The 144,179-nt window shown below is 44.6% G+C and overlaps 1 protein-coding gene across 1 annotated transcript; it reads left to right on the top strand.

Moving 5' to 3' along the window:
- The first annotated feature begins 32,681 nt into the window (after nucleotides 1-32,681).
- On the top strand, nucleotides 32,682-123,896 carry palmdb (palmdelphin b). The gene is made up of 9 exons (XM_078219437.1): nucleotides 32,682-32,737; nucleotides 58,382-58,429; nucleotides 72,719-72,799; nucleotides 76,437-76,567; nucleotides 98,768-98,882; nucleotides 101,214-101,238; nucleotides 101,332-101,451; nucleotides 106,587-107,696; nucleotides 123,466-123,896. The coding sequence occupies exons 2-9, from the start codon at nucleotides 58,385-58,387 to the stop codon at nucleotides 123,510-123,512; spliced, it is 1,674 nt and encodes a 557-aa protein (XP_078075563.1). The 5' UTR covers nucleotides 32,682-32,737; nucleotides 58,382-58,384; the 3' UTR covers nucleotides 123,513-123,896.
- The last annotated feature ends 20,283 nt before the right edge of the window (nucleotides 123,897-144,179 follow it).

The raw sequence follows: 144,179 nt of genomic DNA, 5'->3' as shown, positions 1-144,179 counted from the left end.
AGCTTGAGCTTCTAACCAAACCTATTCACTGATGTGCAGAGGATTCTTTTATTTTTCCTAGCTCAATCAGGTCCCCTAGTGCCCAAGAAGAGGTAATATGGTTTTAATATCATAGATGATAAAGAAATTATTGTTGATGATATTAGGCAACAAATGTTTGATATATTCAAACTGGAGATCAGTGGAGAACTGGCTTGGTCATAGAAGACAGAGGGTGGTAGTGGAAGGGTCTTTTTCCGGCTGGAGGCCTGCGACTAGTGGTGTTCCGCAGGGCTCTGTATTGGGACCTCTGCTGTTTGTGATTTATATAAACGATCTGGAAGAAGGTGTAACTGGGGTGATCAGTAAGTTTGTGGACGACACAAAATTGGCAGGACTTGCAGATAGTGAGGAGCATTGTCAGAAGCTACAGAAGGATATAGATAGGCTGGAAATTTGGGCAAAGAAATGGCAGATGGAGTTCAATCCTGATGAATGCGAAGTGATGCATTTTGGTAGAAATAATGTAGGGAGGAGCTATACGATAAATGGCAGAACCATAAAGGGTGTAGATACGCAGAGGGACCTGGGTGTGCAAGTCCACAGATCCTTGAAGGTGACGTCACAGGTGGAGAAGGTGGTGAAGAAGGCATATGGCATGCTTGCCTTTATAGGACGGGGCATAGAGTATAAAAGTTGAGGTCTGATGTTGCAGATGTATAGAACGTTGGTTCGGCCGCATTTGGAATACTGCATCCAGTTCTGGTCGCCACACTACCAGAAGGACGTGGAGGCTTTGGAGAGAGTACAGAGGAGGTTTACCAGGATGTTGCCTGGTATGGAGGGGCTTAGTTATGAGGAGAGATTGGGTAAACTGGGGTTGTTCTCCCTGGAAAGACGGAGGATGAGGGGAGACTTAATAGAGGTGTATAAAATTATGAAAGGCATAGATAGGGTGAACGGTGGGAAGCTTTTCCCCAGGTCGGTGGTGACGTTCACGAGGGGTCATAGGTTCAAGGTGAAGGGGGGGGAGGTTTAACACAGATATCAGAAGGACATATTATACACAGAGGGTGGTGGGGGCCTGGAATGCGCTGCCAGGCAAGGTGGTGGAGGCAGACACACTGGGAACATTTAAGACTTATCTAGATAGCCATATGAACGGATTGGGAATGGAGGGATACAAAAGAATGGTCTAGTTTGGACCAGGGAGCGGCACGGGCTTGGAGGGCCGAAGGGCCAGTTCCTGTGCTGTATTGTTCTTTGTTCTTTGTTCTATTCCTATGATCCTGCTCTGATCACAATCATGTTGTAAAAATAGTACTGGATTGGTCCCAGCAATTTTTGCATCATTTATTTTTTAAAGTTTATTTATTAGTGTCACAAGTAGGCTTACATTAACACTGCAATGAAGCTACTGTGAAATTCCCCTCGTCGCCACACTCCGACACCCGTTCGGGTACACTGAGGGAGAACTTAGCATGGCCAATGCACATAACCAGCACGTCTTTCAGACTGTGGGAGGAAACCGGAGCCTCCGGAGGAAACACACGCAGACACATGGTTAATGTGCAGACTCAGCACAGACAGTGACCCAAGGCAGGAATTGAACCTGGGTCTCTGGCGCTGTGAGGCAGCAGTGCTAACCACTGTGCCACTCATATTTCACTGGTGACTGTCTATTATTTCCCATATTCTGCCATGATAAATTAATTATGGAAAATAATATATGAAAGCTCAGGAAGATGCATTTCTGCAATAAATTGGAGAGAAATTGCTATGGAACCCTCCCCCTCTAGCTCCTCCCTTATCAATCAACATACTTTAATTACAGGACAAATTCACAGAAGAGCTCTTGTTTTGCGAGTCTCATATCAGGCATACAGATGCTGTGGCCCACCCAACAGAGCTGATCGAGCATGGTCAATGCTTTGATGCTGGGAATGTTGGCCTGAGCGAGAACACTCATGTTGGTGCACCTATCCTGCCAATGGATTTGCGGGATCTTGTGGAATCTGGTGGTACCTGTCCAGGGTTTGAGGTGCCTTCTGTACATAGTCCTCGTCTCTGAGCCAGATAGGAGGGTGAGTATCAATACTGCTCTGCAGGCCATCAGCTTATTGCTGGATCTGAAGTCCTGGCCTTCAACCAATCTGTTCCTCAGGTGACTGAAGGCTGCTCAGGCCCACTGAAGTTGGTGTTGAACAACTTCATTCATATCCGTTCTTGTTAATTGTAGGTTCAGAGGACATGGAAAGTGGTCCATGTTGTCCAAGGCCTTGTCATGGATTTTGATATGATGTGGAGATGCCGGCGTTGGACTGGAGTAAACACAGTAAGAAGTCTAACAACACCAGGTTAAATCCAACAGGTTTATTTGGTAGTAAATGCCACTATAGCTTTCGGAGCGCTGCCCCTTCGTCAGGTGGAGTGGGACATGTGCTCACAAACAGGGCATACAGAGATACAAACTCAATTTACAGAATAATGATTGGAATGCTAATCAAGCTAATGAATGCTAATACAGCTAATCAAATCTTAAAGGTACAGACAATGTGAGTGGAGAGAGCATTAAGCACAGGTTAAAGAGATGTGTATTGTCTCCAGACAGGACAGCTAGTGAGATTTTGCAACTCCAGGCAAGTTGTGGGGGTTACAGATAGTGTGACATGAACCCAAGATCCCGGTTGAAGCCGTCCTCATGTGTGCGGAACTTGGCTATCAGTTTCTGCTGAGCGACCCTGCGGTGTTGTGTGTCGCGAAGGCCGCCTTGGAGAACGCTTACCCGAATATCAGAGGCTGAATGCCCGTGACCGCTGAAGTGCTCCCCAATGGGAAGAGAACAGTCTTGCCTGGTCATTGTCGAGCGATGTTCATTCATCCGTTGTCATAGCGTCTGCATGGTTTCCCCAATGTACCATGCCTCGGGACATCCTTTCCTGCAGCGTATCAGTTGGCCGAGTTGCAAGTGTATGTACCGTGTACCTGGTGGATGGTGTTCTCACGTGAGATGATGGCATCCATGTTGATGATCCGGCACGTCTTGCAGAGGTTGCTGTGGCAGGGTTATGTGGTGTCGTGGTCACTGTTCTCCTGAAGGCTGGGTAGTTTGCTGCGGACAATGGTCTGTTTGAGGTTGTGCAGCTGTTTGAAGGCAAGAAGTGGGGGTGTGGGGATGGCCTTGGCGAGATGTTCATCTTCATCGATGACATGTTGAAGGCTCCGGAGGAGATGTCGTAGCTTCTCTGCTCCGGGGAAGTACTGGACGATGAAGGGTACTCTGTCCACCGTATCCCGTGTTTGTCTTCTGAGGAGGTCAGTGCGGTTTTTCGCTGTGGCGCGTCAGAACTATCGATCGATGAGTCGAGCGCCATATCCTGTTCTTATGAGGGCATCTTTCAGCGTCTGGAGGTGTCTGTTGCGATCCTCCTCATCCGAGCAGTCCGTAGGGGATGGCTTCTTTAATGTGTTTCGGGTGGAAGCTGGAGAAGTGGAGCATCGTGAGGTTATCCGTGGGCTTGCGGTACAGTGAGGTGCTGAGGTGACCGTCCTTAATGGAGATGCGTGTGTCCAAGAATGCAACCGATTCCGGAGAGTAGTCCATGGTGAGTCTGATGGTGGGATGGAACTTGTTGATGTCAACATATAGTTGTTTCAGTGATTTTTCACCATGAGTCCAAAGGAAGAAAATGTCATCGATGTATTTAGTGTATAGCATTGGTTGAAGGTCCTGTGCGGTGAAGAAGTCTTGTTCAAACCTGTGCATGAAGATGTTGGCATATTGAGGTGCGAATTTGGTCCCCATGACTGTTCCATGTGTCTTGATGAAGAACTGGTTGTTGAAGGTGAAGACATTGTGGTCCAGGATGAAGCGGATGAGTTGTAAAATTGCATCTGGAAACTGGCAGTTGTCGGCGTTGAGTACTGAGGCAGTTGCAGCAATGCCATCATCGTGGGGGATGCTGGTGTAGAGTGCCGAGACATCCATTGTGACGAGGATAATGGATTTTGATAACCGGGGGGGCAGTGCTGTGTGATGGGGTTGGTAGAGGACCTTTGTCTTATGGATGTTTAGTGTAAGCCCATGCTCTAGTATGCCTCAGTGAAGATGCTGACGATTACTGTGCATTCGGGTTAGACGATGGCTTGGAGCCTCTGAACAGGTGCTGACATCATCTGCATACTGGGGTTCAATGACAGAGGTTGGAATGCCCGTGGATCTGGCCCGCAGGCAGTGGAGATTGAACAGGTCCCCATTTGTTTTATAGTTGAGTTCCATTCCAGCGGGGAGCTTGCTGAGGGTGAGATGGAGCATAGCAGCAAGGAAGATCGAGAGGACACATCCTTGCGTGACCCCAATCCAAATGTGAATTGGGTCTGTGATGGATCCGTTGATCAGGGTCTCAGCTTATGTATCATTGTGGAGCAGGCGGTGGATGGTGACAAACGTTTGGGGGGAGCCGAAACAGAGGAGGACACTCCTTAGCCCTTGTGCAGTCAAAGAAGACCATGTACAAGGGATGGTGCTGTTCCCTGCATTTCTCTTGTAATTGCTAACAGTAGGAGCTGCTATCCCTAAACGTGCCAAAAGGGATTTACAATGTATCACAGAACACTAAACCACTGACCGCTGAACAGATCCAAGAGGAAGACGAAAATATGTTTACAGGGTTTGGATGCCTTCCTGGAGAGTATCATCTCAAAATAGACGAGTGTGAAAACAATTCAGCATCTGCCAAGAAGACCATAAGACCATAAGACATAGGAGTAGAATTAGGCCATTCGGCCCATTGAGAGTTTCAACTGCCCTCAATTCACACCTAAAAAACAAGACTGGAGTAGAAGGGAGTAATCAAGAGAGTGACAAGCCCTACAGACTGGATTAGCAGCCTGGTAATAGTGAAGTGTATGCTTAGACCCAAAGGATCTAAATAAAGCATTGAAGAAATTACAATATCCCATTCCGCCATTGAAGACATTTTGCCACAACTTGCAAAAGCAAAGACCTTTATTATCCTCGATAGTGGGATAGTTACTGGCAAGTGAAGCTGGATGAAAACAGCAGTTTTGCAACAACGTTCTAGATGCCATTCAGGAGATACAGATGGTTGCACATGCCATGTGACACTTCCATGGCTCCAGCAAAGTATCAGTGCAGGCAGCATGAGATAGTCAGTGATCTTCCTGGAGTAGAAGCCATAATGGATCACTTATTAGTCAGGGATGTGGAGACACAATGGAGGAAGCTTTAGGGTCCATTCATTCCTTCGAATAGATGAAGACAGCGCTGGTACTGAGTTGAATTTCTCTTATTGAAAATAATTTAAAATTAAAACATTACAGAAAGCGAAAAACTGGAGAGAGAGATACTGGCTTTTGACAGTCCTGTACTGATTAAAGCAGTACTTAGAACAGACTCTGGACTGAACTAACAGCATAGAACTGTGACTACAATATATGTTAATTCTTATCTGTGTTATTGAAATTGTTCGGCACATGCTGTCTCTAACTTGAAGAAAAAACTTGCAGATGTTGTTTATGAAAAACTTTGGCTTATGAGAAAGCCAGTTTTTGCTTGCATTGTACTTTCAAAAATGCAGTCAATTTTCCTCGCTAACCCAGCATGCTTTGTTTCTTAAAATGTGGTCAAGTTAAAGCTGAATTAGTTAATTGTTTTAAGCTTAGCATTTAAATGTAATTGCTAGGCAGAAATACCTTAAAATGAAGTCTTAGCAAATCATACACATGCTCAACAGAAGCTATTGCTCATCATGATCAGAATCTAATAAGATTGCTAGAGAGAGCTCGCCAAATAAATCTGAAGCTGAACAGGAAAAATCTGCAATTGAAGAAGCCTGAAGTCAACTACAGAGGCCATGTACTAACAGCATAAGAAGGGGCAGGTCCAATGGCATCATTTCAGGCAGGCAAATGGGGATCTTGACTTTCAAAGTCAGGATTCACATTATGTCATTGGTTGAGGGAGGGGACAATCGAGCAGGGAAATCTCGCCGGCGTAAAAGTCATCTTGGGGCTCTTCTTGATTCTCCACCCCTGCCGCTGTTCCCATTCCCCAAAAATGGGGGCAGAAACTTCCCCCCCCTCCCAGTCTCAGTAATGGTGGCCATGAAACTACCATCAATTCTCGTTAAGATCTATCTGCCCCTTCAGGGAAGGAAACCTGAAGTCAATTAGGAATGGGCAACAAATGTTGGCCTTTCCAGTGATGCCCACAGGCCAAAGAAAGTAATTGTCATACATACGCTAATTATAATTTTAAGGCTCATTCCTGTCAAAAGCAAGTAAAATTCACATCCTCAAAGTGGACTTTACCACTGATTATCACGTTATCTCAAAATAATAGAGGGTCACTATGAAACAAATATAGTGGGGGTGATCTTACCCCGGTCGATTGGCATGGCGAGCCGGTAAGATCAGATAAGAGGCAAAAAATGGGGCTCGCATCCATTTTTCACCTCTCGCGATGTTACCCACTCTGCTGGCGAAATAAGCCTCATTGCTGCAGGAGGTGTGGGGGAGGGGGTTGTGGGGGAGGGGGAAATGATATCTTGGGGGCGTGATCAGAAGGGGGGGCTATATCTGGGGGTGGAGGGGAGGGGAGGGTGACAGATTGATAGATCTCCCAGTGCACTGTATACACACTGTACACTGTGCACTGGGAGACTGGGACACCTGCACAATGGCTCCCTGAGAGCTCAGCAGCTGGCTTCCCGGCATGAATAGGCTCTGCCGACTCACACTGCCGGTGAGAATCACATTTGGGATCTTTTTTTTTCTAACTGCTGTACAATTGCATCTGGGAGTTCGCCCAAAAGATGAGTGAGATTCTCTCCCATTTTCGTGCTCGTTCGGCACTTCAAAATGTTTTGGTAAGATCGTCCCCAGTATGTATTTTATACTCTTCAAACACCTTTTCTAATGGAGAGATTACAAGGAGGCACATTCATTGTTTTAATAGTTGTATCCTAGCTACCAATCTTTGCTCCACCTATAGTCACAGCTCTGAAACCTCCGACAGTTCCATCAGAATCTCGAGAAAAGAGAAGACTAAAAGATGGCCTCGTTGTTAAATTATACATTCATTTGCAAGATTAGACACAGAGAAAATGTTCACATGGAGAATCTAAAACCTGGAACCCTGAGAGGAAGATAGTTACTGATGAATCCAATCCAAAGTGTGGTTAGAATGAATATCTTGCTATTGCAAATATTTAGTTGAGGCAAAGAGCAAAGATGCCTTTGAGAGGAACCTGGATAAGTAGATGTGGGAGAAAGATTATGCTGATAATTCACCATCCCTTTTCAAAATAAGGGTAATCTTATGGTTACTAGTGGCACAATTTATTCCCAAGTGTATTCCAAAACTGCATAACTATCTCAAAGTTTGATAAAGGAGGGTGGGAGGAGGCTTGTGTCGAGGTTAGGTTCTGACATGGGCCAATTGGGCCAAATGGCCTAGTTTTGTGCTGTAATTTCTGTGTAACTGCTTATTCATGCACCAACATCTTGCTGCCTTGAAAGGCAGATTAAGTTTAGTTGAACTGTCCTTGATCTTGCTATTTATGTCACTGAATGCTTGTGGACATTATTGAGCGTGCCTGCTCACTTTGGAGGTAGTCACAGGCGGTTTGCTGTTTGTTATTTGTGACTCTGCAAGTCAACCAAGAGGAATGGACAAAACTTTCTAATCTTCCAGTCCCGCCAATGACGACTCCCCATGACAAGTACCCCGGTGGCAGAGGGTGCGGGGCACGCAAAACCCCTTAGAAATCAGTGGGGACCGGAAGATCCCACAGCCAGTCAATAGCAGGCCACCTGCACAACCTGAAAATAAGCCATGACGGGAGGGATGAAAATCCAACTCATTGATTTGATATCAAGGAAATTTACTCCGTGTCTGAAGACCACCAGTGAACCATTCCGGGAATTCTTCTGGATTCCACGTTTTCCAAAAATCCCCACCATTTCCAAACTTCTTCCACATTTATCTGGCAAAGTGAAAGTTACTCATGTGCCCCACTGAAAGCTTTGCAACAACAAAATAATTATTTATTTACTTACTAGGGTCACACGTAGGCTTACGTTAACACTGCAATGAAGTTGCTGTGGAAATCCCTTGTCGCCACATTCTGGCACCTGTTTGGGTACACTGAAGGAGAATTTATCATGGCCAATGCACCTAACCAGCACGGACTTCATACTGTGGGAGGAAACTGGAGCACCTGGAGGAAACCCACGCAGACATGGAAAGAACATGCAGACTCCGTATAGACAGTGACCCAAGCTGGGAATTGAACCCGGGTCCCTGGCACTGTGAGGCAGCAGTGCTAACCACTGTGCCACTGTGCCATCGTACCACCCAGGGAAACAAGTTTTCAAGGGAAATAGATTTTGCCCAATATAACCTCACCTCCCTAATCTGGTGAGACCTCTGAATTTTACCACACTTACCAACATAGTCTCTGTGTGTTTCCGACAAGGAGGATCACTCCTTGTCACGCAGTCCGTACAGTTGTGGACCATTCTTTTGTGCTAAAATGGACCATAAATCCTCCAGCAGTACCATTGCACATGCATCAGTGAGACATTGTGATATCTAGACCTTTGCTCCGTGTTCCTGATTTCATTGAAACATCTGCACCTCTATAAACCGCTGCTGTAAACCTTTTAATCACCGCAGCAAGTGCAGAATATCTTGCACCAGATAAAAGCTTTACAACGAAAGCCACTAGTCACATTGAAACTCCCAAGAAACATTAAAAAATCACCTGACCTTTTATTGACAGGGTTATGTATTTTCCTTTTGATCAAGCGAGACCCCTTACCATTCAGTTCCTGCCTTTTTGACAAACATCGCAGACAATTCAGCATCCCTTTTTAAAAACAAGCCGAGAATTTTTTGGTTCTTTGTGGGACAGTTTACTTCTGAGTTATGTACAAACCTTAATGACCATTTACAGTGTCATAATCCAGCTCAATGGTTTTCAGAACATTACTTGAAACAATCCATAAAATTATAGAATGCCGTTTAAAATCATAGAATCATAGAATTTCTGCAGTGCAGAAGAAGGCCATTTGGCCCATCAAGTCTGCACTTACTCTCCAAAAGAGCCTCTTACCCAGGCCCTCCCCTGCCCTATCCCCGTAACCCCATACACACCCCACATACCTATCCCACAACACCAAGTTAAAGTCCAACAGGTTTATTTGGTAGCACTCATCTGTTGAAGGGGCAGCGCTCCGAAAGCTCGTGCTACTAAATAAACCTGTTGGACTTTAACTTGGTGTTGTGAGATTATTTACTGTGCCTACCCCAGTCCAACGCCGGCAATCCACATCACACCTATCCCGTTAATCCCCCTAAACGACACATCTTTAGACACTAAGGGTCAATTTAGCGTGGCCAATCCACCTAACCTGCACATCTTTGGAGTATGGGAGGAAACCGGAGCACCCGGAGGGAACCCACGCAGAAAGGGAACACGCAGGTTTGCCGATGCATGGTGACTAATCTTGCATGCGAGAGTGACATGTGCAACAGGAAAAGTTTTAGAATAATTGGGATCTCACAAACTAATCTCCAACGTAGCTGACTTTTACATCAACCATTTATTTGAGCAGCAGGATTTTACACAGGTCCAGAACGTATATGTTGATCTGTTGTTCAATCCTGCCCATATGACTGTGGTTTTAAACTGTAGCGCTCATTATTCTGTTAAATGGTTTCTTGTGCCAGGCTGTGACCTGAGGAATTTATGATATGATGATGTATTGCAGCACTTACCAGCTGTGAGAGTCCAAATCAGTAGAGCTCCCGGACTGAGCACTTCACTGAACAACTGGTGGGACGGCTGTACCTTTGCACTGCCTTTGAGGTAAAATCTGTTACAAGATTTTTATAAAATGATAAATCTGCCTAACTTTGTCTTGCTGCTGTGAGTTGGTATTGCTTGTTAAACTTTTCTGTCCTTTCTTATGGAATTAGTCAAACTAATTACAGCAATGAATGTTCAAATCAACCTGCATAAATATTGTCTCATTAAGACAGTACTCATAAAGGGCTTTGATCATATTTTTTTTATGTAAGGTTATAATCAGAGGGGGTGGCATGGTGGCACAGTGGTTAGCACTGCTGCCTCACAGCACCAGGGACCCTGGTTCGATTTCCAGCTTGGGTCACTGTCTGTGTGGAGTTTGTACGTTCTCCCTGTGTCTGCGAGGGTTTCCTCCGGGTGCTCTAGTTTTCACCCACAGTCCAAAAGACGTGCTGGTTAGGTGCACTGGCCATGCTAAATTGTCTAAATTGTCCCTCAGTGTACCCAATCAGGCACCAGAGTGTGGCGACTAGGGGATTTTCACAGTAACTTCATTGCAGTGTTAATGTGAGCCTACTTGTGACACTAATAAATAAACTTTAAAAACAGCCAAGGCGTTTTATACTTTTAATATAAGTTCAACCATGTCATTAATTCTGCCGTGATTTTTGAGATCACTGACAAAGCAGTCACTCAGGATATCTCTGTACACATCTGCTCTTGAAGATAAATGAGTATTTATATGGAACATTTAACTGCTTGAAGCTCTCAGCTTAGTATTGATTCTGGACATCTTTTATAAGTGGTCTCTTGATCCCAGCACAAATAAATCTGCTGAGAAAATTTAAGTGGATTTTCCAGTTCAACATAGTATCCCTTGTGCCTTCATGCCAGATTTGTTATTTTATACAATTAATAAAAAACTTTAAATCAGCTATGTTATGCCCCCACGTAAATGGATTGAATGCTGAGTGTCCATCATCTCTCATAGATTTTTTTCACAGTAACTTGATTGCAGCGTTAATACAAGCCTACTTGTGACACTAACAAATAAACTAAACTAAACTAGATGGAATATGCATTATGTTCCCCTAAGACTTAAAAAGACCTCTGCATTAAAAAACCTCCAATTTGTTTGACATTCAGTGTATAGTGTCAGGGCTCACGTTTTTTCAGAAAACTCTTCCATATAAGTGCTGTGATCCAAAGGTGTTCTATCGATCACAGCTATTCCCAGATCCTCCATCAACTTTCGAAACTTTGCCCAAAATAACAATCGAAAATATCTGAAACACACAACAGGTTGGTTGGGCAGCACGGTGGCACAGTGGTTAGCATTACTGCCTCACAGCACCAGGGATCCGGGTTCAATTCAAGCCTCGGGTCACTCTCTGAGCGGAGTTTTCACTTTCTCCCCGTGTCGGTGTGAGTTTCCTCCGGGTGCTCCGGTTTCCTCCCACAGTCCAAAGATGTGCGGATTAGGTGGATTGGCCATGCTAAATTGACCCAAGTGTCAGGAGGATTAGCAGGATACATGTACAGGGTGACGGGAATAGGGCCTGGGTGGGATTGTGGCTGGTACAGACTTGATGGGCTGAATGGCCTCCTACTGTATTGTAGGGATTCTATGGTGAGGTCTGTCAACCTCTTTAACAAGAAAAAATTTTAGATGCTGAAACGATGCAGATGGTAATACAGGCGGTGAGGCTGAGATTGTACCCACTAGTGTTATCGACCACTGACCACACTGGAGTTGGTAAGGCCAGTGGGAGGGAACCTAATTTGCACTGGGTCAATGGACACTCGCTATGCCACTACTAGCAACATCTGCGCAGTCAGAAAATATTCCACCTACCCCATAGTGCCTCTCCTCAGCCTCTCTGAACATTCTCTCTTTCACCTTCTTCCATCGGGAAAAAGATACAAAAGCCTAAGGTCACATGTCAACCGACTCAAGAACAGCTTCTTCCCTGCTGCCATCAGATTTTTGAAGGTGCCTACTTATATTAAGTTGATCTTTCTCTACTCCTTAACTATGACTGTAACAATACATTCTGCACCCTCTCCTTTCCTTCTCCCCTATGTACTCTATGTACAGTATGCTTTGTCTGTATAGCGGAAGATATAATACTTTTCACTGTATCCCAATACAAGTGATAATAATAAATCAAATCAAAATCAGATTTTTTTAAAAATACTATCTCCCAGTTTTGGGAACTGTAGTCTATTTCCCTTGCCTGGAACATTCCATCTGCCTTGGTGGGACCTACTTTTGTCCATCTGGGGACAGTTCACCTCATCCCACTCAGTACATATCAATCTTCAGTTTCACACTCGGTTCTCACGCAACCAAGCAAGGATTAACTACAGACACACAGGATCTCTGCTAAGCCACCCTCTGATGTTGTTTGAATAAGACTGATCAGAAAATCCCAGATCTGACAGATCTGTCAAAGTTTCAGTAGATATTTGGTGGAATCCCGAAGAAAAGATTGGGCATCCATTTCAGAAATGTAACTCATGTTCGCTCGTTTGTTCAACTAGATATCACCTCACTTTATGCACATGGCCATAAGGACATTCTGAATTTCAGAAATGTTTGCTGTTCCACTGATGCATTTATACTGCTGTTTATATGATCTAATTTTGCTTTGTAATGCTCCTGTAAAACCTTTTGGAATACTTCATTACAATAATGGTGTGACATAAATATAATCTGAGATTATTAGAACATGATGGGTGGAATTTTCCTGCCCCGCCCACCATGGGAATCCTACGGACGGGACAGGAACATGCAGATGTCCATTGCTCTTGGGTGGGATTTTCCAGTCTTAGGGCAAGCGTGGTCGGAAAATCCTGCCCACTATGTCTCATGAATTGTGTTTTGATTACATTATTTAAGTTTTAAATTTATTGTATTAGTGTCACAAGTAGGCTTACATTAACACTGCGATGAAGTTACTGTGAAAATCCCCTAGTCGCCACACTCCAGCACCTATTCGGATACACTGAGAGAGAATTTAGTATGGCCAATGCATCTAACCAGCACGTCTTTCTGACTGTGGGAGTAAACCAGAGCACCCAGAGGAAACCCACGCAGACACGGGAAGAACATGCAGACTCAGCACAGACAGTGACAGAAGCCGGGAACTGAACCAGGGTCTCTGGCGCTGTGAGGCAGCTGTGCTAACCACTAGAACAAAGAACAAAGAACAAAGAACAGTACAGCACAGGAAACAGGCCCTTCGGCCCTCCAAGCCTGTGCCGCTCCTTGGTCCAACTAGACCAATCGTTTGTATCCCTCCATTCCCAGGCTGCTCATGTGACTATCCAGGTAAGTCTTAAACGATGTCAGCGTGACTGCCTCCACCACCCTACTTGGCAGCGCATTCCAGGCCCCCACCACCCTCTGTGTAAAAAACGTCCCTCTGATGTCTGAGTTATACTTCGCCCCTCTCAGCTTGAGCCCGTGACCCCTCGTGATCGTCACCTCCGACCTGGGAAAAAGCTTCCCACTGTTCACCCTATCTATACCCTTCATATGCCGCCATTGTGGTAGAACTTTGCAACACAGTAATAACATTCAGTATTGGAGGGGTTAATGCATCAAATATTCTTCATAAAGAGTCTATTGTGCGTTGTTCCTGATGCCCCGGGTGTATAAGTCTGAACATTTACTTTTAGAAGCGGAATAAAAGTCCTCTCCAACAAAGAAGAATTATTCTATTTTAAAAGTGACACCAACTTGGAAAAAGTTGCACACAGTTCTATACAGAGGAAACCATGAGTCAGAAGGTGGCAGCGATCACGCTGAAACAGGAATAAAATAAGGAGTTGACGGTTTTGCAGAGCCAGAGGTCAATTCAAGTAACTCGACCAGAAGTGTGAATGTTACACTTTAGTGAAGTGCATTTTAGTGATGCAGTACCAATGACTGCACTGCCAGAATGATGTGGCATGTCAAACATTTGACTCAAAGCTGCAACCTTTGAACAGTGACAATGTGTCAGGTCTAACCATTCGAATGTACATTCTGGACCACTGAGGTAATGGCTGCAGATTTAAAGGAAGATCCATTGTGCCCAAAATAAAATCCATTCACCATCAGATCTTTAAAAAAAACAGTAGAACATGAAGCAAACCGAGAAAAACATATTTAAAACAATCCAATGGTTCTTTTTGTGTCATTTGACCGTCTGAAGAGCTGTGACACCAAGACAAACGCAAAAGTAAGGCTACCTTTTTAGAGTTTATTTGGAGAATTCTTTCCCTATCTAACTTTTCTGTGGTTGTGTATAATTCATTATTTGTGATAACATTTCCTGTAAGAATTTTAAAAAAATAATGATTGTAATTGAAATCAGAATTCAGAATGTTATGAAATCACTGTGTGATAGAGTAGCCAATCCTGAGAGCATATATTCTGCATTGTCCACATTGAGAGTTCTGTCTATTTTGGCCGAGGTTAAATATTGTGCTTTATTTGAAATTTTTGGACTGGACCTTTTGAACTCAAGGCCGCACTCGTCCCAAAACTAACATCACACCCGAGATCAACAGATCTTTCCATTGTCTGCCCCTTGCCCGCTCCGATTTCTGTGGCGGGCGGAGCGGTAAAACTCTGGCCGGAGACTACAACACTACATATGGCAAAAGGTTAGCAAGATAAATTTGGCACAACGTAGAGATGTCGGTTTCAAGAGAAATGGAGGCTTGAATTTTGGCCACTACAGAGTGGGTCTCTAACTTAGCCAAAATGGTGGTGGGGACCCCATTCCAGAAGTCCCACCCCTGAACCCGGCACCGACCATTTTCATAGGAGGGAGGAATGAGAGCTGGTTGTACCTTGCACATCAGTGGCTCACGGAGGGAGTTGTACATGTTAAAGTGTAGCTGCCTTCTGTCAGATCCAATTTTCATTAATTGGATTTCCAAAACATGATTTGAGAGATTTAGACCTTTCAGGAGCAATAAAATTAAGTATTCAATCTAGATTGATGCTTACAGTACTATCATTTTCATATGGGGAGGTGGTGGCATAATGGTAATGTCACTGGACTGATAATCCAAAGGGTCAGGGTAATGTTTTGGGGATAAGGGTTCAAATCCCACTACAGACAGAATTTAAACTCAATTAGTATAATCTGAAATTGAAAGCTAGCCTCATCTATTGTCAGAAAAACCCATACAGTTCTCAATCTGCCATCTTTGTCAGTGACTACTCTTAATGACAAGGTTTAATCTTGCTTTGCTAACCATCTTAAAAGTCTATCCTAGATCATAAGAGATAGGACAGACAGATAGTTGCAAAGTTAAATCTTTACAATGCATAGGTCTGACCACAGAAAGATTATTGTGTTGTAATAGTGCCAATATGCAGAAATTGGAAAAGATACAGAGAAGACCAGCGAGACAATCCTATGTGATGTGCCATGAGGAAAAATTGAATAAGAGGATAGAAATGCACTTGACTGGAAAAGCTCCTCACATTCTATCTGCTCTCAAAAATTATCAAATATAATATGACTCTTGTCTCTCAATTTAAATATGGGGAGGCAATGGCATAGTGGTATTGTCACTGGGCTAGTAATCCAGGGATCCGGGGTCATGCCCTGGGGACCCAGGTTCGAATCCCACCATGGCAGATGGTGAAATTTGAATTCAATAAAAAAATCAGGAATTAAGTTTATTTATTCGTCACAAGTAGGCTTCCATTAACACTGCAATGAAGCTACTGTGAAAATCCCCTAGTTGCCACACTTTGCCGCCTGTTCGAGTACACTGAGGGAGAATCTAGAGTGGCCAATGTACCTAACCAGCACGTCTTTCAGACTGTGGGAGCAAACCCTCGCAGACACAGAGAGAACATACAGATTGTGACCCAAGCCAGGAATCCAACTAGGTCCCTGGCATTGTGAGGCAGCAGTGCTAACCACTGTGCCACCGTGCCGCCCATTAAAAGTCAATGAAATGACCAGGAAACCATTGTCGATTGTCGTAAAAAACCATCTGGTTCACTAATGTCCTTTAGGGAAGGAAATCTGACACCCTTACCCAGTCTGACCTATATGTGACTCCAGATGCAGAGCAATGTGGTTGACTCTTAAATGCCCTCTGAAATGGCAGTTCAAGGGCAATTAGGGATGGGTAACAATGTTGGCCCAGCTAACGACGACCACATCCTGTGAATTAATTTTTTAAAAATCTCTTGTCAAAAATCTATTCAGCTCCCTCTCGAATTTGTCCAACATCCCTGTTTTCCAGGGTGGTACATTCCACATATCCACCTCCCTCCATGTGAAATAGAACTGTCTTTCCACCTGTTCGCTTCTGAACGCGACTCTGACTGGAAAAGTGGAAGATTTACTGTCTAAAAAGAACATGTTCGAAGAGTCAACCTAATTTCAGTCAATAAAATATGAAATGGCATTTGTAAACTGAAATATTAACCGGGATTCTCTGATGTCGCATGCCCCGCCACCGCTGCCAGTGAGAACGGAGGATGTGGCGCTCAGGCAAATCTCCATTCCCCGTAGTGGGACCAGAGAATCCCAGCCAGGGGCGAGGTCAGAGAATTCCGGCCATTATTTCAGAGTACGTGACAGTGGTTAAGATCAGAGGACATAAAATGAAATTAATGTGGAGTTTGCACATTCTCCTCGTGTCTTCATGGGTTTCCTCTGGATTCCTCCCACAGTCCAAAAATGTGCGGGTTGGGTTGATTAACCATGCCATATTGCCCTTTAGTGTCAGGGGGATTATCAGGGTAAATAAATGGGGCTAAGGGGATAGGGCCTGGGTGGGATTGTTGTTGGGTGCTGGCTCGATGGGCTGAATGGCCTCCTTTTGCACTGTAGGGAGTCGATGATTCTATGAAAGGTTATACTTAACTAAGTCCAAAGATGTGCGGGTTAGGTGATTGACCATGCTAAAATTGCCCCTTAGTGTCAGAGGGACTAGCTAGGGTAAATGCATGGGGTTATGGGGATATGGTCTGGGTGGGACTGTGCAGACTCAATGGGCCAAATGGCCTCTTTCTGCACTGTAGGATTCTGTGATTCTATGATTCTCTAAGCTAGGCAGCCACTTTAATGGCTCAACATGGTTCTTGCTTCCTGATTCCGTCTAGGTCACGAGGTGACACGTGGTCTTCTCTCTCTCTTTCTCTCTCTCTCTCTCGGTCAGTTCTGTGGTCTTCTGCTTCCAATCGAAAAGCAGTCTCTTGTCCTTTGCTTCAAATTCAGTGCACCTGGCAGCTCAAAGCTGGCAGTGGAACATAGGAATTAGGAGCTGAAGTAGGCAATTCAGCCCTTCGAGCCTGCTCCCCCATTCAATCAGATCATGGCAGATCTCTTTCTTGTCTCAAATCCACCTCCCCACCTGTTCCCCATATCCCTTTAACATGTTTTTTTTATTAGAAATATATCTATCTCCTTCTTGAAACCATTCAATGATTCAGACTCCACCGCGCTATGGGGCAGCGAGTTCCAAACATTCACCACTCTCTTTGAGAAGTAGTTCCACCTCATCTCAGTTTTAAATCTACCGCCTCTCAACCTATGCCTGTGACTTCTTGTTCTAGATTTCCCCACAAGGGGAAACATTTGGTTACGTTTACTTTACAGGGGAGGTGATGGCCTAGTGGCATTATCACTGGACTATTAATCCAGAAATTTAGCTAATGACCTGAGGACCCGGATTCAAATTACGCTATGGCAGCTGGTGGAATTTGAATTCAATAAAGACCGTCTAGAATTAAGAATCTACTGATGATCATGAAACCATTGTCGATTGTCGAAAAAACGCATTTGGTTTACTAACGTCCTTTAGGGAAGGAAATCTGCCATCCTTACCCAGTCTGGCCTACATGTGACTCCAGAGCCACAGCAATGTGGTTGACTCTCAACTGCCCTCAGGCAATTAGGGATGGGCAATAAATGCTGGCCAGTCACCAATGTCTCATGAATAAAAAAAAATCCCTTTTAGTATTTTCTATACTTCAATCAGATTCCCTCTCATCCTTTTAAACTCCAGCAAGTATAAGGTCAAACTGTTGAATCTCTCCTCATTCGTCAAACCTTTCATCCCCAAAATCAATCTGGTGAACCTCCTCTGAACTGCCTCCAATGCCACCACATCCTTCCTCAAATGAGGAGGCCAAAACTGGACACAATACTCCAAATGTGGTCTCACCAACACCCTACACATTTGCAATAACACTTCTCTACTTTTATACTCCAGTCCTTTTGCAATAAACGCTAACATTCCATTTGCCTTTTTTATTACATGCTGCACCTGCATACCGACTTTCTGTGATTCATGAACAAAGACATCCACGATTCCTCTGCCCAGATGTGTTTTGAATCTGCTTTCCATTTAGATAATAATTTGCATTTCTATTTTATCAGCCAAGTTGGATAACCTCACACTTATCCACATTAAACTCCATCTGCCAAATTTTGGCACATTCTCCTAGCCTATCTATATCTGTCTGTAAAATCTTTATGTCTTCTTCATTGCCTGCTTTCCTACCTCTTTTAGTATGGCATGTTGGCCTTCATAGTGAGAGGATTTGAGTATAGGAATAGAAATGTTTTACTGCAATTGTATAGGGCATTGGTTAGGCCACACCTGGAGTACTGTGTGCAGTTTTGGTGACCTTATTTGAGGAAGGATGTCCTTGCTATAGAAGGAGCACAGCAAAGGTTTACCAGGCTGATTCCTGGGATGGCAGGTCCGACATATAAGGAGAGTCTAAGTCAGTTAGGATTGTATACATTGGAGTTTAGAAGATGTGAAGTTGCCGGCGTTGGACTGGGGTGGGCACAATAAGTAGTCTCACAACACCAGGTTAAAATCCATCAGGTTTATCTGGTAGCATGAGCTTTCAGAGCGCTGCTCCTTCATCAGGTGAGTGGCACTCACCTGATGAAGGAGTAGCGCTCTGAAAGCTTGTGCTACCAAATAAACCTGTTGGACTTTAACCTAGTGTTGTGAGACTATTTACTGAGTTTAGAAGTGATACAGGGGGTCTCATAGAAACTTACAAAATTCTAACAGGGTTAGACAGGGCAGATTCAGAAAGATAAAAGCAAAATACTGGAGTTGTATCTGGTAGAATTTAGAAAAGTAAGAGGCAACTTGATTGAAACATATAAGATCCTGAGAGGACTTAACAGGGTGGATGTGGAGAGGATGTTTCCTTTTGTGAGAGAATCTAAAACTGGGATCATTGTTTAAACATTTGATTTGATTTGATTTGATTTATTATTGTCACGCATTTTGGTATACAGTGAAAAGTATTGCTTCTTGCGCACTATACAGACAAAGCATACAGTACATAGAGAATGAAAGGAGAGAGTGCAGAATGTAGAGTTACAGTCATAGTTAGGGTGTAGAGAAAGATCAACTTAGTGCGAGGTAGGTCCATTCAAAAGTCTGATGGCAGCAGGGAAGAAGCTGTTCTTGAGTCAGTTAGTACATGATCTCAGACTTTTGTATCTTTTTCCTGAGGGAAGAAGGTGGAAGAGAGTATGTCTGGGTGCGTGGAGTCCTTAATTATGCTGGCTGCTTTTTTGAGGCAATGGGAAGTGTAGCCAGTGTCAATAGGTGGGAGGCTGGTTTGAATGATGGACTGGGATGAGAAGACAGAGATGAGGAGAATATTTTTCTCTGAGGGCTGTGAGTGTTTGGAACTCTCTTCCTCAAAGGCGATGGAAGCAGAGACTTTGAATATTTTTAAGGCAGAGCTACATAGATTCTTGCTAAGCAAGGGGGTGAAAGGTTATCGGGCTAGGTGGGAATGTGGAGTTGAGGTTACAATCAAATCAGCCATGCTTTACTGAATGGTGGAACAAGATTGAGGGGCTGAGTGGCCTACTCCTGCTTGTAATTCCTATGTTTGTATGTGTATTCATATTCTCTTTAGCTCTTTCCAAACCACAACCCTTGTGCAGGATCAGTCATGTTGCTGAATTCTGATTGGCTCGGACAGCGCATGATCAGTCCGTGATTGGATTAGGTGGTGTATGATCAGTTTCTAATTGGTTTCCCAAGAACGATGGTCATCCATTGATGTCATTTCCTGTTGCCTCTTGACTTACCTCTAAAATTGGGACCGCCCACTCTATAGCTTTTTCTGTTATTTCAAGATGTTACAACTGATTACAGAACTTAATGACTGCTTCTTCTCTTTTTACAATACTACAAGATAAAAGCACTAAACGAGTTTGTGACATAAGGCTGAATATTTCACAGTTGGTTTCTTTACACAATAGGACTTTCTAACTCCCCTCTGAGTCACAGGTACGCATAACACTGATTAGTTTTAATTGCCACAGAGTATACGATGGTGCCAGACTCGGGATGCTCAACCTTGGCAGCTTTGCAGAATTTGCTCTGTAATTAGACCATAAACATGTAACTTTGTATGGCTTGGGGTCATGTGACGTTTCTCACTTGTCAAGTGGGGGGGAATGCAACTGCTAACAAATAGTTATTTACGCGATGCATTAGTTTCCTGCATTGACTGCAATCAAGCAAAATATCTGATTGAGTTAATTGATTATGGCATGCTTGCCTTTATAGGACGGGGCATAGAGTATAAAAGTTGGGGTCTGATGTTGCAGATGTATAGAACGTTGGTTCGGCCGCATTTGGAATACTGCGTCCAGTTCTGGTCGCCACACTACCAGAAGGACGTGGAGGCTTTGGAGAGAGTACAGAGGAGGTTTACTAGGATGTTGCCTGGTATGGAGGGGCTTGGTTATGAGGAAAGATTGGGTAAACTGGGGTTGTTCTCCCTGGAAAGATGGAGGATGAGGGGAGACTTAATAGAGGTGTATAAAATTATGAAAGGCATAGATAGGGTGAACGGTGGGAAGCTTTTCCCCAGGTCGGTGGTGACGTTCACGAGGGGTCATAGGTTCAAGGTGAAGGGGGGGAGGTTTAACACAGATATCAGAAGGACATATTTTACACAGAGGGTGGTGGGGGCCTGGAATGTGCTGCCAGGCAAGGTGGTGGAGGCGGACACACTGGGAACGTTTAAGACTTATCTAGATAGCCATATGAACGGAGTGGGAATGGAGGGATACAAAAGAATGGTCTAGTTTGGACCAGGGAGCGGCACGGGCTTGGAGGGCTGAAGGGCCTGTTCCTGTGCTGTATTGTTCTTTGTTCTTTGTTTTTTGATTAATTATCACACAACAAAACTCCAAACTACAGTCAACTCCCACTGGTCGCTGGTAATCTAGTGATGGGAGACAAGGAAATAGCTGAGGAACTTAATAAGTACTTTGCGTCAGTCTTCACAGTAGAAGACACAAGTAATATCCCAACAATTCAGGAAAGTCAGGGGGCAGAGTTGAATATGGTTGCCATCACAAAGGAGAAAGTGCTAGAGAAACTAAAAGGTCTGAAAATTGATAAATCTCCGGGCCCAGATGGGCTACATCCTAGAGTTCTAAAGGAGATAGCTGAAGAAATAGTGGAGGCGTTAGTTATGATCTTTCAAAAGTCACTGGAGTTAGGGAAAGTCCCAGAGGATTGGAAAATCGCTGTTGTAACCCCACTGTTCAAGAAGGGAACAAGAAAAAAGATGGAAAATTATAGGCCAATTAGCCTAACCTCAGTTGTTGGCAAAATTCTAGAATCCATCGTTAAGGATGAGATTTCTAAATTCTTGGAAGTGCAGGGTCGGATTAGGACAAGTCAGCATGGATTTAGTAAGGGGAGGTCGTGCCTGACAAACCTGTTAGAGTTCTTTGAAGAGATAACAAATAGGTTAGACCAAGGAGAGCCAATGGATGTTATCTATCTTGACTTCCAAAAGGCCTTTGACAAGGTGCCTCACGGGAGACTGCTGAGTAAAATAAGGGCCCATGGTATTCGAGGCAAGGTACTAACATGGATTGACGATTGGCTGTCAGACAGAAGGCAGAGAGTTGGGATAAAAGGTTCTTTCTCAGAATGGCAACCGGTGACAAGTGGTGTCCCGCAGGGTTCAGTGTTGGGGCCACAGCTGTTCTCTTTATATATTAACGATCTAGATGACGGGACTGGGGGCATTCTGGCCAAGTTTGCCGATGATACAAAGATAGGTGGAGGGGCAGGTAGTATTGAGGAGGTGGGGAGGCTGCAGAAAGATTTAGACAGTTTAGGAGAGTGGTCCAAGAAGTGGCTGATGAAATTCAACGTGGGCAAGTGCGAGGTCTTGCACTTTGGAAAAAAGAATAGAGGCATGGACTATTTTCTAAACGGTGACAAAATTCATAATGCTAAAGTGCAAAGGGACTTGGGAGTCCTAGTCCAGGATTCTCTAAAGGTAAACTTGCAGGTTGAGTCCGTAATTAAGAAAGCAAATGTAATGTTGTCATTTATCTCAAGAGGCTTGGAATACAAAAGCAGGGATGTACTTCTGAGGCTTTATAAAGCACTGGTTAGGCCCCATTTGGAGTACTGTGAGCAATTTTGGGCCCCACACCTCAGGAAGGACATACTGGCACTGGAGCGGGTCCAGCGGAGATTCACACGGATGATCGCGGGAATGGTAGGCCTGACATACGATGAACGTCTGAGGATCGTGGGATTGTATTCATTGGAGTTTAGGAGGTTGAGGGGAGATCTAATAGAAACTTACAAGATAATGAACGGCTTAGATAGGATGGACGTAGGGAAGTTGTTTCCATTAGCAGGGGAGACTAGGACGCGGGGGCACAGCCTTAGAATAAAAGGGAGTCACTTTAGAACAGAGATGAGGAGAAATTTCTTCAGCCAGAGAGTGGTAGGTCTGTGGAATTCATTGCCACAGAGGGCTGTGGAGGCCGAGACGTTAAGCGTCTTCAAGACAGAAATTGATAAATTCTTGATTTCTCGAGGAATTAAGGGCTATGGGGAGAGAGCAGGTAAATGGAGTTGAAATCAACCATGATTGAATGGTGGAGTGGACTCGATGGGCCGAATGGCCTTACTTCCGCTCCTATGTCTTATGGTCTTATGGTCTTATGGTCGTGGGAGTTGCGTTCCCGTGAATTCTTGCCAAGTGTGGAAACACGAACGGCGAACTTGAGCATGGACAGTCGGCACAAGTGGTGCGCGTTTTCCACATGAGAGTGAGATGGAAAAGGTGAGAGTTCATCATTCTAAATCACGGATGAGTGAAGCTTTGGGGCAACGATTACAGGTACAACAACATTCGCGCGGACAAACAGATTTGCGATAGAGGAGGTCGTGAGCGACAGAGATTGACTTTAATTGAAAATAATTAGTAAACCTAAACTTTTCTACACATGAATAACATGACTTGCTTGCAGCTTGTAACTGAATGGGAGCGAGTTGTGTGACAAGCAGGTCACATAATTAACACTGGCAACTTACACAGTGGCAAGGTAAGTGACATTAACAAACACTTGTGGACCACTTAGATGAGAAGAAGGATTCCCAAATCACTTCTGAATTTGTTTAGAGTTCCCCCAACTATTCTTTTAAATGATAGGATTTGTTTGTAAGAGTATGTACTAAGAGAAGAATGGATAATAACAATAAATAAAACATTCTTATGCTGAATCTTGTTTTTTTTATAAGGGTAACAAACTAACATCCACTTGCACATATTAAATCATTCCAGAAATGGATTAATATTTTTCTTCTCACTGAAGCATTGAGGTGAACAATGTTAGTCAATGCTTTACAATCGACTGACGTCTATGTACTTAGGCTGTACCATTCATTGGGCCGCAACTCTCAAAGCTGATACAAAGACAAGGGAAGTGGTTGATTTGTTGTTTGGGATAGATTAAAGGAAATGTGATGACTTGCGAACCTTTCAAAATGAAAATTCTATACACCAAATGTCAGGCCCCACAGTGCAACACTTGGAATATTGAAAGACAGATACAATAAACCCAGAAGACTATTTTAAAATAAAGTTGTACAAAAAGACCTTGAAAGTAAATGTGAACAGATTTTAAAATGACCTTCTTTACTTAATTATATTGAAATTACATTGCATAACGTGCAGATTAACTGCTTTTGTAGCAATGCACTTGTCAGATATATAAAATTTCACTTGCGTTCCATTGCTGGTGAGTGCATTAATACACTTGTTATATATATATAAAATATCACTTGCGTTCCATTGCTGGTGAGTGGAACTCTGTACATGCATTACAGCATGCATGTGGAATGCATCACTTTCCCCTACTTTAGATGTGGTACAGAGCTAACATAGCATGTTGCTGTTGGTTTGCACCACTCAAACAGCTTTTAACTAATTTCTGAAATATAAGTACAGTATAAAGTTCTGCCATTGTTTTGACTTTAGAAAACGTAAGACACAATTAATGCTGTCAATTAGTATGTGTTAGGGACAAGATCAGAAATTCCAAGGTACATTCTGAAATTAGCCGAGACCCTATCTTTTTTTTGATTTTGGCATTAGGACGAGCATAAGATGTTTCACTCCAGGAATGATTCTATTGACCCACTAGGAAGCTTTCATTAAAACAAACTTCATTTCCCAGCACAGTTAAAATATAACAAAAAGAATCAGCGTAACTTTTACCAATTGACAATACTTAAACATGACGAGGTATAATTCTTAACAGCTAACTATCTCTATAGTAAGGGATAACCCCACAGACATAAATCTCTCTTCAGACTAAGGGGCTGATTTTACCATCGTGTATTTTTGGGGGTAACGCAGATATAAAGTGGGGCGTAAAGCAATTGGCGCCTGTTTTCACGACCGGTGCCATTTTATCAGCGCCGGATTTCTGGTGTGGTCAGCCTCTCACTGGAAATGGGCAAGAGGCAGGTTAATGTATTGAAATTTATGCAAAGGAGCATTTACATTCCATTAGCAAGCCCGGCGCTCAATCGTCCGGGCTCGCCCTCCTTGATGATCTCATCGGGAAAGGTTCTCGTCGGCGAGGAATAGACATACTTCCCATGAACAGGGAGTAGTCGACTTGGTCTCGCCGGTGGAACCGGAGGCCATTGAGGACTCCTGGGGAAGCCGAGAGCAAGGGGGGGTTGCCCCTTGGGCAGTGCCAGACTTGCATTGCCCCCTAGCACCTGGGCAATGCCAGTCTGGCACCTGGGGCATGCCCACCGGGCAGTGCCAGAGGCGGGATTAATGGGGGAAGGGGCCAGTGGGGGGGGACTAATGGGGTGAGGGGTCATTGGGAGTGGGACTAATGGGGGGAAGGGGGCCTGCTGCCACTCTGCAATGATCGGTGGAGGGAGGGAGAGGGAGACAGGGCCCACTGCCGCTCTGCAGTGATCAATAGGGGAGGGCAGTGGAACCGCGATCAGTGGGGGGAGGGCAGTGGCGCCAGGGTCGGGGGGGGGGGGGAGGGAGGGGGTCCGTGATCCATCTGGGCGGCAGAGGGGTTGGCGGAGACTGAATCTCGGGCAATGGGCCCCCACGTTTGCAGGAGGGGAGCTGCTTCAGGCTGCCTGCACTAGAAGGGGTCTGACAGCTCTCTCATTGTCTGTCAGACTCCTGCACATGTGGGCCTGCACATGCGCACTACCTCCCTCTGCAGGCTTTTGGGCACGTTAAGCCCTGCCCACAGGCAACTGCAGCAAGCATAAGGCTCACTCAGAATTTTGCAGGCAGAGTGTGTATTGGGGAGGGCCTAAAAACACGCCCAAAAGACAGATCTAAAACTCTCCCAGTTTCAAGTCCACCCAGCACTTTGACAAAATGTGGGAAAATCACCCCCTAAGTAACCACCAAAAGAATAGGCTCTCATGTATGCTTTTTAACCCCTCTGGACAGACACAGGAAGACACACGTCTTCTGACTCCCATACAGCAGCCCCCAGAGAAAGACACTTATTTCCTGGCAGATCCCTGTCTCCAAATCCAGAGGGAGAAAGAGTCACAGAGAAAGCTACCTCTCTCTAAAGATCCCCCAAACAGCAACTGAGCTGATTTCTCTTTATAAGCCTGGTCCGGCCAAGATTCAGTCCCCGCCAACCTAGTCACATGATTTTCCCTGTCTATATACGTAATCTGGCCCTACTCTGGAAAACTCCAGGGGAAAGCACTAAAAAGACAGAACTGCAGTCCAAATTAAAACAAACATTTTAGCAATTAAGATCAATTATGCTGCTGCAGTAACAACATGGGCTGCCGGTTACAGACAAAGTGGCACCGATTAATAGAATTGACTGCGAAAACAAATCCTGCTCAAGAAACATTTCTTAAAGGAACAATATCATCGGAGTATGTCAACATTACGTAGCATCAATAATTTAGTAAAGCATAAGTTTGTATCAATAAACTCAACTGAGACATCAATGAAAGGCACCTTTAGAGACCAAATGGACGAAATATCTGAAGAAAATCTCCCAGGTTGCTGTCCATCACCTCACTGTGCTCATCTACAAGCATTTTTCATTTAAATGGTTCCTCTTCAGCTTAAGGTTTCTGATTTGAAACACCTTGGGAGGGATATTCCGGCCGCACTCGCCCCAAAACCGGAAAATCCTGCCCGAGGTCAATGGACCTTTCCACCCCTCACCCACTATGATTCCTGTGGTGGGTGGGACAGGAAAATTAGCCCCCTAAATACAAAAGTTCCTTCATGGACAATCTCGAGGAAGTGACACACCACAAAAACACTCCGGTCTACCCAGCTGCTAAGTGGACACCAACGCTGCTAATTCAACTGGTGTTCCACATGAAGAATTGATCTTGTCCATCCAGAAGGCAGCTAGTAGCAGGCTACGTCCCATGAAAAGAATGGCCCCCCTTCCTATTTCTGACCTTTGATTAAGGGCTGTCAGAGGGAAGATTTGATTGATGGCTATGCGAATCATTTGTCAAGCTACCCTCTTGCCAGACACTATTATGTCATAAAAGGTACCACTGAATCAAAAAGAAAAACCAGGATACATGGATTTGGAAAAAGGGAGAGGAAAATTGAAGCTAATGTAACAGAAGTCTCAAACGTGAATAATTTGGGGATCAGAATTGAGTGATGTAACACCAGGCCTAGTGCTGCTAAGGAGACCCACCAGAGGTTCCTTTGTACCCAACTATTGAGAGGCCTCAGCCTCTGCTGCAGTGAAACTTAGATAGTGGTCAGTAATCATTCTGGGATATGTCGGTCTCATACAGCTGCCATGGAGCTGCAGGCATATTCACTCATCCTGGTCACCCAAGCGAGGTTGTCATATTTTTCTCTGCCATATCTTTGGAGTCACATTCTGGGCAATAACCATACTTTTCACCTGTTTCCATTCCCTTCCGAATGCTTCCTGCCCCAGACAGAAAGGTGGCCTCCTCCCCTGGCCCCCACTGGTGCCATGATGTGCAGAGTAGGTCCACTGGTGCCACCAATGCCTTCAAGGCAGGTTCGCCTCGATGGATGCCCTTCCCTGGCTCCCTGCAATATATTCCTTGGCCTTAAGTGTACCAAAGGGATTATCCGGAAACCTGCAGTCGATTAGTGCAACTTTCCTCTCATAGGGGCTGCTTCTTTAAAAAGATGCTCAGAGCATGTTTATTCATGACGCTAGTCAGGCCCCTACGATGTGTAGAAGCATCGCTGGCAGTGTTACAGAGAGCAGCAAAATGTAGAAATCAGTTGGAACCATGCTACAATCATGTAAATGAGGCAGGTGGACCAGTTTTATATGCTGCCTACCCCTTTCAGAAGTGTTGCGGACAGGTCATGAATTGCATCCCTGATGTACCAAGACACAAAATTCTAGCCACCCTGCTCCCCTGTTGTCTATTTGGTAATAATGAAAAATCTTTGAAAACCACTTAGTATAGTTGGAGAAATAATATCACCCGAAGGCATGTGAAAAGATGCTGAGAAAGATTTTTTAGAATCTCACCGTCATGTCGTTAAAACTTTGGGATGAAGAAAATATAAAGGTAATACGTAACTCATAAATACAAATTGAGTAGAATTTTATTATATTAATCAAGAAGTGGATTGAAATTGATCCTGCTATCATGCATTATTCAGATAGAAGTGCTAGTCTGTCGTTAATGTTTAACTTAAACTAAGGCCACCTCTGAGTGCTGACCTTGATCTTGACATCTGATACATTTTAATGCCATTAGGTTCTCTACCTGCCTCTGCAGTGAACTGGATTCAGTTCAGGTCTAACAGAGTTCTTTTGTTCATTTATTACTTTCTTCGTTACTTCTGTCCCAGGAGATTTTAATGGTCACAGAAATAATCCAGGCCACAAATTGTTCTCCAGGGCAATGGACCTTGTATGTTCCACAGGGAAAGGGGTGAGGAATAATTCACTAAACAATAAATTCCAATGCTCAATCTATAATGAATCATAGAATCCTTACAGTGCAGGAAGAGGTCATTCGGCCCATCGAGTCTGCACCGACAACAATCCCACCCAGATCCTATCCCCATAACCCCATATATTTACCCTGCTAATCCCCCTGACACTAAGGGACAATTTATCATGGCCAATCCACCCAACTCGCACATCTTTGAGCTGTGGGTGGAAACAGGAGCACCTGGAGGAAACCCACGCAGACACAGGGAGAATGTGCAAACTCCACACAGACAGTGACCCAAGTTGGGGATCGAACCCGGGTCCCTGGCGCTATGAGGCAGCAGTGCTAAGCACTGTGCCACCGTGTCGCCCGATGCATGGATAATCTTCTGACTTCGTCGTTCATGGGGAGAATGTATTAATCCTTTGATAGACCAATAAGGACAGAATTGAGTTGCCCCAAACAAGAATCAGCATAACAATTGCCTCTTTAAGGCCATCATGAATATAATTATCAAATATATAGACTAGCCAAAGTAAAACATGCCAAGATAAACAATGAGGTCCCAACAAAACCTGTGATAATGTGATTGTCATTGTTCATAAGACATTCCCTTGTCTGTGATGTCCATTGATCACAAAAGAACTTAAGTATACTGAAGGCTGATTCATGCTCTCTCTCCAATGCCTCCTGGAGTTGACGATTACCAGGGAAGGGTAGATAGCCAGAGAAATCAGTTCCCTCCCTCATGGGCTACCTCCCACGGTCTCTCATCTGTCAATGGTATTTGGAAATAACTTAAAGTGCATCCGATATTTTTCCAGCCCAACCACATTTATTTTTGTTCCCAAAGCTACAGCTGAGGACTAGTTTCATCCCCTTTGATTGCTGGCACCTATTCTGATGTAGATTCTCAGACTATGCTGTCTTTCTAAGTGTCAATCCAAGTGCGTGGTAGTTCAGTAAATCTCAGCATCATTCCAACCCCGGTCTCCATTTTGTTCCCAATTGCTCATAATTACAAAAATATAATGACAGAAATTGTCAAATAAGAATGAATACATTCGGACCAGGCAGCATCTCAAAAAGCAGCTCCAAACACTATTGAAGCAACTAAACCTTTGCATAGGGTAATAACCAAGATTAACTAAGAAAGTTCCTTTGAGTAGCTTTATTTGTTATATATATAAGTTCTTGTGTAAGAAAAACACACCTGTGACAGTTTCTCAGAAATAGGGTGGCACAGTGGTTAGCACTGTTGCCTCACAGTGCCATGGACCCAGGTTCATTTCCGGCCTCAGGTCACTGTCTGTGTGGAGTTTGCACGTTCTCCCTTTGTCTGCGTGGGTTTCCTCCGGGTGCTGCGGTTTCCTCCCACAGTCCAAAAGACATGCAGGTTAGATGGATTGGCCATGTTAAATTGACCCATAATGTCAGGGGGATTAGCAGGTAAATATGTGGGGTTACGGCGATAGGGCCTGGATGGGATTGTTGTTGGTGCAGGCCTGATGAGCCGAATGGCCTTCTTCTGCACTGCAGAGATTCAACAAACGAGTAACTCATTTTATTTTTTTCTGCCAGAAATTTGCATGCAACAGACTGCAATGTCTGATTAGTTCAAGTGTCAACATCCAACAAGTTTGGTTCTGACAAGCTCCAGTGCAACGTTTGGAGTGATTGATATTGACAACCTCTGCTCCTAGTGAAAGGAAATGCTGCTTCTCCAGGAGAATTGCTGACAAGCTGATACATGGGTCAAAATACTGACGATCAGCTAAAAAGAATCCGACAGTTGGCATGTGTGCAATTAGTTCCACTCTATAAATAACACGGCTTTATATGGGGGTTGCATATTCATACATCAAAATGCAGTAAGAATCAATCCATTCACATGGCATCTCTCCAAGAATGTTGCTGTCACCTCCAACAATTAGCTTTGTTTTTCATCATTCAGCTCTTCAGCATTTGTTAACACCTGATGGAAGAAGGGAGCACATTCAGGTGGTATTAATAAACTTGCCTGTTTTACATTTATTGATTTGTGGTGCTTCCTGAGCACCTCAATCATCTTGTAACAGACTGTGTATAAATGAGAAAGAACTCACTTCCCTAATGAGTTTGTTTCAATGGAATAATCTATCAGCTGACACTCCTATTTGTGTGGTGTAGAAGCTGTCAGACTAAGGAGTGGAGTGACCCAACTAGCTGAATGCTCCGCTGATTTATAATTCTATTTAGAAACATAGTAACCATAGAAAATAAGAGCAAGAGAAGGCCATTCGGCCCTTCAAGCCTGCTGCATCACTCATTACGATCGTGGCTGATCAGCCGACTCAATAGCCTGATCCCACCTTCACCACATATTCTTTGATCCCCTTTACTTAAAATGGTATATCTAACTACTTCTTGAAAACATACAACGTCCGATTTTCCCATCCCTCTATGCTGGTCAAGTAGCGGAAAATGTAAGCGGGAGGCCAAAATTGGGAATCGCGCCTGGCCTCCAGCCAGTCGTGATCTTCCCAGGCCACTTTTATTGGTGTACTCAGCCTCGTGTCATTCCCCGATCTGTCTGTGGGGAGATTGGCGCATGCGCACTGCGTTCCCCCCCACCCCCTGTTTCTTCAGAAGGAACTCTTCAAAATGCAGCTAATGAAAATACAACAAAAAAGGGTTTAATAAAGAAACATCATTACTCCAAACTTGGGGCCTCACCCTGGGCCACTCCAAGCTCCCCACAATTCTACATCATTCCTTATTTATAGTGAATCAGCTGGTCAGCTGACTATTACATCACTCTGTGATTGGTTCCATGTTTTACTGGGTCAGCTGACCCTTATATCTTGTTCCCATTGGACACATTACATCCAATCAAAGTTGTCACTGGTTGCATTCTAAACCCCCTCCCTCCCCCCCACCCCCATCGCTGGCCTACCGATCACCGGCCTTCCCATTTCTTCCCAGGGCCCCTCCCAGCGCCAGCCTCCCTGACTACCATCCAATCACCAGCCTATCCGACTGTGCCCCACCTTGATCACCAGCCTACCCAACCTCCTGCCCCTGATCATCGACCTAACCAACACCCACCCTCCCCCAGGCTAGCCTCAATTGCTAACCCTCCCCCATGACCAGCTCTGACCCCATCCCAATGTGGAGGCCCAATTTCCCCCCTTCTCCTCCACCCTCCAATATGAGCCCCTACAATCCCAGGCTTACTAATGATATTGAAATTGCAATTTCAATATTGTAATCAGCCTTGCACTGATTTCCAGTGGGAGGCTGATTACGATGAAAACTGTCCTCGCCAGCCAGTTGCCCCCCACCCGCCCCCCCCCCCGGCAACTGGCTGGTGAGGACAGTACCACCAACTCCTCATAAAAGAAGAGCGTCCTCCCCCCTCCACTCAAATAATGGGTCACTCTCCCCGACACCGCGTAAGCATGAGGGTGACTCACCCCTCCCCTCCCCCAGGCATCCCCCTTCAATTCCCCTCACCCACCCCTCCCTTTCAGGTGCCCCCCCCACGTCTCTCCCTCTGCTCCACCCTCCTTGGCAATACCAATGGTGCCACCTGGCCCCCTACACCCTGGACTGACGTGTTGACCCCCAAGGGGGTTCAGGGAGGTAAGTGCAGTGCCCATGTGCGATGTACCCTCTGTCACTGTCACTGTGGCACGTCGGAAAGTCGATCAACAGTGCTTGGCCCTCTCTCCATTCACATTGTCTGTGCCTTTAAGACTTGATTACCTGTAAAGACTCGCATTCCAACCATTATTTTGTAAATTGAGTTTGTGTCTATATATGCCCTGTTTGTGAACACAACTCCTCACTCGCCTGAAGAAGGGGCCTGAGACTCCGAAAGCTTGTGCTGCCAAATAAATCTGTTGGCCTTTAACCTGGTGTTGTGAGACTTCTTACTCCACTACTTCCCCCAGGGACACGGGGAGAATGTGTAGACTCTGCACGGACAGTGACCCAAGCTAGGAATCGAACCCAGTCAGGGAACAGGGAAACAAATAAGTGGCAGATCGAAGAGACTGACAGGAGCCAGTGACATGGTTTTGAAGGAGGAAAGGATAGTGTAGTTGAGTTGTCATTCTCTCAGCTGTTGTTTGTTTGGAAAGTACAGAGAGGCAGCTTAAAAGGACAAGCTGATTGACATGACGCCAAAGCATAGGAAGCTAATTTAGGAGAAAAGTAATTTGCTAATTGCCTCTGACTGCCAGGGCGCACCGAGCAGCGGAAGGCAGCTGACGAGTCAAAGGAAAGCAAAGCAAGTTTGAGCATTCCGCAAATAAAACAACACTGGGATGGATGTGGATACTGATTAATTGCAGTCAGGAATGGTATGGAACTGGCTGAAGTTGCCTGAGAGAACTGTGGTTGGTGGCGGGGGTGGGGGGAGATGGAGGGGGTGGTGCAAGGAGACGGTGGGAGGGGGCCATTTGTACATGAGACCACAACCCGTTCATTGGTGGTCGTGATATCCAGCAACTGGCCTCTGGCTTCGGCTCAGCACTTGATTTGCCCAAAGGTCTCATTATAATCACGGTGTGAAGCCACACAACAGGGAGAAATTTTCCATGAGCAAAGAATTTTCTTCACCTCTTGAGAAACATTGCTTTGTGGACTGATCTGCACAAGAGCAGAGCTAGGTAAGAATAAAACATATTTTTGTTTAATAATAACTTGGTGGTAACACCTCTTTCAGTGCTGCATTATTAAGAATTTATTGTTTAGGCATTTTAGAAATAAAATCATATTTCCACAAGTTTGTACCTTTAGGTCTATTTGCATTTGAATGAGTCACAGGAAAAGCATAGACAGCATTATTTTCATCTTGTAGTAATCTTTTAATTATGCATAATCTTGTCACCAACTCGGCATTAAGCACTTGTAGTACGGTTTCATGTTTTAAACCAGATGGCCAAGGCTTATAATGTTTGCATTGCAACAAAGCAAGTATAAGACACAACATTTGTATGAATTAAGTTCAATATTTTGGCGAAGTTGGAATTTAAGTCAGGTTCTTCAAGAAGTTTGTCCTCATCAGCATTTTATAAAAATATGGGTTCCCACCATCTGACGAGTCAGTGGGAGAACTCATTCCCACTGCTATGACTGCCCCGCTGCCATTTTACACTATATTGAGCATTGATTAGCATTAGGTGGGAATTCCGCCCCTCACGCAGGAACAAGTCGTGCCATGGAGAGCTGCTGGCCAATGTGATTGTCTGGCAGCTCTCCAATCCCTCCAGTAACAGCGCTGCAGTGACCGGAAGAGAAACTGCATGGAGCTGCCTGAGACGAAGGGCCCGATTTTACCATTTTGATTCTAAGTGCTGAATCTGGGTGTAATTCAGATCCAATTTGGAAACCTGTTCTCAGGCGCCCCCATATGCATTTAGCCTGAAAACAATCGCGGGTCTGAATCACACTGTGGGCGGGGCTTATCGCACCCAAAACGGTGTAGCTCCGATTGGAGCTTTGAACTGCATATGAGCAGTGAAAAAAAAATTTGAAAAACGCGCCCCTGTCACATCGCTCACAGGCTGCAAAAATCGGATAAAGCAGCCCGGGAGCAAAAAGCGGGAGCAATGGCCCTCACAGACATCACCCCACCCACACAACATAACTGTCCCCCTTATCCACCCACCTCCTCCCGCTACCCAGACCGATCATGATCCCCTGCCCCTTTCCCCCCCACCGATCGCCCGCAGAGTGGCAGCAGATCCCCCCTTCCCCCCAACAATCACCCGCAGAGTGGCAGTGGTCCCCCATGTCCCTGCCCCTCCTCCGCCCCCACTAGAGATCCATCTAGCCTCCCTCCCCCCCAGCCCCCACCAGAGAATGATCGGGCCTCCCTCCATGCCCCACACCCCCCACCACCCGAGATACATCTGACCCGCCTCTCTCCCCCTGCATCAGAGGATGATGTGGCCTCTCTCCTCCCCTCCACCCCTGCCAGAAAACCATATGGTCTCCCTCCTCCCCTCTCCCTACCCCTCCAGAAACCATCTGGCCTCCTCCCCCCCCCCACCCCCCCAACCAGAGAATGATCGGGCCTCGCTCCTCCCCCCGACCAGAGAATGATTGGGCCTCCCTCCTCCCTCACCCCCCTCACCAGAGAATGATCTTCCCTTCCCCCCCACCACCAATCTGAGTTAGTGAGCCACCGGAAGCTCTGAACTTACCTCTTCTGAAGCTGGAGCACCCGAAACAGACCTTTGTCGAGCATGTCTGTTTTGCGCCGAATCTGGACGGGCAAACGCGATGGTAAAGGGGGATGTGCTGGTGAAGTTGGGCGGGCAGCCCATTAATTCAATTTAAATGCATGCAAATGCGAGCACGGATCGCGCTAATCGCCTGACGCCCGATTTTACCAAGTTTTCGCGCCCGAAAACGGGCACGCGCAATGGTAAAATCGGGCCCTAAGTGCTGTGAACATAAAACCCAAGGAAGTGTAAGGGGTCCCAAGGTAGGGAGGGTAGCGAAGGCCTGGGGAATCACGAGGCAGGTGATCGGGTCTTAGGGCTTAGACTGGAGGGGAAAAGGGTGGGGATGGGGAGCGGGTACAGCTCCAGGGCTGCTCGGAAGGGATTTCCAGGATTTTGACCCAGTGACAGTGAAGGAACAGTGATATATTTCTAAGTCAGGATGGTGTGCAGCTTGGAAGGGAATTTGCAGGTGTTGGTGTTTCCATATGTCTGCTGCCCTTGTCCTCCTAGATCAGTGGTTCCCAAAGGGTGCGGCGCGCCACACTGGTGCGGCGAGAGAGGACGGCAAGTGTGGCGGCAAGATTCAAGGACAATCAAAGAGACATTTAAACATGGATAGATATTTTTCCAAAGTGAGAGCAAGAGCATCAAGTGATGCTGAGGACGATGTCCCATGATCATATTATAAAGTAGTTGTGTTCTATGTTATGAATCAAGCACTGCCAGGAGGTTGGTTTTTTTTGTTTTTGCATGTATTTCTTATCAATAAAAAATTTGGTGTGGCACGAGCAAATTTTTATTCCGAAAGTGTGGCCCAGTGAAAAAAGTTTGGGAACCACTGTCCTAGATGGTAGACGTCACGGGTTTGGAAGGTACTGTTGCAGGAGACATAGTGAGTTACTACAATGCACCTTGTAGATGGTACACACTGCTGGTGGGAGGGGTGGAGTCTGTCTGTTTAGGTGATGGATAGAATGCCAATCAAGTGGCTGCTTTCTTTTAGATGGTGTCACGCTTCTTGAGTGTTGTTAGGCCTGCACTCATTCAGGCAATTGGAGGGTATTCTATCACACTCCTGACTTGAGTCTTGTAGATGGTGGACAGGCTCTAGGAAGGCAGGAGGTGAGTTATTCACCACAGAATTTCCAGCCTCTGACCTCCTCTTGTCGCCACAGTATTTATACGGCTGGTTCAGTTCATTTTCTGGTCAACGGTAGCCTCCAGAATGTTGACAGAGGGGGGATTCAGCTTGGGAGGTGTTCCCCATTTTTATGCCATCTAACAGGTTGTCATTCAAGGAATGTTGCAAGTTGCAACCAAAATGCTTAAATATACTTTCCTAAATGTAGAGTCAGGAGGTGCAGAAGTGAAACACAGAACAAAGGGGAATGGGGAACTGGGACTAAGTTGAAAAGTTTGTTCAAAGAGGTACAATGAGCAACATAGTCCCCCTTTATACTGTAAGATTATACGATAATCCAAAAAATATAATCATGAGACTTTTTTGTTGGTCGTTATTTTCAGTAAATCTAAAGAAGCACATTTATTACATTGTATATTGTATATTTATTTCATTATGTCTAATATTTGATTTGATTTGAATATATAATATTGGGTGGGATTTTACGGCCTCGATCGTCCTGAAACCGTAAAACCCTGCCCGAGGTCAATGGACCTTCGCATTGTCCGCCCCTCGCCCGCTCCGATTCCTGTGGTGGGCAGGACGGTAAAATTCCAGCCATTATATATGTGTTACATTATACATTACATATAATATATATGATACATTGATTTCATTATATATTGCTTTCTCCACTGAGGGGAGTTAGTTGTTTGCTCTTTAAGCACTTAATAGAAGATTATATTTTGTTCTTCTTCGTTGTATGGTATATATTTTGAGTTCTTAACGCATCTTGAATACTCAGCTGTGAGGGAGCTTAGTGCGGCTTGTTTGAGTGTTCCATCTGCTACTAGTATCAGTCAAATGATCTGTACATGTGAAAGGTTGGATACAGGTTTCACCAAAGCTAAAATTTATACTCTAATCTGTTTAAAAGTACAACAGATAATCTTTCTGATGCTGTGCCTTTGGAGAAAATTAAAATTTAAAGTGGAAGTTACACAGGAATGCACAAATTGTGTATCCAAACTGCAAACCTTTCTACTGGAAAAACACCTCCTTGTTTCTGTATTGATTCACTAACCACTTAGAAGTTTTGATTTGATTTGATTTGATTTGATTTATTATTGTCACATGTATTAACATACAGTGAAAAGTATTGTTTCTTGCGTGCTATACAGACAAAGCATATCGTTCATAGAGAAGGAAAGGAAAGAATGCAGAATGTAGTATACAGTCATAGCTAGGGTGTAGAGAAAGATCAACTTAATGCAAGGTAAATCCATTCAAAAGTCTGACAGCAGTAGGGAAGAAGCTGTTCTTGAGTCGGTTGGTATGTGACCTCAATTTTTGTATCTTTTTCCCAACGGAAGAAGGTGGAAGAGAGTATGCCCGGGGTGCGGGGGATCCTTCATTATGCTGGCTGCTTTGCCGAGGCAGCGGGAAGTGTAGACAGAGTCAATGGATGGGAGGCTGGTTTGAGTGATGGATTGGGCTACATTCACGATCTTTTGTAGTTCCTTGGCTATAAAGTCTTGGCTATAAAGAAAGAAAAAAATAAAGAGACATGCTGTCGAAGCCTTTTGTTTTGCATTCATCAGGACCGAATTCACAAAATGTCAACTGTAAAGAGAACAACAATTTATACTGCATGAGAAGAGAGTGTTGGTTGGTTGCCAAATTAATAGAGGGGTTGCCATGAAGAATGTACCAAGGAGTGGTTAATGCCGAAAGAGCTACCAAGGAGTGGTTAACTGCTGAGCTTTTGTTTAAATTCAAAACAGGTGAACTCTGATTCTCAATTCTGTCCTGAGTGCAAGACATAAAACTTTTGCAGCGTGTCTCTTTTTCAGCAATACTCGAGAAAAATACAGCAAAATCATTGGGTTGATCTTTCAGGCCCCTTCCCATCCCCAACAAAGTCAGGAACAGAGATAGGATGGGGGCTTTTTAAAATTCATTCGTGAGATATGAGTGTCGCTGGTTAGCTCAGCATTCATTGCCCATCCCTCATTGCCCTTGAGAAGGTGGTGGGGAGCTGCCATCTTGGACCGCTGCAATCCATATGGTGTAGGTACAGCCACAGTGATGTTAGTGAGGGAGCTCCAGGATTTTGAACCAGCAGCAGTGACGGAAAGATGATATATTTCCAAGTCAGGATGGTGAGTGGCTTGGAGGGAAACTTCCAGGTGGTGTTCCAAGGTATCGGCTTCCCATGTCCTTCTAGATGGTAAGAGTCATGAGTTTGGAATTGGGGGTGGCTGGGGGTGTAAGATATCATTGCTGCCCAGTGTGTTACCTTGGGAGTCATTTCCAGTGCTGCCATTATTAAACAGCACAGTGGAGGCTGGGACAGTGATCCCAATCTTCTCCCTATTGAGGCTAATTAATGTATTCAAAATGCTGGATAAACTCAGCAGGTCTGGCAGCATCTGTGGAGAGAGAAACAGAGTTGAGTCCATGTGACTCTGCGACAGAACTGAATGTATTCAAAACGCTTGTTAAGAGCATGTTGAAAGAGAAGGGTGGAATTTTGAAGGGAGTACACGGGTTTCAGGAGGTGACTGAAGGGAGGTGGATACAAAGTGGCAAGCCAGCCATGGCTGGTGCAGCGTATTAAACCGGCCTCCTAAGTGGATCGGTGGAGCCACAACAGACTAGCCATTTAATAAGGTGGTGCCTTGGTATTGCACAAGTGGTAGGGAAGGTGGACACTCCGTGTCAGGCAATTGATGGGTTGACCCACCCTGAGGGCAGAGAAGCAGTGGATGAAGCTGTCAAGCAGCATTGGGCAGCACCTGCCCAGAAGGAAGGTGCTTGCTGGCAATGGAGGCACCGCTGTCAGGCTTTGAGCCCCATAGTAATGAGGGGCAACCTCCTCCAGAGGAAGAGTAGATCCCCAAGCAGCTGGAGGGCACAAGAGAGGAAAAAAGAACAACAAGGCAATGGAGAGTAAATGCTCAACAACGGTGCCACAGGAGACTGTTTCGCTCCACGTGGATGGTCACACTGCCCTTGTGACCTTGCAGCTCACATCACTGGATTTGTTGGTAGCTGTTCAAGGTACTGTGCCCTTGATCTTCTTCACTTCTAGCTTCTTTCCAGAACCAGCTCTGGATTTTAATGGTAACTCCTAAACAGCTGCATGCTATTGCAGCTCACTGGTCATTCCTTGCCAGTACATTCATTTCATGACTAACTTTGCAAGCAAAGAGGGCATTGAGTTTCTCCTTCATTGCTGGATCCCCCCAGGAACAGCCTATCATTGATTGCACCAATGCACTGAATGATGAGCCAATCAGATTCCTCAACAGAAAGGGTTTCCATTCCCCCAGTGTTAAGCAACCACAAAAGCTTCCCCCACAAGACTTCCTCAGATCTTCACCTCAACCCCAAAGTGCATAATTGGATCTTATGTGACAATGGATGTCCTTTATTGAAGACATGGCTCCTCACTCCTCTGCTGAAGCACCAGAGATACAGGCCGGAATTTTACCGGCACGCCCACCCTGATCCGGGGGGCGTGCAAGGCTCGGAGAACAGCATTCTCCATTGGCCTCGGGGAGGGAATCGTACGAACCTTGGGCGAATATGCCGGTAAAATTCCGCAGACAGAAGCAATGCAACATGTTACAGTCCCCTGTAGGAATAGTTGTATGAAATACAATCCCTCATGCTTTCTCCCCATTCAATAAGATTATTGCTAATCTTTTACTTGATCTCCATTTCCACACTCTATCTCCATGTCTTTTGATTGTTTCACTGCCCAAGATTATGAGGAATTTGATTATTAAAGAGATGCTTTACAATTTGTGATTTCCAACAGATCTTTGATACCTGTGCTTATCAGTACTTTGAATAATAATTAGCCTCTATATTTTCTTCCAATTCTTCACACCATCATTTCTCTGAATTATTTTGAGTGAGAATATCCATGTTGAGGAGTGGGGCACATTTTCCACTTTGTCACTTCAAGGACTGTCGCATAAAACGCAACCATAACAAATGCGCCTTATCATAACCTCGGAAGTTCAGATGATAAATCTGGGTGATGCTGTTAATGTCGTGTGTAAAACTGATAAAAACTTGACGGAGCCATAAACTGTAAGAAGTCTCACAACACCAGGTTAAAGTCCAGCAGGTTTATTTGGTATCACAAGCTTTCGGAGCACTGCTCCTTCATCAGGTGAGTGACTCCGAAAGCTCGTGATACCAAATAGACCTGTTGGACTTTAACCTGGTGTTGTGAGACTTCTTACTGTGCCCATCCCAGTCCAATGCCGGCATTTCCACATCAGAGCCATAAACCAGTGACAATATGCTAAGGGTTGTAATGTTCTCAAACACCTCATGAACACTCAATGCTGTGGGAGAACCCACACTTGGTTTATATTTACCCAGAACATAGCACTACTGTTTAAAGCAGAACATTTTTGTGACCAAGCACTTAGCAATGTTAGGTCCCACAGGACTTTGTATGCTAATTCCCAAAGTTGCCTTTCGTGGCAACGTAAATTTTGACAATCTGTTCAGTTCTCTTAAATGCTGAAGTCTACACTAGTTAATCATATTATACAGACTGGGCTGCTCGCTGCGAGGAAAATATAAAAGTTTATACCTATTCTGTACATTTCTGAGTGAAAAGCATAGCAATTTTTAGATTCTATCATTGGGGAACTGGACATTCTATGATTAAAATTAATCACCAAGGGCTTCTTTCAATGCTCAGATGTGCATCTGCCAAGACTGTACCCCACACGCACATTCCTGATTTGAAAGATTGGGCAATTCTGGCCTGAAACTTTTAAGATAATGCTGTATGACAGCATTTTGTTATGCATCCAAGTTCCAAGTGAGATCATACTGTGAGATTTCCAAGCCCAGGGAAACCAAGATTTCTATGCCCTGAACTGTACATAAAAGCAAATTTCAAGGTCCCAGAGGTAAAAGATTGATTCACTTGTTTGAATCTGTTTCTGCACTGAGCTTATTCCTTTTTTACCCTTCTCCCATTTGACTGTATTGATAATTGTTAAGAGAAATTCCTACCAGAGTTTACCAGAGCTTGGAATGCTTCAACATGGGGAATAGTTAAAGGAGTGATCATTGTATTTTTAATGGAAGGAGTAAGTAAGTGGGGTGGCACGATGGCACAGTGCCAGGGACCCGGGTTCAATTCCCGGCTTGGGTCACTGTCTGTGTGGAGTTTGCATGTTGTCCCCGTGTCTACATGGGTTTCCTCCGGGTGCTCCGATTTCCTCCCACAATCTGAAAGATGTGCTGGTTAGGTACATTGACCCAAACAGGCACTGGAGTGTGGTGACTAGGGGAATTTCACTGTAACTTCATTGCAGTGTTAATGTAAGTCTTACTTGTGACTAATAAAAATAAACTGTAAACATTTGGGGCAAAGGCTCTAAGGTGATTGAGTAGGGCAGTGAGATAAATTTTGCATTTCAAAGAGTTGGCATAAATTGGATAGCCCATTGGCCTCCTTTGCTGTAAGCTTCTGCTGTTCTCTTCTGATGCCCCGTTACCTATTTGAAAAATCTATGGAACAAAGTGTGGATCATTGATCACTTATCTTCTAATAATTTCTAATATTAATTTGACTTGATTAAACAAATGGAAACTGTACGGCCGAGAAATGTAAACCCAAAGGCCTGTATTGCTTAGCCTCAATATGGACATCAACTTGTCCAATTACATGCACTTTGAGAGCTCCCCTCTTACCCTGCTTGTTGGATGTTCAACATTAATGTGTAGAATCTTTCCTGCGCTCTTCCGTGTTAACAGGAGAGGATCATCATGAGTATTGAAGTGCAGCTATGGTGATAAAACAGTGAATTATGCCAAACAGAAACTATGAAACAAAAACAGAAAATGCTGGAAAATACTGGCAACATCAGTCTGGAATAAAGAAACAAAGGTCTTGATTTATGCCCCCTGCTGGTGGCTTTGGAGGTAGGCGGCTTGGAAAATCCAATGCATGGTGTTCCCACCATCTACGCGTCCACCCCCGACCTGTATGAAAGGGCTATTAGGCCCTGAAATGGCCATTAATGGCGCTTAAGAGCCTCACCAACTCCTGTCCACGATTTTACTTGCAGCAACAAGTGGGTAGCCCAGCAGCATTTACTTTGCAGATGATGCCGGGCAAGGGGTGGCAACCTCTCTTTCAGATCTCCTGTGCCCATCGGAGGCAAACCGCTCCCCTAATATCAAACTTCTCCTTTTAATCCACCCATCATCAGCCTCTCAAACCCAGCCTCCTAACCCCCTCACCCCTCTCATCGGAACCTGCCAGCGTAACCCTGGTGAAACTCCCATCACTTACCCTGGTGTTCAGCTCCTGCAACAATCTCCTGTGTGAATTGCCTTTGGTTCCAACAGTGGCCACCACTCCAGTCTATTGCCACTGGGACTACAGAGCTACCAGCTGGTCAGATGGTTGGACTTTGAGGAGGCCATTAAATGTCTGCAGGACAACTGATAAACTGGCATACCAGCTCATTAGAATTTACAGCATTGTAAATGTGGATCCTAACTGGGGTTCTTTGTTCAATTTAGGGAAGCTGATCTTTCCGATGTAGGGACAATTGTAAAATTTGAGTTCTATTGATTGGTGTGGATCACAAAATGGAAAAAGAAACCCATTCACATAAATAAGGTGCAAATCCCTTTTGAAGTTTGTTAGTAATTTTTTCCAGAAGAATACTGCTGGCAACTGGACACTGGAATGTTCTGACCATATGCTGCACATCCCAGAGTCATTGGGAAAATATAGAACAAAGAGGAGTACAGCACAGGAACAGGCTCTTCGGCCCTCCAAGTCTGTGCTGGTCATGATGTCCCAACTAAACTAAAAAAAAACCTTCTGCCCTTACTCGGTTCATATCTCTCTATTCCCTCCCTATTCATGTGCCCATCCAACTGCCTCTTAAATGTTGCTAATGTGCCTGCTTCCACCACCTCCTCTGGCAGCGCGCTCCAGGCCCCACCACTCTCTGCGTGAAAAACTTCCCCCGCACATCTGCCTTAAATTTTCCCCCTCTTGCCTTGAACCTGTGCCTCCTCGTAACTTCCACCTTCGGAAAAGGCCTCTGACTATCCACCTTGTCTATGCCTCTCATAATTTTGTAGACCTCTATCAGGTCTCCCCTCAGTCTCTGTTTTTTCCAGTGAAAACAATCCTAGTTTATGCAACCTCTCTTCATAGCCGATGCCCTTGAGACCACGCATTTTATTGCATTTATATGGTGCCTTTTATAATCTTGGGAAGTTCCAAAACACATCATAGCTAATGGAATACTTTTGAAGTTTTGTCACAGTTGTATTGTACAGGTGATTGAATTCTGATAACCTGTGGTTTTATTCCTATCTGTAATCCATTTTAATTAATGTCCACACATCAACATTATACTAAACACTTTCTTTAAAGAATTGCATAATGAGGAGGTGATGGCCTAGTGGTATTATCACTGGACTATTAATCCAGAAACTCACCTAATGTTCTGGAGGCTCGGGTTCGAATCTCGCCACAGCAGATGGTGGAATTTGAATTTAATAAAAAAAATCTGGAATTAAGAATCTACTGATAATCATGAAACCATTGTCGATTGTCGGAAAAACCCACCTGGTTCACTAATGTTCTTTAGGGAAGAAAATCTGACGTCCTTATCTGGTCTGGCCTACATGTGAATCCAGAGCCACAGCAATGTGGGTGACTCTCAACTGCCCTCTGAACAAGGACAACTAGAGATGGGCAATATATGCCGGCCAGCCAGCAACGCCCATGTCCCACGAATAAAAAAGAAATTCCTGCTGGGATAAAGAGAGAATTTGTCCAAAAAAAGTTATTATAAGATGCAGTTTTTTGATCAATATATATGAAAATTAGTTGAATTAATCCTGATCAATGAATCAGAAATTCAGTTTTACAGAATCACAGAATCCCTACAGCGCAGAAGGAGGCCATTTGGCCCATCGAGCCTGCACCAACAACAATCCTACCCAGGCCTTATCCTCTTAACCTCACATATTTATTCTACTAATCCACCCGGCTAATCCACCTAACCCCCTCATCTTTGGGTGTGGGAGGAAACCGGAGCACCTGGAGGAAACTCACACAGGGGCGGCACGGTAGCACAGTGGTTAGCACTGCTGCTTCACAGCTCCAGGGACCTGGGTTCGATTCCCGGCTTGGGTCACTGTCTGTGTGGAGTTTGCACATTCTCCTCGTGTCTGCGTGGGTTTCCTCCAGGTGCTCCGGTTTCCTCCCACAGTCCAAAGATGTGCAGGTTAGGTTGATTGGCCATGCTAAAAATTGCCCTTAGTGTCCTGAGATGTGTAGGTTAGAGGGATTAGTGGATAAATATGTGGGGGTAGGGCCTGGGTGGGATTGTGGTCGGTGCAGACTCGATGGGCCGAATGGCCTCTTTCTGTACTGTAGGGTTTCTATGTTTCTATGACATGGGGAGAATGTGCAGACTCTGCACAGACAGTGATCCAAGGCTGGAATTGAACCTGGGTCCCTGGAGCTGTGAGACATCTGGATTATTGGCTTCTATCTTAACCTTTACCCACTCTCCCCTTCTCCATCAAATGGCAGAACAGAGTCAGTGGCTTGGGAAGGAAGGGTTAAAATATCAGAATCCCACATCTTGTCCCAAACTCACCATATCCCTGGCCACAATATTTAGAGTAATGTTTCAAGCCCTGGGATGATGTACCCACTGAATATAGTCAGGGACAAAATTCAAGGTCGGGTGATGTTCTTGCCACCAGCTCACCACAGGTGGCAGTACTGTTGCCTTTTGCCTGAAAGCAGAAACACAATGGAGGCGCCAACAGACTAGAGGCCCAAGTAAGTTGCACAACTTTCCTCCTCCAGGACCAGAAGAAGCCAAAATATTCCCAGCAAGGCCGAACAAAGGAAACCTTAAGGCTCCCCAGGCCCCACCTCCCATCAATCATGCATGCCCATACCATGCCCCATACCATCAGATGGGGATCTGCATATGTATAAATACATCCCTGTCATTGACAGAACTTGCACATCCCTAGCCTATTGCTAGTTCCCCTCGCCTTCCTATCTCCCTGTTAAGAGCAGGGCAATTATTCACAATTTCTGACAGGAACAAACAATCACTTAATCTGTTTATTGTGAAACTGGAGTACTTTTGTTATACTTGATCTCTTATCTTCAATTGCCTCGATTAAATTAGCTGCCAATAAGACTTGGGCTCAGTTCTCTTTACTATCTACAAGAATCAGCTGCATATAGACTGACTTACTTCCATGGATTTCATTTAAGGAGTTTCAGCATCCTATTTTTGAAATGCCTTCAATCAATTTGGAGGTTAAAATGGAAGAATTAAAAATAAAAGATCCTAGGATTGGACTTTCCTGATTCTGCTTCTAAACTGTTGGGACAGGATTTGTTTTTTCTTTACTCATTCGTAAGACATGGGCATCGCTAGCTGGCCAGCATTTATTGCCCATCCCTAGTTGCCCTTGAGAAGGTGGTGGTGAGCTGCCTTCTTGAAACACTGCAATCCACATACTGTGGGTTGACCCACAAGTCTGTTAGTGAGGGAATCCCAGGATATTGGCCTAGCAACTGCGAAGAAACGGAGAAAAATTTCCAAGTCAGGATGGTGAGTGGCTTGGAGGGGAGCTTGCAGGTGGTGGTGTTCCCATCCATGGTAGCCCTTGAACTGAGTGGCTTGCGAGGCCATTTCAGAGGGCAGTTGAGAGTCAACCACATTGCTGTGGGTCTGGAGCCACATGTAGGTCAGACCAGGTAAGAACGGCAGATTTCCTTCCCTAAAGGACATTAGTGAACCAGATGGGTTTTTCCGACAATCGACAATGATTTCATGGTCATCAGTAGATTCTTAAAATTCCAGATATATTTTATTGAATTCAAATTCCACCATCTGCCATGGTGGGATTTGAACCCAGGTCCCCAGAACATTAGCTGAGTTTTTGGATTAATAGTATAGTGATAATACCACTTGGCCATCGCCTTCTCTGCCTACTGTCTCCTAAAAAGAGGACAAAAAGCTGGTGGTCGACTTGATGATCATTTTTCCACCGTCAACGCATCTGATTGTGGAGGAAAATGCATTCCAAGCTGTCTCTCAGATGCTGGGTCACTGGCAGTGTTTGATTGGATACACGGATCTTTATACAACAATTCTGCTCTAATTTTCTATATTGTAAAAGAGATTTCAATCAAAATAATTTTGCATATAGAAATCCCTTCAACAGCTCTCCTGAGTCAATTAATATCCTGGCAAACGTGATGATAAATTGATTGGTTGGAAAGAATGGGTAAATATGGTGTGGCCTAAAGAATATGTATTGATTTCATTTCTTGTAGTTGAGACAAAAGATTAGATATTTGACATATGGAAAGTCAAAATGCTTTCCATCAGAGTCAGCATGGTTTTATGAAGGGCAAATCATGTTTGACTAATTTGTTAGAGTTCTTTGAGGATGTAACAAGCAAAGTGGAGAATGGGGATCCAGTTGATGTCGTATATCTGGACTTCCAGAAGGCGTTTCATAAAATCATAGAATCGCTGCAGTGCAGAAGGAGCCCATTTGGCCCATCAAGTCTGCACCGACCACAATCCCACCCAGGCCCTATTCCCATAATCCCATGCATTTACCCTGCTAATCGCCCTGACATTAAGGGGCAATTTAGCATGGCCAATCAACTTAATCCGCACATCTTCGGACTGTGGGAGGAAACCGGAGCACCTGGAGGAAGCCCACGCAGACACAGGGAGAACGTGCAAACTCCACACAGACAGTGACCCAGGCCGAGAATCAAACCCGGGTCCCTGGTGCTGTGAGGCAGCAATGCTAACCACTGTGTCACCGTGCTGCCCCAAAAAAAGTTTGATAAGGTGCCGTACAAAAGGTTGATTCACAAGGTTGGATCACATGGGATTCGGGGTATTAGCTTCGATAGGTTACTGGCTGATGGATAGAGACGGTAAGAAGTCTCACAACACCAGGTTAAAGTCCAACAGGTTTATTTGGTAGCAAATACCATAAGCTTTCGGAGCACTGCTCCTTCGTCAGATGGAGTGGAAATGTGCTCTCAAACAGTGCAAACAGACAAAGTCAAGTTGCAGAATACTGATTAGAATGCGAATCCTACAGCCAGCCAGGTCTTAAAGGTACAGACAATGTGGGTGGAGGGTACCTTTCAGACCTGGCTGCCTGTAGGATTCGCATTCTAATCAGTATTCTGCAACTTGATTTTGTCTGTTTGCACTGTTTGAGAGCACATTTCCACTCCATCTGACGAAGGAGCAGTGCTCCGAAAGCTTATGGTATTTGCTACCAAATAAACCTGTTGGACTTTAGCCTGGTGTTGTGAGACTTCTTACTGTGTTCACCCCAGTCCAACGCCAGCATCTCCACCTGATGGATAGAGGACAGAGAGTTGGGATAAATGGTTTTTTTCTGGATGGCAAGAGGTAACTAGTGGGGGTGCCACAGGGTTCGGTCCTTGGGCCCCAGCTATTTACAATCTAGATTAATGACTTGAATACAGGGATAGAAGGCTCCATAGCCAATTTACAGATGGCACAAAAATAGGCGGGACGGTAGGTTGCAATGAGGAAATAAGAACCTTATAAATGGATATAGATAGGTTAGGAGAGTGGGCCAAAATGTGGCAGATGGAGTTTAACATGGATAAGTGTGAGGTCATGCATTTGGTTGGAAAAATGTGTTCTAAATAGGGAGAGACTTCAGGGTGCTCCGATGTAGAGGGATCAGGGTGTCCTCATTCATGAGTCACAGAAAACTAGCATGCAGGTTCAGCAGATAATAAAGAAAGCGAATGGAATGTTGGCATTTATAGCTAAAGTAATAGAATATAAAGGTAAGGAAGTATTGATGCAACCATACAAGGCATTGGTGAGGCCGCACCTGGAGTATTGTGCACAGTTTTGGTCCCCTAATTTGAGGAAAGATGTAGTGGCATTGGAGGCAGTTCAGAAGAGGTTCACTAGATTGATTCCAGAGATGAGAGGTTTGTCGTATGAAGAAAGCTTGAACAGTTTAGGCCTATACTCTCTGGAATTTAGAAGAATGAGGTGCAATCAAATTGAGGTATACAAGATGATAAAAAGTATGGATAAAGTAGACGTGGAGCGGATGATTCCGCTTGTGGGGCATTCTAGGAGGAGAGGTCATAATCTTGGGATAAGGGGAAGCAAATTTAAAACAGAGTTGAGGAGAAACTACTTCTCCCAAAGGGTTGCGAATCTGTGGAATTCACCACCCCAAAGTGCGGTGGATGCTGGGACACTGAGTAAATTTAAGGAGGAGTTAGACAGATTTTTAATTGGTCATGGGTTGAAGGGTTATGGAGAGAAGGCAGGAAAATGGGCATAAGGAGCACATCAGCCATGATCGAATGGCAGAGCGGACTCGATGGCCAAATGGCCTAATTCTGCTCCTATATTTTACGAACTTATGAACTTATATTGCAATGACTATTGTCAATACGAGTATTTTGTCACTTGATAGTACTGAATTGGAGTATTGATGAAAAAAGAGACAAGTTGTTGAAGCTTTTCATCTTGCAGGACAGAGGCAAGAATTCTTGTAATTGTCCTGTTGAGTTCAAGATGAAAAGCTTTGACAACAGGTCTTCTTTTTTAAGCACCACATGTAAGTATTTGGCAATATTGCGACTTTAAAGTGGTGTTTCAGTACATCTTGACCTTACTGCTACTATATTCCCTAGGAAGACCAGAGCTTTCAATGTCATTTTGCAATGAGGTTATAAAAGGCTTCATATTGGTAGTTTTGTCATTTTTTGAGAACCCCAGTAATATTGTGACGAATTTTAATAGGTAGAAATCCATTGCTGATTTTAGTCAAAAAAACTTTATTCTTGCTTGAAATTTATCATGTTGTTTTTGTTTGATATACATGACTAGATGCTTTAGAAATCAAGTTAAATAAATTCCTTTTGAATCCAATACTATGATTCAGGAATGGAACCAATTTCTTGATATAACCTGAGCTGGAAGCAATTTCCAATTCTTGTATCTCTTCCTGCATGGCTGTTTGGTAAATTAACTGAATCTTATCTAGTAATTGCACTGAAATTGTACATTTTGTCTCATCCATTGTTCGCCATTCAGAAGAGGGGAAGTTACTTTTATAACATTGTTATTATCACAAAGGACAAGTCCTGGAAATCAGAGGATTTCTTGTAATAATCCAAACATGACGCTGTTATTTATGTTGTGTTCTATCAAAATGGAAATGATTGATATATTTAAATGATACTCCACTTTTTAATACAGGCTGATGGTGGATGGACATTGTTGTAAAACTGACGATTTTTTGTAATACTGCAAAACTTGTTTCCAAATTAAAACTTTTGAGGAAAAAAAAATCACTTTTGGTAGCATATTGTGCAGATCTGGTTTTAGCTTGTCTGGAGATAGTTTTTTTTTGACAGTCTGTAAGCTCTGTGAATCTGAGAACTGTTGTACATTTTTTTCTTGAATATTATACAGCTGTATTGAATAAATTGTACAGTTTTCTATTAGGTTCGGGGTCCCATGGACATTGTGATGTTTAAATTTTATTTATTAGTCACAAATAGGCTTACATTAACACTGCAATGAAGTTACTGTGAAAACCCCCTAGTCACCACAGTCCGGCGCCTGTTCGGGTACACTTAATGTTAAGGTAGAGTCTGGCTTCTCCCTTAAGCCACTTGTTGGCCACCCCTCATGAGAACGTAAGCTAAATAAGCACTGCCTGAAGTCCATTTGAGGCAAAGCTTTGTAGATTGGTAACTGCTTGGAAGGCTGTTGGCTCTTGCTCTTTGGAAAGAGACCATGTTGGCTAAACAGGACACCATTGCTTTTTTTCTCCATTTATTTTTATACTGGTGATGCTTTGAACCTCGATCACTGAATTCTCTGGCTGCATTTGAATGCAAGCAGCATATCTTTTCAAAATTTTCTATTTAAAACCCACTTCAATATAAATGTGCTGCAAATTGTTAGTTGATTGAATCACTTCATAAATGTCTGCGTTTGGGCAAATGGCTCTCAATCCTGTTCAGGGATGAAATGATCACTGATTCTTAAGTAATCAATGACCTGAAGTGCAGAATAATTCCGATGTCCTGGAGATGCGTGAACTCATTGTAAAACAATGCACTTCACTGCTGAAAAGCATATTAACAAAGCTTTACATTTAGACTCACTTAAGTTAGTACTGTCCTGACTTTGTTACAATGGACCTGATCCATGCAGGGATCAGATCTGAGTCCATTCATACAATAGGACAGAAATAAACAATTGGGAATAAATATCACAGAAACAAAGAAACGTAGAAAATAGAAGCAGGAGTTGGCCATTCGGCCCCTCAAGCCTGCTCCACCATTCAATGTGATCATGGCTGATCCTCCATCTCAGCGCCATACTCCTGGTCTCTGCCCAAACCCATTGATGCCTTTAGAACATAGAACATAGAACATTACAGCGCAGAACAGGCCCTTCGGCCCACGATGTTGCACCGACCAGTTAAAAAAAAAACTGTGACCCTCCAACCTAAACCAATTTCTTTTCGTCCATGAACTTTGGTGTCTAGAAATCTATTTCCTTCTTAAATATATTCAGTGACTTGGCCTCCACAGCTGTCTGTGGAAGAGAATTCCACAGGTTCACTACATTCTGAGTGAAAAAGTATCTCCTCATCTCAATCCTAACTGGCCTACTCCGTATCCTGAGACTGTGACCCTTTGTTCTCAACCCACAGCCAGAAGAAACATCATTCCTGCATCCAGTCTGTCCAGATCTGCCAGAATTTTATATGTTTCAATGAGATCTCCTCTCATCCTTCTAAACTCCAGTGAATACAGGCCTCACCAACCAAAGCTTACCTCATACAACAATCCTGTCATCCCAGAAATCAGTCTGGTGAACCTTAGCTGTGCTCCCTCGAAGGCAAGTATGTCCTTGCTTAGATATGGAGACCAAAACAGCACAGAATACTCCAGGTGTGGTCTCACTGAGGCCCTGTACAGCTGCAGCAAGGTATCCAAATCCTCTTGCAACGTAGGCCAAGAAACTATTTGCCTTCTTAACTGCTAACTTCCTAACCCGCCTTGATCTCCCCAACCTTCCCCCACCTGGGCAGTCCCAATCTCCCCGACTACCGCCCCCGCCAACACCCCTCCCCCCCCCGGCCACCACCACCACCCCCCCCCCCCCCCCCCCCCCCCAAGGCAGTTCCCATTCCCTCCCCACCCCGAAGCCAGCTCCGATCAGCATGGATCCCTATGCAAAGTGGCAGCAGGACCTCCCACCCCACAGATCACCCCCAATAGGCCCTGCTCTCCCTGGCCCCATCCCCTTGGTACTTCCTGATGCCTAATGGACAGTGTCAAGAACCCTTCAAGCAGCTTTGTCAGGGTCCAGCTTCCCTCCCCTCAGTCTTCTCTTTGTCTTCCGTTGTACATCATCTTCATCCACCCCCTTGTCCCTCTACCTGCCATCATGCATCCTCGCCTTTCCACCCCTCCTCTCAAATTGTACCCCCTTGTCTTCGTCAGGCCACCAGAGACCTTTACCTCCACCGGGGACGCTGCTCCCTTCACACTCCACCCCAGTCAAACTTTAGATCTTTGTCGCAATGGCTGCATAAGCCCCACAACACGGTGCTGTTGCCAATAGACACTGCTGTGTGGCACCAGGGGGAAGGAGACCTTTGTACTTCCCAACCCTAGGTGTAGTACTGATCCGAGACGGTGACACAGGATGGTCCATGGGTCCAGCAGCACAGTGCTGTCCATGAAGACTAGCTCAGCATGGAGATGGAGGACTGGAACTGATCTGCCCCAGCTAAGTGCTGAACAGGGCACCATGAGAAGCGTGGCACGACGGCAATGTTGCCGTCACCACAACGTCTCTGGAGAGCTGGGGACCATCTTGTGCACGCCAGCCTTTATCAATTGGGTTTGATGCTGAAGTGATTTCCTGCTGATATGATGCAAGATTTGAATGTGTGCCACCCCAGCGGGCAGCTGTTTTAATGAGCATCCATGAGATGCAAATTAATGCAAATGACATTCACGCCACCTGCCAATGGAAAGATCAACTCGCCAATTACCCACTTTGGGAAAATTGGAAAGTGATTTTACGCTGATTGGTTGTCACTTTTTGGCTCCTGTCAGATTCGTCCTGCCCACCACCAAATCCGCCATGAGCCAGTCAGAAGAATTCGGTCCACTAAGTGATGTGCTTCTGTCAGTTTTTAATTCAGCAATTTCAATGGAATGTTACCTCCAGGGTTCCTGTCCAAACAGCAGCAGTTGGTGTGATGTGGACCCACATGGCACGATCCCAAAAGGACACTCCAAACATGCAATTTCAGGGAGTTTGGAGTTGGGAATTTAAGATAAGGAAGTGCCAGAATGATGTCCGTATGGGCAAAGGCTGCACCTAATTTCACTATCCACCATCTGCAAGGCACAAGTCAGGAGTGTGATGGAATACTGCCCACTTGCCTGGATGAGTGCAGCTCCAACAACACTCAAGAAGCTTGACACCATCCAGGACAAAGCAGCTTGCTTGATCAGCACCACATCTACAAACATCCACTCCCTCCACCACCGATACTCAGTAGCAGCAGTGTGTACCATCTACAAGATGCACTACAGCAATTCATCAAAGATTCTTAAACAGCACCTTCCAAACCCACGACCATCGAGAAGGACAAGGACAGCAGATACATGCAAGTGCCTCTCCAAACCACTCACCATCCTGACTTGGAAAAATATCGCCATTCCTTCGCAGTCGCTGGGTCAAAGTCCTGGAATTCCCTCCCTAGTGGCATTGTGGGACAACCCACAGCACATGGACAGCAGCAATTCAAGGCCAAGTCCTTACGATTTTTCTTAGCACCCTTAATAATGTTCTGCAACACAGCAATACTCTCGTTGCAGCCGGGTGTTGCTGCCAAAAACCCCTTCTGACGTGGGTTAATGTCTACAGTATTACTCAACCTCTTAGCACATGGACTGCAGCTCACCATCACCTGCTCAAGGGCAACTAGGGATGGGAAATAAATGCTGGCCAGCCAGCGACGCCCATGTCCCACGAATGAATTAAAAAATCCTAACGCATCCTGAATGTTTCTCTGAGGGACTTCCTGCCAACAGGATGAAGAATCTTGCAGCAGACTCTGAAAAGTCATCGTTGGAGGGAGCAGAGGAGGTTAGTGGTAGGTGGTGTGGTGCCATGCTCTTGGCTTCACTGCAGAAAGTACTTTAATAAGCTAAGCAGATCAAGAAAGGTGAGTACAGAGGAACATTAATCTCCATCCCCCTCTGCGCAACGCCCCACCCATCACTCTGTCTTGTCAAGCACATCATTCTACACATCCACACAGTGTGGCATCAAGGAGCCCAGCAAAATATAGTGACATAGAAAGAAGATTGGTTAGCTAACAGGAAACAAAGAGTTGGCATAAATCAGTCTTTTTCTGGTTGGCAGGATGTAACAAGTGGTGTGCCACAAGGATCAGTGGCAGGGCCTCAACTTTTCACAATTTATATCAATTACTTGGATGAAGAGACCAAAGATATAGTTGTGAAATTTGCTTATGATACAAAGATACATAGGAAAGTAAATTGTGAAGAGGGCATAAGGAGGCTACAAAGGGACATAACAAGGTTAAAAAAGTGGGAAAAGATCTGGGAAATGGAGTACAAAGTGTGCAAATATTTAGCAGAAAAAAAAATTAATATCTAAATGGTGAGAGATTGCAGAACCCTTAGATTCAGAGGGATCTGGGTATCCCAGTACATGATTCACAAAAGACTAATATACAGATACAGCATATAATTAGGAAAGCTAACAGAATGTTATTATTTATTGCGAGGGGAATTGATTACAAAACTCGGGAGCTTATACTTCAGTTGTACAGGGCATTGGTGAGACCACATCTGGGGTGCACAGTGGCATGGAGGCAAAGTGGTCAGCACTACTGACTCACAGCGCCAGGGACCCGGGTTCAATTGGTCTGCTAACAATATAAGGGAGGGAGATGGTTGCAGAAAATAATAGATCATCTAGATAAAGTTAGAGATTGCAGCAAAGTTGTTATTGCTTCAAAATGTCCCTTAATACTCCCCTGCAATGGTGAGAGAAATAGGAGAGAGAAATTCTACAGCACAGTTTAAAGTTTATTTATTAGTCTCTCGAGTAGGCTATCATTAACACTGCAATGAAGTTACGGTGAAAATTCCCTAGTTGCCACACTCTGGTTCCTGTTCGGGTGCACTGAGGGAGAATTTAGCATGGCCAATGCACCTAACCAGCACATCTTTCGGCCTGTGGGAGGAAACTGGAGCACTCGGAAGAAACCCACGCAGACACGGGGAGAACGCGCAGACTCCACACAGACAGTGACTCAAGCCGGGAATTAAACCTGGGTCCCTGGCGCTGTGAGGCAACAGTGCACAGTTACATAGTTTCACAATGTTAAACTTCAATGCCATTCCTCGAGCCTTCCAGCTAAGCCTGAGACGGAGCACAATGTGGACAACAATGTAATATGATCAGATATTTCTGACATTCCTGGCTTTGCTGCAGGCACAAATACTATGAATCATTCTGCGGTGAACCTTGCGCATTCAGTTTTAAATAAAAGTGTTGCATCATCAGTAGCTCACCCTTCCTGCCGTCAGTAACCAGGGCAGCAATACGTAAGAGGTGCCCTCAGTTCAATTTCGGAGAAAGAAAATTAGCCTTGACAAAAGTAGTTGGAAATAATAGTCACTCAGTATATTAATACAGTTTCGGGTACAATATACCGGGGGGGCACGGTGAGACAGTGGTTAGCACGGCTGCCTCACAATTCCGGCCTTGGGTGACTATGGATTTTGCACGTTCTGCCTGTGTCTGCCTGGGTTTCCTCCGGTTTCCTCCCACAGTCCAAAATGGGCAGGTTAGGTGGATTTGTCATGCAAAATTGCCCCATACCGTCCCAAGATGTATGGGTCAGATGGATTGGCCATGGTAAATGTATGGGGCTACGGGAATAGAGGGCCTGGGTAAGTTATTCTGACAGAGTTGATGGGCCGAATGGCCTCTTCTGCACTGCCGGGATTCTATGATTCTATCAATATAGTGGCCGAGAATCTCCCAAAAAAATTCTTAAGTTCCCAACGTGCAGGAAAACGGGAGTAATTCCCGTCGTTTTTTTATGCGAACTTACCAGAGTGAATCTCGACACTAAGCACTGCAGAGTGCGTCAGCGGGATTCACTCTGGTAAGGAGTGGGTGGGATCTATTCCTGCCCAGGAGGCCGGCAACATAGTGCTGAGTGGGCCACTGCGCAGGCGGTGATCTGTCAGAGCGGAGTTCATCGCATGCGTAGTGGCCCCCCATTGCCGGCCGTCCAATCGTTGGCCTTCCCAATTGCTGGCCAGTGGGGAACCCCTGATCTCAAGCTTGCCAACCGCCCCCCCCCTCCCCCCCGCCCCCCACCCTCATGATGAACAGCCCCGACTACCTCCCCACCCGATGGCCAGCCCTGATAGCCCACATCCCTCCCCCATCAGTCCTTTTTCAGAGTGGCAGTGGGTTACCGCCCTCTCTGGCCCTGTCCCCTTGGCACTGCCTGGTGTCCAGTGGGCAGTGCCAAGGTGCCTGGTGGGCATTGCCAGTTTGCCCCTTGGGCAGTGCCAGGATGCCAGGCTGGCACCACCCAAAGGGCACCCCCTCCGTTACCCCCAACCTCCTTGGGGGGGACCTTAATGACCTCTGTTCCCTCCAGCAGCGTCGGGCACCTGTTCCCCATTGGTGGGGAGCAGTCATAAATGCGGTTGGAGGGAACGATTCCTGGTGGGTTGGAGAGACGCCAATGAGCCCGGAGAATACAGCCCTGGGCCTGTTAATTATATGGGAATGTCAATTTCCATGACATTTCCAAATGATAATCAGCTCCACGCCCATTTCCAGTGTGGAGCTGATGACGCCAAAAAGTTTACCCAGGGAAACGTGCAGGATCTGTGGTACCTAGCGCGAATCTCGCGTAACGGCCACCCCTGTTGTCTCCTGGCCCGCTACACTACTCGAGCAGCGCAGCGGGCTGAGAGAATCAGCCCCATTGTCTTAAACACTTCCAAGTGAAGCTGACAAGTCCCGGTACCAGATAATTATGGAGCCAAGCATAATAATGAAAGGCGTTATTCTTTTTTCAGGTGAAAAGCAGACGTTGTTGAGCTTTAAGTTTAATACTGAATTGAATTGACCAAAACATGTACTGAATTGAGCAGTTTAATTAATTGCTAATGAAATGTCATTGATCTCAAATATTAACTCTGTTTCCCTCTCCACAGATGCTGCAAGACTTATTGAGTATTTCCTGCGTTTCGGTTTTTAATTTAAGATTCCCGGCATCCGCAATATTTTACACTAGTATTTGTATTGGTAATTAGTCTTGCTTTCCTGGCTTTATATTTTGGAAGTCTGTAAAACTGCTATTTTAATTTTGGTAATTACTCTTTTATTCATTTTTTTTGAAAGAGCAGAAATTCTTTCCACACAAAGCTATAAAATAAAAGTTTGTTTCTGACTCCAATAGTTTATGTTACGGAATGCACCACCTTTGAGCAGAATTTTCTTCTCCTGGCGGGGGTCACAATGAGAGCTCTCAAAGCCAGGAGCAACCCCACCTCAGCCATTTTCAGGACCCTTGGCCACATTTTATGAGGGCGGGGCGGGGGGGGGGGTGGGGTGATCAGGCAATAACTTGGTTGCCTTCCAGCAGCCTTTAATGACCTGCCGCCAGTCGCCAGGAGCCATCGTCCAATCGGAGGGCTGGCAGCTCAGTAGTCTCAGCAGTGCCAACCAATGTGGTGGCCACTGCTGGAACTGCACACGGGATAAAAAGGACACCATGGAAGGACATTGCCTTCTCTAGAGTCTGGGAGTGCTGGGGCCTCTCAGGCAGATACCTCTGTCTGGTGAAGGAGGGAAGGTTGGTGAGTGCAGACGGCACTTTTGCCGTGGAGGGCAGCCGTTGCTGCAAGGGGGACCCTTCCATGGGCCAAAGAGTGTCCAAATAGGAGGCATCCCCCGAGCTCGCTGGATTGCCACTGGGACTCACTGGATGATCTCACCACACTGGACAGCCCACCCACTGCAAGTAAGATGCCAATGGTGGCAGAAAGATATCCTTGATTGACCATGACTTAAGTGGTTCAATTGGGAGGGAGGGTCTTCGACCAACTTCCCCACTACTGGCAGAATGGCATGGTGGCAAGGGATGATCACCATTTCCACACCCCTAACTTCATTTGTGATTAGGTGGCCTCCCCCACCTGCTCTCCCAACCTACCCAGTGGAGGGGGGTAAAGTTCAGCCTTTTGCTGAGTCCCGTGGGTAAGGAAAGTTTCAGGTTTATTTGAGGGTTAAATTGGTCAATGCCAAAGCCACAAAACAGGCTGAGGATAGATGAGCAGTCCGAGAGCTCAGTGTAAAACAAGCTGAGGATCCATTATCTGCTTGCTTTGTGCCATGGAACAATTTGACACCCAGTATCAGTGCCTGTGCTGGGACAGAACTGGGAGCAGGAAAGTGCAATTAGCTAGATTTCCTCTTCCAATTACCCCTGCTAGGCGATTTTCCCCGGGTGAGGGAAAAATCGGATTCATTTGCACCGACCCTCATGCATAAGAGCTCGCCAACACTTAGGCTCCCACCTGATGCATCCCCATTTGAACATAAGTTTCCAACACCTGTTGAGATGTCCTCGAGAGAGAGAGAGCAGGGAGAGAAACCAGATTTTCTAAGAAAATTCCTGGTCGGAACCAGTTGAAGAAAATGAGGAGATGGCCAAGCTATTGACATTTAACAGCGCAACCAGAGCCCCTTAAAGGCATCTCTGGCCGCAACTCAAATTATTTCTTAAACTGTTATAATTCCAGTTCACTGCTGGCTCCTGAAAAGCTGTCCTCACATCATAGAATCCCGACAGTGCAGAAGGAGGCCATTCAGCCCATCGAGTCAGCCACGACCACAATCCCACCCAGGCCCTATCCCTGTAACCCCATGTGTTTAACCTACTAATCCCCTGACACTAAGGGGGAATTCAACATGGCCGATAAACCTCACCCACACATCTTTGGAGTGTGGGAAGCAACCGGAGGAAACCCACATAGGCACAGGGAGAATGTACAAATTCCGCACAGACAGTGACCCAAGGCCGGAATTGAACCTGGGTCCCTGGCACTGTGAGGCAGCAGTGCTAACCACTGTGCCACCGTGCCGCTCCCTCTATATTTAGGAACTACATGATTTCCCGCCTACCCATCGACCAGCAAAGCTGCCCAAAATGCCAATTTGGTATCAGCCCTGGCCTCAATTGGCCCCGGGCTCATATAGTAACATCAGCCAGTCAACAAGTGTATAACTCAGTCTCTTATTTCTCCATTCCCCCCACCACATCTTTGCTTTGTACGTTTAAAATTAAAATTGTCCCCTTTCAATCTAAAATATTGATCGTATCACAATGCGATTCCTCAGGTCCAACTTCAACTTTTTCTACCCGACATGTTAATGTAACACTGAAGTTCCTAATCTCCAGTTTATAGGGGCAGCGTTGTCACGTTCACTCAGCACGGCAGTAAGCTATCTTACCTCTTGAAACAATCCAACCAAAAGAATTCTGGACTAAGGGGAACATATGGTCTGTCACTCAAACGTCAGGCCAGCACTCTGTGTCTGCACCTCTTCATCACATGAGTCAGGCTAGCACCATCATCTGCTGAGAGATGTCCTGACAAGTCAGGACTAATCTCCACCCCAGCTGTAGCACACGCCAGCAATCGCCTCTCCCTCTCCTTCTCATACTGTTCATCCTTCCACTTTTCTTTCTGGTTTGATTCTCAGGAGATGGAAGAGACTCGTTTGCTGAAAGAAAGGCTGCAGGCTATCACAGTAAGTCCTTTAAAGGAACCTTCCGTGTAATCTCGGGCTGTCGATTATGTGTGTGTGTGTTTGTTTGTGCATGAAGGGCATTTTCAGGTCAAAGTCTCCAAGGACTTTCAACTTTAACTACTCCCGACAGACAAGAGTCAAAGTCTCTCTAGCAGTCCCGTAGTTTATACCCTCGGCATCCTCCTGATTTTCTTCCACACTCGAGGTTGGCATGGCTGTATTTTTATTGTTTAAGTAAATAACCTTTTGAAGTTGAAAATTAGAATCTGCAAGACAGTCTAGCAGAGGCACGTGTCGAGGCATTGATTTTAAAAGTATCAGTTTCCACATGAGGCCAGAATCTGCGCCAAATACCATGACGCCAATGTACTGGAGGGCAAGCTGTTTATTTTCTAGGTGAGAATGGGACATGAAGCCACACCATTGTAATTATAGCATAGCTTTCTGTGTAGTAGGCACTTCCACAATAATTTCATATTGGAAGATCTGTTTATTGCAAGAGTTCCAAATGCATGCAACAATAAAACAATGTTAAAAGTGTCAATCATCTTTTTAACATAATGGAAAGCAATGATTGAATAACATTTTTTAAAGCTTTCTTCACCCAGTCTATAATGGGGCGGCACAGTGGTTAGCACTGCTGCTTCACAGCGCCAGGGACCCGGGTTCGATTCCCAGATTGGGTCACTGTCTGTGCGGAGTCTGCACATTTTCCCTGTGTCTACGTTGGTTTCCTCCGGGTGCTCTGGTTTCCTCCCACAATCTGAAAGACGTGCTGGTTAGGTGCATTGGCCATGCTAAATTCTCCCTCGGTGTACCCGAACAAGTGCCAGAGTGTGGCGACTAGGGGACTTTCACAGTAACTGCTAGTCATAGCCAACTGGCTTGTCAGCATCTGGAACTATTCCAAACAGATTGGGATGATTTTATGCAGATCTGAATAATATTCTACAGGCTTGTCACATTGGAAATCACACTTGCTATATGTTGAAAATGACATCATTGAATGCATGCCATCATAACTTCTAATGATTACAGATGGTGTAGATCGCATGGCTGTGAACATTGCTTGAGTCTCTATGGAATACTGTATTAATGGCAGGTGATTAGATCATGGGGTAAAAACCTAAATTAGAAATTGGCACATCACAAAATTATCTAGTCACTAAGCCAGGAAAATTATACACCATAGCATTAGTATAGAAGTGTTGAGCAACTGGTCTTTTATAGAATCCTCTAAATCAATCCTTTTTCCATTGTTTTATGCCAATCCCACAAATGATTTTTTTTTTTAGATAATACCATTCTCCTATTCATATTACACTTTTTTCCCAATCTGTTGTTTCGTATGTATTTTCTTTTAAAGACGTTATTAACCTGTTTTTATTTGCCCGGATACATTGGCCTGGATTTTCACCATTGAGGTGGATAAAGAGAGTTAGGAAGATGCCTGGCTCAACATGCCTGCTCTGGAGAAAGTGCCCGTGAAGGTGGGAATCTTCATTTCCAGGGGGCAGCCGACCCGGGAAAGAGGTCAGCGGCCAGCCAAATCTCCATTCATTGCGGCGGGATGGGAAAATCCTGCCGGCGTGAATGGTGGTAAGATTCCAGCCCTCATCTTTATTGGTCTCATTCTAACTTTACTCCATTCCTGTGGTTACATCAACTAGGTGATGGATTTATATTACTAGATTTTTTTCTAATCTCATGGTTTACTGAGATAAGCCTCAGCTCTTTGCAACTGCTCAACCTCAGGATAGCAGCACCATCTGTTTCAGTGAGGTAGAACATATAGTTAACATCTATAATAAATGTTCTTTTGAAGAAGAGTCATACGGATTCAAAATGTTGACTCTATTTTTTCTCCACGGATGCTGCTGGACCTGCTGAGTTTTTCCAGCATTTTCAGTTTTTGACAGTGTTAACATCTGTTCTTCTATTTATACCTTTTCACAGTAACTTCATTGCAGTGTTAATGTAAACCTCCTTGTGACGCTAATAAATAAACCTTAATACCTCTAATTTGTGTTATTCCTAGCTGTCAATCTCAGTTCTCCCATTGCCATTAACATGAAGTTGCTTGAGATGAGAGTGCCTCCCTATGGATACCAATTTTCTTACACAATTTTAGGAAAGATCTTCTAACATAGTCTCAGTGGGATAATGTCAGTCTGTACTCTAGTATCAAGCTTCAGCTTCAGATTTATAATTCTGGGCTTATTTCTCACTCTCTACTTGATCTGAATAGCTGTGTGAATTTCTTTTCTCTGGGATCTGTCACTTCCCGCCATTTCATGGTTCCGATATCTATAACACCGATTTAAGGTGAATGGCAAAAGAACCAAAGGCGACAAGAAGATAAGCTTTTTAATGCAGCAAGTCATTAGGCTCTGGAATGCACCAGCTGAGAGAGTGGTGGAGGCAGATTTAATCGTGGCTTTCAAATGGGAGTTGATATTTATTTGAAGAGAAAATATTTGGAAGGCTAAGAGGAAAAGGTGGAGGAGTGAGATTTTCTGAGTTATTGGAGAGCTGACACAGGCAGTGGGCTGAATGGTTACAGTTGAAAGCCATTCTATGTTTCCATTCCAACTCACGTTTATGTAACCTGCCCTCATAATTTCAACATTCAAACACTGATATTGTTCTGGTGAATCAATATTTTACCCTTCCAAAGCCAATGTATAATTTCTTAGGCAGGAGAATGGGGATGAGAATCATATCAGCCATGATTGAATGGTGGAGCAGACTCGATGGGCTGAATGGCCTAATTCTGCTCCTATATCTTATGTCTATTGTTTCCTCAAACCCACTGTCATCTCCCAGGCTATGGATGTCATAGTTCCTTTTCTATTTCATTCACCCTGTTCTTTGGATTCTGATAACTTGTTTAGCCATGTTCTTTATTTGTTCTGCGCATCTTCCCCCAGCAGTAACTTGGCTTTCTGCACCCTCTGTAGTTTGATCTGTATGCTGAACTTTTCCTTCTGTCTGTGATCTCATGTGGTCCTCCACAGCTCCTGGAAATCTTTCTCTCTGCCCAGTGTGCATTCTTTTGATACTGTTTTGTGGCATCAACCTGGCTGTCTTTCTGTTGACTTAACGGAAAACTAGCTGGTTGGTAATTAGTGTCTTCAGCTGTCTTCTTGCAGCTTGGCAGTGTCTCCAGCCTGCGATGTAATGAGCTTGTCCTTTTCAATCAATTCTTTTCATACTTCTGGGTGTGCAGAGCCCCAGGTGAACTAGTCTAACAGTCTTTCATCTTGTGTCCATGAATTGATATATTCTGGTTACCTTTTTCGTTTGGGTTCTGAAATTTGTCAGCAGGCTCACCTGATTCCAGCCTCTGGCCTTGAAATTCATATCCTGGCTCCCGCTGTCACCTTCACTCAGCTTCCTGCTAGTAAACAGATTTTACTTTTTGTCTCCTGCCCACAAAAGGATGTAGCTGGTCCTTTCCTCTTCATTACTGCCTTTAAGAAAGCTACGGAAAATGAAGCCGCATGTTCTTTTAAACTTCACAAATGCCCCTACTGCATTATCAGCCTTCCAACTCATCACGGGCTGTAGCTGTGTGCTTATTGCTACTCAAGTAGTCATTTTGTTTTCACATAATTCACTCATCTTTGCTCTCTCTCTCTGCCACTAATTCCAGTTGATTTTTTAATTTATTGAAGATCAGTTTAGTTGAAGAGTCAGTCACAGGGAGACATAGGTTCAAGGTGAGGGCAGGAGGTTTAGGGGGGATATGAGGAAAAACATTTTTACCCTGGGGGTGATGACGGTCTGGAATGCGCTGCCTGGGAGGGTGGTAGAGGTGGGTTGCCTCACATCCTTTAAAAAGTACCTGGATGATCACTTGGCACATCATAACATTCAAGGCTAGGAGCCAAGTGCTTGTAGATAGGATTATGTAGGAGTTTAGATGTTTCTCAGGTGTCGGTACAGACTCGATTGTCGAAGGGCCTCTTCTGCACTGTATGATGCTATGATTCGATGAAAATTTGGGGGATTTTACTCACAGATGCCCACTGCCACCACTTTATGTCTTCTGGTTCCTGTTAGAAATAATCACACTTTAGACTAAAACTGCTGGAGCTTCATTAAGTGCATTTCTGTCAGTTCTCCATGTGGCTGGTGGACCGATACATTGCTACTTGCCATATCACTGCAATGCAGCTTCTCATCTTGCACTCATCAGGACAAATGCAAGAGTTCCAATTTTTAAACAATCAGAACAACTTTTGCTACAGGCGAAATGACTGCTGATTGGTTGGCAGGTTGACTCTGATTGGCCAGGGTGTTACCATGGAGAAAGCAACAGAAAACCATAGGCTTCCCAGACTCCGAGGTATTTCAAAAAGGTGCAAAGGTTGAACATATTCCTTTTGTTTGTAAAGAACAGATCTGTCCATATGAATATATATCACTCCTAGCAAGTATAAATGAGCTACATTACAAACTTGACTGATTACCTTGAATTGGTTGTTAGTATATAGAGTCATAGAGGTTTACAGCATGGAAACAGGCCCTGCGGCCCAACTTGTCCATGCCACCCTTTTTTTTTAAACCAGAAAGCTAGTATGAATGAATGCACTCAGGATTGTTCTGTTTTTAAAAGTAAAAGTTTATTTATTAGGTCATAAGTGGCCTTACATTAACACTGCAATGAACTTACTGTAAAAATCCCCTCGTCACACACTCCAGCGTCTGTTCAGGTACACGGAGGGAGAATTTAGCATGGCCAATGCACCTAACCAGCACATCTTTTGGACTCCCTAAAAGAGGCCTAACCAGCACATCTTTTGGACTACGGGAGGAAACCGGAGCACCCGGAGTAAACCCACGCCAATGCGGGGGAGAACGTGCAGATTCCGCACATATGGTGACCCAAGCCGGGAATCGAACCCGGGTCCCTGCGCTGTGAGGCAGCAGTGCTAACCACTGTACCACCGTGCCACCCTGTTCAGTAAGTTCTCTCACTTGCAGAATCACATCTAACAGTAGATGCCTTGTTTTAGTTTTGCAAGCTCAGGCTGGTCGAGTATGGTCTGTACTCTGCTTGAGATGAACAACTGACAGAATGGAATTAGCTGGGAAAATGTCCCATGCGGCAAACTTTTGAGGTTAAAAACAAGCCTTCTATCATGGTTCTGGGTATGGAAGATAGTGTAATCATAATGTCATCACTATTAAACCTCCTGCTATTGTATTCCGAAAGGAGATGAGTGATTTTTAACAACAGGTCCCATTCCCTAACATTATGCAAGCTGAAACAGTTCTAAACGCTTCGTATAACATACTCAATGCAGAATTTCCTGTTTTAATTTGTAATTAACAAATCTAAACTAAGACAAATGTCACATTGCTGGAATGTTCCGACATCAATTGCTGACTCTTTAATTATTATTTCTTTTGGCACCTGATGATGAAGAGCTGAAAGCATGTGTAATTAATTAACTTCAGTTCAATTAACCTCCACATAGCCAACCCTGGTGTAATTAATCTCCGTGTGATTAACCTGTAGTTTCTCCAGTACATTAGACAATGTACTGATCACATTATCATGTACAGTGGTTTGGATATTCTCCTTTCTCCAATCAGAATTCTGGCTCCATTCACATGAAATAGAACAGCATGGGCTTTAATTCAATTAGGGGTGATTTCCCAATTACCTGACAGCTACTGGCTAAACGGATACTTAAAAAAAAACATCCTTTTGACATTGTACCTTGGTTCACTGTTCACTCAGGAGTGAAATCACCCCCCCTTCCCCTACCACGGCAGGAGGAGTGCCTTAATTTGGCGTGAATGAGAAAATTAGTTTCCCACCAGTGGAAAGTTCGTTTGGAACTTCAGTCTCACAACTTTCGAGGCGGGTTCAAGGTGGGTCAGGTTTCCTGCTGAGCTAAGTCAGAAATCACATTTACATTCATTTGCATTTTATGAGTGCTCGTTGAAAGGCCAACTTGTCGGAATCACATTCCCACTCCAAATTAAGTGCCCCACCAGTGGATAATTAGAATGGTCTGTTTTACAACTGTATATAAGTGCCACGCACCTGGCAAGCTTCACTTCATCCAGTGGATGCTGCTTTCGCCTTCCATTAACACTGTAACTGCTAAATATCAGGTGTCTGGAGCACAAGCTGTGCCAAGGCTTGGCGCGGGCAGGCATAACAAGCTGGGAGGGGTGAGAGAAAGGGTACCCCAAGAAAATATGGCTAATCGTGAAGTTCGACAGCCACAGAGTGCATCTGGGGAGAAATACAATGCAGCACATTTCGCCACAAGGTCCTCAATTGTGCAAACTATTGGCCTCCTGAAGATACATTTCCAATGTTTGGATTGATTAGACAGGGCTCTCCAATACTCCCCACAGAGACTGTCCCACATCATCATTGTTTGCTGTGCCTTGCACAACCTTGCGCTGTAAGTCGGGGGTGGGGTGGGGTGGAATGTGTTGCCCGAGGAAGACATCGTCACCTTGGGCGAGGAGGGCTTTGGAGGGGTGACTCTGAAGAAGGTGAGGGTTCACGTGACCCACTTGAAGATGCCATTGCATGGGAACAACATGGCAGACATGCCCATGGCAACCTCATAGCTACAGAATTCCAGAAGGAATAAGGCGAAGACTAATTTTCACAAGAAATTTTCTTCAGCTTTAGATGCAAGAGACTCAAAAACACCTTTATTCTCAGCATCCAGAAACTCAGCTAATGTCCTGGGGACCCACTTTCGATTCCTGCCATGGCAGATGGTGGAATTTGAATTTTAAAAATCTGAAATTAAGAGTCTACTGATGACTATGAAATCATTGTTGATTGTTGGAAAAACCTATCTGGTTCATTAATGTCCTTTAGGGAAGAAAATCTGCCATCCATACCTGGTTTGGCCTACATGTGACTCCAGAGCCAGAGGATTGTGATTGACTCTCAACTGTCCTCGGGAAATTAGGGATGGGCAATAAATGCTGGCCAGCCAGCGACGCCCATGTCACATGAGTGAATAAAAAAACATAAGTAGCATTAACCAACCCAAGGGGTCATCCTTGAAAAGCTTATAGCCTTTGCAGCGTGTACCCACTGAAAATCTGATCAGCATTCCCTTAGTGCACATTGCTAAGCAACTCCGCATAATACAGTCCTGTCAATCATTGCATCACCAAATCAATGAGAATGGCAGCTCTCAAGCTGCTGTGAAGCCAATTCACACTTGGATGCACTCATGCCGGTATGGCACCAGCTTAGTAAGGTCTAAGATGACTTTGGTAGGCATTCTGTAGTGGCCTGAGGCCTTAACAGCCCCAGCCTGCTGAGGGTCCCCTGTTCCGAGGCATCCATCTAGGCCTGACCTGTGGGAGTTAATGGTGTCACTGTCAGAGGGGAGTTGCAGTGACAGAACACTCTTGGAGTGTCCTGGGTGGATGCTCAAGGGCTGCCTTGTTGGTGTTCCTCCTCCTCCCTGTGGGTGCCTGAGGGCCCCTTCCTGATCCTTGACAAGTCACTCAAAGTCATTGTCTACATGTTGTCGATGTATATGGGATGCGTCCTCACTGGCTTGTTGGCAAAGGCCAATCTCGCCTTCCATATGGGAATGATCCCTAACCTCAGCAATAATAACTAAAAACAGAAAATGCTGGAGAAACACAATAGGTTTGGCAGCATCTGTGGAGAGAGAAACAGTTAACGTTTCGAGTCCATATGACCCTTCTATTTTATCTTAGCAGCCAGCTCTGAGGCCTGTCCTTTGAATGGTAAGAGAGCCTGCAACTCTGGGGTTCCCCCACTGACTTTGGCTCTCTGCCTTTTGTTGTAGGAGGTCTTGTCTTGCATAAAGGCAGATGGATTGACTGTGAGTGTTATGAAATGGAAGAGCAGTTCTGAAGCATGCTGTGCCTGCTGAGCCCTCCCCAGTAAGGGATTAAGATGCCGTTTGTGCAGGAAATGAGATAATGAGCTTACAGTGGCTGACAGACATTCAGTACCAATGTCCCCGAAGGTAGTGTGACATCCCTGTGGACTCTAACCATAGACTGCTTGTTGCCCTTAAGAGCGTGTGAGCTTGGAGTGAGCAGATGTTACACTTACTGTGGTGGAACAGAGCAGATCAATCATCCTTCTGTGACACAGCAGGATGGCCCTATTTTGTTTGCCATGAGCACAACCTCCCCAACAACCTCCTCCCCGGCCTGCCTGGTCAGACAGGAAGACCCCCTGCTTCCATTCCTCAGGAAGTGGAGCTCTGACCTTTCCTATCGGTGGGAGGATTTCCTAAGCATGGAACAGGCGTTGTTGGGGGAGTTCAGGGCAGCCCAAACTTTCATTGCCAACCTCAGAGGATGCTTCAGATCCTCCTGGCTCCACAAAAAAAAGCCTCCACTTTTTACCTGCTAGGCTTTACTGAGCGGACTATCCGCAAAGGATGTTCTGCCCAGTGGGCCATTCAAGGGGAAATAGTGGCATAGTGGTAAAGCCACTGGACTAATAATCCAGAGGCGCAGGCTAACAGGGACATAGGTTCAAATCCCACCATGGCAGCTGGTTGAATTTGAATTCAATTAATAAATCTGGAATTATGAAGCTAGTCTCAGTGAAGGTAACCAGAAAACTATCATTGATTGCCGTAAAAGCCCATCTGATTCACCAAGCCCTTTACAGAAGGAAATCTGCCATCATTACCCGCTCTGGCCTTGATGTGACTCCAGACCCACAGCAATGTGGCTGACTCTTAATTGCCCTCAAATGGATTAACAAACCATTTGGTGCAAGGGCAATTAGAATGGGCAACAAATACTGGCCTTTTGGCAGCAACACACACATCCCATGAACGAGTGAACAAAAACAAACTTTGGGGTCCCGTGTGTAATATAGGAGCAAAATATTACAGGTACTGGAAATATTCAGGCCAGAATTTTACCTCCTTGCCTACCCCAGAATCAGGGCGGGCGAGGCTCGCAAAACGCAAATCTCCTTTGGCCTCGGGCGGGATTTTATGATCTCACCTGAGTGAAGTCGTAAAATCCCGCCCTCAGTCTCCATGGAGATAGAGAAACGTTATAGGATCCTGATCTACATGTACTGATTTAATAACTATGGGATGATGAAAGAGTAATAGGTGTACTACTGTTGGATTTTAACTCACCCTTTGCCCAGTTTCACCAGGCAGATGTAGTTAAAATGCCCCCTTGTTGTCCCAGCTTTCTCCAATATGAATGATTTCCCTGCTTTATGTGGGTTCAGAATTGGAGCAGAATTTTTTTCACATTTGAGAACTCAGGAAAAAGTTTAAAGTTTTAGGTTTATTTACTAGTGTCACAAGTAGGCTTACATTAACACTTCAATGAAATTACTGTGAAAATCCTCTAGTCGCCACACTCCGGCATCTGTTCCGGTACATGGAGGGAGAATTTAGCAAGGCCAATGTACCTAACCAGCACGCCTTTCGGACTGCGGAAGGAAATCGGAGCACCCGGAGGAAACTCACATAAGACACCTGGAGAATGTTCAGACTCCGCACAGGCAGTGACCCAAGCCGGGAATCGAACCCGGGTCCCTGGCGCTGTGAGCAAGCAGTGCTAACCACTGTGCCACAATGCCGCAAGTTACTTGTATTATTTAACTGGTTCTTCAATTCACTGCAGCCACATTTCTACCTCTGAACCCTTGCAATTCTTGCTGTCAGTGAGTACGAACAGGTTGTTCAGTAGGCCTTACAGGGTTATCACTGGGATTAAATCCAGCAGTTCGCCTCTGTGGTCCCCAATGTTGGCAATAAGCATCAGCTCATGGTTGAATAATATTCTTCTTATGTTTAATACACACAGTTGCCACTGGTTAAAAAATCTGGCCTGACGATAATTGTTTATTGGTTTCCAATTTTTGAAATTTCTTTATTATGCTCCCTCCCAGGTGCCTTTGTGATGTTGCTTAGATAAGGTCAGAACTTCAATAGAAATGATACCACAGTCAACCTCTGTATGTCAGCCGCGTTTAACATTGGGTGACATTGAAAGGATCAGGGACAGATAGGGATAGGGACATAAGAATGTTTAGGAATGGGAAGACCATTTGATCTAACAATTCAACACTTCTTCATGGGTCAAAGCTACCTACCTGCCTGTCTTTTACGACACACCTCAGTCCCTTCTCACTAAAATGCATTCATAGAATCCGCACAGTGTAAAACGAGGCCATTCGACCCATCAAGTCTGCCATGACTCTCCGACAGAGGATCTTACCCAGGCCCACACCAGGCCCTATTCCCATAATCCAACGCACTGACCTCATTAATTCCCACCTAACCTGCACATCTTTGGACTGTGGAAGGAAGGAAACCCACGCAGACACTGGGAGAATGTGCAAACTCCACACAGTCACCCAAGGCTGGAATTGAATCCCGGTACCTAGCGTTGTGAGGCAGCGTTGACCACTATGCCGCAACCAATTCAGTTGAAGCTTTAGCCCATGTTTGCGCTTCTGTCTCATATTCCACAACTTCAATACTGCCATATTTCCCTGCTTGAACCTATACTCTGAAGAGCCGGTTTTATGAATGTGGCTCCCCTTGGGGAGTTTTACCCACTGAAAGCTCATACCTGTGGTTTCATAAGGAAATGTGGTTTTGTAATTTTTTTTTAATTCATTCGTGGGACATGGGCTTCACTGGTTGGCCAGTATTTATTGCCAATCCCCATTTGCCCTTGAAACTGAATGGCTTGCTCGACCATTTCAGAGGGCAATTCAGAGTCAACCACATTGCTGGGGCTCTGGAGTCACATGTAGGCCAGACCAAATAAAAACGGCAGATTTCCTTCCTTAAAGGACATTAGTGAGCCAGATGGGAATTTCCAACAATCAACAATGGCTTCATGGTCATCAGTAGATTCTTAATTCCAAAGAGTTTTTATTGAATTCAAATTCCACCAGCTGGAATGGCTGGATTTGAACCCGGGTGCCCAGTGCATTAGCTGAGTTTCTGGATTAACAGTCGAGCAATAATACCACTAGGCCATCGCCTCCCTGGCCATTGGCCATCTAATTTAACTTTTCTTCCCTTGCTGTTTGACTCCTGGATAATTGATCCACATCAATGTGTAATTTCTGTTCACTGGAGAAAATTTCCCATCTACTCTTACTGTGGTAAAGTCACGAACAGACACAGCCGAATTCTTCCACCACACTTCCATTTTGTCACCTCATATCCAAACTTTCTACAACTTAAGTTTCTGTAACCTGAAATGATCTTTGCTGCTGTGCTATTGAACAATGGAATGCCAGGTAGGGCCACTTGCACACCAATAGCGGACCATCTTTTTGGGAATTTAAATTGACTGTTTTTAGTACAAATTGGATGTCTAATTTAATTTGGAGGATACAGTGCACTGAGTATTCATCGAAAAGCTTGGATATAATGCTGTGGATTTCAACACTGGAACAAATATAAAGCCTATTTCAATGACTAAAACATAAATAAAAATGGTTAAAGATAATAAAATCTTCTTGCTCAAAATCCTTTTCAATCATGGCAAAGATAGTTTTTCCCATTAAATAAATATCTGTTAAATGAATAAAATTAACTAAGTGAATTGCAAAAATCTGGATTTATTTATTGAAGTGTCGTACTAAAGCTGATTAATAGCATTTGCCAATCAAGATGTGTTCTTATCCAGGTGAGATCATAGAATCCCTACAGTGCAGAGGAGGCCATTCAGCCCGTCGCGTCTGCCCTGACTGTCCAACAGAGGATCTTACCCAGGCCCACTCCAGGCCCTATTCCCATAATCCCACACACTGACCCCATTAATCCCCCCTAACCTACACATCCTGGGACAATAAGGGGCAATTTAACATGGCCAATCCACCTAACCTCCAGGTCTTTCGGACTGTGGGAGGAAACCAGAGCACCCGGAGAAAACTCACGCAAACACGGGGAGAAGGTGCAAACTCCAGACAGACAGTCACCCAAGGTTGGAATTGAACCCGGATCCGTGGCGCTGTGAGGCAGCAGTGCTAACCACTATGCCACAGTGCCACCCTACTAACCAATTCAGCATTGTTTTAAGCTTTTCACCTTATCAGGTGTTTTTCAACCTTATCAACTGTATTTTTGGCAATCAGTATGACAAATGCTTTTATTAGTCCGTGTGAAAATGTCCTCAACTGGTGGTGTTTATTGAGTGTACTCAATACTTGGCTGTATTATAATATGTGATTAATCGGCCCATTCTGAAGATAGCTTGTGCTGCACTGTAATAGATATATTGCAGTGAAGCAAATAACCTTTTAGGCAATCCATAACAAAAGTGTGACCATTTTTACAACGCTGTAATTGCAACCCATTTTGCATCCCATTGTTAGTTTCGTGCCAAACTGATACAGCAAGTAAAAGGATAGAACAATTGAGTGAATTCAATTATTTGGCAAAATTATTTTTTATTTAATCATTTCCACAGTATTTCAAAAAGTTAAGAGTTGGAAAAATACTGCAATCAATGAGAAATTACTGAAATTATGACAGTTTCTGCTTTAACACTTTAATGTTCCCAAAAGTACTAGTCATACAGAAAATGCTGCAGATACTCAGTAGGCCTGCCAGCATCTGTGGAGAAAGAGAGAGAGAGAGAGATGGAGGCCGGAATTTTAACGGCACACCTGCCCCGATTCTAGGGGTGGGTGAGGCTCGGAGAACGGCATTCTCCGTTGGCCTGGGGTGGGATCGTACGAAACTCAGGCGGACGTCCCGGTAATATTCTGCCCAGAGTTAACATTTTAGGTCTGTTTCATTAAAACTTAAAAATGCTATACCTTGTTAATGAGGTTTAACTGAGGTCTAACTGGTATTTTTAAACTGTGCAGTAAGTCATAAATACTGCTGAAGAACCTATCTGGCCCTTGAAAACTAATTTTAGATATATATTTTTAATCCCTACAGTGCAGAAGGAGGCCATTTGGCCCATTGAGCCTGCACTGACCACAATCCCACCCAAGCCCATCCCTGTAACCCCACATATTTACCCTGCTAGTCCCCCTGATACTAAGGGGCAATTTAACATGGCCAATCAACCTAACCCGCACATCTTTTGGAGTGTGAGGGGAAACCGGAGCACCCGGAGGAAACCCACGCAGACATGGGGAGAATGTGCAAACTCCACACAGACAGTTACCCAAGGCTGGAATTGAACCCGGGTCCCTGGTGCTGTGAGGCAGCAGTGCTAACCACTGTGCCACCCTAATCATTAGCTATGTCAACTTTTTCTAAAATGATAAGTTCATTTTTGCTGGGGCGGCACGGTAGCACAGTGGTTAGCACTGCTGCTTCACAGCTCCAGGGATCTGGGTTCAATTTCCGGCTTGGGTCACTGTCTGCGTGGAGTTTGCACATTCTCCTCGTGTCTGCGTGGGTTTCCTCCGGGTGCTCCGGTTTCCTCCCACAGTCCAAAGATGTGTGGGTTAGGTTGATTGGCCATGCTAAAAATTGCTCTTAGTGTCCTGAAATGCATAGGTTAGAGGGATTAGTGGGTAAATATGTCGGAATATGGGGGTAGGGCCTGGGTGGGATTGTGGTCTGCGGTGCAGACTCGATGGGCCGAATGGCCTCTTTCTGTACTGTAGGGTTTCTATGATTTTTTTTAGATTTTTCTTGTTTGATATTTCAGTTTCTAATGTGTATCTCCCAGTCTTTGCTTCCTTTAAAATTCATTTCTTAAAAAATGGAAGATAATCAAAGCCTTTTTTGTGCTCTGGCGAAGGGTCATCCAGACTCGAAACATTGGCTCTATTCTCTCTCCATAGATGCTGTCAGACTTGCTGAGACATTCCAGCATTTTCTGTTTTGGCTTCAGATTCCAGCATCCACAGTACTTTGCCTTTATTTCCTAGCTTGCGATCTCTGAGAATACTTCAAAGTGTTTGGCCACTTACCCTGCTTGATGTGATCACTGTTGCTACCTACCTGACTTGGTGCTTGATTCAGGTTAACATCAGGATATGTGAAGTCCATGATACAGAGATCATGGCCAGAATTTTACCATCTCGCCCGGCCCAGAATCAGGGGCGGGTGAGGCTCACAGAATGGCATTCTCTGTTGGCCTCGGGCGGGATCTTACGAGCCTCGGGCGGATGGGGCGGTAAAATTCCGGCACATTTGTTCCTTTTGGATAGTGTTGTTGCTAACAGTGGCCAGTGCCATCACTTTGCTGTTGATCACAGAATGATGTTGTACCTAATATTAATATTGAGAAACAAAATAAAATAGACAGGAGACTTGATTTTCTACTCTAATCTTACAGGACAAGAGGAAAATACAAGAGAAAATTACCAGACAAAGGTTTGAAGTGGATGAGGAGAAACTGAAGCTTAAGCACTTAAAGGTATAGTACCATTGGACCTATTGTCCTCAACCCCCATCATTTCCTAATTTTCTGGTCATCATCTCCCTGGCAACTGTCTGAAGCTGAACCAGATGTTTTGTGACCTTGATTTCATACTTGACTCCAATGACTTCCAATCACATCACTAAGACCAGCAGTGTACCCAAACAGGCGCCGGAGTGTGGCGACAAGGGGATTTTCACAGTAACTTCATTGCAGTGTTAATGTAAGCCTGCTTGTGACAGTAATAAATAAATTTAAAAACTTAAGCTCAACTTCCGTAACCAATACGGTTGTGACTCTTAAATACCCTCTGACCAATTATGGAAAGGTAATAATCGCAGGCCTAGACAACAAAGCCCACCTCCCATAAATGAATTCTTATAAAAACGTCGGCAGCTCTGTCCTTGCCTCAGCTCACCTGCTAAAGCCTTCATGCTTGCCTTTGTTGTTTTCAGTCTTTAACTATTCCACTGCTTTGCTGGCTGACCTGTCATGTTCTATCCTTTGCAAACATGACGTCATCCAAACGTTTGCTTCTATTATCATTTGCACCAAGTCCCCTTCACCCATCACCTTTGTGCTTGCTGACCTACATTGCCTCCTAGTCAAGCAATACCTCGGCTTTAAAGTTCTCATCCTTATTTTCAAATCCCTCCCTATGTCCGTAACCCTTTGTATTCACAGAGTCCATAGAATCCCTATAGTGCAGATGGAGGTCATTCATCCCATCCAGATGCACTGACGACAATTCCACCCAGGCCCTATCCCCCATTACCTCATGTACTTACCCTGCTAATCCCCTGACACTAAGGTGCAACTTAGCATGGCCAATCAACCTAACCTGCACATCTTTGGACTGTGAGAGGAAACAGGAGCACCCAGAGGAAATCCATGCCGACACAGGGAGAATGTGCAAACTCACACAGACAGTTACCTGAGGCTGGAATTAAACCCGGTTCCTGGTGCTGTGAGGCAGCAGTGCAAATCACTATGCCACCGTGCCACCTTACTGTCCTCCAAAATATTTGCATTTGTCTGATTCTGGCCTTGACTTATCCTGATTTTACTCACTTCACCTTTGGTAGCCATGCCTTCAGCTGCCTGAGCCCTCAGTGCTGGAATTCCCTTTCTAAGTACTTCCACCTCTCTTTCCTCCCTTAAGGCACTGATAAAACTCGTCTCTTTGACCACCTGCCCTCATATCTCCCTCTGTGGCACAGTGCCAGGCCAAGTTTTGTCTTATAATATTCCTGTGAATCTTACTGTGTTGAAGCCACTATACAGAAGCAAGCTGTGGCTGCTTCTGTTGTTCTGTTGGGTGTGACTCACAAAAAGGATAAATGTGTGAAGTTCTAATTGCAGGTTTTCACTCAAAAAAGCATTGCGAATAGAAGCCTTCACAATAGAATTGCATAAGATAAATTCGCTTTTAACTCATTTTGCAGAGATTGTGGTAGAAAATTGCCCACTTATGCTGTTGGCATTGTACTTGATTTATGACTGAATTAGTTAAACCACTCTTGCAAAGTTAATATCAAAATAATATAATGTCGATAGGGTTTTCAGATATAATGTTTTGGTGCACTAGTGTGCTGTCCATCTGAATCTGTGTATTAAATGTAAAATGAGTCTGAGAGGTTTCTCAGGCCCAAAGGGGTTGATGTCAAGGGGTGGGGCAGCACAAAAGTCATAAAGTCCCTACAGTGCAGAAGGAGACCATTCGACCCATCGAGTCTGCACTGACAACAATCTCACCTACATCCTATCCCCATAACACCACATATTTACCCCGCTAATCCACACATCCTGGGACACTAAGAGTCTCAAACTCATCATGGCCAATGCACCTAACCGGCACATCTTTGGTCTAGGAAGAAACCAGAGCACCTGGAGGAAACCCATGCAGACGACGTGCAAAGTCCACACAGACAGTGACCCAAGCCAGGAATCGAACCCGGGTCCCTGGAACTGTGAGGCAGCAGTGCTAACCACTGTTGCCACTGTGCCTCCCACAATAATAAAATCAGAGAGAAATCAACTGAACAGAAATATATTTTTCACAGTTTAGTGGCTGGAACGGAAAGGTGCTTGAGGTGATTGAATAAAACTTCCATCATAAACATTCCACACTTTCTAACGAGGTCAGTCCCTCTGTAACTGGAACGGGAAACTGCTCACTGTGCATTTAAAAATCTGCCGATTGTCAAAGACATTCACTGGCACCAGAGGAGTTTGAATCTCAACTCTTCCTCTCTCGTTCCCTGGGGAAAATGTGCCAACTCCCAACAAACAGTGTTCGGTTTTGAGACCAGCAAGATCTGGATGACTTTTTGAAGTTGGGATCAATCCATTTCCCCGATCACCCACCCCCTCCCCCTTGCATTGAGCGAACCGCCCAACAGAATATAATGTGTGGTTAAAGATGTGAAACACAGAATTGAGTAACTTGTGAACCTACTTGTGAAACATCTACTTTGTGTAGCCTGCCTTAGTTTTTGAATAAAAGCGTACAAAAGGTCTGCACAATGGACTGGATTTTCCTGCTGGTGGGTGGGCAAAACGCAAGTCGGGACCCAAATCCTTTCCAAACTCTCTCACACTGGGATTTTCAGAGGATCGTTTAGACACATGGAGACAGGTTGTCTTTCCAAGTAAGGGTGATGAGCAGGCTCTTGAATCTGGTAGAGGATGGGGGAGGCAGTGTGTAGGGGGGGGGGGGGGGGCGGGGGAATACTAATCAGACACCTTCCAGACCGAAAGGAAGGTAAGTAGGTAAGAGAGAGATCCTAAAAAGAACATGGATGTGCCCTCTCTCCAACTTTTACACATCTTTATTTTAGAAAGGGATTCAGCAGCCAGGACGCCAGTGTGGTGGGGTAGGGAAATCTCTCTACAGGGTGGTTTCTGGCTGACTCTGCACCCAGGTAGGCAGGCAGGCACCTGGGCCTGCCTGGAGAATGGGCAATCCCAGGCTTTGCCATCTGGTGCTAATGTCCAGGCACCTAAACTACCATCTCCGTCAGTACATTCCATCTGCAGTGTCTCAACAATGGGGGTAAACTTTGCTTTGGCTATCTGTGCAAAAAAGTGGTGCAGAGACCATAAGACATTGGAGCAGAATTAAGCCACTCTGCCCATCGAGTCTGCTCCGCCATTCAATCATGGCTGATTTCAGAGAAGATTGCCCAGCCTATATGGAAATTGAGAAATTTCTACAAGTGGAAAATCCACTGTTGATTTATTGCCCAGGTGGCAAAATTGAAAACTACCCCAAACTACCTTAACCCCAAGCAGAAAGTACTAATAAGGTTTTCTCATTTCTTACTTCAACCATTAATATCAATTAGGTCTGTACAACTGTGTCACGAACCTATGCAACAATAGAGGAGGTCAAATTGACCAAAACCTAGAATCTTTGCAGCGATGGGCAGAGTTTGAACCCAATACTCTGAGGTGGACTGAAATCCAGAGGTTTAAAGTTCCCTCACTCTCTTGGCTAACAGCCAAGAAGAGAGATTTTAGTCATTAAACTCGACCTCAGGATGAGACAGGAAGTTGATAAACATTGGCAGAATGAAAAACAATGTGTACTGTTGATGGAAAACAATTCCTGATGTTGTGCTGTTCCAAACAGTCAAAGAGTTTGCGAGAAAGATGGCTCCTGGAGGGAGTAGCCAACATCTACCCTCAAGAACAAGAGGCAATGAGAAAGCAGCACCAGGAAGACCAGCTTCAATCCAAGAACCTGGAACAAAATATTCTCAGGTAAACCACAGGATTAACAGATTTATGTTGTAGCTTTGTTACTAAAACAGAAAAATCATTTCAGCTCATTATCAATTGTCTCCAGTAAAGTTGGACAGTCTAAATGAAGCAATAATCGTAGAATCACAGAATCACACAGTGAAGAGGCCCTTCCGCCCATCGAGTCTGCACTGACATGCAATAGTTTATTTATTAGTGTCACAAGTAGGCTTACATTAACACCGCAATGAAGTTACTGTGAAAATCCCCTAGTCACCACACTCTGGTGTCTGTTCGGGTACACTGAGAGAGAATTTAGCATGGCCAATGCACCTAACCAGCTCGTCTTTCAGACAATGGGAGGAGACCTGAGCACCCGGAGGACACCCACGCGGACTCCGCACAGTGACCCAAGCCAGGAATCGAGCCCGGGCCCCTGGCGCTGTGAGGCAGCAGTGCTAACCACTGTGCCACCGTGCTGCCCAACAAACACCTGACTTCCCATCTAAGCATTTAGATAGTTACATGGATAAGATGGGTATAGAGGGATATGGGCCAAATGCGGGCAATTGGGATTAGCTTAAGGGTTTAAAAAAAAAGGCAGCATGGACAAGTTGGGCCAAAGGGCCTGTTTCCATGCTGTAAACCTCTATGACTCTAATCCCATTTACCAGCACTTGGTCCATATCCTTGAATGTTACGATGTGCGAGGTCCTCTTCCAGGTACTTTTTAAAGGTTGTGAGGTAACTTGCCTCTACCACCTTCCCCAGGCAGCGCATTCCAGACCATGACCACTCTCTGGGTAAAAAATGTTTTTCCTCACATCTCCCCCAAACCTCCTGCCCCTCACCTTGAACCTATGGCCCCTCGTGACTGGCCCTTCAAATAAGGGGAACAGCTGCTCCTTTCAGTTAGTTGGGAGGTTAGTCCTCTTGTTGCTGTGGAGAAAGGCAGAGCTGTGACTGGTGACAGGATTTTTGGGTGCACAGGAGGTTTAAAAGGCAGGTCCCACTATCTAGCGGGCAGCGTTGGGAGCGGGCAGCGGAGTGAGACGGAGCTGAGTGAGAACTGAGGGGCTTTGGCTCATCGGGCTTAGGCAGAAAGGGCGAGCAGGGGTGAGTTTCTTATTTTTAAAAATTTTTATTTATAAGTTACTTTTCTCCGGGTACCTTGGTAGAAATAATTTGGAACAGAGAGGAATAATCTTCATTCACTTTTTTCCCTGTGTTTAAAAGGGCAATTATGACTGTCAGGCCAGTATGTTGTTCCCAATGTAGGATGTGGGAGGTCCTGGAGGCTCCTAGCCTCCCGGACGACCATATCTGTGCTGGGTGTGTTGAGCTGCGGTTCCTAAGGGACCATGTTAGGGAACTGGAATTGCAGCTCGAGGACCTTCGCCGGGTTAGGGATAGTGAGGAGGTCATTGACAGGAGCTATCGGCAGGTGGTCACACCGAGACCACGGGAGGAGGGTAACTGGGTAACAGTGAGGAAGGAGAAAGCTCGGGTGATGGTGAGCACCCCGGTGGATGTGCCCCTTAATAATAAGTACTCCTGTCTGAGTACTACTGGGGTGGACAGCCCACCTGGGGGAAGCAGCGGTGGCAGTGTCTCTGGAGCTGAGCCTGGCCCAGTAGTGCAAAGGGGTAAGGAAAGGAGGGTAGTGCTAATTGGGGACTCTACGGTGAGAGGGTCAGATAGGCGTTTTTGCGGACACAGACGGGACTCTCGGATGGTGGTTTGCCTCCCTGGTGCAGGGGTCCGGGATGTCTCTGGTCGAGTCCCAGAAATCCTGAAGGGGGAGGGAGAGGAGCCCAAGGTCGTGATGCATATAGGTACTGCTGACATCGGTAGGAAGAGGGAAGGGGTCATGAAAAGAGAATATAGGGAGTTGGGTAGACAGCTGAGAAAGAGGAATGCAAAGGTAGTAATCTCGGGATTGCTGCCTGTGCCGCGGGAGAGTGAGAACAGGAATCGGTGGAGAATTAATGCGTGGCTGAGGGACTGGAGCAAGGGACAAGGATTTGGGTACTTGGATCATTGGGACCTCTTTAGGGGCAGGTGTGACCTGTTTAAAAAAGACGGGTGGCACTTGAATCCCAGGGGGACCAATATCCTGGCGGGAAGGTTGGCTAAGGCTACTGGTGAGACTTTAAACTAGAAAGGTTGGGGGGAGGGAATCGAAATGAGGGGACTGAGAGCGAGGAGGTTAGCTCGCAAATAGATAAGGAATGTAGACAGGGTAAGAGGGAGGTTAGACGAGTGAGGGAGAAGGGAAGTGCTCAGGCTGAAGGTCTGAGATGTGTCTATTTTAATGCCAGGAGTGTAGTGAATAAAGTGGATGAGCTTGGAGCGTGGATTGCTGCTTCGAATTGTGATGTGGTGGCCATTACGGAGACTTGGATGTCTCAGGGACAGGACTGGGTGCTTCAGGTGCCAGGTTTTAGATGTTTCAGGAAGGACAGGGAGGGAGGCAAGAGAGGGGGGGGAGTGGCACTGTTGATCAGGGATAGTGTCACGGCTGTAGAGAAGGTGGACGCCGTGGAGGGACTGACTACGGAATCTCTGTGGGTGGAGGTTAGGAATAGGAAGGGGTCGGTAACTTTGCTGGGTGTTTTCTATAGGCCGCCCAATAGTAACAGAGATGTTGAGGAGCAGATGGGGAAACAGATCCTGGAGAGATGTAGGAATAACAGAGTTGTCGTGATGGGAGATTTTAATTTCCCAAACATAGATTGGAATATCCCTAGGGCTAGGGGTTTGGATGGAGAGGAGTTTGTTAGGTGTGTCCAGGAGAGTTTCCTGACACAGTATGTGGATAAGCCTACTAGAGGAGAGGCTGTTCTTGATCTGGTGCTGGCTAATGAACCTGGACAGGTGGAGGATCTCTCGGTGGGTGAACATCTTGGGGATAGCGATCATAATTCTATCTCCTTCACGATAGCATTGGAAAGAGATAGGGTCAGGCAGGCTAGGAAAGTGTTTCTCTGGAGTAAAGGGAAATACAGTGTCATCAGGGAGGAAATTAGACGGGTAAATTGGAAGGAGGCATTCTTGGGGAAAAGTACCGAAGGAAAGTGGAGGATTTTCAAGGAATGTTTGTCTGGAGCTCTGCATGACAACGTTCCGATGAGACAGGGGGGTGTTGGTAGGGTACGGGAACCGTGGTGCACGAAGGTTGTGATGAACCTGGTAAATAAGAAAAGAGAGGCGTACAGAAGGTTCAGAGAGCTAGGAGGTGTTAAGGATTTAGAGGAGTATATGCGATGTAGGAAGGAGCTTAAGAAGGAAATTAGGAGAGCGAGAAGGGGTCATGAGAAGACCTTGGCGGGTAAGATTAAGGAGAATCCCAAGGCTTTCTACAAATATGTCAAGAGTAAAAGGATGAGATGTGAAGGCATAGGACCCTTAAAAGGTGAAGGGGGAAAAGTTTGTGCGGAACCGTTAGAAATGGCGGAGGTGCTTAATGAATACTTTACCTCGGTATTCACGGTGGAAAGGGATCTGGGTGGTTGTACTGCTGGATTGCGGAGGACAGAAAGGATCGAGCATGTGGACATAAAGAAAGAGGATGTGTTGGAACTATTGAATGGCATCAAGGTTGGTAAGTCGCCGGGACCGGATGGGATGTACCCCAGGTTACTGTGGGAGGCGAGGGAGGAGATTGCGGAGCCTTTGGCGATGATCTTTGCATCGTCGATGGAGACGGGAGAGGTTCCGGAGGATTGGAGGATTGCGGATGTGGTCCCTATATTCAAGAAAGGGAACAGGGACAGCCCGGGAAATTACCGACCGGTGAGTCTAACCTCAGTGGTTGGTAAGTTGATGGAGAGGATCCTGAGAGACAGGATTTATGATCATCTAGAGAAGTTTAGTATGATCAAAAGTAGTCAGCACGGCTTTGTCAGGGGCAGGTCGTGCCTTACGAGCCTGGTTGAGTTCTTTGAAAATGTGACCAAGCACATTGACGAAGGAAGAGCGGTGGATGTGGTCTATATGGACTTCAGCAAAGCGTTCGATAAGGTCCCCCATGCAAGACTTCTTGAGAAAGTGAGAGGGCATGGGATCCAAGGGGCTGTTGCCTTGTGGATCCAGAACTGGCTTGCCTGCAGAAGGCAGAGAGTGGCTGTGGAGGGGTCTTTCTCTGCATGGAGGTCAGTGACCAGTGGAGTGCCCCAGGGATCTGTTCTGGGACCCTTGCTGTTTGTCATTTTCATAAATGACCTGGATGAGGAAGTGGAGGGATGGGTTGGTAAGTTTGCTGACGACACCAAGGTAGGTGGTGTTGTGGATAGTTTGGAGGGATGTCAGAAGTTGCAGCGAGACATAGATAGAATGCAAGACTGGGCGGAGAAGTGGCAGATGGACTTCAACCCGGATAAGTGTGTAGTGATCCATTTTGGCAGATCCAATGGGATGGAGCAGCAGTATAAAATGAAGGGTACCATTCTTAGCAGTGTAGAGGATCAGAAGGACCTTGGGGTCCGGGTCCATAGGACTCTTAAATCGGCCTCGCAGGTGGAGGATGCGGTCAAGAAGGCGTATGGCGTACTAGCCTTCATTAATCGAGGGATTGAGTTTAGGAGTCGGGAGATAATGCTGCAGCTTTATAGGACCCTGGTTAGACCCCACTTGGAGTACTGCGCGCAGTTCTGGTCACCTCATTACAGGAAAGATGTTGAAGCCATTGAAAGGGTGCAGAGGAGATTTACAAGGATGTTGCCTGGATTGGGGGGCATGCCTTATGAGGATAGGTTGAGGGAGCTTGGTCTCTTCTCCCTGGAGAGACGAAGGATGAGAGGTGACCTGATAGAGGTTTACAAGATGTTGAGGGGTCTGGATAGGGTGGACTCTCAGAGGCTATTTCCAAGGGCTGAAATGGTTGCTACGAGAGGACACAGGTTTAAGGTGCTGGGGGGTAGGTACAGGGGGGATGTCAGGGGTAAGTTTTTCACTCAGAGGGTGGTGGGTGAGTGGAATCGGCTGACGTCGGTGGTGGTGGAGGCAAACTCGTTGGGGTCTTTTAAGAGACTTCTGGATGAGTACATGGGATTTAATGGGATTGAGGGCTATAGATAGGCCTAGAGGTGGAGATGTGATCGGCGCAACTTGTGGGCCGAAGGGCCTGTTTGTGCTGTGACTTTCTATGTTCTATGTTATCCATTCTGTCCCATTCCCCTCATAATCTTGTACACCTCAATCAGGTCACCCCTCTCTGCTCCAGCAAAAACAATGCAAGCCTATCCAACCTCTCTTCATAGCTTGAATAAGCATGAGAGAATAGCAGACAATTTGAGCTGAATAACCTGCCAGGAAGCTTGAAGGATGAGTTGCATCATTGGTTTTACATCTCATTTTCCTCCATTGACATCAATGGGAAATTATATTGGTTAGATGGAAAACCAGCACCTGACCTAATCTTGTGGGTTTCTCACCCAGTGAGTTAAAGTTTTCCCCATGTGCATGAAGTGTATATTATGGTCAGTCAATTAGCTGCATTTTTCTGCTGTAATTTCCTATATGTATAAAGCATAGATTCTACAAATAGCCTAGGGCCAATAAAATGCATGTAAATCTTCTTCCTGTGGAGTCCTGGTAGATATCCCTGCCCCCTATGAACTGGCACCAGTCACCAGAATGTGGCCTCTGTGAGAAGGCAAACATCCAAGATGTTGCCTTAGTGATTATGGGTATTGTTAGGATTTACAGTTATTATAGCAAGTATATTTATGGTTGTTAACTATATTTAAAGTGGTTTTTAAGTCTGTAAGTGGAATGTTGTTTATTTGGAACTGAAACAGTGAGAAGTTAGAATCAAAGTTGTTTCATTTTCATTTTTAAATATTGTTCAACTGTTAGTAGTTAAGTTGCTTCATTTGTTAGAGTTATAGTTAAACTGTGTTATTAAAGAAAGTTTGTTTTCCTATAAAAAGATCCCTAATTTGGCAGCATCATTGGATCCCTGTGGACCCAGTTGGCTATTCAGCAAACTTTTACATTAGTTGTTCAACTTGAATGTCAGGGTCAAGATATTTGACTATGCCAAAGTGGGACACATACCTAGAGAGATCCCATTGCTACCCTTGCATAGTTGTATTGAGTTGCATTTTCCAATCATGACCCCAGAGATGATCACTAGTGCTGAAGAGCAGTGTGATCATTTGAGAGAATTCAGTGGGCCTGAGGGGGTTAGAAATAGGGGAATCAATCTGGATTGATTATTACAATCTGGAGCCAGCATGCAGTGGCCAACAGTAACCTGTAGATTTAAGGTGGATTTGGGTGGACCTTGCCCGCAACTTTTGAATTTCCGCATCTAACTGCACATGTACACGCTGTCAGAGGACTATTGCTAGCAAACCTTGCCAGCTTCAATGTTATCATGACCACGTAATCCCCACCGTGATCTGTTCAAGCAACTGCTGTTTGGCATCTCCCACTTGCATCATCCCTCCCAGCCGGTAGACACAGCGTGCAATTTGAGCCTCACAGTGACTGGTGAGTTCCAGTCTCTTGCGTTGTTTCATTTCTCCGGACATGTTGAAAGGAAGCAGGGATTATTCAGGCACAGCTGCTGCAGTCAATTGTTTAAATTCTTTTACAATTCAGTTATAGAAAGCTGAAAGGAAAGTCACTTGTGCTTACAATAGCATTCAGTCATAATGTCGCTATCAGTATAGAACGACATTGTTGGGTTCATGATCATTTATCAAAGCTCTGTTAGAATTCTGTGAATTGAAACAAAATTGAATGAAGCCTCTTGGACCAATAGGGTTGCGGGGTTTGATGCAGTGCAACGTTTGGGTGTTCGAGGGATACAATTAGCCTGTGCCTGATAGGAAAACATATTTGCAGACTAAAACTTCGCCCATTGACAAAATGTGTCATATATAAGAGGCACAATTAAAGACCGCAAGCTTCAACCTATTGGATTTCTTTATGAGTTAAAGTTACTTCTATCCTTTTCCCTTGTGATGTTTTTAAGAACAGGCTTCGTCAAGTGCAAAATGATTAATGTGGAAAATATGTCAAATATGATTTCTATATTTAAACTCCCGCTCCGGTGTATGGCAGTACATGAGCAACTTTAGTGACTTCCCGGAGACTGCAGAATAATATAGTCGCATTCAAAGATCCATTACACTTATGCATTCATAATGGGCGCGCAAAGCCCAGTGCTGAATTTGAGAGGAATGTGTGCGTGTTTTAACTAGTACAGCCATTACACACACCAGCCTGGACTTAAGCTCATGAGGGTGGGTGAATCAAGCTGAGAAGTTCACCACACCCTCCACCTCGGGAAAACTTCCGCAGAAAGCAAGATGTTTGTTCCAGCTGGTAGTGAGAGAGGCTGTAAAATCTCACCACACCCCTTCATGTCCATGCATGCCAACCCATGTCTCCCACCAACCCCACTGGCCGCTTACAGCTCCTATGCCAGCTTACTGACAATTTATAACCTGTGCCCCACTCGCCTCAGTGGCCACTTAAGGCTCCAATGCCAACTTAGTACCAACTCATGAGCCAATAGCTCTTGCAGTCCCAGCAACATCAGGATTCAGTTGTGGGCACTGCTAGAACTGCAAGCAGTCTTGCCAAGGGGATCAATGGTGGTCAGACCCAAAGCTTTTGGGTGGGGAGAAATCGTGAACCCTAGAGAGGTGCTGATTTTGGAGGCCACAAAGAACAAAGAACAGTACAGCACAGGAAACAGGCCCTTTGGCCCTCCAAGCATGTGTCGCTCCTTGGTCTAACTAGACCAATCGTTTGTATCCCTCCATTCCCAGGCTGCTCATGTGACTATCCAGGTAAGTCTCAAATGATGTCAGCGTGCCTGCCTCCACCACCTTACTTGGCAGCGCATTCCAGGCCCCCACCACCCTCTGTGTAAAAAATATCCCTCTAATATCTGAGTAATACCTCGCCCCTCTCACCTTGAGCCCGTGACCCCTCGTGATCGTCACTTCTGATCTGGGAAAAAGCTTCCCACCGTTCACCCTATCTATCCCCTTCATAATCTTGTACACCTCTATTAGATCTCCCCTCATTCTCCGTCTTTCCAGGGAGAACAACCCCAGTTTACCCAATCTCTCCTCATAGCTAAGACCCTCCATACCAGGCAACATCCTGGTAAACCTTCTCTGTACTCTCTCCAACGCCTCCACGTCCTTCTGGTAGTGCGGCGACCAGATCTGGACGCAGTACTCCAAATGTGGCCTAACCAACGTTCTATACAGCTGCAACATCAGACTCCAGCTTTTATACTCTATACCCCGTCCTATAAAGGCAAGCATACCATATGCCTTCTTCACCACCTTCTCCACCTGTGGTGCCACACAGAGAGGCATAAAGTGTGGGCTTACAAGCTTAAGCGGGGTGGCCGCAATGTGCATAGGGCATTCCACTCCGTTCCTGCCATTTCACCAACTTTGGTGAAAAACAGCATTCCCAATCGCACCCACCGCCACTGCCCAGCATATTATGACAGTGGAGTAGACTGAGGTTCTTAAACAGCCATTAATGGGCTTGAATAGGCAGGATAGTGAATGCCTTGCTCACCAATTCATTCTGGGGGTCTGGTTGAGGCAGGAAAGCAGTGGGCTACCCACCCATCAAACTTTCCATTCCATAACCCCCACCATTCAAAAAATGCCCAGCAGGGGGCTTTCAAATCCTGCCCATTGAAATTGCTGGAAGTGATTCTTTTCAACTCCCCCGGACACAGGCAGGCAGTTTTTATTTTCAATTTTTAAAGGCTGGCCACTTAATTATTTTGATAGCTTGATCATTTTACAGACTTTATTCACCCTTCACGAGCATTTTATAAATCCTCTAAAGATTTGTAACTCCCACACTGTGGGATAAAGTCTCTGAATCCGTGAAAATGACATCTGCTTGAGTCCAGCACTGTTCAAAAGGCCCTGCTGAGATTGAGAGAAGAGGCAGACACTCAGGGGGGAAAGAGAAGGGGAGAAGAGAGGAGAAGGGAGAGAGAGGAAGAGAGAGGGGGGAGATGGGGAAGAGAGGGGGAAGAGAAAGGGAGACAGTGTGAGAGAGAGAGAGATGGGGAAAGGATGGAGAGTGGGAAAGGGAGAGATCAAAAGAAAGTGGGAGGAGGAAAAGGGAAGAGATGGGACGGGGAGAGGGGAAAGAGAGGAGGGAATAGATGGGGGGAGAGAGAGGGACGAGAGGGGGGAGAGGGGGAGGGACAGAGAGGTTGTGAGAGGGGTGGACGGGAAAGAGGAGGGGATACAAGGAGGGAGAGGAGGAAAGAAAGATGCGGAGCGACAGAGAGGCTATGAGAGGGGGGGAGTGTGAGAGGGGGGAGGGAGAGAGGGGGAAGGGAGAGGGGGGGAGGAAGAGAGGGGGGAGGGGGGGGAGGAAGAGAGGGGGGGAGGGAGAGAGGGAAGCAGAGAGGGAAGGAGAGAGGGGGCAAAGAGGAAGGAAGAGGGGACAGAGAGGGAGGGAGAGATGTTGTATTGGAGATGGTGCAGAAAGTAGAATGAAAACAGACTTGGGGGTGAGAGGGAAGAAATGGAGAAGGGCAACAAATAATTCAGAAATTGCAGCAATAGAGAAAAGAGGAGGGAGAGAGTGTAGAGGCTGTGAGAGAAACTGTCCTCTTTGGCAGTGGTGAATAGGAGAAACATTGGCTGGAATTCTGCCGTTCGGCCCGCCACGGAAATCGGAGTGAGTGAGGGGCGGACTATGGAAAGGTCCGCTGACCTCAGGCGGGATTTTCTGGTTTCAGGGTGAGTGAATTGAATCAACATCCTGATCTTAGTTTCCATTGGCGTCTCATTAGTCAGCAGCAGAGGATCGGGTGTAAGGAAGGGGGCTTTCCAGAATACAGAGCCAGGGAGGCAATGGGAGTACATTTGCAGCTCAAACCACTTTTCATGGATTCTGGTGAAATATTCCTGCTGCTCCTCGCTTCGTAAGTTATTTTATAACTCATATTGTTTTAGGGATCCAATCTACAAAATTTAACCTCAATTAGACTAATTAAATGTTGCTAAATCAGGGGAACACCTCTGCCATTGAGCCATAAGATAATCTAAAGATAAAGGCAGCACGGTGGCACAGTGGTTAGCACTGCTCAGGGCCAGGAACCCAGGTTCAATTCTGGCCTCAGGTGACTGTGCGGAGTTTGCACATTCTCCCTGTGTCTGCGTGGGTTTCCTTCAAGTGCTCCAGTTTCCTCCCACACTTCAATGATGTGCAGGTTAGATGGATTGGCTATGCTAAATTGTTCCTTTGTGTCTGAAGATGTGTAGGTTAAGGGGATTATTGGAATAAATACGTGGGGCTATGGGGATAGGGCCTGGTGGGATGCTCTGTACGGGTGGCACAGTGACACAGTGGTTAGCACTGCTGCCTCATAGCTCCAGGGACCTGGGTTTGATTCCTAGCTTGGGTCACTGTGTGGAATTTGCACGTTCTCCCCCTGTGTGTGTGGGTTTCCTCCGGATGCTCCGGTTTCCTCCCACAGTCCAAAGATGTGCAGGTTAGGTACTTTGGCCATGCTAAATTGTCCCGGAATGCATAGGTTAGAGGGATTAGTGGGGTAAATATGTGGGGTTACGGAGATAAGGCCTAGATGGGATTGTTGTCGGTGCAGACGCGATGGGCCAAATGGCCTCAGCTGCACTGTAGGGATTCTATAATTGCAGGGTACAAGATCTTCAATTTAAATTCTTGCACTGCCTGGTTTCAGCCAACAGAGGGAGCTAAAATCCCAGCCTGGAACTCTGAATTAACTCGACTTTTTATCAGAGTCCTTTTTCATATTTTTCGTTATTCGGTTGGTTGTTCAAGTTGTGACCCCATGAGTGAGCGTTCTCTCCGGACAGAAGGGAGTCGGGCGCTGAGAGAGGTGAAGCTGAATGAAGAGAAGGTTCTTTCCCTTTTGTTCATTAAACTGTCCTTCTTTGTTACTCCCCTTATTTGGGTGTGATTGGGGGAGCAGATTGCTGCATATTGGCAGCGATATGCTGAATAATCAATGGTTAAATTGGCTTTTGAGTGTAACAGAGAATTACAGCAGACAGACAGGCCATTGGACTCCAGAACAGCTTCTTCCCTGTTGTCATCAGAGCTGTGAATGGACCTACCTCATGTTAAGCTGATCTTTCTGTGCACCCTAGCTATTCCTATAACACTATTCTGCAACCTCGCCTTTCCTTCTCCCCATGTACTCTATGAACAGTATACTTTGTCTGTATCGCGCGCAAGAAACAATACTTTTCACTGTATCCCAATACACGTGACAATAATAAATCAAATCCAAACAAAAACTGGTCTTCAGAATCCAGTAAGAAGTTTAACAACACCAGGTTAAAGTCCAACAGGTTTATTTGGTAACAAAAGCCACAAGCTTTCTGAGCCTTAAGCTCCTTCTTCAGGTGAGGTCAGGTCAGGTGAACCTTTCTCACCTGAAGAAGGAGCTTAAGGCTCCAAAAGCTTGTGGCTTTTGCTACCAAATAAACCTGTTGGACTTTAACCTGGTGTTGTTAAACTTCTTACTGTGTTTACCCCAGTCCAACGCCGGCATCTCCACATCATGGCTTCAGAATCCAGCCAAACCTCCTCCCCTCCTGATCCCATATCTCGCTACTCTCATTTCCTCATGTGGAGACATCAAACCTCCTCTCAAAGTGTCAATGCTACTGGCTTCAATGTAGCAGCGAGGCCTCCAGGCCGGGAATTTTACCATTCCGCCCACCATGGGAATCGGAGCCAGCGAGGGGCAGACCATGGAAAGCTCTGTTGACCTTGGGTGGAATTTTATGGTCTCGGGACGAGCAAGGCTATAAAATCCCACCCACAGTCTCCATAAAGCACTGGTTAGGCCCCATTTGGAGTACTGTGAGCAATTTTGGGCCCCACACCTCAGGAAGGACATACTGGCACTGGAGCGGGTCCAGCGGAGATTCACACGGATGATCCCAGGAATGGTAGGCCTGACATACGATGAACGTCTGAGGATCGTGGGATTATATTCATTGGAGTTTAGGAGGTTGAGGGGAGATCTGATAGAAACTTACAAGATAATGAACGGCTTAGATAGGATGGACGTAGGGAAGTTGTTTCCATTAACAGGGGAGACTAGGACGCGGGGGCACAGCCTTAGAATAAAAGGGAGTCACTTTAGAACAGAGATGAGGAGAAATTTCTTCAGCCAGAGAGTGGTGGGTCTGTGGAATTCATTGCCACAGAGGGCTGTGGAGGCCGAGACGTTGAGCGTCTTCAAGACAGAAATTGATAAATTCTTGATTTCTCGAGGAATTAAGGGCTATGGGGAGAGAGCGGGTAAATGGAGTTGAAATCAACCATGATTGAATGGTGGAGTGGACTCGATGGGCCGAATGGCCTTACTTCCGCTCCTATGTCTTATGGTCCATAAACTTTTCCCAAACTCCATTTAAGTTGTTTGTGGCCATCACATATTTGCATCTCCTTACTCTGGATGCACCTTCAGATGGAAACAGTTACTCCTCATGCACCTAATCAAACACCATCACAACTTTAAAGATTCCTTTGGTCTTCTCTTCTCCAGAGAACAGAGCCCCATCTTAAGGAGACCAGAACATCACACAATGGGTGGAATTATAATAGGTGCCAGATTCTATTTTTTTTTTCCCTTATCAACCCCCCCCCCCCCCCCCCCCCCCCACACACACACCACCCCTCCACTCCAAACCCTACCAGCTAAAATGTCAGTGTGGGGGCAGATGGGGTCAGAGTTTGCCTTATAGCTAGTAGGAATGAGATGGGATATCCATCCCCCCAAGACTGGAAGTTGCTTCTCATGGAGATACTGGCCAAACAGAGGCCAGCAGCACCCCAGAACTTCAGGACAGAGATGTGCGGTGCTGGATTGGGATTTGGGGAGGTGTTTTGGAGCTCTTGGTGGGTGTGTCAAGCTGGCAGGCCCCAGGGGGGTGGGGGGGGTTGCTGTTTGAGAGGCCATGACGGAGGAGGGCAACTGGGGAGAGCTGCCAATGGACTCAATGGGCCTGCTGAGGAGGGATACCCTCTGTGTCCACCAGCAGCATGTGTAAGGCACTCGGTGAGTGAGGGCCTCTCCTGCCACTGGTTAAATCCCAGTGCTGATCCTTAAGTGGAAATTAATTGCCTGCTTAAAGGGCTTAATTGGCCAATTGACAGGTAGTGAGTGAGAGAGGAATAGCACAGAAATGTATGCATCCAACATCACCTTCGAGAGGGCAATTAGGGATGAGCAGTAAATACCAGCCTTCTCACTAACACCCAGTCCCATGGATGAAGTAAAACAAAACTTCATTCAAGAGTCAATTCAATGATAAGCCAAGATCATGGATAGATCATAGAAATCCTACAGTGCAGAAAGAGGCCATTTGGCCCATCGAGTCTGCACCAACCAACAATCCCACCCAGGCCCTACCCTCATATCCCTACATATTTTATCCACTAGTCCCTCTCACCTACACATCTCAGGACACTAAGGGGCAAAGATAGATGGAGTTACTTCTCTCATTTTTATCTACCACAGAATCATTGTATAGCTACAACACACATGGAGGCCATTTGGCCCATTATGTCTATGCCAGCACTCTACAAGAACAGCTCAGCTGGTTTCACTCTCCCGCCCTCTCCCTGTAGCCCTGCATTTGTTTTTTTTCTACAATTATCCACCACCATTTCTGAAGCCCTGATTGAATCTGTCTCGATGTGGAGATGCCGGCGTTGGACTGGGGTAAACACAGTAAGAAGTCTCACAACACCAGGTTAAAGTCCAACAGGTTTATTTGGTAGCAAATACCATAAGCTTTCGGAGCGCTGCTCCTTCATCAGATGGAGTGGAAATGTGCTCTCAAACAGTGCACAGACACAGAAATCAAGTTACAGAATACTAATTAGAATGCGAATCTCTACAACATTGTCTGTACCTTTAAGACCTGGCTGGCTGTAGAGATTCGCATTCTAATTAGTATTCTGTAACTTGATTTCTGTGTCTGTGCACTGTTTGAGAGCACATTTCTACTCCATCTGACGAAGGAGCAGTGCTCCGAAAGCTTATGGTATTTGCTACCAAATAAACCTGTTGGACTTTAACCTGGTGTTGTGAGACTTCTTACTGTGAATCTGTCTCCTACCAGTCTTAGACACTGAATTGAAGGTTCAAGCCATTCATTCAGAAAAAAAGCCTTTCCACATCGACTTTAATTCCATTGACATTCACCTGAAATCAGTGTCTGCAGCAAAGCCCTTCTGCCAATGGAACCAGTTTCTCCCTAGCTGCTCTTGTCAGATCCCTCATGATTGCAAACATCTTAATCAAATCTCCCTTCAACCTTTTTTTGTATTTATTAATGTCACAAGTAGGCTTATATTAACACTGCAATGAAGTTACTGTGAAAATCCCCCAGTCGCCACACTCCGGCGCCTGTTCGGGCACACTGAGGGAGAATTTAGTATGACCAATGCACCTAACCAGCACATCTTTCGGACTGTGGGAGGAAACCGGAGCACCCGGAGGAAGCCCACGCAGAGAGAATGTGCAAACTCCGCACAGTCACCCAAGCCGGGAATTGAACCCAGGTCCCTGGCGCTGTGAGCCAGCAATGCTAACCACTGTGCCACCATGTCGCCCCTTCACAACCCTTCTGCCAATGGAACCAGTTTCTCCCTAGCTTCTCTTCTCTAAGGAGAACAACCTCAGTACCTCCTATCCACCTATGTGGTTGAAGTCCCTCACCCCTGGGATCATTCGTGTCAACCTTTTCTGCACCCTTGATAAGGTTTTACATCCTTCCTCAATTGTAGTGCCCAGAATGAGAAACAATTGTGACTACTTGTAGAATCTCCTGTTGCAACTCTTGGATGTGCAGCTAACACAGCAGGAATGGAGCTGCAATGTGTTACATCACGGGCTGACAGTAAAAATGTTGGCACAGCACATCGTTTCTGCCACGATAGGTCACTGGTGAGCTTTGTAACAGTTGTAGAGCTGTCAGCCACAAGCTGTTCATCCCCTCGGAGTTTGAAAAGCAGCATCTCAGTATTTAAACTCAACCGTGATCCAAGCATGACTTTGATGTAATGTTCATTTAATAAAATGTGTACATTATCCTGTATCAATACATATATTATTGAGCAACTAGGTTCATTCGGTTCCTTTTTGTTAGGTGTATTTGCAGACTACTGTTATATAAAATCTGTAAACTCGATGCAAAGTGAAAGTTCGCACCTGACTACATGGTTGGGCAATCCTGAAATATTTTATGGAGTGCCAGTATTTTGTCCACAATTAAATCACATCAAACTTCAGATAAAATGGATCAATGTGCAAATTTAAAACAAAATCAAATAAATTTGATTTTATTTGAATCGACCTTATCAAGTACTTTAATAACTTCCCCTCATCTTTCTAAATAAGCTCCCTGGGCAAGGGGATCAGAATACCTGGGCGGCACGGTGGCACAGTGGTTAGCACTGCTGCCTCACAGCGCCAGGGACCCGGGTTCGATTCCCGGCTTCGGGTCACTGTCTGTGTGGAGTTTGCACGTTCTCCCCGTGTCTGCGTGGGTTTCTTCTGGGTGCTCCAGTTTCCTCCCACAGTCCAAAAAATGTGCGGGTTAGGTTGATTGACCGTACTAAATTGCTTCTCAGCGTCAGGGGGATTAGTGGGGTAAATATGTGGGGTTATGGGGATAGGGCCTGGGTGGGATTGTTGTCGGTGCAGGCTCGATGGGCTGAATAGCCTCCTTCTGCACTGTAGGGATTCTAGGATACCTGTGGGTGCCAGTGTCTGACTGCAAGCTGACAACATAATTCTCTGCAAGAAAGAAAATGCGAGTGATTTGCCAAAGTTTACGTGTTATGAAATTTGGCAGATTAGCAATAGATTTTCAACGCTTGTGATTGTGGTCTCGAATGTGATCCAGGAATTCCCCTCAGCGGGGCCCACCATGTTTATGTGAATGATGGGCCTGACCACAGTGCTAATCAACAGCAGCGGCCCCTGGTGGGTGCAACCCGAATATAATTGCTGGGATCGCATCCAGAGGATTTTAACAGCCTCTATTTCGAGCAAGAGTATAGTCATTGTGTAGAGTAAAAATAAAATCCTGTCTATAAACATTCCTATTTATCATCGATCAATAAGAACATAAAATCATAAGAAATAGGAGCATGTGTAGGCCATTCAGCCCCTCAGGTATGTTCCGCCATTCAATAAGATCATGGCTGAGTTGATTGAGGCCTTAGATCCACTTTCCCACCTGCCCCCTTTCTCCACAATGCTTGACATCCTTGCAATCAGAGAACTGTCTAACTCAGCCTTCAATAAATGATTTTGTCTCCATCGCTCTCTGGAGAAGAGAATTCCAAACACCATTTGAGAGAAGAAATTCCTCCTCATCTCCGTCTCCAATGGGCGAGCCCCTATTTTGAAACGAAGCCTCCCCGAGTTCTAGGTGAGATCTTTAGCCCGTGTTCGCCGTCCATGGGAATGGCAGCGCGAGCTTCAAATGCAGAGAGTTTGTAAAAGCGTGATTCTCGCTGGCGAGATTGTGTTTTCCGATTTTGAGTTAAGCCCGCTGGCAGAGTGATGTGGAACACGCTGAGGAAGGGCACGAACTTAACTTGACTGTATCAGCATATCATTAGCGAGCTCTCACACTGGATATTAGGCCCACAACAAATATTCAGCTGGCGCTGGCGTGTCATCACGTCAGTGACATTTACAACAGATAAACAGGTAAACTTGACCCTAGCCCCATCACCTCCATGGGGGATATCAGAGGTAAGCGCTCAGGCTACACAGTGGTTAGCACTGGCACGGTGGCACAGTGGTTAGCACTGCTTCCTCACAGCGCCAGGGACCAGGGTTCAATTCAGGCCTCGGGTAGCTGTCTCTGCGAAGTCTGCATGTTCTCCCCGTGTCTGCATGGGTTTCCTCCGGGTGCTCCGGTTTCCTCCCACAGTCTGAAAGACATGCAGGTTAGGTGGATTGGCCATGCTAAATTGCCCACTAGTGTCAGGGAGATTAGCAAGGTAAATACTTCTACGTGCTTCCCCAGGATCCGCAGCTGAGGTTAGGCGGCCTGCTGACTTCCATGCCCTGTTGCCTGAGATGACCTTGGCAGGCATCCTCTGGGGGTCCTGCACCACGAGGGCCCTGGCCTGCTCTCAGGCAGCACGGGGTATTGCAGTGCTGCTCTCATAGGTGAGTGGGGCTGGAGGTGTGTCGCTCGTAGGAAGGGGGGACTCAGATAGGCTGGACACCCCCAGGGTCTCCTGGGTGGAAGGCCCCAGGATGTGCACCAGATGATCTTCATTTTTTTGGGTGCCCGATGGGCCCAGTGGTCCTCTATAGGATAGAGGGGCAACTGGAGTGAGGTCCAGAAGCCCCACCGTCCTCTGGTGCAGACACTCGTGGATTCCCACCAGCGCCTGCACCATGCAGTTGAAGCCCACAGACATGGAGATCATGAGCTGAGCCACAGTGCGGACATCTTCTGCCATGGAGTGCATGTCCTGCACCAAGATCTGCACTGCAGACGTCAGCCTATTGGCCGAGGTCCACTGGAGTGATGGCACCATCACCTCAGATAGGAGGTGATGGGACTCCCCCGGTGGGCCTTGCAGTCCGAGGAGGAATGCTGTCATCCCCTCCTGATGCTCGTGACTCTGCCTTTGCAGCTCCAGCAGCTCTGGTACACCTGGACTCAAGGGCAAATCATCAGTCAGGGGGCCAGCAGAGTCCTGGCCTCCGACATCCCTCCGAGTACCAGTTCCCTCGGACATTACTGCCCCCATCTGCTGTGGATCTGAGCTGTGAGGTGCTCACCAATGAGTAACCCGGAAGTCGGTCTACTTTGTGATCCCACTGAGGTGTGAGTATCTGCACTGATGCTGGTGACAGCTGTGACCCCTCTTCAGCTGTGGGGTCTGAGAAGTCTCCCTTGGAACCGCTTGAGTCTGGTGGGTCAGAGGGCACAAGGATGGTCCAGCCTGCTCTACTGCTTTGCCTGTGAGAGAAGGGAGATTGCATTAGTGCATTACATGGGGTAAAGGAGGGAACAACAGATGCACCACAGAAAGCATTCTTTCTGGTTGTATCACGGCTTGGTGTGGCTCCTGCTCTATCCAAGACCACAAGAAATTATAAAGGGTCATGAATGAAGCCCAGACCATCACTCAAACCAGCCTCCCACCCATTGACTCTGTCTACACTTGCCACCACCTTGGAAAAGCAGCCAGCATACTCAAGGACCCCACGCACCCCAGACATTCTCTCTTCCACCTTCTTCCGTCGGGAAAAAGATACAAAAGTCTAAGATCACAGACCAACTGACTCAAGAACAGCTTCTTCACTGCTGCTGTCAGACTTTTGAATGGAGCTACTTCGCATTAAGTTGATCTTTCTCAACACCCTAGCTATGACTGTAACATCGTGCACTCTCTCCTCTCCTTCTCTATGAACGGTATGCTTTGTCTGTATAGCGCGCAAGAAGCAATACTTTTCACTGTATGCCAATATATGTGACAATAATAAATCAAATCAAATCAAACATTAATTACTCACTTGAGAATTGAGGAATGACACCACATCTTGAGGATTCACATGTTTATCTGCTGCCCCCACTTCACCACCAGCGCAGACACACTCTTCCTCCTCCCTGGCCAGCTCAAGAGCTCTCTCCTCAAATGGCGTACGGTTCTGAGCTCCGGCATTACTCCGGCTGGGCGTGTTTGCTCACACTTGTTGTGGTTGAGCTTGTCGTGTAATGACACAGAGAGGAAGAGTGTAGGCGGCAGCGTTGACATTTAAGATGGTGATGAGGTGTGGCAGGCGTGGGTCCTGAGTGGGAGTTGGAGTGTGAGGAGCTGGAGTGTGAGGAGCATAGCAGCAAGTAGGGGGAACATAGTGATTCGGGGAAGGGGGAAGAGGGCCTTTTTACAGGTATTGGCAAAGGCCGAAGTTATTGGGTGAGAGATGAAGGTGGAGATAGGAGGAGTGTGCGATGGGGTCCAGAAACAGGCTGCATGAGGCTCATTAACCCTGGCTGAGTGCAGAAGATCATTCATCTTCTTGCGGCACTGCTGCATGAGCTTGCGGCACATCCGCCATGAGCTTGCACTCACCGGGGCTGCCACTGCATCCCGCCAAGGGTGATGACCTTGGCGGGTGCCTTCTCCTGGAGAGGGGCGTAGAGTGCATCCCGCCTCTGCTCCACTCCATCGGAAAGTCTGGTCAGGGCTCCCTCTGAACAATGCAGTGCGGGCTTTCTGGCTGCCATCCCCTATAGTCGCTGTGGAACAAGTGCTGGGGAGCCATTTATATGCAGCTCCCCGGTGATTGGCACGATTAAGTGTTGAGCAGGTGAATCAGAGGGAGGCTGTTCAGGGCGTAGCGTGATTCTTGTGGACATGAAAACTTTTGCCAATGAGGCTCAAGAATTGGTCAGAAATTACACTGGAGCTGACGGTGGGATTCACTCCATTTTTCTCACTGGAATTTACACTTTATCAAATTCTGGTAAGATCCCTCTCCGTGGGTTCCAAATAAACCTGTTGGACTTTAACCTGGTGTTGTAAGACTTCTTACTGTGCCCACCCCAGTCCAACACCGGCATCTCCACATTTGGATTCCCTCACAAAGGGAAACACCCTCTTAGCCCCCTCAGAATCTTATATAAGATCACCTCTCATTCTTCTAAACTCCAATGAGTACAGGCCCAACCTTGTTCAAGCAGGACCTTAACTGAAAGAAAATTCATTTTGACACTTAAGGTCTGAATCCTGGAACTCCCTCTCTAACAGCATTCTGGGGGCTACCGACACCACAGGGATTAAGGTGGTTCAAGAAGGCTGCTCACCGCCACCTTCTCAAGGGCAATAAGGGGTGGGCAATAAATGCCGGTCTAGCGAGTGATGCCCATATCCCGAGAAAGAATGAGAGCAGTGTCAAGTTGAAGTTCAGATTCCAACCGCAGTGAAAGATGCATGCTTCAGCAAAAAAATTCGACTGAAATACTTGGCACTGTGCTATCAGTGGAAAATTTCAGTGAGCTAGATTGGGGGAAAGCTTTTGCCTGAAGCTATGTAAGCGGTAGTGACATTGTGACCATGACTTGTAGATGTATTGTAAAAGATACACTTGCTATTTTGCTGGAAATAGCAATCAAAAGCAATCTTTACCTTACGTTTACAATATTGCTGCTCACAGCAAACAAAAGAAATCTTATCCATTTGTGTTTAAGAGTGAACAGATTGACTGCCATGTTAAAGGATACATCTTGTTCAGTTAGATTAAACACAATCTGATTGGGCTGGAGCCCTTGTAGATCACAATTTCCCTTGAGCTACTTGCGACCTCACTTCAGTGATTCAGGGTCAGATGGAAAAATACTTTCTCTAAGGCAGGATTTTTCATTTCCTGATTGATCTTGCAATCTAGCCTCGGCACACTGTCAGAGTGGAGAACTACTGCCTGAGGGATGTTTCCATCATCCTTGTATCTTTGAAACAATTTTTTTTAAAAGATAGAAAAACAAAACGGTGTTGGAACATGTTCAGTGGGTCAGGCAGTGTCTGTGGACAGAGGGAGGCCTAGGTTTTCACTCCCAGGTTGGGTGTACAGAGAATTCCCAGCTCTGCAAACCCAACCTTTAAAAAATGGATGCCCGCAGTTGGGATTTTCTTTCCAAGGGGGATGAGGGAGAAGGCCTCAATTGGACCTGCCACCGCCAAAATGATTGCAGAGGCCGTCAGGTGCAAGGCAGGCTGGACAGAAAGCCTGCCTCTGTTCTTCGGCACTTAGTTTAGGTTATTTAAAAAGACAACTCACCTCGTATCATTTGACAGTTCTTTGACAGCTTGACAGTTACTTGACCGCTTGACAGTTCCTTGGCAGCTTTGACAGAACCAATGAGTTTAAGCAATTTTTAGGCACAATCAGCTTTGACAACCCAAAGGGTGCTTTACATCTTCCAAAGGTGTCACAGGACCATACCCAAAGGGGTGCCTTACATTTCACAGAATTACAGAATCACAGATTACTACAGTGCAGAAGAGGCCCTTCGGCCCATCAAGTCTGCACCGATGCATGAAATGCCCTGACTTGCCCGCCTAATCCCACTTGTCAGCACTTCCAAAGGGATACACCGGTGAGCTACACAAAGCCACCAAATTCGGACTAATTCTTTCCTGGTCTAATCTGCACACGCCGGGATTTACCCTCATGGCCTACCAAAATCTCACTTCAGTGAAGGCAGCTGTTGGTTTAAATGGCCAGCTGCCTCTGTAAACAATGCATGCGCAAATCCTGGCCCAACCCCAGTCCCACTAGACCCATCCGTCAAAGCAAAAATCTGGGCCAGTGTCAAAGTTTCCCTTGACATTCACTGGCATTAACACCATTGAATCCCCCATTATCAAAATCCCGGGGCTACCATTGACCAGAAACTGAACTGGACTAGCCGTATAAACAGTGTGGCTACCAGAGCAGGTCAAAGGCTAGGAATTCTGCTGCAAGTAACTCGCATCCTGATTCCCAAAGTCTGTCCACCCTCTACAAGGCACAAGTCAGGAGTGTGATGGAAGGGTGAGGGGGTGGGGTATGAAAGGGTGGGACGTGAAGAGGTGGGGCATGAAAGGGTGGAGCATGTCAGTTAGGGCATGTAAGGGGTCGGGCAGTGAGACCCAGTGAGGGGACCCCACTGCCCTGATGCTGCCAATCCATGTAGGGGACGGGGTGGGGAAACTTGCCACCGATGAGGGAGTGATCTCAATGCCCATGGGGAAAGAGAGAGGGTATTTCAGTGCGATTGGGATGTCCTTTCAAAATGGCACCCGATCACTTTGCAGCGTGTAACCCACCGCTCTCCCAAAAAATGTCGAAGTGTTGGACGATTGCAGTCTGGTCCACGTTGGTCCAGTTTTCCCGCTGTTATGACACTTGGAAAAGTCGCGGCCAATGGAGAATCCCAGCTGCAGAGGAGGTTAGAGGTTTCCGGTGAATGTATTATTCAGTCTACAGACTGCTGGTTTTGACAGAAAACAAATTTGCTACAGGAGATAAGTTCATATCAAATTTCTACCTGGTACAAACCCGTCGGCGCTTTCTGGATACATGTTCGATGAGGAAGAATGCTGCAAAATATACAACTTATCATTAAGTTTTATTGAATTTTTAAAACTGATCATTCTAAAATTGAACTTTATCCATAGGCTTGAAGAGGAAATCAAATATCTTGAGAGCCAAGAAGCCCAAATTTCATTTAATGAACAACTGTTACTGAAAAAACTGAAAGCTGCAGAAAGATCCACAGCGGATATAATAAAGGTGAAATATTCAAAATTATTTAATGAGTGAATAACAAAAGTTAATCTATTTCTGGTGCTGCTGATTTGGGTAATGCTAGCCAGGACATCACAGGGACTTCCTGTTTATTGTCAAGTATTACTACAAGGTTGTGGACATCAATGCAAGCTGTAGAATAGAGCAGGGCAGGATCTCAGTTCAACAGCTCTTCTAAAAGATAATAGCAATGACAATGGAATTCCTCATCTTGCTGCTGTATCCATCGAGATAATAAGGGTAATTTTGAGCCAAGTCCACGGGACACAGGCAAAAAATCAGGAGAGAATCTTTTCCTGATTTTCCACACCCCTCACCAGCAATGTCACAAGGTTCGCACTCAAGAAGGGCAAGACTTCATTTTAATGGATTGCGATAAATTTTAATGCCCCTCTGCCACATGGATTCCACCCCCACCTCCCCCTCCATCGCAGTGAATATTGATGCCTCAACGACATCACATCATCGAGGTTTACAGCAGCTTTTAAAAACATGATTTAATCAAGGAGTATTCCCCGGAGGCGCAAAGGTCAGTATAGCCCCTGGGTTGGCAGAGGCTGGCACTCCCACATTGGCACTGCCCTTCACCCCAAATTTTGCATCCTATTTTTAAAGTTTATTTATTAGTGTTACAAGTAGGCTTACATTAACACTGCAACTAAGTTACTGTGAAAATCCCCGAGTTGCCACACTCCGGTGCCTGATCGGGTACACTGAGGGAGAATATAGCACGGCCAATGCACCTAACCAGCACGTCTTTTGGACTTTGGGAGGAAACCGGAGCACCCGGACGAAACCCAGGGGAAAACGTGCAGACTCGGCACAGATAGTGATCCAAGCCAGGAATCGAACCCGGATCCCTGGTGCTGTGAGGCAGCAGTGCTAACCACTGTGCCACTGTGACGCCCCAATATCACAGTAAATTCTAACTTTGAGGCAGCAGTAGTAATAGCTGAGCAAACTGTCACTCTGTAGTGCATGAAAGAAAGATTCTCTTGTGGGCTTGGTAGGATCGAGCAGGGTTACTTTAACTTAAAATAATCCATGCGTGCAATCCATGCACAAGCCCTGGCTTGCCTTTGAAAACATTCAACTGTTAATTAAATAAGTTGGCTTAATACTTCTCTGCTCATTAACGTGCCAACGTAAATACCAAAGTTATACATTCTTCAGACTTTATTTGGTCCAAAGATGTGCGGGTTAGGTTGAATGGCCATGCTAAATTGACCCCAATGTCAGAGGGATTAGCAGGGTAAATATGTGGGGTTACAGGAATAGGGCCTGGGTGGGATTGTGGTCGGTGCAGACTCGATGGGCCGAATGGCCTCCTTCTGCACTCTAGGGATTCTATGATTCTATTACTGTAAATATAAAATTGCTTGAAATTAAGGGTTTAAAACAACTTCTGAAACAATGTCCAAATGCTTTACTTGTGTCACACCAGTACTCTTGGTTATTCATTTTATGTGGGGCGTTTCTAGATGTTTCTGATTGAGAAGATAAAGTCCTATATAAATGTAAGTGCTTCTCTTTCTACAGATGCCCCATCAATTGTAAAAAATTGGCTTTCTACTAAACTATAAACTATAAATGGCTAATAATTAATGTACTCTGAAGCAGAATAGGCTCTGATGGTCCTAAATATTATCACACCACCTAAAAACTGAAATATTTTATGGATTTACTCACGTCTTGGGGCCCTGAGTGTGTTAGGCTTATTCAATAAGTATTAGAGTTTCAGAATAATAATTTAAATATATAAGAGAGATGTGTAGTTTTACATTATTCAGAAGATAGCTTCATAGAATCCCTACAGTGCAGAAGGAGGCCATTCAGCCCATTAAGCCTGCACCGACAACAACCCTGCCCAGGCCCTATCCCCGTAACCCCATGTATTGTTAATCTCCCTGACGTTAAGGAGCAATTTAGCATGGTCAATCCACCTAACCCGCACATCTTTGGAGTGTGGGAGGAAACCAGAGCACCCGGAGGAAATCCACGCAGACACAGGGAGAATGTGCAAACTCTACACAGACAGTCATCTGAGGCCAGAATTGAACCCAGGTCTCTGGCACTGTGAGGCAGCAGTGCTAACCACTGCACCACTATGCCGCCCTCGTTTGAACCTTTTTGGGTTCCAAAAATACATTACCATCTGAGTTGCAACAATTGCAGATATTACTTTAACAATTCAGTCGAAACACCTTTTATTTGAAGAGTACAATATATATTCTATATTTTACGGTATCATTATTTTGCTGGTAGCACATTCAGTTTTATAAAACCACAAAATTAATCTTAACTGTCTCTTCACAGGCCGCACAGGCTGAGAATGATGAAGGTGAGAAAATGAACCTTAACATTTCTTTCATCAATTTTGCAACAATAACTATTAGTGTGGCATATTATTAATTATTTCTGTTACTGTTCATAGACCATGCGAAGTTTGTATACTCAGAAATTTCTGATCTTCCAAAATCGTATAATCTTCAAATCCATCAAAGAACACCAAGTCCAGACACGGCAACACAAGATGATGGGCAGCCTAAAGAAGGTACAGTTGTGATGATTCATTCACAGCTTTTTCTTAAAGATACTGGCAGGATTTTCCAGCCCTCCTGTAGCGTGTTTTCCAGCAGCGAAGGATTGCCATTGGCTGCCGGCAGGATCTTCCAGTCCCGTCGATGTCTATGGCGTTTTGCGTGACTCGTCCATCCTTCTGCCAGGGATCCTGCTGCGGTGGTGGAGGTGGTGTGGGGGGGTCACCTTTGGCGGGACTGGAAGATCCTGCAGGTGAAAGTGCTGGAAAATCCTGCCCATTATCTCTTTTGAAATTAAACAAATAATTCGACCACGTCGGGAGGATTAGCTATTTCTTTCAAATTTCAAGTTCCGTTAACAAATCAGAGAATCATACAGTAGAAGCCATTTAGACATTCATGGTTCTGTCAGCTCTCTGAAAGAAATATCCATTTAATCCCTCTTTCCTCATAACCATGCAAATGATTTCCTTTCAAATATGTATCCAATTCCTCCTTGAATGTTAATTTTGAATATTCCCACCAATCCTTCTGGCTGTGACCTCCAAATCGTAACACGCTCTGGGCTAAAAAAAATACTCTCATCTCCTCACTAATTTTTTTTGCCTGCTATTTCATGGTTGAAAAGTATTCATTAAATAAGTAGTTAATGTTTTGTCGTGTGTTCGAGGGTCATACAGGTTTCTTTGAGGCTTGTCTATTCTCCCAAAGTAGGCTGTAATTTGTTAAAATTACTCTTTATTTGCAGTTACTTGTACATATTGGGAATTCTGCACCAGTTTGGAACTTCTCCCCCCCCCTCCAGATTTGCCACTCATTCATGTGATGTTACACCATCATTACATCAGCATCATGTGATTATGCTAACCCTTAATGCTACATCTCTCCCTAAGTCTTTATCCCTATCATATTTACATCCTCCTACAGTTAACACCGTGAGGGTCAAGTGGCGCAGTGGGTAGCATCCCTGCTACCTGAGCCAGAAGCTCTGGATTTGAGTCCCATTCCAGGACTTGTTGGCCAAGGAAGGTCCATTCATAATGTGGCTAAACGGGCTGAGTATCAGCTTGTAAAATCCTTCCAACACGCTGATGACAGGCAGTAAGAGCAGGAGAGATCCCTCATCAGCCAAGCTTGATGCGGAGTGGTGCCCCTCAAGCTATAAGCCTCTGATGACAGGCTAGTGATCTGTTCCAGGAAAACCTTGTTACAGGAACTGGTGAAAGTCTGCTTTGTGCGCCACGAGGTGCAGGAACTGAAACACAACAAGTAACACTTACATTTTAATAGCCAGGTAATGTCATTCTGATATTGCACTCAGTAATTTCAAGTCTAAGACAGACTTGGTGAATATAGCTTCATAGAAACTAGAAGCGGGAGTAGGCCATTCGGCCCTTCGAGCCTCCTCCGCCATTCATTTTAATCATGGCTGATCATCAAATTCAATATCCTGATCCCCCTCCCCCTTCTCCACAGAAACATTCCTCCATACTGGAATTATTGAACATCTTTATAGGGCTAAGTTAAGTCAACTTACATGGAGAGGTGGTGGCCTAGTGGTATTATCACTAGATTATGATTCCAGAAACTCAGCTAATGTTCTGGGGACCCGGGTTTGAATCCTGCCATGGAAGATGGCAGAATCTGAATTAAATAAAATTCTGGAATTTAGAATATATTGATGACCATGAAACCATTGCTGATTATCAGAAAAATCCATCTGGTTCATTAATGTCCTTTGGGGAAGGAAATCTGCCGTCCTTACCCAGTCTGGCCTACATGTGACTCCAGAGGCACAGCAATGTGATTAACTCTCAGCTGCCCTTCAAGGACAACTAAGGATGGGCAATAAATGCTGGCCAGCCAGCGACGCCCATGTCCCATGAATGAATTTTTTAAAACTATCAGCACGATGGCACAGTGGTTAGCACTGCTGCCTCGTGGCACCAGGGACCCGAGTTCAATTCCGGCCAATCTGTGTGGAGTTTGCACATTCTCCCTGTGTCTGCGTGGGTTTCCTCCGGGTGCTCCGGTTTCCTCCCACAGTCCAAAGAACGTGCGGGTTAGGTTGATTGGCCATGCTAAATTGGCCCTAGTGTCAAGGGATTAGAAGGGTAAATATGGGATTGTAAATATGTGGGGTTATGGGAATAGGGCCTGGGTGGGATTGTGGTTGGTGCAGACTCGATGGGTCATAGGGATTCTATGGGTGATCATAAAAATTGAAGGCTTCCTGGCCATGATAACATATGCCGAAAGATCTGGATCCCGTTCTGAAAACTTAATTTTCCTCTATACTTTCAACCAAATTTTAGAATCATCAGAATTGCGGCACTGATTTGTAATGTTGAGTTGCTGAGACCCAGAGCGATCAATTCCTGCTTCACTTTACACTCTGCTACACGATTACTATCCACTGGACTGCCAGCCAAGGTGTGCTGTTGACTTTGATAAATTTGGGTCCAAGTTTCACACTTGGCCATTCCAATACAACACTGAGGGTATTGAGCAAGCTGTGTCTCTGTGGCTCAACCACACCACCATTATTATGATGATTGATCATTCCAGCAAAGGTACCAGTCCCATTTGATGTTGTTGCAGAGGATGTGACCATTTTCCTCACTAGTTTAATGGTGGATGTTGGTGTGTGTGTATTTTTGGGCATGCCCTGTCTGCTTATTCATGGGAAGGAGTTGGAAAATGATGGAGGTGGTGGTGAGTCAGTAACCAAGCCTGACAATATATATTAGTATTGGTATTGTGTAATGAGATGGGACTCAATGATCTTGTAGCAAAGGATGCTCTAGGGAAGAGTGATCATTGCATGCTTGAATTTCAAATTCAGTTTGGAGGCATTAAATGTGAATCCCACACTAGTGCTCTGGTGTTAAACCAAGGCAATTACATAAGCATGAGGACAGATTTTGCCCTAGTGGACAGGGCAGAAAGGTTAAAAGGTAGGACAATTGGTGAACAGTGGCAGACATTAAGGAGATATTCAATTCCTTCTAACTAAAATATATTCCACAAAGGAAGAAAGACTGTAAAGGGGTTGGTGGGGGGTGTATCTCTGGATAAGCAAGGAAGTTAAAGGTAACATAAAAGCAAAAACTAAGGCATACCATATTGCAAAAATCAGTGGCAGGCTGGAGGATTGGGAAACCTTTAAAGACCAACAAAGGATTACTAAATTATAATAAAAAGAGCAAAGGTAAGTTATTAAAGAAATCTAGTGCAAATATAGAAACAAATAGCAAAAGATTCTGTAAATATATAAAAGGAAGAGAGTAGCTAAAGTCAACATTGATCCCTTAGAAGACAAGATTGGAGAGTTAATAATGCCGCGTAGAAATAGCAGGGACACTAAATCAATATCTTGCCTCAGTTTTCATGGTGGAGGACACTAGAACCATCCCAATAGTAACAGGAAATACAGAAGTTATTGAAAAGGGGGACTTAAAAAACAATCTTCATCAAAAGAGAAAAAAGTACTGAGCAATTTTTTGGGATTAAAGGCAAACAAGCCCGCAAGGTGTGATGGCCTACATCATAGGATCTTAAAGGAAGTGGCAGAAGAGATGGCAGAAGCATTAGTTATAATATTCCAAAATGCTGTGGATTCCAGAAAAGTCCCAGTGGACTGGAAGAAGGCTAATGTAAAGCTCCTGTTCAAAAAAGTAGCAAACTCCAGACCAGTTAGTTTAATGTCTGTGGTTGGGAAACTGTTGGAATCCATTATTAAGGAAATAGTAATGGGACATTTGGAAAGTCAAAACACAATCCATCAGTGTCAGCATGGTCTTATGAAGCATAGATCGTGTTTGAATAATTTGCTGGAGTTCTTCAAAGATGTAACAAGCAAAGTGGATAATGTAGTGTAATGTAATGTAGATGTAATGTATCTGGACTTTCAGAAGGCATTTGATAAAGTGCCGCACAAAAAGTTAATACACAAGGGAAGATCCCATGGGGCTGGGGGTCATATATTAGCTTGGATAGAGGATAGGCTAACCACAGAGAGTAGAGAGTGGGGGTGAATGTTTTTTTTCTGGTTAAGAAGCTGTAACTAGTGGGGTGCCACGGGATTCTGTCCTTGACCCCAACTATTTACAATCTATATTAATGACTTTGATGCAGGGATAAAATGTACTGGAACCAAATTTGCAGATGGCACTAAAATAGGTGGAAAAGCAAGAGGAAATAAGAAATTTACAAATGGATTATTATTAGGTTAGTGGGATCAAATTTGGCAGATGTAATTTAATCTGGATAAGTGTGAGGTTATCCATTTTGGTCGGAGGAATAAAAAGACAACTTATAATCTAAATGGAGAGAAACTTCAAAATCGCAAAAAGTTAGTATGCAGGTGCAACAGGCAATAAGGATGGAGTTTTGGCAAACATTGCTAATGGAAAAGAGTATAAAAGTAGGGAAGTGCTGTTGAAACTGTATAGGGTGTTGGTGAGACTGTGTCTGGAGTACTCTATGAAGTTTTAGTTCTCTTACTTAAGGACGGTCATAAATGCATTAGAAGCAGTTCAGAGAAGATTCATTAGATTGATTCCAGGAATGAAGAACTTGTCTTATGATACGAGATTGAACAGTTTAGGCCCATACTCACGAGAGTTTAGAAGAATGAGAGGAGATCTAATTAAGCTATATAAGATGCTAAAGGGAATTGAGAGGGGAGACTTAGAATGGATGTTTACCCTTGTTGGACATTCTAGAAAGAGAGGCCATCTTTTTAGGGCTAAGGGGTGGCAGATTTAAAACAGATATAAATAGGAATGACTTCACTCAAAGGGTCATGAATCTGTGGAATTCCCTACACTCAAGTGCCGTGAATGCAGGAACACGAAACAAATTTGCGGAAGAGATAGATAGGTTTTTAATTAGTAGCAGGATGAAGGGTTATGGGGAGAGGGCAAGAAGATGGAGATAAGATTGAGATGAGGTCAGCCATGATTGTATTGAATGGCGGAGCAGACTCGAGGGATTGAATTGTCTACTCCTGCTCCTAGCTCTCATGTTCTTATAGATGTAATCATTTCTTATTATTGGTAGACCACGTTAATAGCTCCTTCACAACCACAAAGGTTTTATCCTAGTGGTAATTAAGTACTAATCCATATAAATATTTTTTTAACAGCTTTGTTTGCAGTGGAAATCAATGTACAAAAGGATATGAAGACTGGAGAAAGCACTATTCTATCAACTGTACCAGTGACGGTCGACGAAATCAAAAACAAAGGTGTTAAAGTCTATGAAGATGGGGTCAAGTCTGTGTATGCTTTACGGAGTGATGGACGGCTGGTGCAGAATGGCATAGATAACATGACTCATGAGGAGGTGGAGGCACTTTTACAACAGGCTGGTGAAAATCAAGCCACTACTTCTGCAGTATGTCACGCACCTGTTTACTCAATTTCCCATGATATCCCCCAGTCTCCTAAAACGTTACTCACTGGGCAGACAGATTCTGAACCAGTCATTCAAGAAACAATGATAAAAAGTGATAGAATTGAGAGGCATAACCCTGTAATGGCTCAAACCTATAGGAGCAATGACACTGCTGTGTATCAGGAAAGGGATTTGCCAACTTTTCCACAGCCAACTTTTATACCTGCTCCCTTCTCACCGTGCCCAGTAGCCAATCTGAGGTCTCCGAACTCCACACAACATCAGAGTCAACAACGCAATGAGTCACCATTAAGCGAAAACGAGTTGAATTCAGTGCAGGTTCGGTGCCATCAGCCAATGGACAACCACCGTGAGGCCGTGTTTATCAATTCAGAGACTGATCATGATGGCGGGTCGTCGTCTGCTTCTGACGAAACGGTCATTAGTTCTAATGTTGTCCATTCCTTGCCTTCCACTAATCTTGAGGAGCCAGTTACCATGGTGTTCATGGGGTACCACAATGTGGATGATGAAAGTGAAACCAGAAAAGCTTTGGGGTACGAAGGAGCGATCCGAGCCGAACTGGTTATTATCAGTGATGATGACGATGGGGAGGTGTTGCCATATCAAGAAAATAATCACACTATCCCAGTACTTCCTCCAACCCCATCATCAACTAGGGGTGAGATACATAAAACATCGTATGCGGCGATAAATCTAACTACAGGAGGTAGCTCTCTCCCAAAGCAATCTGCTTTAATTTCAGGTCAAGATACGACGACAAATCATTCTCCCTTTAAAAATTACTCTGATGGACATATGGATGGAATTGGAAACTGTGATGACGCCTCTGTGTCAGGTACAAAAGACAAACGAAAACGTATTTGCTGTTCTATTTTGTGACTGCTTAATCAGTCATTCTTCAAGCTGAAGCTTAACCCTGACTTTTCCTGCTGTTACTAACGGATTAATAATACTGGCTTGAGTCCTGAATAGTATTCTTTATGCAAAACCTTTTGACTAACATTTTGTTTTCTGTTATGCCACTCACAAATTAACATAATCTGAAATGACAAGCGGGTTGTTAATAGAATTGTGTATTCTGCTCAAATTTCTAATTTGAATTTTAAAAAATACTTTGATCAGTTGCCAAAATTTAAGAAGCATGGTTTAGTTTATTTATTATTGTCACAACTCGGCTTACAGTAATGAAGTTACTGTGAAAAGCCCCGAGTCGCCACACTCCACTGCCTGTTCGGGTTCATTGAGGAAGAATTTAGCATGGCTAATGCACTTGAGAACTTCATAAGTCAGGAAGTTCCTCGGCACAGTTCCTGGTCAGTTCATGGGGTACCACAATGTGGATGATGAAAGTGAAACCAAAAAAGCTTTGGGGTACGAAGGAGCTATCCAAGCAGAACTGGTTATAATCAGTCTTTCGGACTGTGGAGGGAAACCGGAGCACCAAAAGGAAACCCACACAGACATGGGGAGAATATGCAGACTCCAAACAGACAGTGACCAAAGCCAGGAATCAAACCCAGGTCCCTGGCACTGTGAAGCAGCAGTGCTAACCATTGTGCCACCATGCCACCCTGAGTTTAATCAGATAGATTTAGACTGGGAATGCATTGGGGTGGAAATTTCCTTGGGCCTATGTTTGGGCCTCAATGAATAACAATGTACGTGCCTCAAGCAGGAGGCCTGAGGTTTTCTGAAATTAACCCTCATTAACATTATTTGGGTGAGGTGCTGACTCCGCTGGCAGCTCTCCCATTTCAAGAAGATGTCCTCTTGCCCCATTAACACGTCCAGCAAATATGTGAGTAAAGAATGATAAAGTCTAGATGTTCACGGATCAACTAAAGGGGCATGCCACCAAATGCCCTTCTCCAGCAAAGTCCAGGAACTGTGGCCAGGAACATCTGGACCTAGGAAATTCTCAGGTGTCGGGACCATCTGCAGGCCACAGCCAGTGTTTCTCAGCAGCACACCCTCTGGTGCATGTTGAAGGGAAGCAGGTTACTCTGTTTTAGCTATCTAATTGAAGGTGGCAAGTGGGACACATATGTGTGGAGTCCAATCAGAGGGACCTAATGACTGGCAGTCCCATTGGGAGAGTTGATTGTTGCTCACGCAGGGGGGGACCATTCAATAAAAGGTCAGGTGACCAGAACTGTTATGGTCAGCAGTATGGAGGGAAAAAAGTCTCCACAGAAATATATTTCAGCCTTTGGGATCATTGATAACAGCATACATATCAGGCTTTGATTGCCCTTCAACACCTGCCTACACCCCAACACCTAAAATATGCTGTGATATAGCTGCCTTTAAAGCATTGCCAGGATCTAGACACACTATCGGACCTGTGTGACACAGGCAGACCTGCGTCCACCTCTCAAAATGACCACTAAATGAAGCCTTAAGTGTCTTGATTGCCTACCCACTTCTGTAAGCCTGCCCCTAATAAACTCGAATGGAAGTGAGACCACATTGGAAAACCATCCAATGGGTTTTCCATTACTTTTCCAGCCTCAGGCTTCCAAGGGGCTTTGTGTATTGATGCATTTCACATTTTGTCTTGGGAACATGAACATGACTAGATGATTATATTGCAGTTCACCTAACTTGTTCCAACAAATGCCTTGGTATTTTGCATACCCTCCCAATCATTTTCTCTGCCTACTATCAATCAAATTCCCTTTTAAATCTGCCAACACAATCCATGTCCAATCTCTCATCAGTCTGTTTGTGCAGTAATGAAATCTACATTGTTCACTTTTCCTTTTCTGAGCTGTTAGTCTGTGCCCCAATTGGCAGACTCATTTTATGGACTCGAACCAAGACCGGAAAGTCCCTCCCGAGGTCAATGGAGCTTCCCATTGTCCGCCCCTCGCCCGTTCCGATTCCCAGGGCGGAACAGTACTGGGGAGCTGGTCGGACGTAAAATCAGATAGAAAAATAAAATGTGCTCCTAAATTTCAAAAGCACGCTACTCTGCTGCAGTTTTCAATTTGATAAATTTAGCCACTTGTTGAATTGATAGCTGTGGTTGGAGTCCATTTAAAAGACTGCATTCAGTTCTGGACACCACACCACAGGCATGGTACTTTGGCCATGGACGGGATGTAACACAGATTGAGTAGGATGATACCCAACTGAAATGGTTAAATCATGATGATGGGTTGCACAAATTAAGTTTGTATTCTCTTGTGTATAAGATTAAGGAGTGATCGAAGTAAGGTGTTTAAGATCAGCTGCCACCTCAAGATTTTTCAGAATAGGGTTGAGAGGTCGAAGGGCCTGCTTGTTTTGTAAGCATCCCCACAAAGATCAATAACTTCCAAAAAGTGATTTCAACTTCTAGTTGAAAAAAATGACATTTCAAAATTTTACATTTTAAAAACTTTTACTGTACCAAATGACTAAAAAATCACCATGCCTAAACATTGTTTTCCTTTGTAAGCAACTTATATTTTAAACTACTGAAAGTATCATTCCCCATTTATTCTTATTACCTCTTACACTCTCCATGGAACAATAGTCCTTTTAGCAAACAGTTGCTCCCAGCTTCCAGATCAGTTCCCTTATCCCCATTTCGCCAAGTAGTAACTTTAGGATAAATTTTCCGGTCCTGCCTTCGGCATGGCAGGTTGGACAATTTGGTGGACCGTTTACAGGTCCGTTAACCTTGGGTTGGAATTTCCGGTCTCGGGGCAGTCGCGACCTGAATATCCCGCTCTTTGAGTGACAGTCTCCTGGCACTTCCCTCAGTTTTCAATGAGGACCTTGAAGCCACCACCAGCAGTAAAGCTTGTTCCAATGTTTCTTATGGATAAATCTGCTGAAATCTTTAGGTGGCTACAGGAGCCTTCCTGCATCCAGATGTTGTAACTTGCAAAGCCAAGCAGCCTGTTCCTCAGTTGACCACACAGAAACTGTTGTCTGCTTGCGATATTCATTTATTTGTAGAGAAGCCTGAAATCTGATCTGAAAAATGACTTCCTCCGCTCTCTTCCATATCGCCATGGCAACATGAAAGCACACCAACCTTACATTCAGGTGGAAATACTAACTAGCTATCTTCAACCCCGATTTTCTTTCATTTTAGAAGTAAATGGACAGTTTACAGCACAACAGTTTGCAAATCACCACATCAATACCTTTCTGGGATTTGGTAAACTCAAGGTGGAACCTTGTTTAGGCATCGGTGGTCTCGGCTGCCAGTTGGAGATCTGGCAAGGGACTGGCACTGCCTCTTTCTAAGAAGGCCCACCAAACCACAAGCCAATCGTGGTGAGGCCACCGGTGGGCCTTTCACTAGGATCAAGACCCTAAGGCAGAGGCCTCGTTTGTTGCTGCAGGAAAAACACCTAGCAGAGTCCCAGGATTGTGGATTGAACCAGGCTACAGGTAAGTAACGTAGGGTGGACTTACCATCAAGCAGATTGCAGAACAGGTCATATGACCTTCATTTACCTTCAATTTAAAGCTACAGTCCCAAAATATAATATTTTTATAAACCTTATAGTCGCAACACTAGAATCACTACAGTGCAGAAGGAAACTATTCAACTCATCAAGTCTGCATCTTACTCAGGCCTTATCCCCATAACCCCACATATTTACCCATTGACCTACACATCTTTGGACACTAAGGGGCAAATCAGCATGGCCAATCCACCTAACCTGCACACCTTTGGACTGTGGGAGGAAACCGGAACACCCGGTGGAAACCCACGCAGATATGGGGAGAACATGCAAACTCCGCACAGTCACCCAAAGCTGGAATCAAACCCAGGTCCTGGCACTGTGAGGCAACAGTGCTAACCAGTGTGCCACCGAACTGCCCCATATGACCATACCAAACAATAAAATATTAATTCTATAATAATGAGTATATCTTCATACTGTGCTTTATTTTGGAATCTTCCATATTTATAAGTTTTTTTATATTAAGAATTGATTCACATAAACTGTAGATGGAATGCAAAACTCACGTTTTCTTTAGCCTTAGAGTAGCGTGCTTTTAGCCTTATATTTTTGTTCTTCTAGATCCTTCTGTTGGACTATATTGTGAAAATAATTCTACTAATCTAATCTTTGTCAAATTAGCTTCAATGCATCTGTACACTAATCATGTAAGTTTGTTGATACCTTATGCTAACATTCTTCACCTTTCTGTCAATAAAAGTGCTTCATCTAATTATTTTCTTAATTTTGTCTCACTTCTTGATAGTGATTTGGAAAAAATGCTCAACATATTTCCAAGGAGATTGGGCTTCTGTCTATAAATATATAAATATGGAATGTCTTGTAATGCTGACCTATCTGCATGAATCTAATACAAGAAATATACAATCTTAATATTCATAAGATAATTAACTGCTTGGAAAATATTTCTTATCGCTGCTATATCCGGGTGCTTTATTTAAATATACTCTCTATTTTTTCTTTCCACTCGTGTTTTTCTTTACACGCCATCATTTTAATATTTCAGTCATGGAAAGTATTTTCAAATTCCTGGCATGGACTAACATTTTCCGTCTCTTTGTGACAATTCTGTGCAAAAGGTCAAGGAATAGTTTTCCTCCACAGTCACAAAAGAAAGTACCTGCTGATTTCCATCAATATATTTTGTACGTATTTACATTTGCAATTTAGATACAGTCTTAAGATTTATAGAATCATAGAAAGAAAGAGGCCATTCAGCCCATCGGGCCTGCACCAACAACAATCCCACCCAGCCCCTATCCCTGGAACCCCACATATTTACTCTGCTAATCGCTCTGTCACTAAGGGACAATTTAGCACGCCAATCCACCTAACCCACACATCTTTGAGTGTGGGAGAAAACTGGGGCATTCGGAGGAAACTCATGAAGACACGGGGAAAATGTGCAGACTCCGCACAGTCACCCAAAGCCGGAATTGAACCCGGGTCCCTGGCACTGTGAGGCCGGAGTGCTAAGATTTATTTTAATCTGTAGTACAATATAACCCAATGTAAAGCATAGCATTTAAAGAACAGATAAATAAAGGCCAATTTTATCTTGAGAGGGTGGGAAGTCATCCTCACTTCTGCAGCTGAAGCTATGGCTGACTTTATACCCTGGCCTCCTTTACAAGCTCATGGTCAGTTGCTTATAAAGCCTGACAGTCGGAGGGAGGAGGGGAGCAGAGCGTTGGGCGGAATGATCCCCAGCACTTAGTTCAGCTGGAGGGGAGGATTTTAGTAGGGCTTCATGATTGGGTTTCAAGTTGAGCCTGGGTCAGGGGAGGACTAAATTTTCCTTCCTCCTGAACCCCACAGGGAAAGGTAATATTTAAAAAACAGATTTGATTTGTTTCATGATCTCAGCTGCTTTCTAGTTGGATCGACCTGGAATGAAAGCCACAATAGCTTCCCTATTCAAGTCAATTATTAAAACAACAGTTGATCCCAGAAGATATATTTGGAGTCCCTTCATCACATTTAAAGTTCAGGCGAGCTGGTCTCCAGCAGGTATCTATCCCTCCGTTTAGTAGACAAGTGCAGGAAGATAGCAGAACATCCATGGGTAATTTGTCCAGGCAATTTCAAATTCTATCTGGTTTTGGTTGGGTTACAAATACCCCGTAGTTATATCTGAGCTCATGAATTTGCAGGTCCAATTTTACACTCTATATTAAACTCATATTTTATAATATCTGTGGTGTTCATGAGTTCTGAAACATTCATGTGTCTATCCAGGTATGTCTTGAACGTTACTAACATGCCTGCTTCCACCACCTCCACTGGCAGTGTGTTCTAGGCACACACCACCACTGTGTGACCTGGACAGCAGTCAGGTTGGTGCTGATAAGTCACAAATAACACTCACACCACACAAGTGTCAGGCAATGATTAGCTCCAACAAGAGAGAAACTAACCATCTCTCCTTGTCATTCAATGACATTGCTGAATCCCCCATTACCAACATCCTTGGTCCTTCATCGAGCAGAAACTGAACTGAACTAGCCATACAAATACTGTGGCTACAAGAGCAGGTCAGAGGCTTTTTTTATGAGTAACTCACCTCCTGATTCTCCAAAGTCTGTCCACCATCTACAGGGCACAAGTCGGAAGCGTGATGGAATACTCGCCAGTGACGTGCGGGGAAACTTTTCACACAGAGGTGTTGGCTGCCTGGAACACACTGCCAATGGAAGTGGTGGAAGCAGGCATGTTAGTAACGTTCAAGATATACCTGGCTAGACATACGAAGGGGAAGTGAACAGAGAGATAGTAACTGCATATGGGCAGTAGGCAGTGCATCTAAATAAGAATTGGGCATTGGCTCAGGCTTAGTGGGCCGAAAGGCCTGTTCCTGTGTGGTATTGTACATTGTTCTTTGAAACCAATTTTTGGACATCCCACAGCATTCTCTCCCCCCGGCCATCGTTAAACCCATCGTGGGGAACACAGAGGAAACCCCATCTTATGTTTCAAGTCAAACACGATGGCACAGTGGTTAGCACTGCTGCCTCATGGTGTCAGAGACCCAAGTTCAATTCCGACCTTTGGTCACTGTCTGTGTGGAATTTGTATGTCCTCCCTGTGCCCACATGGGCTTCCTCTGAGTGCTCCGGTTTCCTCCCACACTTTAAAGATGTGTGGGCTAGGTTGATTGGCCATGGTAAATTGGGCCTTATTGTCAGGGGACTAGCAGGGTAAATTTGTGGGGTTAAAGGGATAGGGCCTGGACGGAATTGTGGTCGGTGCAGATTCAATGGGCCAAATGGCCTTCTTCTGCACTGTAGGGATTCTATAATTCTATGAAATATGACTCTTCTTCGGAAAGTGAAGCAAAGTATATTCTGCAATGGAATTCACACTTTCATGACACTTACTGAATTAACTTTTTCCTATTGAAATGTATCACAAATTTATGTTCTGTTGCATTCAATTGCCATATTAAGAGCATTCATACCATTTCCATAATGTACAGCACAAAGTATCCTGTCCCCATACTCTCAGTAAGAGAATCAATATGCAGCATATATGCTACACACTGAGCATACATTTAGTGCTACTCTCTGTACTGTTAACCCAATTTATTGACACATCGGTAACAACATTATGTTATAGATGTTTAATTCAAAGGGACAAGTTTTCTGGTTAGCAATTGTTCAAGGTCAAGTATGGTTTTGTTCTGGTCTACTGTGAAATTATATGGTCCACGATCCATTATGTCCTGACACGGCATTTAGAGCTAATGATGTGTAATGAGAAAGGATTAATTAATGACCTCATACTAAAGGAGATTCTAGGTAACAGTGATCATAACATCATAGAATTGCACATTCATTTTGACGGTGAGAAACTTGGGTCTAGTGCTAGTATCTTAGGCATAAATCAGTGCAATTATGAAGACAGAGAGTTGGATGAATTGGACTGGGAAAGTAGATCAAAAAGTAGTATGGTAGAGAAACAGCAGCATACACTTAAGGAGATACTTCATAACTCAGCAAAGATATATCTTCCATTCAGAAAGAAAATTTCTTAGGGAAGGATGCACCAACCATTGTAAAATAAGGAAGTTAAGGATAGTACCAAATTGAAAGAAAATGTGCTTAATAGTATGATGATTAATGGTAGATCAGAAGATTGGACGCATTTTAGAAACCAGCAAAGAATTACAAAAAAATTAAGGGAAAATTTAGCTAGAAATATAAAAAGAGACTGTAAATATTTCTACAAGTATATAAAAAGGAAAATAATAGCTAGAGTAAGTTTTGGTCCCTTAGAGGGTAAAACTGGGAATTAAAAATGGGAAACAAGGAAATAGTGGAAGGGTTGAACTGGAATTTTGTATCAGTTTTCACCGAGGAAAACACGAAATCATCCCAAGAATAATTTAAAATTGAGAGGGAAAAGGGAGGGAGGAACTTAAAGCAATCACAATCACTAGGGAAAAGATACTGGGAATATTACTGGGACTAAAAAGACCCCTGGACCTGATGGCCTGCATCCTAAGTAGTTGCAAAGAGAGTGGATACATTTGTTGTAATATTCCAAAGTTTCCTGGATTCTGCAAAGGTCCCAGCAGATGGAAAACCACAAGTGTAGCACTTCTAATCAGGAATGGAGTGAGACAGAAAGCAGGAAACTATGGACGGGATTTTACGACCTCGTTCGACCTGAGACCGGAAAATCCTGCCCGAGGTCAACAGACATTTCCATCGTTCACCCCTTGCCCGCTCCGATTCCATGACGGACGGGGTGATAGAATTCTGGCACATTGGCCCAATGTCATTCATAGGGAAAATATTTGAATACATTATTAAAGCAGCAATAGCAGGATATTAAGAAAATCGTAACGAAGTCAGGCAGAGTCAACATGGTTTTGTGAAAGAGAAATTATCCTTGTCTAATTTCTAAGAGTTTTTGAGGATCAACAAGCAGGATGGATAATGTGGTATTTAGATTTCTAAAAGCATTTGACAAGGTCATTGCACAAGGTAGGAACTCATAGTGTTGGAGATAATGTATAAGCATAACAGCTAACAGGAAGCCTGCAGCCTGGATAAATGGGTCATATTTCAGTTGGCAAACTGTAATTAGTGGAGTGCTACAGGTATCAGCACTGGAGCCTCAACTATTTACAATCAACATCAATGTACTGGATGAAGGGACTATAGGCAAGCAATTTGTGCAGAGCTCGCAAAAAGTCTGAAAAGGGATATTCAGAGGTGAGGTGAGTGGGCAAACATTCGGCAGCTGGAGCATCATGTAGGACAATGTGAACCTCTCCACTTTGGCAGGATGAATAGAAAAGCAGAATATTAGTTAAATGGTGAGCAACTGTCAAACTCTGGTGCAGAGGAATCAGGGTGGCCTGGTACGTGAATCACAAAAACTTAGCGAGCAGGCAGATGTAGCAAATGATTGGGAGGACAAATGGAATGTTGGTATTATTGCAAGGGGAATTGAATATAAAAGTAAGGACATGTTGCTACAGCTGTAAAGGCCTTAGTGAGACTGAATCTGGAGTGCCATGTACAGTTTTGGGCCTTAATCATGAATCCCTACAGTTCAAAAGAGGCCCTTCGGCCCATCGAGTCTGCGCTGACTCTCTGACAGAGTATCTTACCCAGGCCCTCTCTCCCAGTCTATCCCAGTAATCCCACATATTTACCATGGCTAATCCATCGAACCTACGTACCTTGAGATACTAAGGAGCAGTTTAGCATGGCCAGTCCACCTAACCTGCACATCTTTGGACTGTGGGAGGAAACCACAGCACCAGGAGGAAACCCACACAGACACGGGGAAAACATGCAAACTCCACACAAACAGTCACCCAAGGCCGACATTGAACCTGGGTCTCTGGAGCTGTGAGGCAACAGTGCTAACCACTGTGCCACCATGCCATGAAGATTCACTCAACTGATTCCAAGGCTGAAGGTGTTGTCTTATGGAGGAAAGGTTGAGCTAGTTGGGTCTACACTCATTGGCAATTAGAAGAATAAAAGGTGATTTACTGAAACATATAAGATTCCAAGGTGATTTAACAGGGTAAATGATGGAAGGGTGTTTCGCTTATGGGGGGAGTCCAGAACTAGGGGGCACCTTTTCAAAACAAGGGGTCTCCCAATTAAGATGGAGATGAAGAGGAACTGTTTAATTAGAGGGTCCTTAGATTTTGGAATTATTTTCCAAGTGAAGGTTGGCTGATTGAATATATTCAAGGTTGAGTTAGACAGGTTTTTGATTGCCAAGGGAATCAAGGATTCTGAGAAGTCAATCAGAAGGTTGAATTAAGGTCACAGTCAGATCAGCCATGACTTTATTGAATGGTGGAGCAGGCTCAACGAACCGAGTGGCCTACTCCTCTTATTTCTCCTCCTATGCGTATGGCATTTTACGCTGTTTCACAATCTCTAATTAGACCGTAAGACCATACAACATAGGAGCAGCATTAGGCCACTTGGTCCATCGAGTCTGCTCCGCCATTCAATCATGGCTGATATTTTTCTCATCCCCTTTCTCCTGCCTTTTCCCCATAATCCCTGACCCCCTTATTAATCAAGAAGCTATCTATCTCTGTCTTAAAGACACTCAATGACCTGGGCCTCCACAGCCTTCTGCGGCAAAGAGTTCCACAGATTCACCACTCTCTGGCTGAAGAAATTCCTCCTCATCTCGGTTTTAAAGGATTGTCCCTTTAGTCTGAGGTTGTGCCCTCTGGTTCTAGTTTTTCCTACCAGTGGAAACTTCCTCTCCACGTCCACTCTATCCAGGCTTCGCAGTATCCTGTAAATTTCAATAAGATCCTCCCTCATCCTTCTAAACTCCAACGAGTACAGACCCAGTGTCCTCAACTGTTCCTCATACGACAAGCTCTTCATTCCAGGGATCATTCTTGTGAACCTCCTCTGGACCCTTTCCAAGGCCAGCACATCCTTCCTTAGATATGGGACCCAAAACTGCTCACAATACTCCAAATGGGGTCTGACCAGAGTCTTATACAGCCTCAGAAGTACGTCCCTGTTCTTGTATTCTCGCCCTCTCGACATGAATGCTAACATTGCATTTGCCTTCCTAACTGCCGACTAAACCTGCACGTTAACCTTAAGAGAATCTTGAACAATGGCTCCCATGTCCTTTGTGTTTCTGATTTCCTAAGCATTTTCCCATTTAGAAAATAGTCTATGCCTCCATTCTTCCTTCCAAAGTGCATAACCTCACACTTTTCCACATTGTATTCCATCTGCCACTTCTTTGCCCACTCTCCTAACCTGTCAAAGTCCTTCTGCAGCCCCCCTGCTTCCTCAATACTACCTGTCCCTCCATATATCTTTGTATCATTTGCAAACTTAGCAATAGTGCCTTCAGTTCCTTCCTCCAGATTATATTGTGTGTATACCAAATGCAAAACTATAATTGCATAAAAGCAGATATCGTTACCCTACCTCCACACCCAATCTCCCCTGAAAATCGGCCATCAAAATAGTATAGGATAGACATCGAATATGTACAGGATAGACATGGTGGAACTCAGACGGGGGTTAATTAAAGAAAACACGAAGGGATCTGTAATTACAGTGGCAACTACTAAGCCCTAAGCATTAATCAACAGTAGTATTGAGAGAAAAATATAATTCCATTTAATCCTCAAAGGCTTCTAGGATGGAAGTAGGCAGGTTTGTGTGCATGTTGATTATATGCAGATTTCAAATTTACCAGCTCAATTTACTGCACCGAATTCAATTCAATGGATTTTAACTTCCTGTGTATTTAATCCAGACCACTGTTAAATAATTCACTCGTTTAAGTATCAGGATTACTTTAGCTTTCCAATATTATGGAAAAAAAATTTGATCATAATATCCACTGCCAGTTGTGACGTGCCTTTGGCAAAAGTTCTGTAACCCTTATGCGCTGTAATACATTTCAAAATTTATAAGGACAGTTTTATGATGACAATTTTAATGAGCAACACCTGCTATTTTTATTAAGCGAATTAAAATGTCACCCAGTAGCCTTTGCATAAATGAACTGTGTGAAATGTATTGAAAGTGGTTGCTGGAATTCCAAAATAAAAGCCAAAAGTGCTGGAAAAAGCTCAGCAGGTCTGGCAGCATCTACAGAGAGAGAAACAGAGTTAGGTTGGAACTTTCTGGCTGTTCACATTGATGGGATCTTCTAGTCCTATTGATGCCGTGCCCCCGCTGCAGGTTTCCCAGCGGCAAGAGGCACATTCAACAGGAAACTGCTTACAACGGCAGGACCAGAAGATCCCGCCACCGACCAATGGTGGGTTCATAGAATAGAATAGTATCATAGAATACCTACAGTGCAGAAGGAGGTCATTTGGCTCATCGAGCTTGCACCGACAACAATCCCACCGTGACCCCCACCCCCACAACCCCACACATTTACCCTACTAATCCACCCAACATCCCCCTAAACACTAAGGAGCAATTTAGCATTGCCAATCAACCTAACCCGCATATTTTTGGACTTTGGGAGGAAACCAGAGCACCTGGAGGAAATCCACGCAGACACATGGAGAACGTCCAAACTCCATACAGTCACCCAAGCCGGGAATCGAACCAAGGTCCCTGGCACAATGAGACAGTAGTGCTAATCACTGTGCCACCGTGCCTCCGCAAAACACAGGGCGGGTTGCACGGAAAATCCCACCCAATGTTTTGAGTCCAATATGACTCTTCTCCCCAGTAGTTTCGAAGAAGAGTCATAACAGATTCAAAACATTAAACTCTGTTTCACCTTCCACACATGCTGCCAGAGTTTTTCCAGCATGTTCTGTGAAATGTAATAATTATGTAGCAACACTTGACAAAATGAACAACGTGCAAATACACAACTTTTTTTGTAAATGCGTTTACTTTGAATGAGGTGTAGGCTTAGAGCCATATCCTCCTGCAAAATATGACCAGTTTATAAATTTTATTTTTAAAAAAAGGAACTCACTAGGAAGCTGAGTTTAGCATCATAAATTGTGGATAAAATTGAAAATGGCAATGTACTACTAACTTGAATTAACTCTGCAGCCAAACTGAGAAAAATAATTTATATCACTTTGACCAGAAATTCAGATGAGATTGTCTATAATTTTGAGCATAAATTATAACATAAAACCTGTCTTAGGCCAATTGTATTTATTTTATTGCCACAGGCAAAATATTTTCCCTTTGAAGATTTCACTTACCTTATACCACCAAAGGAAATATATGCTACATTTGAATTCTTTAGGATTTTGCAATGAATTTAAACTATTTATTTAAGGCAAATTACTGCGGAAGCTGGAATCTGAAACAAAAACAGAAAATACTGGAAAATATCAAGCAAGTCTGACAGCATGAACAGAGAGAGAACAGAGCCAACAGTTCGAGTCTGGATGGCTCTGAATTCTCTGTTTTTGTTCAATACAAGAGAACAAGAAACAGAAGCAGGAGTAGACTACCAGGCCCTTCGAGCCTGCCCCTCCATTCAATATGATCATGGCTTTTGCTCCTTTTCTGTGCCATTTTACCATGGCACGGTGGCACAGTGGGTAGGACTGCTGCCTCACAGCGCCAGGGACCCGGGTTCGATTCCTGGCTCGGGTCACTGTCTGTGCAGTTTGCACATTCTCCCTGTGTCTGCGCGCGTTTCCTCTGGGTGCTCTGGTTTCTTCCCACAGTCCAAAGATGCGTGGGTTAAGTGGGTTGGCCATGCTAAATTGCCCCTTAGTGTCAGAGGGAACTGGCTAGGGTAAATGCATGTGGTTATGGGGATAGGGCCTGGGTGGGATTGTGGTCGGTGCAGGCTCAATGGGCCGAATGGCCTCCTTCTGCACTGTAGGATTCTATGATTTCATAGCCCTCCAGTCCTTGATCTATCAAATAATTCTAATTATCCAGCCTCCACTACCTTTTGGGGCAGAGAATTCCAGATCCACCCTCTGTGAGAAGAAATTTCTATGCACCTCAGTTTTAAATGACCAGCCCTTTATCTTGTAACTATGTCCACTTATTCCAGACTCTCCCAACAGTGAAAACATCTCACCATCCATCCTGTCAAGCCCCCTCAGGATCTTCCATGTTTGAATAAGGTCACCCATCAGTCTTCTAAACTCCAAGGAATACAGACACAGGTTATTTAGTTTCTCTTGATAGGACAACACAGAAATTAGCCTGGTGAATCTCCTGTGGACTGCCTCCAATGTTACTATATCCTTTTTTAGAGGGCCAAAGCTGTTTGCAGTATTCCAGATGAGGCCGCACCAACACCCTGTACAATTGCAACAAAACCTCCCTACTCTTAAACTCCAACCCCTTTGCAATAGAGGCCAAAATGCCGTTTGCCTTCTTTGCCTACTGAACTACAATTTTATGTTTCTTGCTACTGTATTACATTTAAAATGTCACTTTTAACGTTAGATAATAATAAATGAAAATTCCTCCAGAATTCAAAGAATCCTACAGTGCAGAAGGAGGCTATTTGGCCCATCAAGTCTGCACCAACCACAATCCTACCCAAGCCCTATCCCCATAATCCCATGCATTTACCTTGTTAGTCCCCATGACACTAATGGGCAATTTAGCATGGCCAATCAACCTAACCCGCACATCTTTGGATTGTGGGAGGAAACCAGAACACTCAGAGGAAACCCACGCAGACACGGGGAGAATGTGCAAACTCGACACAGACAGTGACCCAAGCCGGGAATCGAACCCGTTCCCTGGCACTGTGAGACAGCAGTGCTAACCACTGTGCCACCGTGCTGTCCTTTGAAATTGAAAGGAGTAAATATTTCAGTTGCCTTTCTTGCACCATGTTCAACTTTATTATTTGAATTTCTGGATCAGCCAAAGCAGAATAGAAATTTGTTTCAATCACTTCCTCCAAATTTACACTCATTGATACAGAAAAGAAAATGATGCACTGACAACAATTCTATATTTTTAAAAAATCCATTGCATTGAAATTTCGATATTGTGAATAAATTTTCAATGTAGCAATCTAACTCAATGAATCAACGTTTGATAAAGAATAGTACAGGTTACGGCTCGAAACTGGTTTGGTAGAGTGGGATAGGGCCTGGGTGGGATTGTTATTGGTGTAGACTTGATGGGCCTAATGGCCTCCTTCTGCACGGTATGGATTCTATGATTCTATGAAAGACATTTTTATTAAATATGTTATGCAGCACTGAAGTTACAACTGTTCATTTGCAATTAACAGTTTGTCTCAGTGATGCTTAGATTGTAAGTTTTGTTTCTTCCTTCGCAATGTGGGAAGAAGGCTACGCTTGTTGAGTTTTGCAATCGATAAAACCGATTCCTATCTTCAGCACTAAAATCCGAGCTACTGGACAAGCTGTTTGGTTCTATTTGCCTTTAGTCCCATGAAGATTTCAATGATATCTTTAGAGTAACAGCACTGAGTAAATAGTTATGGCTAGTAACATCTCAAACTCAACGTGCATTATGTGAACTGAAGTGTTTGTTACTAAGAGTGTTTTTTTATTATAAAGAACTTAGAATCATAGAATGCCTACAGTGCAGAAGGAGAACATTCAGCCCATCGACTCTGCACCGACCACAATCCCACCCAGGTCCTATTCCTGTAACTCCACTTATTTACCCTGCTAATCCTCCTGACACAACATGCATTTACCCTAGCCAGTCTCTCTGACACTAAGGGGCAATTTAGCATGGCCAATCAACCTAACCCACACACCTTTGGATTGTGGGAGGAAATCGGAGCACCCAGAGGAAACCCACGCAGACACAGGGAGTATGTGCAAACTCCACACAGACAGTGACCCGAAGCCGGAATTGAACCCAGGTCCCTGGCGCTGTGAGGTAGCAGTGCTAACCACTGCTTAGGTCCTGTTAATGTTTTCTGGGCTTCAACAAGAATTCTGGCCTTCTCTAATCTAATACTCTTACATAAAATGTTTCTGTGCTTTTAATGCATGCCATGTTGCCTTAAAGCTTTTCACGGCTAACTGTGTGCGTCAGACTTCAACGCAATGTTGCGGTATGTATCTTTCTTCCAACAGAATTTTGTTTTAAAATGTTGTGAAATCTGAGAATGTCCTAGAAATGTAAGTAACAATATTCCTCTTTGTTCTCCTCCCTCAATCAACAGCCTTAAGATCTAAAATGACCAGGATAGGTAAAAAGCTGGTGATGTAGAGTGGAGCCTTCCATCCAGCAATAACTTGACCATTAGTTCTACCTGGAACAGTGAGAGGTAATGTGCCCTTTTAAACACAGGGCGAACAAGTGAAAATGACCCTCCATTCAGTTTGTTACGCTGCAACTTCATCTACTGTTCAGCTACGACACATATATTCATTCAAAATGTTGTATCAATTACATTTGTATCAGCTATCATTTACCTAAACTTAATTGAAGTATCCAATTATTTGTGCTCTATAGTATACATGGAAGACTGTAGTTGGTTCAACTATTACAAACTTGCATTTAATTAATTTTAGTTTTTGAAACTGACTTTCGCTTACACTCTTAGTTTAAAAGACAGTCTTTGTGAGTAATAAAGTACTCCTGGCAAAATGATCTGTATTGTTTCGTCTTTTTTTCCAAATTTGGATGTAAAATAATTAGTGACCATTTTCACCTTGTGTTACTGACAACGGCCAGTAACTTCCTCGGAGTGGCGATCACCATTCCCCTGTCCCTAAGCTGGCTAAAGTCTCCTTGCCCAGTGCCCCAGACTTACATACTTTGGAACCCGCTGTGCTTTCTTCTCAGGACTAATTGCCATTCCAGTAGTGCCCACCACTGAGATCTTGGCGTGCCAGGACAGCTGGCACTGCCAGCCAATCAGATTGGCCGGCAGCTCCCAAAGGCAGGTCTTCCTCCCCAATGAGGGCTGGAAGTCCCACTGTTAGCCAGGTTAGCCCACCAGCAGCATGGTATGGCTGTGGCTGGATTGAACAGAACAAATCGGCTTCTGGCCAATTTTCCTGAGAGAGGGGTTGGTTGCTGAGCCATCTGCCCTCCCTACCCCTGTAATGCAGCCTCAAGCTTTTCTCTTCATGACTGCGTGATCCATTTCGATGGATTAAACCTCAATAATCCAATAATGTCCACGTTTGGACAAAAACATACTTCACAAATAAATTTAACAATAATGTTGCTTCACGCTCAGAATCATTTCTGCTTCGTATTTGTTTTAGGGGGGCTAGATTTTTAAACTGACTGTGGGGACGAGTTTGGATGTGGAACTTCTTTGAAAATAGCACTCCCAGAAGGCGTGTTAGGCTTCCAACTCTTTCGGTTTAGTTTAACTGGTTTATCCAAATGACCTAAGGGGCAAAGTAAAAGGGGCAATGCCTTAAAGAGATACTGATTTCAACAAAAAATAAATCACAAATTAAACTTAAGCCATCACACTGAAATGTGAATAAAGGGGTCAATAAGGCACCCCAGTCCCTGAGCTGCCCAATGGGCACGGAAGGCCTCAATAGTGCCCGTGGACACTGCTTGCTCCCTTCCAGCAACACCCGACTGTGAATGTAGCCATGGTAGAGGGGAAGACAATCAGTTCGGATGACCCCCTTTGTCACCCAGTCCCTGGATCTGTTGCTGGCGAGTTTAACCACGCCTGAGAGCAGGTTCACAAGGAGGTCCTCCTCCTTTCCCATCCCTCTCATTTTCAGTATGGCAAACAGGAAAAGTGAACAGTCCAGGGCACATTGGTGCACACCTGTCAGCAACACTGAGGGGAGCTTGGAGGCCAAAATGTTGCTGCTGTGTTAAAATGCTGAAGAAGCAGAGTTAGTCAAACTCAGGTGCTCAACTGGTTCCTTTGATGGAGCAGATCGGGTCAGATACCTTCTGATTGACCACTCGGCCACTCGTAAGCACCCTGTGCTGGCACTCTGCCGTCCTGACTCCTACCATCTGCAAAACAACTGCACATCCAGTCTTGGCTGCTGTCTGCCTTTGAGCGTTGCACTCCAGAACCAGCTTCTGCAACCAGGTAGCAACCAGCATCACTAATTGGACATTGAGCTCACCTCTGGCCCAGTTAGGGACTTTTCATATTAAAGCAGTGTCATGTCAGAGACACAGACATGGCGTGTGGTCTGAATCTAATAGTTTGATTTCTTATCCCACAGTCCCCAAGTATTGCCATTAAAAAGTGTAAAACCCATTTTTCCACAGCGTGAACTTGTGCTAAGCTGGTTAAAAAAAGAGAATCCAGAAAAACACAAGAACAAACGAAAGAGATTCGGGAATAGGCTTTGGAATTCCCTCCCTAAACATCTCTTGAACAGAAACGTTGAAAGATTTACAGCGCAGAAAGATTTAGAGTACATTGGGGAAAATTCCTTTCATTGCCAGGGTTCCATTGCTCAAGTGACTATGTCTAATGGTTTGAGTCCACTCAGTTATGTTTCCAAGTGATTGTCTGGATGCTTTGTTAATGAGGTAGGAGATGGCCCCCTTGCAGACTCCTTCAAGTCAATTATTCCTTTGCAGATTTCAATGGTTTTGGAATGTAATTGTACAGTGATGCAAATGGTCAACCATCTTAGACTGTGATTTCATTGGAATGTGGCTATAGTCTTTTTAAAAATTCAATTGGTGTTTTCCAGTCAGTAAATTCATGAAATCATTTTCTGATAAAATATGGTCAGCTAATGCTAATGATGCCCGCACCCCAGGATTTCTTTTTGAAAAGGTTAATAGCTGGGAAATCTGCAACTATTTCTGGCATGTGTGGTGTGAATGCTGTGCATGTAACTCACCTCACGGGCATTCAGCCTCTGATCTTCGGGTAAGGGTTCTCCAAGGCAGCCTTCACGCCACACGACAGAGCAGAGTCGCTGAGCAGAAACTGATAGCCAAGTTCCGCACACATGAGGACGGCCTCAACCGGGATCTTGGGTTTATGTCACACTATCAGTAACCCCCACAGCTTGCCTCCTGGACTTGCAGAATCTCACTGGCTGTCCTGTCTGGAGACAATACACATCTCTTTAACCTGTGCTTAATGCTCCCTCCACTCACATTGTCTGTATCTTTAAGACCTGGTTGGCTACAGAGATTCGCATTCTAATCAGTATTCTGTAACTTGATTTTGTGTCTCTGTATGCCCTGTTTGAGAGCAGATATCCACTCCATCTGACGAAGGAGCAGCGCTCCGAAAGCTAATGGCATTTGCCACCAAATAAACCTGTTGTACTTTAACCTGGTGTTGTTAAAACTCTTACTGTGTTTACCGGTGAGTAGACATGTGTCAAGTGATGGAAAACCCTCCACCCTTTTCTCATCCACCGCCACCACATAGTGGCAGCACTGTGGATCAAACACAAGACGCAGATGCAGTGCAGCATTTCACCAATCCTCCTTCAACAGTACCTTCCAAACCTGAAACCTATGCCAGCTAGAAGGATAAGGGCAGCAGACACATGGGAACACTACTAAGTTCCACTCCAGGCCACCCACCATCCCGACTTGAGACTATATCATTGTTCCTTCATGGTCACTGGGTCAAACTCTCAGCTCTCCCTTCCTAACAGCACTGCGGGTATACCTATACTAAACAGACTACAGCATTTCAAGGTGATGACTCACCACAACCTTGTCAAGTGCTATTAGGAACAGGGAACAAATGTTGGATTGGCAGCGATGTTCACATCCCATGAAAGAATAATAAAGAAAAGCTTTTGTGAAACTGAACTGTGGAATAACTAATGACATATTTTAAGTACTGCATAAATACTGTGTTATGATCACCATAGAGACAGATAAAGATTCGACCTCCCAATTACTCACTGAAAGTGAAAGACATTTCACTTTTCAAAACTTTTATTTTAACAAATTGAACTATAGTAAGGAACATTCCCCTTTTATGCTTAAAACACATTGCTCTCTCCAGGGAATTACAGTGCTAATAGCAAATAGTGCATAGTTGTCCCAATTTCCAAAGTGTTTGCATTTCCCTGTTTCACCGACACTGCCTCCAGGCACTTCCCTTAGTTTTTGGAGAGTTTCCTAAATCCACCACCAGCAATAAAAGCTGTCCCAATTACTCTTTCTGCTCTGACCACCTGGGCGGAATCTCCCAGTATTCTGTATTCAGTATGGCTGCAGGATACATCTCTTCAACTAGAGACCATCTTCCTCCCACATACAATTGTGGTAGCTTGCAAACCAAACAGCCTCTTTTCTCAACACAAAACTGCTGCCAATCTGTAATATTCATTAATTTGTAGGGAAGACTGTAATAGAGCATGTAGTCAAAGAGTATTAGAGCATGGAAGGAGGTCCTTCAGCCCATCATGTCCGCACTGGCCATCAAGCACCTATCTATTCTAATCCCATTTTCTAGCATTTGGCCGGTAGCCTTGGATGCTATGGTGTTTCATGTACTCATCTAGCTATTTCTTAAATGTTGTGAGGCTTCCCACCTCTACCGCCCTTTCAGGCAGTGAGTTCCAGATTCCCTGCACCCTCTAGGTGAAAATGTTTTTCCTCACATCTCCCATAAACCTCCAGCCTCTTAACTTAAAATTATGCCCCCTGGTTATTGACCCCTCTGCTAAGGGGAAAAGTTTATTTCTATCCGCCCTATCTATGCCCCTCAAATTTTTATACACCTCAATCAGGTCCCTCCTCAGCATTCTCTGCTCCAAGGAAAACAAGCCCAGCCTATCTAGTCACTCTCGATAGCTGAAACACTCCAATCCAGGCAACATCCTGGTTAATCTCCTCTGCACCTTTTCTAGTGCATTCTCTTCCTTCCTATAGTATGGCGACCAGAACTGCATGCAATACTCCAGCTGTGGCCTAACCAGTGTTTTATGCAGCTCCATCATAACCTCCTGGCTCTTATATTCAATGCCTCAGTTAATAATCTGATCTCAAAAATGGCTTCCTCTGCAATCTTTCCCATGGCAACATGAAACACATTGCATCCAGGCTGATTAGCTAGTCTTGACCCCAACTCTGTTCCATCTTAGAAGTAAATAGACAAGTTATGGAACAACTGTTTACAACCCAATATTTTCAACACATTTGTGAGACTTTGATGATTCTGTAAACTCAGAGACCGTGGCTATTGTCTCCAGTGGTAAATGCCTTATATCACCATCTCAAAAACCTGATCTGGGCCTACCATGATCTTTAAGAGCACCAGGCCTGTCATCAATAAGGCATCAAAATAATCACATGACCTCCTTCTAGTTTTCACCTTAAACTAAAGATAGTTCCAAATATTAACAAAATTATAAACCTCATAGTTATAACATGTGACCTATTATGCCAATTTCACTATGATAACTTCTTTAAATTAGTTCAAATTTGGGGTGGCACAGTGGCACAGTGGTTAGCACCACTGCCTCACAGTACCAGGGACCCAGGTTTGATTCCAGCCTTGGGTGACTGTCTGTTCTCCCTGTGTCTGCGTGGATTTCCTCCAGGTACTCCAGTTTCCTCCCACAGTCCAAAGATGTGCAGGTTAGGTGGATTGATCATGCTAAATTGTCCCTTAGTATCCCAAACTATACAAATTAGGGGTATTAGCAGGGTAAATACGTGGGGTAATGGGGAAAGGGCCTGGGAAAGATTTGGTGCAGGCTCGATGGGCCGAATGTCCTCCTTCTTCACTGTAGGGATTCTATGGTTAAATGGAATGCCTCTTTTTTAAATGTGAAGTTTTATTACAGCTTAATATATTACTTTTTTTTAATTCACTTGCATGGATGTGAATATCTTTGGTAAAACGGATGGAAAGGTGTTTGTCAGACTAATGCAAAACAGTCAAGCACAAGGCAAATGTAAACAGCAACCATTGTTCATTTCTTTATTCTTCAAGTCACTGATATCCTTAATGGTATATCCTTAATGGCAGAGTTCCTGCCACCCCAATGTGCTCTAACCTATATTGATTTTAGCCAAATCAATGTGGTTGACTCTTAATTCTCTCTGAAATTATCTGGTTCACCACTCATCACATTATTTACATAAACTATTTGGATTCTAGGATTGGAAGTACAATTTCACAACTGACACCAATTTGGGGTCATAATTCATATTGAGAAAAACTGCAACAAAAGTACAACAGGAATACAAAAGTGTAACAGGAATACAGAGTACTGGGCTAATGGAAAGATACTTGGTAGTGTGGATGAACAGAGGGATCTGGGTGTCCATGTGCATAGATCCCTGAAAGTTGGCACCCAGGTTGATAGGGTTGTTAAGAAGGCATATGGTGTGTTAGCTTTTATTGGTAGAGGGATTGAGTTTCGGAGCCATGAGATCATGCTACAACTGTACAAAACTCTGGTGCAGCCGCACTTGGAGTATTGCGTACAGTTCTGGTCGTCGCATTATAGGAAAGATGTGGAAGCGTTGGAAAGGGTGCAGAGGAGATTTACCATGATGTTGCCTGGTATGGTGAGAAGATCGTATGAGGAAAGGCTGAGGGACTTGAGGTTGTTTTCGTTAGAGAGAAGGTTAAGAGGTGACTTAATAGAGGCATACAAGATGATCAGAGGATTAGATAGGGTGGATAGTGAGAGCCTTTTTCCTCAGATGTGATGGCTAACATGAGGGGACATAGCTTTAAATTGAGGGGTGAGAGATATAGGACAGATGTCAGAGGTAGGTTCTTTACTCAGAGAGTAGTAAGGGCGTGGAATGCCCTCCCTGCAGCAGTCGTGGACTCGTCAATATTAAGAGCATTCAAATGGTTATTGGATAAACATATGGATGATATTGGAATAGTGTAGGTTAGATGGGCTTTAGATTGGTATCACTGGTCGGCGCAACATCGAGGGCCGAAGGGCCTGTACTGCGCTGTAATGTTCTATGTTCTACAAGATGACATGAATAACATTGCAGAATGAGTGTGTAATTGGCAAATTAATTTCAATAGATATATGTGAGCTGGTGAATTTTGGTAAGAAGAATAAGGAGGGCACACACTCCTCTGAACAATAAGTTGAAATAGGTTAGAGGACAATGGGGATTTAGGGGTGCTGATATACAAATCACTAAAGGTAGCAACAAGTTAACAAGGACATAAAAATAGAGCATAAAAATAAGCAAACCAAGCATTGGCATTCATGTCTACAGGAATGGAATTAAAAACCTGGGAAGTTATGTTAAATCTGTATAGAACCTTAGATCACACAGTGTACAATTCTCTTCTCCCTTCTTAGAAAAGGAGAGGCACTGATGAAGATGTACAAAGAATGAGTGTAGAAGATGCAAACGGGTTATTCAACCTAATGGGTCTGTGCCAGAGTTTATATTCATTAGGAAAGATTGAACAGAGTGACTTGATAGGGTATATATTCTGAAGACCTTACCCTTTATGGGGAGCACAAAACTAGTAGCCATAAGATGGTTACTAATAAATCCAATACAGAATTTGGGTCAGATTTATTTACCAAGAGGAGGCAGAATGTGAAACTTTGCTGCTACAAGGAGTAGATGAGGTGACTAGCATAGAAGCATTCAAAGGAAATCTAGATAAACACAGAAAAGAGAAAGGAATAGAATCATTATGTTGGTATGGAGGCTCAGGTTTCCCTTGGTTTATAAATTTGCTTCTATTTTTTAATGAATTTACCTGATGCTTGACATAACAAATTGTGGAGCATAAACACTGGCACATACCCATTAGGTTGAATAACCCATTTGCATGTTCTACACTCACTGATCATTCATGCCTAATTTGGTTTAGGGGTCTTGATTCATTCGATTTAGCAGGAATAGCTGCCAGAATAGACGGGTGAGATTCCACAATTCCTGGGGTCAGAGTAAATTAAGGAAAGAGAGTCCCATGTTCAAGGTTAGTCAGGTACAACCAAGGATCCAAGAAGGTCCACATGGCTTGGCTTTAAGATACAACCAGTTTGTTTTTACAGTGAGAAGCTCAAGGCAAAAAACAAAAAGTGACTACTCTGCCCAGTACTCAGGGTTGCGTGCCATATTTTTGTTATTTTGTAATTGTTATGTGAAAGTTTTTGAAACTTTAAATAAGTCTGACTTGCTACTTTTGTTTAGTCATGCGCCTTCTGCAGAATAAACCCAACTTCTTGATTTGTCATCAGCCTTGCCTGAGTTCATTAGTTTCACTTGTCAGAAGGTTAGAGAATTGCACATGCCAGGCTGTGCGTCAAGTGAAGGTATTATTGAAACTACTGGGCTTTTGAGTTTCCATTGCCTTGGATATCACCTAGCAATCTGTTGCCACCCTGCTCTCCTCACTCCAACGAACCCGCTAAGAAAGCTATGTAGCTTCATGAAAGCGATTAGGTTCAATACATAAACTATAAGGTATGACCTACTTGGATTCAGCATGAGAGTCTAACGGGAGTTAATAGTACCCTGATGAGGGTAAAAATAAAACATGGTCTTCTCAAGTTTGGGAAGCAACACACAAGGAATAAGTTGTTCAAAATTATTGATTTAAACAATGCCAGTATGTGCTTATCTTGTTTTGATCTCATGCAGATAGATTTTCAAGTGTCCTGCTCACTTGCGTCATTGCATGTTTGCCTGTGCTGTCACTTATTTTTATTTTTTGTTTAAATTTTAAGCATTCAACAGAAGCAGAACTTTGTTTCTGTTTTGTACATTTTGGAAATTTTGAGTATTTACATTTTTTTATCTTAGAAACATAGAAAACTACAGCACAAAACAGGCCCTTCGGCCCCACAAGTTGTGCCGAACATATCCCTACCTTTTAGGCCTACCTATAACCCTCCATCCTATTAAGTCCCATGTACTCATCCAGGAGTCTCTTAAAAGACCCTATTGAGTTTGCCTCCACCACCACTGACGGCAGCCGATTCCACTCGCCCAACACCCTCTGTGTGAAAAACTTCCCCCTAACATTTTCCCTGTACCTACCCCCCAGCACCATAAACCTGTGTCCTCTCGTAGCAGCCATTTCCACCCTGGGAAAAAGCCTCTGAGAGTCCACCCAATCTATGCCTCTCAACATCTTATATACCTCTATTAGGTCTCCTCTCATCCTACGTCTCTCCAAGGAGAAAAGACCGAGCTCCCTCAGCCTATCCTCATAAGGCATGCCACTCAATCCAGGCAACATCCTTGTAAATCTCCTCTGCACCCTTTCAATCTTTTCCACATCCTTCCTGTAATGAGGCGACCAGAACTGAGCACAGTACTCCAAGTGGGGTCTGACGAGGGTCTTATATAGCTGCATCATTATCCCCGGACTCCTAAACTCAATCCCTCGATTGATAAAGGCCAGCACACCATACGCCTTCTTAACCACCTCCTCCACCTGCGGGGCCGATTTTAGAGTCCTATGGACCCGGACCCTAAGGTCCTTCTGATCCTCTACCGTACTAAGAGTCTTTCCCTTTATATTGTACTCCTTCATCCCATTCGACCTGCCAAAATGGACCATGACGCATTTATCTGGGTTGAAGTCCATCTGCCACTTCTCCGCCCAGTCTTGCATCCTATCTATGTCCCTCTGTAACTTCTGACATCCCTCCAGACTATCCACAACCCCACCAACCTTTGTGTCATCAGCAAACTTACCAACCCATCCCTCCACTTCCTCATCCAGGTCTTTTATGAAAATGACAAACAGCAAGGGTCCCAGAACAGATCCCTGGGGCACACCACTGGTGACTGACCTCCAATTAGAAAAAGACCCATCTATACACACTCTCTGCCTCCTTTGGGCAAGCCAGTTCTGGATCCACAGGGCAGCAGCCCCTTGGATCCCATGCCCTCTCACTTTTTCGAGAAGCCTTGCATGGGGGACCTTATCGAACGCCTTGCTAAACTCCATATAAACCACATCTACCGCTTTCCCTTCGTCAATGCGTTTAGTCACATTTTCGAAGAACTCCACCAGGCTCGTAAGGCACGATCTGCCCTTGACAAAGCCATGCTGAGTATTCTTGAGCATACTAAACCTCTCTAAATGCTCATAAATCTTGTCCCTCAGGATCTTCTCCATCAGCTTACTCCATCACTGAGGTTAGACTCACCGGTTGGTAATTTCCTGGGCTATCCCTATTCCCCTTCTTGAAAATAGGAACCGCATCCGCAATCCTCCAATCCTCCAGCACCTCTCCCGTCTCCATCGACGACGCAAAGATCATCGCCAGAGGCTCTGCAATCTCTTCCCTCGCCTCCCACAGTAACCTGGGGTACATCCCATCCGGACCCGGCGACTTATCTATCTTGATGCCATTCAAAGATTCCAGCACAACCTATTTCTTAAATCTTCCTCTGTTTAACTATTTCTATAATCAGTTTCCTGTACACCTGCCTCCCAACCTTGTTCCATTTTTTGTCCCAAGTGGTTTATTTTTCTTCCTGATGTTTACTCCTGAAACTTGTATTATTAATGTTTTCCACAACTTTTACGTCCCTTAATTTTTTATCATATATGTGCAATAATTCTTGTTAAATGTGAAGCTCACTTCTTCTAAGGTGATTGTTGTGTGTTTGTTAAGATAATTGATGTTCTATTTTGTCTTGACCAGATTGTGGACAATTGCAAGCATACCTTTGAAGGAGTTGTTGCATAGTCCCATAACTTTTAAAAGGGAATATCAATTTCCCAGAAACAAAAGCAAAAGATCGCATGGCAAGATTTCACATTTTAAGGCTTTTTTATAACAAACAAATCTACAACTAGTATTGAGTAAACATCACTTAGAAGGCAACTAATCCACTACACTATAGAAGAGATATATCCCCTTAACTTCTTAAAATAACCAAAAAACTCACATTATGTTTGTACGTAACATCAGACTCCAAGTAGAAATATTAGGTTTAAAGTCGCAAGCTCCTTCGAGCTTTAGCAAGCCCTTTAACAGCTTTAATCCTGTTCCCCAGGGTGGATCTTATGGTGTCATTTAACCTTCTGAACATACTCAAATGGACTTTCTGTAGCAAGGCAGGCTCTGGCAACTCCTTGATCCCTAACTTTCAATAAGCCTAATTTCTTTGAACCAGGAATTCATCATCACCAGCACTCTGCTTGGTGGTTAACCCCAAAACAGTTATTTGATTCTGCTTGGCATGGCAGCATCTGTTGTGATCTAATTCTGGTTGGCCGACTGCCTCTGAGAGCCTATGGATCTGTAGCGAGTAAGACCAGCTGCCTCTTACTTTATGTCCTGGTTTCTTATTATTTGTTCATGGAATATGGGCATTGCTGATTAGGTCAGCATTTATTGCCCATCTTGCATCCTACACCTTAGTTTTGACCTAGTCCCCTATCTCCATGGCAACCTGATCACATGGGCTGGTCTCCAGTCAGATTCTGTGGACGGCCATATTCCCCTCTCCAAACTACTCCATTTTAGCTTGAATTTAAAATAGAGAGTTTAAAACTTAAACATCTTTTAGAGTCCAATATTAATAACAGGGTGTACTCGTAAGACCAATGGATAGCCTGCCCAAACAATGTAAAGCATGACTTTAAAATCTGTAATTAAAAATAATTAAGTCTAAATCAATGAAACAATCAGGGTTCTGTGGCACCTACCAATCACAGAGAACTTTTCTAGCAATTTGATGGATACTGCATGGTTGAACCCATATGAGTGCCCAAAAACTTAAGCCTACTTTCAGAAACCCTCCCAGGTGATGTTATGCACAGTGGATTCTGTTAGGCCAAAAGACCACAAGAAGGTACCCCGATCTTGTTCTAACCAGTTGATGGGCAAAGATAAACAAAGAAACTACAGTCAGAAATTGAGAAATTGAGAAACAGAATCTTCAGGTATTGCAATAAGGCTGCATGCTCTAGCACTACAAATTTATTTTGAAATACAGTTTCATCCAGTTATAGAATGAACATGTCGCAAAGGTACTGGTAAAGTAACACAAATATCCATTTCATGCTTCTGTACCATTCATCACTGTCTACCCCATGTTCCATGTGGTAAGGTGAAAGATAGTTGGAAATAAAACACTTACTTCACTTTTAACTTAAACTGTCAACATCAAAAGTTCTTGGATAAGCGTATCAAAGCAAAATGCTTGCTACTTCACCCATGCATGTGGCACAATTGTACCTTCAGAATACCATCCCATAGAGACATGGAAACTAGAAGCAGGCGATCTGGCCCTTCGAGCTTGCTCCACCATTCATTTTGATCATAGCTGATCATCTTGCACCATTGTTTTTCTTTTTACCCACTAACTATCCTGATGTGTCTGAGATGGCCAATTTAATGTGAATTGTTGCCAAATTGCAGGCAGTATTTTGATATATCCCACAAACACTGGGATCAAGATTAACAGTACCAAAACATGTTTTGGTAGTCAACCAGACCAAGGAAACTATCTGGGCTGGTTTGATTTTGGAATATAAAGTGATAGCACCTAGGAACAAAAAGAGGCCATTTAGCCTCTTGAGCCTTTTCCGCCCATTCAATCTTAGCATGATTAATCTGTGAGCTAACTCCATGTGCCCACCTTTGTCCCATATTGGAGGTAAAAGGCAAAACTTCCTTTCCCCCTCTGCACCAAATTCCCAAGTCCACGCACTCTTTGCAATGCATTCCACTTATGCAAACCCTATGACCACTTGGCACATAACTGTTAACCTTTATATACCTTTTTGAGCCACACCTGATTTACAAGTGGTCACGTGACTTCTTGCTCAGAAACATTAACGTCCCTCACCCACCTGCCTATGACATGGCAGAACAGGTTGTGTGCCCATGAACCCAACTAGTTTAAATATTCTCTTATAAAGTGGTGAATGAGCACCAATAGAAGCTGTTGCTGCTAGCAAACCTTCGCACTCTCACTGTTTTTTACCCTCTGAGGAATAGTGAGGGAAGTGGTGGAAGGATTTCCGAGCTGATTATCAGCCCATTGAACCACGTTGAACGCTCATTCCATGGCCAACAAGTCCTGGCGTTGGACTCAAACCCAGAGTTTCTGGTTCAGTGGTAGGGGCACTACCCTTGTGTCACAAGGCCTCCAACAATAAAAACTAACTCATGAGGTTCATATTTCACCATTTTTCCCATTACATTCTTCCATCCTACACACAGGACCACCAGTATCTATAAAATTAAAATACAGATGGACATTTGTGACTGTGGCCCTTCACCTGAAATATCAACCTATCTTTTCACTTTCCTGATGCCAACAGGACAAGTTCACCAAAAACCAGGTGTAGTTAAATTTTACATGCCAACCAATGATGTAGCTGTTTGGGACATATCTTAATTTATTGCATGTTTCAACCTTGCCTGATCTCCTTAGTTTCATTCACTTCATTTGGAATTGCACAGGATGTACAATACAGAAACAGTCCATTCAGCCCAAACACTCCATGCCAGCCTTTATGCTCCATTGGTGCCTTCTTCCATCTTCACTCACCTAATTCCACCAATATACTATCCGTTCCCTTCTCCCTCGTATACTCTCCTAGCCTTCTCTTAAATGCGTACAAAGCATTCAAATTAGGACCAGGAGTAGGTCACTCCCTACACAAAAACAGAAAATGCTACAAAATCTCAGCAGCTCTCACAGCATCCATGGAGAGAGAATAGAGCCAACATTTCAAGTCTGGATGACCCTTTGTCAGAGCAGACCTAAATAAACTTAATGCTCAAACTTATCAAGTCCTCCACATCTCAGCTGATGGAAGTGACCCCACTCCCATGCATTGCCAATGAACAATGTTAAGTTTAAGTTTTTTTTTAGTGTCACAAGTAGGCTTTCATTAACTCTGCAATGAAGTTACTATGAAGATCCCCTAGTCGCCACACCCCAGTGCCTGCTCGGGTACACTGAGGGAGAATTTAGCATGGCCAATGCACCTATCCAGCAAGTCTTTCAGACTGTGGGAGGAAACCGGAGCACCCGGACAAAACCCACGCAGATACAGGGAGAACGTGCAAACTCCGCACATACAGTGACCCAAGCCAGAAATCAAACCCGGGTCCCTGGCGCTGTGAGGCAGAAATGCTAACCCCACAAACTGGGATTTCTGCATGGATCAGCAGTTGGGGGTGGGGGAACTTGTGTGAAAACTGATGCTGACTGAGCAACAATTAGAAGAAGAAAAATAAGCTCGTTTCCATGGAAACTGGTTAATTTTGTGTTGGCTGTGTGCGTGTGGACTCTTGTCAAGAGGAGGAGGAGGAGGAGTGAGTGGAAATGCAGCCACTGGGAGGCGGCTGGATGAATGCAGCGGGACCAGGCTTTCACGTTGGCGGCGCTGGCTTCAGGGCGAGACGGCCGCCGTGTTTCCCTGTGGTTAGCGGGGTGGTGCCTCACTCCCGCAGTCCAGGACGGTGGCTTCGGACAGGCGCTATCCCGTGGAAGCCGGTAAGTGAGGACAAAGCCACTACAAGTCTCTCCCCCCAACCTCCCCTCGCCAAGGAACTGCTGACCTGTCCAGACTATAAAGGGTCAGTGGTTACGAGTGGACGGCACTATCCCAGGAGGGGTGTGAGGCTGAAGGAAAGGGTAAGCTCCTCTCCAAAAGTTCATTCCAACTTTCATCTCTTGAGGGCTTCTGTCACTTTCTGAAGAAAAGAATTGTTTTTTTTTAACATCAAATCGAATATCTCCAACTTTCATCTCTTGAGGGGTTCTTCTGAAGGAAAGTTGTGTTTTTTAACATCAAATCGAGTATAAATTAAATCTTCTTGCGATTTTTTAATTCTGTCGGATGTTTTGACAAATGATTAGTAGCTCTAACGAGATGGTTTATTTTTGATAAGTTTTTTTTGTATAAGTAACTTGGGATTCTTATACTTTCATTTTCTTCCAGGTCTCTTGCACATTGTTTGAAGTTGTGTTTGTGTTCTCGGATCAAGGAGCATTCACCAGTAAAGATTAACCCTGCCAGCATTCTGCCTAGCAACCAGAGGAATTCTCTTCCCCACCCACCCCCAGTCAATGGGGTGCTTTTTAAAAATTTGCTTTATTAGTGTCACATATATTGGGATACGGAGAAAAGTATTGTTTCTTGCGCGCTATACAGACAAAGCATATCGTTCATAGAGTACGTAGGGGAAAAGAGAGGGTGCAGAATATAGTGTTACAGTCAGAGCTAGGATGTAGAGAAAGATCAGTTTAATAATCCGATAAAGAAAATCGTGCAAAGTTGGTCTGAAGAATCAGATGACCTCCTGCGAGACAGCTTCGAGTCAGTGGACTGGTCAATATTTAAGCACTCAGCAACCAACCTGAATGAGTTCGCCACTACAGTAACAGACTTCATCAGGTGGTTAGGTGCATTGGCTCGAACAGGCGCCGGAATGTGGCGACTCGGGGATTTTCATAATAACTTCATTTCAGTGTTAATGAAAGCCTTACTTGTGACTAATAAATAAACTTTAGTTTTTCATTAGTAAGTGCGTGGAAGACTGTACCCCAAAAAAGTAAATCCATGTGTTTCCCAACCGGAAACTATGGATGATCAGGGACATCCACTGTTTCCTGAAGCCCAGGTCTGAGGCGTTGAAGTCGGGTGACCCTGATCTATACATGAAATCCAGATATGATCTACAGAGAACCATCAAAGATGCCAAGAGATAGTACTGGACCAAGCTAGAGTCCCAGGTTAGCCACACGAACATCCACCGATTATGCAATGATATAACAGGCTACAAGATGAAGTTATGTAGAATCGCTGGCAACAATGCACCCCTCCCCAATAAGCTCAATGCATTCTATGCCCGTTTTGAGCAAGAGGTCAGTGAGGGGACATCATCCGCCCTGAAAGCCTCAGCCAAACTGGTAACCGAGGTCACTGTCGAAGATGTTGGTACCAAGGAACAAAAGCTACGCTGGAAAAAGGCTGATTCAAAACAAAAAGCTCCCAAATTGTTGTTCAGTCTTGTTAATAAAGTTCAAGAGTGTTGAAGCTTTCAGCGACAGAATGGATGTACTTCCCAGTTAAAGTAGTTCAAATGGCTCTTAATGCAATTAGGACACTTATGCTTTTGGAAGCAGTTTTATGTCACCAGCTTTGCATAGCTGCCTCACAAATAGTGAATCAGTAGCCACCATGGTATAGGTGCCCATTGTCGACCGTCTCTCGATTCAAGGATCGTGAGTTTCTGCCATAGGTATTCACGTGACTGAACAGGTTGATTCTTGACCCGGAAAACTCTGGGCAGATGGGGAAGGGTGTCCCACAAGACAGTGGGGTCCAGAGTGCAGGATTTGCTTCCTTTTTCTTTCCTCCTCTCCTGATGCTCTGCCTTATTAAGACATTGTGATTCAAAGCATGATGCAGCTTGATCGGCAAGTTGTCACCATTTTGAACGATTGGTAGCAATCATTTCTGTCAATGGAGGAATTTCTTCAATTAGAGAGTGCTGAATCTGTGGAATTCATTGTCATAGAAGGCTGCGGAGGCCAGATCATTGAGTGTATTTAAGACAGAGATAGATGGGTCCTTGATTGGTAAGGGGACCAAAGGTTACCGGGAAAAGGCAGGAGAATGGAGTTGAGAAACATATCAGCCATGATCGAATGGTGAAGCAGACACGATGGACCGAATAGCCTAATTGCTCCTATATCTTTTGGTCTTATGGTTTTCTTTATCCACCCTTGGGACATTTGCATTTTGAGAGTTGAGAAAAGTAGAACCTGGTGGGCAAGATGCTTTTCGGCCATCCATCCAAGTTGATTTTTCAGGAGATTTTGCCTGAATGCTTGTGGCGCTGGCTTCAAAAAGGTCGCTAGCACTTCTTTGATGGTTTCCCATTGAATCTGAAGGTTGCGGCAGAGGCACTGCTGATGAAGTTTCTTTGGCCTTTTAAGTGTCACTGACATACCATCCATGTCTTACTGCAATACAGGAATGCGCTGATGATAGTTGCTTTGTGCTTCAGGATTTTATTGACTTATCGAAGTCTTTGATGTCAAATGCTCGTTGCCATAGTATCGTATGGTTGAGCTGGCGCAGTTAATCTGGTAGTGGATCCCATCACCTCTTTTGAGAAAGGTGCCTACCAAGATATGGGAAGTACCTCACATATTCCAGAATCTCTCCTTCAGCACATATGGAATGTGGAATATTTATCTGACCAGGTATAGGTTGATGTGAGTTTTCTTTTGGTGACATTCAAGAACGGGCCAAGATTCTTGTGTGTACAATTTCAATGATCGAGGAGAGTGGCTTGTGTTACCGTCTCCGTAGTGACGGATCACTTTTAAAAAGAGATCTGCATTTCTAATTACTGAAAGGATGCCGTCACAATTTTACATTTTTAATTTTTTACTGTAACAAATTACTAAAAATAGCACTGCTGCCCACTTGTACTTTAAACTACATGGAGGAAGATTGCACTTTTATACTATCACACTTTTTGTAGAACTACCTTCTTGTAGCAGTTCACAGTTGTTTCTGATGGGTTTCCCTAACCTCTTCACCGAGTAATAATTTCAAGTGTCAGCTCCAAGTGCTTTCTCCTGTTCCGGTGATTCTTCTTCTCCTGGCCATGTTGGGATGAATCTTCCAGAATCCTTATGTGGCTGTAGGATGCATCTCTTCAACTGGAGACTGTCTTCCTCTTGCATTTGTTGATTGTAGCTCACAAAGCCAGTTAGCCTTTTCTCGTTGTTGACAGCATAGAACTACTCTCTCTAACATTCATTGATTTGTAGGGAAGCCTGTAACCTGATCTCAAAAATAAATAGTTTTGCCCCTTGGCATCATGAAGCACATTAATCATACTTCTTGGTAGAAACGCTTATTAGCTATACTTGATCCCAACTACCTTTCATCTTTGGAGTAAATGGAAGTTTATAGCATAACAAACCTGGAACTTCAAACTTTTGTGATTTTCAAAGACAGAGGGCCTGATGTTACCATTGCAAACGGGCGCAAAAACTTGGTAAAGTCAGGTGTGAGGCGAATAGCATGATCCTCGCCCACGTCCACACTGATTTCCCCCTTTACCAAGGCTCGAAAATGGCCGCAATCAGCACTTCACCCGAAACGGGCGCAATGTCAATTTAAATGCATTTGCATGCATTTAAATTGACTTAATGAGCTGGACGCCCAAATTTACCAGCATTTCCCCCTTTACCGTCGCGTTCGCCCATCCAGATTCAGTGCAAAATAGACATGCTCGGCAAAGGTCTGTTTCGGGTGCTCCAGCTTCTGAAGAGATACGTTCAGAGCTTCCGGCGGCTCTCTAACTCAGATCGGTGGTGCGGGGGGAGGGAGGCGGGCCAGATCATTCTCTAGTGCGGAGGAGGAGGGAGGCCAGATCGTTCTCTGATTGGGGGGGGAGGGAGGGAGGGAGGCCAGATGGATCTCTGGTGGGGGGAGCAGGGGGGAGACCACTGTCACTCTGCAGGCGATCGGTGGGGGGAAGGGGTGGTCCGCTGCCACTCTGTGGGTGATCGGTGGGGGGGGGAAGTGGGGCAGGGGGTCGTGATCAGCCTGGGTAATGGGGAGATGGGTGGATAAGGGGGACAGTTATGTTGTGGGGGTGGGGCGGTGTCTGCAGAGGCCATCGCTCCTGGGCTGCTTTATCTGCTTTTTGTCATCCGGGAGCGATGTGACAGGGGAGCATTTTTCAAATTTATTTTTACTGTGCATGCGCAATTGAAGGCTCCGATCGGAGCAGCAACATTTCAGGCATGATAAGCCCCATCCACAGCACGATTCAAACTCGCGACTTTTTTTCAGGCAGAGTGCATAAGGGGGCGCCTGAGAACAGGTTTACAAGTCGCAATTGAATCTCGCCCAGATTCAGCACTTGGAATCAAAATGGTAAAATCAAGCCCTGAATCAACACATTGAAAACCCAGAGACTGCTGCCATTGCACTTTTTTCTCCATAAAACAATCAAAGCCTGCTTTTGCTCTCTAACCATCAGACCACACAGATTTAATGTCAGGCAGACTTCAGCACAGGAATTCAGTGGCATGGATTCTTGATGTGTGCAAAATGCCACCAGCTTTGAAGACCTCAATTGGAATACCATTGGGATCACAGGTTTTGCTGTTTTTCATTGATGGTTGCAGCTCTCCCATTGATACTGGTTCCCCCCATGGGGTAAATTGAGATAGCTGACACTCTCCAGGCTGTCACTGTGGATTCATGGTTGAAGCATTGTTGAAATGTTCTTTCCAGCATTGATGGATGGCATTGTCATTTAAAGAAGAAAAACACTATGCTGTGAATAAAAGGGAATTTGTTCATTTGACCTTGGTTTATAGATGGTCCTGGTGGTCTCAAAAAAGCTTTGATGGTCATGATAGTATGCTGTTGGCTGTCTTGGGCTTTTTCATCCTACCACCGGAATTATCTTTGGCGGCATCAGCCACGTGTTATTGGAATGCTGCCTTCTTCATTTGTGATCGTGGGTTGTTCTGCCAGAAAATGAAGCCTGCCTTTGTACTAGGTTATCACAGGGTTCAGCACCTTTTTCATCGGACCAGTCCTGGTGATGATGATGCTCGAATCCAATGGCCTGGGTACAGGAGTCTAGTACAGCTGACCTTTATTTATTCCCAGCATTCTCGAATTGAGTTTTGTGAAGATTTGGTTGTGAGCTTCACTTTGAATTCTTTTCCTTGGTCAAGCTGCGTTAGAGCTGATACATTGATCATCATCTTCTTTGACTTTTGGGCCTTGAGATGACTTGGTGCTAGATGGATGCTCATTACCAATTGAATGGGTCTATGATCTGTCCAGCAGCGTTAGATCGAAAGATACAGATATCACTTAGATCTTTGAGCTAAACAATAACATAATCCAGGGGTGCTAATGCTTTGATCTACGATGCCTCCATGCATGGTTTTATATTTGTCTTTCTGGTATTTGTTTACAATGAGGCCACGCTGATAACGTTTTGTCAACTGGATAACACCATTTGCTTTGGCTTTTCCCACCCTATTTTTCATAGAAACATAGAAACTAGAAGCAAGAGTAGGCCATTCGGCCCTTCGAGCCTGCTCTGCCATTCATCTTGATCATGGCTGTGCACTGGAAGCTGGTGTAGGGAAAGGTCCGACTCTGGGACTGTGATCAGCTGGTCTCAGTCAGCTTCAGGTCGGTTGTCTCCAGGGTCCAAAGGGTCGCCAAATCTGTAAGAGATTGAATTAAAGCACTGTTTGAGAGTTTAGAAGAATTAGAATAAAATTTTAGAAGCATAGAACAAGAGTAAAAGATAGAATTAGAAGGTATGCTGGGCACAGCTTGCAAGAAGTTGCCACACTCCAGTGCCATCTTGGATTTTTAAGAGTGTGATTCTCAGCCTTTCCTTCTCACTAGAAGCTGCACCAGCTTGCTTGCTCCTTCAACTGCCCCTCCTCAGGACCATGGCTCCCACTGTGGGCAGAGATGTCAGTTTGGAGTCTTAATAGTTCATTTGATAAAATTGCAGTTCTTCCTTCTGGACAATCACTCTTGAGATTATCCATGAGATTGTAACATTCTTTCACCACAATGATAATGATCCCCTGATGTGTGGTGGTTCCCGAGCAAGAGAAAATGGTACAGATTTTTAGGGCACCTTTTCCAGCCCCTTCTTTGGGGATGAGCCGAGGGTATCCTGAAGGGAGCTTCCTCAGTCACAGATGCTACTGGCCAAAGACACCTTTGTCCCAACATGAGTGTCCAACAACCTTTCTGTATCTGCCCCCGTGTGCAGATTCTTGACCAGGGGCTCTCAAGTTCACAGTTCTGTCCCTGTCAACAATTCTCCATCGCCAGGACTTGGCAAATGGACCCTGGCAGAAGCCTGCGTGTGACTTTATTTATTGGAAACTTGGAGCATCATCATTGTTGACATGCCTCTAACAGGTTGGCAGTCAAACCATGATCACCAGGATTACCCTGCTGCTGCAGCCTTCTTCTGCCTTCACATCCAGTGAGAC

Source organism: Mustelus asterias, chromosome 8 (genome assembly GCF_964213995.1).
Source record: "Mustelus asterias chromosome 8, sMusAst1.hap1.1, whole genome shotgun sequence".
NCBI lineage: Eukaryota > Metazoa > Chordata > Chondrichthyes > Carcharhiniformes > Triakidae > Mustelus > Mustelus asterias.
The sequence above is the reverse complement of the archived record's forward strand: the minus strand, read 5'-3'. Positions and strand labels throughout refer to the sequence as shown.

What these genes read in the sequence shown, in the direction of transcription:
- palmdb (XM_078219437.1), top strand. Translation starts at nt 58,385, where the DNA reads ATGGAAGAGACTCGTTTGCTGAAAGAAAGGCTGCAGGCTATCACA. An exon ending in CTGGAACAAAATATTCTCAG is followed by an intron (nt 76,568 to 98,767) that starts GTAAACCACAGG and finishes CTTTATCCATAG; the next exon opens with GCTTGAAGAGGAAATCAAAT. An exon ending in ACAGGCTGAGAATGATGAAG is followed by an intron (nt 101,239 to 101,331) that starts GTGAGAAAATGA and finishes TACTGTTCATAG; the next exon opens with ACCATGCGAAGTTTGTATAC.